Genomic DNA, 120,274 nt, shown 5'->3' on the forward strand with positions numbered 1-120,274 from the left:
TAGAATATTAATTCATGGACTGTACTTCATTTACAGGTTTAGGCTGCCCATTTGGTTCTATTTCTACAGTTTCCCTTTTTCCTGCTGCAGTGACAAGCTATGTCCTAGGGGTGTGGACCAGGCTTTTATGTCCTAGGTCTATTGTAGAGTAAAAATGTATTAGTCACGAAGAGATTAGAAAATGCAATCAGTTATCAAGATTGAAAGCAGTCACTAGAAATCCTCACCAGGGTTACCCAGATGTGGGAATAAGTGGATTAGGGCTTTAAAGCACTTGTCATACAAACATTTAATCACATGAAAGGAAAGTGTGGTGACATCAATGCAACAGATGTGTGATCTCAGTAGATCTTCAAGTAACTTAACTTCATGCCAGAAAAAAAAAAACAGTAACATTCCTTACAGCACACACACACACACACACACACACACACACACACACAATTTAGCACTCCAAACATGTGTGCGTGTGCCATACAATCAAAATCTATCCAGCATGTGAAGAAAAAGGAAAATATTACTCGTAATTGGAACATAGATGATAGAATTATCAAGCAAGGACATTAAATAGCCATTATAAAATAATAAATGTTATGAAGAATATAAAGGGAGAGGCATGAATATTATGAAGAGGGGAATAGAGACATAGAAAGGCACAAAGAAAACTTCTATACTTGAAAAATAAAGGGATTGGGACACTCTGGAAGCTAAGACACGAGGATTTCAAGTTTGATGCCAATCTTCCTGTCTCAAAAGGATATAAAAAGGAGGGATAGAATCACAAGGAAAACACACCACAAAACCATTAACCAAAAGACTTGTGGGAGGGGGCTAGGGACATAAGTCAGTGGTACAGCACCTGCTTACCATGTGTGAGGCCCGGGTTCAATCTTAAAGACAGTGTGGCAGGAGACTTAATGAGTTTTCTTTAACTAAAATACAGAGAGATGGCTCTTTGCCTCAGAACAATCAGTTACTGGTGATTAAACCTTTTTCAAGTGCCATATTGATCTCCAATCATTAATCATTTTTAAGTGAAACATTACACCAGCATTGTAGAACAGAAATATAGTGTGAGCCTCCACAGTGAACCTCAGTTTTTCTAACAGCTACAGTTTTAAAAGTTAAAAGCAACAGTAGTAGATAAACATACAGTTGTCAAAGCACACAGATTGTGCAGTCCCCATAGTGAATCCTATTGGTGTGTCAGCACAGGCGTGCTCACTGTCACGGACATACCACTGGTGGGGGACAGTGGTTATAGATGAAGTTGTGCGCAGGAAGGGCAGGAGCCATGTACTTTCTGTACCTTCCGTTCAACTTTGCTGTGAGCCTAAAACTGTCCTAAAAAGTAAAGCCTTAGTTGAAAGGGGAAGAGGGTGGGGTAGCAATAACGTAATACAGTGCACATGTATAAAAGCCTCAAAAAATGTTTAAAGAAAGGAAAGTCTATTGTTTTAAAGAAGTACAAAGCAGTCAGGGCAGGTTGGGAAATAAGTTTAGCCATTGAGTCCCATGGCCCAAATTAAGATCCCAGTTTCAGAATGTTCACATTATCCAACTGTCAAGTACTGGCTCAGACATTCTAAATACAGTATGAAGCTGGGTGCATATAATTTCAGCACTTGATCAGGAAATCAAGGCCAGCCTTGTCTTCATAGTAAGTTCAAGGTCATCCTGAGCTATATGAGATCCTTCCTGTCTCCAAAATACAAATATAAATAAATAAATAAACACAATATATTCGTTAATTTTATCAAGAAGCCGGGGGTTGGGAGGGGGAGCCTCAGAAGTAAAATGTCCTCACCCGTAGACACAGGGCTAATTATAAGCAGTGTGCAATCTGGACTCAGGAGTGCATCAAGACCTTGCTCTTTGTACTAGAGTCATTGCTACCATCTGATTCTGAGGAAAGCTAACTGCATTTAGTGACCTGAACAGAGGAAACTGGAAATAAGCAACTGACTTCACTTCTAAACAGCAAGGTAACTCTGAAATGGATTCGCTGTCTATTCAAGGGCTGGACAGTCCGGAAGAGGGGAAGCTCTCCTACACAGTGAATTAGCTTTGATTAATAGACCCTCTGGAGCATTCTCCACAGTAGATGCTAGAGTGGCGTGGGAAGACCCTCTCCAACAAACTATGAATTTCAAGGCTCTCCAAGTCTAGTCATACAAGTTGCCCTGCCCTCTTCTCTGGTATTAGGTATTAAGTATAGATATTAACAGTGCGTGAATGGCACAGCGAGGCCACCCTGTGAGCTGTAGCCTTTCAGCAGAGCCCTTTGACCTTGAGGGGAGGCCAGACGACACGCCTTCTTTAGGTGGAAGCAGCACTTGGACAGGATCTTGAGTATTCAGGAGGACGCAGGTAGCCGGTTCACCCCCTGCGGTTCAGGATTGACTTAGCCTTTGGATTTCAGACGGACTTGGTCGCCTCTCAGTCGCGGGGCCCCCTATTACTCCGGCATACCGCAGAGGCGCTCCAAAGGGGTCTCCAGCCTCTGACTTCCCGTTTGGAGAATGCTGCCCGGGAGCCCGAGGCCGAAGGCGACACACAGCTGGCCCATAACAAAGAGCCAGGGTCCAGGGCGCGCTGCCGCCCCCCGGGAGGTTTTGGAAACTCTGAGCGGCCAGGGCGGGGCTTCGGGGCGCCGCAGCCAATCACCAGAGGCCCAAGGGGCTGGGGGCGGGGTTTGGTGCCAGCGGCTGCGGCGGCCAGGCTGGGTCCGAGCATCCCGCGGCTTCGGACCCGCCCGGCCCGGACATGGCGAGCGTCCGGGCCTCCCCGCGAAGCGCGCTGCTGCTGCTTCTGGCCGCGACGGGGGTCGCGGAGGTGACGGGGGGCCTGGCCCCGGGCAGCGCGGGTGAGTAGCCCCGGGAGCCACGGTCGGGGCGGTCCCGAGCCAGCGCCTCCGCGCTCCAAGATGGCGCGGGGCCGGGGGCGGGGTGCGAGCGCCCCCAGACCCGCGGGCGGGGTGGACCCTCGCGGGTCTGGAGCGCCGTGCGGGGACGGAACCCGGACCCCGCTCCCCTCGCTCGCCTTCTCCACGCTGAAGATCTTCCGAACCCGAGGGGTGGTGACTTGGGTTCGAGGCCTTGCTCTGACACCTCCCAGACAGGGGCCCCCTGCCCTGCCCGACCCTGGTGCCTGGCGGGGGTCCCTGTCAGAAAGCCGGGAGGCGCCTGGCCTCCGGATAGTCCCGCCGGGCGGACGGGATTCGTAGGTGCAGCCTTCTTACCGCTGCCCAGCCAGATGTTGTCACTTGATTTGACTGACTCGGCCCGAGTGGCGGTAAGTTTACAAGTGTGGGTGCACTGTCCGTCCGATCCCGGGCTGGTGGGACGGGCGTGACTACAAACCGCTAAATCACCCCGGGGCCTCCCGGCCAGCTGGAGGAGATATGTGTTCTTGGACTTTCTTGGATCAGTTACCTCCGAGATGGAAAGGAAGCTTGACCGCTTAGGATTGTCCCGCACTTGCTCGGCTTTTGGACTTGACGCTAACTTGTGCTTCCCGGGAGACCTCAGGCTGAGAGGTGGCATAAGACAGGAGCTCCAAGTAGTTCCAGTTCAGGCCAGCATATTCGGAGGAGAGGTGCGGGAGGGGTGACATTCACCTAGGAGGTGAGAAAGACCAAGTGTCTACCTATACTAGCCATCAGAAGATGACTGGGGTTTGTATGACGGAGGTAATGGAGGAGTGTGTTGCCTACAGGATGAGGCACCTAGGGAAAAACAGACTCAGTCTCAACAAGGTTTTTAAGAAACTCTGTAATATTAAAATCAAGATTTTTTTTTTAAGGCAGGCATTTGAAGAAAGGAGGGATTTTGTCAGGATTAGTTAGTTGAGTTCTAGTTTATATTTAGCTATACACTAATAAGGAAACCAATAGAAAAGGAAAGAAAGAATAATATGAATTCCTGACTAATTCACCTTACCTGTCTGTATTCTAGTTAGCACAAAGATCTGTGGAATACTGGTTGACCTTTCTTATCTCCCACTATTGTAGAGTAGGGCCTTCAGGAAAACTTAAGCAAGTTACTTTGCCTTAATCTTTTTTTAATTTTAATATTCACATCTTTATATATGGTGCCTTCTAGATTGGCGATTCTCAAACCTGTGGGACACGACGACACTCTTACAGGGGTCAACGAAGCCCATCGGAAAACACAGATATTTACATTACGATTCATAACGGTAGCACAATTACAGTTATGAAATAGCAATGAAATAATTTTATGGTTGAGGGTCACCACAACACAACATGGGAAACTGTTGCAACATTAGGAAGGTTGAGAACCTTCCTAATTTTTGCTGTGAGGATTAACTGAGGTATTCATTTAGCATAGCAAACACCAGAGTGTTAGCTCTTAGCTGTATTTGGACAAGCCAGGTGTAGTACTTTACACTGTAATTCCTGGAAGGCTAAGGCAGGAATATTGCCCTGGGTCACAGAGTGATACCCTGTCTCAAATAATAAAAAATAAACAAAAAATGAAAAGCCAGAGAGACAAAAAAAAAAAAAAAAGAAAAGAAAAGAAAAGAAAAGAAAGGAGAAAGAAAGGAAGAAACAATGTGTGAATGTGAATGAAACACACTACATTGTAGCCCATCTTAAAAGTTCACAATGAAAGGTCGGAGGAGCCGGGCCCTGGTGGCCAGCACTCGGGAGGCAGAGCCAGGGGGGTCTCTGTGAGTTCCAGGCCAGCTGGTCTACAAAGCGAGATCCAGGACAGACACAGCAAAACTACACAGAGAAACTCTGTCCGGGGGTGGGGTGGGGGGGTGGGGAGGGGGCGGGGGGGTGAGGGGGGGTGTCCGTCCAAGGGGTCCTTTAACAAAGACATGTATTTGCTGAGGAGTTAGAGAACAGCAGCTGGATGTGAGTTTCTTTGGGATGATAGAAATTATATAACTGAATATGCTGAAAATAACTGAATTAATACACTTTAAAAGGGTGAACTTCACAAGATGTGATTTATATCTCAAACCGCTGTGGAAAGAAAAAATGCGTGCTATTTAACTTTATAACACTTCAGGACACACTGGGCTAGTTATTGCCAGTAACCCTCCCATCAAGACATGTGTGACTTCATATAGTTTGCATTGTTCGATAAAAAAGAGTAATCCCAAGTTTGATCGTAAATTGAGACTCGTTCCTTGCACTAAATTCTGGGAAGCATATAGTGCGGGTTTCTTATGTGAAGGGCATTGGATAATATAATGGACAAAAGCTTCCACTGTGGATTTGTAGAGGTCTGAAGCAGAAATTGAGAACACAATTATTAAATTGTGTTTCAGTGAAGGCCTGGTTTGTAGTCCTGTTCATACGGTCTCATTTCCCCTCTCATTATCCAAGATTGTCTCCTCTGGTACAAAGCTTTCCAGGTCACTGACCCCTTCTGCAGTATCTGCCCTGACTGTTCTCTTCTTGGGGGTGAAGGTAGCCGAGTGCTGCAGCTTGCTCAGTGATTATCTCATTGGAGGATGGGATAAGAGTCCATGCTGCAGGCTTGGGGACTGTGTCTTATGGTACCTTAGTGGCTCTGTTTCTATTTAAGATGTTTTGTAAGAATACAAAAGAGAGAGAGATGGGTAACATTAAGGGCCAAGTTTCAAGGAGTTGACATTTGAGGGATTATGTAATAGCCTAGAATCCAGAAAAAGAATGTCATGAATTTTAAGTTAGAAAAAGGAAACGCCCATCTGGAGGAAGTAATAAAAAACAGATTTTCTTCCCACTGACTATCTTGGCCCATAATGTAGAAAGAGTCAGGGCTAGTGACAGACCAGATGTGACAATTCATCCTGGTATACTATTGGAGTTCGTCTAGTGACAGACCAGATCCTACAGTTTCTCCTGGTATACCATTGACACCACTCTCTTGAATCCATGGACTTAAGCAGTCTTTCATTATTCCCACTTGTCACTGTCGTAGAAGAAAGTGAGAAGAGGTCAAGGAGACAGATTTATTTATTATAAATGTGACTTTTTAAAAGGGCATGATGGATTGAACTGAAGATTGTTTATTTAGGAAATGCTGGGTGGTTACTGGATGTCAGGCCCTGTGGTAGGCACAGAGCTGATGCCTTCAACTTACGTTCTGTGGGAGGAGAACTCGGTAATATATGGATAAACTGATTTCTGGGCATAAGTCTGGTCTGAAGACACTAGATCTCATGGTATCAGAACTGTAAGGGAGAGTGTTTCTTTCTGTAGAGGTGACAAGAACAGCCTCTTGCAGAAGGTGAAGTGGAGAGAGAAGATGGAAGGCAGTGAAGGTACTATCCGTGTGAAAGGGGGGGTGGGGTTCAAGAAGAACAGAACGGTAAGACAGAAGGACCGGAAAGCCTCTGAAGTTGAAACATAGTGAGCCAGAGTGGAGGCGAGGGCTAGATGGTGCCTAGCTTTGCTGGAACCATCTGATTTTATTCTGTGTGCAAATAGAAATCAAGAGTTTTACATAAGGGAGATATGGCTTGATTTATATTTTATCCACTGAGCCATCTCTCCAGCCCCATTGATTTATATTTCAGATCACTCTTGCTGAAACCTGAAATAAAATAAAATAAAACAAAGCAGTCATTATATACAAAAGAGTAAAAGGGTAACTAGAAATCTGCTACAGTGTTTCAAACAGACACCAGATATGGGTGGCCCACACTTTTAATCTCAGCTCTAGGGAGGCAGAGGCAGGTGAAGCTCTGTGAGTTCGAGGCCAGCCTGGTCTACACAGTGAGTTCCAGGACAGTCAGGGCTACATAAGGAGACCCTTTCTCAAAAACAAACACAACACAACCAGACCAATAGAACCCCGATATTTCAAACAAGATACTGGTGATTTGTAAGTATTTGTGGAAGTAGAAGGAAGTCAAGATATATTGTTGATGGATTGATGTGGGAGTGATGGAAGGAAAAATTATGGGTACTCATTGGTTTGGTTTGCTTTTGCTTGTTTTTATATTGAATGACTTGGTAAAAGTGATGCCCCTTTCTAAGGTAGGAAAGATGGGAGACAGCAGTATTGAGGAAAATTGGCAGGTGAGGCAGGAACAGAGTCAAAAGTTTCACTTAGGGGGCTAAGGATGTAGCTCAGTGGCAGAGCATCGAGAATAGACAAAGCCTGAGTTCAGTCCCCAGCACTGGAGAGGGTTAGGGGCCAGAGCAGGGAAAAGAGAAAAGTTCCGTCTTTGTATATGTGTAAGACATATTAGGAGTAACTGACTGGCCCAAGTATTTGTTAAGCTGCTAATAGTGCTGGAAACCGCAGCCCAAGTTACAACGTGGTGTGGAAAAATAGAAGTGTTCTCTACTTTTGTGCGGCTTACAGTTTAGCGGGAAATTCAGACTTTTAACATCACCAGAAATCTAAGCATAGTGGCACATACTGGTAATACCAGAACTAAGGAGGTAGGAGGGGCAGAGGGGTTTCAATTTTGAGACCAGTCTGGGCCACCTAATGAGGCCCTGTCTTAAAACGAAACACATAAATCCCCAAGAATTGCAGGATGTCTACATTGCTAATACATGATTTAATTAGCACTTATCGGTTTAAATTTCAAGTCTAAAGAATATATATAAAGAAAAACTGGGGGGGGGGTAGGAGGGGGGAGAACAAGGGAATCCGTGGCCGATATGTAAAATTAAATTAAATTATAAAATTAAAAAAAAAACTAATAAAGAGACATAGACTATTTGACTAATTAAAAAAAAAAGAAAGAAAAACTGTTTTCACCAAGCATGTAGCACATGAGATGGTAAATGCTGCAAAGCTTAGAGATAACACCAACATTGCCAAGATTCAGGCATTGTAGTATATGCTTGTAATTCCAACACTCAGTGGGCAGGGTGGGAGAATTGCAGATTTGAAACCCACCTGAGCATCCAGGCCATGCTGGTTCTTTGTGGGAGGAACATGTCTTCAAAGCAAGTGGGTAGGGGTGGCACACAACAGACAACTAGAGGTAGGTAGCTCAGTCAGTGAAGTGCCTGTCATGTACGCATAAGCACCTGACTTCAGCTCCCTAGCACTCACATAAAACGTCTGTAATCCCAGCACTGGGGCTTGGGTGTGGGTAGAGGAAGTGGATCCCTGGAACTCACTGGCAAGGTCCAGGCTCAGTGAAAGACTCTGTCTCAAAGAAAAGGAGAGTGACTGAGAAGGCCCTCAGACATCAGTCTCTGACCTCTACCAACATGTGCACCCACATGTGTGCACACACATATAAATGATTTTCTTTTTAAAGCCATATGTGATAGCACACACTTGAATACTAGCACTTGGAAGATGAAGGCAGGAAGACCAGGAGTATAAAAGTCATTCTTTTCTATATGAGTTGGAGGTTAGCATGGGCTATATGTGACCCTGTGTCAACAAAATTTTAAATATATATATGTACATATAATATTGAGAGAGACATTCTAACCAAGAAATATGTCATTGGGAACTAAATTTCATACCATTAGATCCTTGTTTATGTCGGGAGCCCAGGAGAATGAGGAAGGGAATTACCCAAGACTACTGAAAACTAGTATCAAGCTGTTTACTGAATTGTGAGTGTATCACCATAATGTGGTACTGAGATGATGAAGTGGGAGAAAATGTCCTGTACTTCTTTTATTGTTAAAAGGGAATTCTGGGGCTGAGAGATGGCTCAGAGGTCCAGAACACTGGCTGCTCTTCCAGAGGTCCTGAGTTCAATTCCCAGCACCCACATGGTAGCTCACATCCTTCTATCATGGGATCTGATGCCCTCTTCTGGCATAAAGTCAACAGAGCACTCATATACCTAAAATAAATCTTTGAGAAAAAAAAGATTCTTAAAAAAGGCAGGGGGGATTCTATGGGCCCGGAGGAATGGCTCAGTGGTTAAGGGCATTTACAGCTCTTGCAGAGGGCCTGAATTCTATTCTCAGTACCCACATCAGGTAGCTCAAAACCTCCTGTAACTCCAGCTCCAGGAGATCTGACACCCACTTCTTGACTCTGTAAGCACCCACCTACATATAACATACACACAAAGACATGTACACACATAAATAAGAAATAAAAATAAACCTTTACGGGAGCATGGTTAACAAAAAGGCTGGAGAGATGGTTCAACAGTTAAGGGTACTGGCTGCTCTTCCGTTCCTAATTCCCATGTAGCTGCTCACAACCATCTTAACTCCAGTCCCAGGGGATCTGACGCCTTTTTCTGAGCTCCATGGTCACTGCACAAGCAAGGTACACAGACATAAATGCTGACAAAACACCCATCCACATTAAATAAATCAAGTGTAAAAGCATAATGTAACAGAGCTGTGTTAACTTTTAACCGAGCAGTATACCAGAGGCTTACAGTCAGTCTCTGATACCAAAAGAAGCCCTGTGAAAGGACTGGAGAAGAGCCCAGGGCGGAAGGCTCCACTCCTGCCACTTTGATTAACCCGAAAATCAACAGCCGCATTAGACAAGAAAGGCTTAGTGTGTGTAGGTCCAGGTGGGATCCAGTAAATGTACATTTTCCTCACTAAAATGATTAAGGTTTAAGGAAGGGAAAACTAGAAAAAGATCTGGAAATTTTAGAGTCCAACCAGCAGAAGATAGGCGACTGATTAAGAGTGACATCACCGGGGCTGGAGAGATGGCTCAGAGGTTAAGAGCACTGACTGCTCTTCCAGAGGTCCTGAGTTCAATTCCCAGCAACCACATGGTGGCTCACAACCATCTGTAATGAGGTCTGGTGCCCTCTCCTGGCCTGCAGTCATACATGCTGTATACATAATAAATAAATAAATCTTTGCCGGGCGGTGGTGGCGCACGCCTTTAATCCTAGCACTCGGGAGGCAGAGCCAGGCGGATCTCTGTGAGTTCGAGGCCAGCCTGGGCTACCAAGTGAGTCCCAGGAAAGGCGCAAAGCTACACAGAGAAACCCTGTCTCGAAAAACCAAAAAAAAAAAAAAAAAAGTGACATCACCATGTCTCTAAAAACAGGGAAAAATTAATATGGATGTCGTATTGATGGTAGAACCAACTGAGGACATTGCAGTCTTGACAATGGTGGGGTAATCTGTAATTCAGAAAGAAACCAACTGTGTCTGGTTATATGTATGTGTAGAGAGGAGCAGTGTGACAAGATGTTAGCAGTACTGAGTGTGCTGGGTGTATGAGTTAGCCTTTACTTTTGGCTCTTCCTTGGCTGATAAAATATAGAAATAAATGCATATTCTCATGTGGTCTTCATTTACCATGGTCTCCTATTCCTTGTTCTCCCTCTCTGTTGTTGATCCAGCTGGGATCTCCCGCTCCCCCAAGCTCTCTTTCCCTCGACCCTCGCCCTTCACTACCCCCACTCATGTCCAGGCTGTTCATGTAGATCTCATTCCATTTCTCTGTCATTGGGCGATCCCCGTGTCTTTCTTGGGGTCCTGTTTTCCAGGTAGCCTCCCTGGGAGTCCAATTAGCGAGAATGAGGAGGGTTTATATGAGCAAGAATTGTTGAGACCAAGGTTGGATAAAGCACAGGGACAGATAGCCAAACAAATGGAAACACATGAACTATGAACCAATGGCTGAGAGGTCCCCAACTGGATCAGGCCCTCTGAATGGGTGAGACAGTTGATTGGCTTGATCTGTTTGGGAGGCATCTAGGCAGTGGGACCGGGTCCTGTGCTCATTGCATGAGTCGGCTGTTTGAAACCTGGGGCCTATGCAGGGTCGCTTGGCTTGGCCTGGGAGGAAGGGACTGGACCTACCTGGACTGAGTCTACCAGGTTGATCTCAGTCCTCGGGGAAGGCTTTGCCCTGGAGGAGGTGGGAATGGGGAGTGGGCTGGGGGGAAGGTGAGGAGGGCGGGAGGGGGGAGAACAAGGGAATCCGTGGCTGATATGTAGAACTGAATTGTATTGCAAAATAAAAATTAAAAAATTAAAAAATAATAATAATTTAAAAAATAAATAAAGAAAGAAAGAAAGAAATGCATATGCATGCATATCTTTATGTCTTTGTTTTGGGGAGACTAAAGGGGCTTTTAAATGGTCTTTTTAGACAGTCTTGCACTGTAGTCCAGGCTTGTCTCCATCTCATAGTGAGCCTCCTGCCTGAGCCTCCTAGGTGTGAACATAAAAGGCCTGCAGCACAGTGCCCAGTTTATGTTGTCAACTAAGTGTGACAGTTTGCATGACTGTATTTATAAGTTAAAGTTATCGTTGTCATTTACATATTTTTAGTGGTCATCACTTTTTAAGTGATTTTTTTTTTTTTTTCTGAGACAGGGTTTCTCTGTGTAGCTTTGCGCCTTTCCTGGAACTCATTCTGTAGCCCAGGCCGGCCTTGAACTCACATAGATCCGCCTGCCTCTGCCTCCCGAGTGCTGGGATTAAAGGCGTGTGCCACCACCGCCCGGCTTCTAAGTTGTCTTAAAAGTCAAACTTTATTTAAAAGATTTCATATACTAAAAATAAGATTCTATTTTTTAGAATTTATCTTTTTATTTATAATTTCAGTATTAGCCCAGATTTTTTTCCTGGGATATGAATATATATGTTCTGTTTTAATAGTTTTTTAGCATGTACTTATTAGAGGACCTATTTTCTTTTTTTTTAAATTTTTAATGATTTATTTTTATTTTATGTGCATTGGTGTTTTGCCTATATGTATGTCTGTATAAGGGCTTCAGTCCCCTGGAACTGGAGTTACAGACAGTTGTGAGCTGCCATGTGGGTGCTGGGAATTGAACTCGGGTCCTCTAGAAGAGCAGCCAATGCTCTTAACCACCGAGCCATCTCTCCAGCCCAGAGGACCTATTTTCTTCAGCACAGAACACAGGAATGGCTTTGCAATGACAAAATTGAATTATAGCTTTTGGGAGGCTGCTGTGGAAAAATCCCTTTTAACTTCCAAAAGCCTGTAATTCTAGGGGTCTTTATTTCTAGGTTACGGTGTGTATTTGCTTCCTTAAATGCTAGCTGGCCTGAGCAATTGCATTTTCCGAGTGTAGCTAGAGCATGTGCCTGTGCTCGCCTGCTTCTGAAGTTTGCATGCGGTTTCCAGCAGCAGCCAGGCCGTGGTGTTTCAGATTACTGGATCATTCTGCTCAAATATTCCCAGGCTACACCAATTCCTTCTTAAAACCAGCAAGCATGGCCTTTAGCAGTTCCCTTTTGGTTTTCATTAATTTTATAATCAGAGTCTGAGACTAAAACTGCAAGATGACATCTGTATCTCTTTAATGAGGATAAAACCTATGCTTTTTACTCTCATGTCAATATCAGGTTTTGTTTTGGACGTTTCTATCCTTGTCCAGTTCCACTTTATGACAATGAGCAGATGAGCAGAGTTTTAAACGACAACACATTAGGCAAACAAACAGGCGGATTAGAGTCCAATTATAAAACAGAAGCTTTCTGGAAGGACTTGGTTGTAGAGAACAGTAAGCACTGAATTTTTGTCCCCACTCCTCCACCACCCCAGTTATAGCTGAGTGATGACCCAGTTGATCCATTTTAGTTATTCTAGAAAAGATAAAGACCTTTAATTACTACTTGAATTGCATTTGGATTTTTCATATTCTTAGTGAAGGTATATCAACTGAGTATGGGTGTGCATTTATTTCTTAAAAAGGATGTAGTGCTAAATATTATAACAAGTTTTTTTTTGTTTAAAAGGAAGAAAACTGTGTTCTAATACAGTAAGTGCCCCGTTCACAATCAGCGGGGGCAGGGTGATGGGCCGGGCTCCCAGGCCTGTTGGAGGTGGCCGTCCTTCCCGGGACGGAAGTGTACCATTAGAGAGGAATGCTTGGTGAGAGGGAAGGGTTATTACTGCAGGACTCAGGCTGCCCTCTCATCCATTTTGTCTGAAGTGCCAGAAAAAGCTTTTGGAAAAGCTAGAAGGAATATGCCAGAATGTCAGCAGAGATTGTGGGGGACAGTTGGAGTAGAACTCATTTTCTTTTCATCTTTATTTTCCAAATTTTGTGGCTTCTTTTTGTGTATATTTTTTTTTTAATTTTAGCTTTGTGCCAACACAAAAACACAACTGTCACCTCAAAAAGGATAAGTGATAGTTTATTCTGAAGCCACATATAAGTGGCCATGGCCCAGGAACATAGAGTTAGGTTACCCCAAATTCCATTTTCCAATGCTGTAACAATTTGGTGAAGTTTGTATAGTAACAGAACAAAGAAAGTCATAAATCAAGGCCCTTGCAAAGACATTGGCGGGAACGTTAAGCAGTTGGGTTGAAGCAAAGCAGTAACTTCTGGAGGCCTCAGATGCTATATTGTGACGTTCTTAGCCTCTTGGTTGGTGAAAACTAGGATTTTGTTAATACATTCCAAAAAGTCACAGGGTGTTTAGGGGCTAAAGATAGCCCAAGATAAATTGTAGTTAGGCTCTGGACCTGCAATATTCCAACCTGTCCTCCGTCACTGACCTGAACTGTTAGTCAGCATTGCAGAAGGGTCAGTTAAAGGTGCAGTTTCTTTCTGGAAGCTTCTCATTTGGAAGTCACTCCACAATAAATTTGGCTTTCACTATTAAATGTAAAATGAGGGGGGGTTTCTGTATTTCTATTTTAAATAAAACCTCCAGTTGCTATCACTTTTAATTAGAGTACATTTTATGACTGTTTTAAATAGGCCTTTGCTTCAAGGAACTTTTTTTCAAAAATTCCTCGGCCCCAATCAGACTCCTGTCTGCCTGATTGTTTTCTTTTCGTTAAGTCCGTGTTTATTGGGACCATATGTTACCCTGAGTTATCTTTGCTCAAAATCAGCTGGATTTTCTGCTCTCAGATGACCTTTGTGTTAGAGGGTAGTAGGAAGTGGCGGCTTCTATAGCACTTCAGAAGAGCACATTAGGTCAGGCAAGGGCCTTCCCCTTCCAGGGGCCTGCAGACAGAGCCTTTGGAGATGTGGGGGGACGACTTGCTGTGAGGGGATCTCAGGAATGTTGGGCCTTCCCTGAAGTTAGAGGGCTGAGAAAGGAAAACTGATTAATACAAGGCCCTCTTCACCCTTGTAATCAAGACGCTTTTTTCCTTCTAAAACATAGAGGGGTGTGTGTGTGTGTGTGTGTGTGTGTGTGTGTGTGTGTGTGTGTGTGTGTATTTAGACTTTTCTCTCCATTTTAGATTGACATTTTCCCCCTCAATCTCCCTCTGTAACCCAGGCTGGCCTTAACTCCCTTCTGTCCCCTCTGTGCCAGCCTCCCGAGGGCTGGGATTACAGGGCCGCATCATACACCAGGCTGTGCTTGAGAATCTCTAAGTCAGACACTGAGGACTCACAGCTTTCACAGAGAGTCGCCAGGAGAAAGCTGGCCCCACAGCAGGCTTTCATGAAGACTGATTGTCCAGTACCACCACAGGCCCTGCCTCTGCTTGTGCAGAGACCGTTTCCAGTGCTGAGCTTAGCAGCCTTTTAAGTGAGATCTAAGATTTCCTTTTTTATTCACTTGTTTATTCATCCTTTTTTTAAAGATTTATTTATTTATTATGTATACAATGTTCTGTCTGCATGTTTGCATGCAGGCCAGAAGAGAACGTCAGATCTCATTATAGATGGGTGTGATCTGACATATGGTTGCTGGGAATTGAACTCAGGACCTCTGAAAGAACAGTCTATGCTCTTAACCTCTGAGCCATCTCTCCAGCCCTGTTTATTCATTCTTTTCTCCTCCAATACTAGTCCTATTTTCAATTTAAAAACCAGTTTTATCTCATTTATGTACAAGAATTATAGATTTTATTTGAATGGAAGATTATGTTGTATATATTACTATATGTGCACACATATCTAGGTTTACATATATTTAAGCCATTGTACCAGATGTAGTTGTCTAAAATGTGAGCTTAAAAAAGAAGCCTGAGCCAGGCGGTGGTGGTGCACACCTTTAATCCCTAATTGCAGCACTCAGGAGGCAGAGGCACGTGGATCTCTGTGAGTTCAAGGCCAGCCTGGTCTACAGAGTGAGTTCCAGGACAAGCTCCAAAGCTACACAGAGAAACCCTGTCTCAAAAAACAACAACGAAGAAGAAGAAGAAGAAGAAGAAGAAGAAGAAGAAGAAGAAGAAGAAGAAGAAGAAGCAGCCTGTGTGAACACAATTTAAAAACCCATGTCTACAGCTGGACTGGGCAGTGGTGGGTGCACACCTTTTAATCCCAGCACTCAAGAGGCAGAAGCAGGTGGATCTCTGTGAGTTTGAGGCCAGCCTGGTCTATAGAGCTAGTTCCAGGACAGCCAGAGTTACACAGAGAAGCCCTGTCTCAGAAAACCAAAAACCAAAACAAACAAACAAACACAAACCATGTTTTCATTTGCCTCCTTTCTGAATTCTTACAGGGGCCAGTTCCAACCTTGACAATTTAAGCTCAGGCCCACAACACAGCACATCTTAATCCTATTATACCCATGTGTCACATAGAAGGTAGATGCTGTCCCCTTCCCTCTTCATTTAGCACTGTCTTTAAATCCTTTCCTTGGCTAGATTTTATCCTGCTACAACAGGCATTTAGAAATTGCTTTTCCTAAAAGAAAGGCATTGAGCTGGTCACTGACCCACAGGTGACCTAAAAGCAAGACCAAGTCTGGTACCTCCTGCATCATTTTGTCTCTTTACTTTGGATCAGCCTTCTGTTTGACCCTAGGCATGTTACTCTCTCAAGGAGTACCTGTCTCCCTTCAAGGCTGAAGTCACAGAGATAAGCCATTGTCCTAAACCTGTAGAAACAGCCAAACCTTTCAGGACAGACCACTTTTCCTCTGCCCCCTGCAGCAGAAGTAATGGCCCTGTAGGAACCAGATTGGTCCCCTGGAGCTTGTGATGGCTCTGAAAGTTCTTATGATCCTCTTTGGGAAGAGAAAACGAGACAACTGTCAGCCAGACCACACCTTAACCAGGGCTGCTTAATTATAGAAGCCTCTTGCCCACTGCTTAATTCCTTCTCTGTTGAAAATGAAAGTTCCTATCAGTCCCCTAAAGACAAACTTGGGGTCATTGGCCCCTTTTGTTTGTTTCTCCTTCAAGAATGTATTAGCTCTCTGCTTTTACTGTTACTCAGCTCTTTAATTGGTGTGTTAAGATAGGCGGCCAACAGAACCTGAGTGTTTTGTCCCTAAAACTCTAGTTACATTGCCACAGGACTGGAATTTCCCTGAAGCTGAAGAACACAACTCTTTGTTTACTGCTGTGGCCCTGTCTTTAAGCACAGTTCCCCCTCTTGAGCCCACATCCCCCATCAACCACCTCACCTCACTGTGTTCTGCTTGACCTCCAGTTGGGTATGCTACAGTCCAGTTCTGCCATAAGCACCCAGAGTCTGCACAGACCTGCAGGCTAAAGTGAACGGCCCTAACCAGACTGCTCACTACATAGGCCAGCCTTACTCCAGGGCCTTTGAGTACAGCGGAGCCTTTCTTGGTTCATGGTGACCTTAACTGGGAAACTGAGGACATTGGACAGTCAGTCACCAAAGTCCCCTGAGCCAGTGCTTTTTGAGTGTGGTGTCTTGTGCCCAAGAATAAGAAACACTGACAAGGATTAATGGGAGCAAACAGATCTATTAAAGAACCATAAAAAAGAACTTCTTCCGGGAGTGGGAAGGGCCCTGCCGGAAGAGTGCTGCCTTGCTGCCCTGCCCAGTGGTCTTCCATGGATTCTATGGTGGGGACTGGGTGGAGATTGAGGTATTTTCTGTTGGAATTGATCATTTTTGAGGACATGGGGACTGTGCCATTAGGGTGTCCCACACCCAACCAGAGTTACTTACTCAGGGAAGGGGGTCATGTGCTGTACAACTGGCTCTTGGTCCACTCTGAACCCTGTCCTTGCTGCCTGAGGGAAAGTCAGCTCCTGTCTCACCAGAGTAACTCACTTGAAAAAAAAAGACTTATTGTCTTTTTTATGAGTTTGTGCCACGGTTCTGTAGGTGCCTGTAGAGGCTGGATGAGGGTGTTGGATCCCTGGAGTTAGAATTATAGGTAGTTTTCAGCCACCTAATATAGTCCTAAGAATTGAACTCCTGTCCTCTAGTAGAGAAGAGTAGCAAGCACTCTTAACCACTGAGCCATCTAGCCAGCCCCCTCACATACTTTGGTTTGGGTGTAGATCTAATGTCCTCATGCCCAGGGTCAGTAGCTCCCAAGAACAACTCAGAGCTCAGGGAAGCAGTGTACTTAAAATTACACTTAGGGAGTAGCTCTGAGGTGGGATGCACACTGGGTGTATGACAGCTGTCTTGTATAAAGTGTGAACCAGGAGGACCAGCCAAATAAGACTCGGGGCCAGCTCTGCCCTTCTTCTCAGGGGATCAGTCAATCTCAATCTCTCTCTCTCTCTCTCTCTCTCTCTCTCTCTCTCTCTCTCTCTCTCTCTCTCTCTCTGTCTCTGTGTGTGTGTGTGTGTGTGTGTGTGTGTGTGTGTGTAGTTTAGTGTTGAAATGGTCTCACTGTATAGCCCTGGCTGGCCTGGAGCTTGCCATGTAGACCAGGCTAACTGTGTATTCAGAGATCTGTATGCCCCTATTGGGATTAAAGGCATGTGCCACCAGACCCAGCAGAATCAATGTACATTTACATATATAAAATCTCCTCAGCACATTAATGTGGTCACCAGCCAGGGAAGCTTCACTGAGCTTCTGTGTCAGAAACTTTATCTGGGTTCATTGTGTAGGATTAACTGAATTATTGGTCAAATCGTTGAATTCAATCTTGGCTCTCCCCCGCCACCACCAATGATTAAGACGTCAAGTTGGTAAAGGACTCAGATCCCTAATTCTCCTGTCACAGGCTAGTCTTCCAGGCCTGGCTAGTCCCCATCCTGAAGCATTCAGTTGGATTACTTCACATCATAGCAAAGGCACTCCTACTGTTGAGGAAATTCCAAGGATCTGGCGTCTTCCCTCTCAAGAGCTAAAACAAAAGCCACCCAGATTCTTCATTAGACAACCTAATCCTGGGGAAAGGATGTGTGTAACTTCTTGAGCTAGGCTTTGCCTTTATTGGTCCACACTGATAACAGTATCTTTTAGAATCCTAAATAGTGTGATCAATGGGAATTCCACCTTATGTGACAGCAGCATTTGAAACATTTTACTTGGTTTCTTGGTCACTGCTCTGGAAAACAGAACATGTTCCTGCTCCAAAGGTATTTAAGGAATAGTTTATTTTGAGCTAAATATGAGCGACCATGGCCCAGGAACTTGGGTTCTGGTTACCCAGATGACACAGTCCACTGTGGAAGGACTCCTGTAGTCAGACAGCAGAAGAAAGTAATAAATCAGCAGTTTTTATAGGTACTAGATACGTTGGTGGGGACATTAGGTAAGTGGGTTGTAGCAAAGTTGAGGGGAGTGTTTCTAGTCTAGGTTTCAGATGCTATTTGATTACACTCTTAATTTGGGGTGAGTTAAAGCTGGTTAGTGATCTGCTAAATTAATGCGTTCCAGAGATTTGATGTGATAGTCAAAAGGATATCATGTCTGGTACATAGGTGAGTGAGAAGTGGCTGTTAAGGGAGACTAAAGATAGCCCAAGATAACTGGGTTTACCACAGTCGGGAAGTCCTAATCAGGCTGTAGAATATTCAACTCCAAGTGGCTTTCTCAAGGAACCTCTGTTGACAGGTCTTTCTCTTCGCTCTCTTCCCATGTGTTGACTACTCTCCTCCACCTCACCCATACAAAGTAAATAAGCAAGTGAGTAAATGAAAAGAAATTAGCTGAGATGTGTAGTGGGTGGCTTTTCACTTTACTTTTATTTTGTTTTTTCTGAGACAGGGTCTCATGTAGCCCAGGCTGGCCTTCCTGCTTTTTCATCCCAAATAGGATCACAGATATGGCCCACCACACCCAGCCAGCAGCTGGCTTTCTAAGCAAATTCGTTTTTTTCCGCTTTCTTTCTGTCTTCTATCTCTGCGGGCACCTGACATTCCTTGTCCTGTGTGTCACTTAGTGGATGACCTCTCTCCTGCTCTATTTCAGCCATTTCCTGTTCCTTCCTGTATCTCAGTTGTTGCTGTTCATTTAGATCTGCTGCTGTATTGACTTTTCAGTAGAATTTCTCCCTGGACAGCACCATCTCCCTTTATACTCATGACTTGGCGCATTTGGATCTTTAGGCTGGGCTTTTAGCCCTACTCCAAACTTTGACTCTGGACTTCACCAGTTTCCATCAGAATATCCTGTAAGAACCTCAAATTCAACAAGTCCTAAACAGAATTTACTATTTTAAAACCAATTTAGCTTTGTGTTATAGTTAATAAAATATTGTCCATTGAGTAATCTTAATGACTGAAAAATATAATATATAAACAAGCTTAGTAGAAAATATATAGAAAGTACACAACATAGAGTAACTACTTTTATTATGTGATAGTCTTTCCTATTAGTTTCTCTAGAGCAAGGACCATGTCTCCACACCTACCATCTCAGTTGTACTAGATGCACATTGAAGATCCAGTTACAGGGCGGTGGTGGTGGCACATACCTTTAATCCCAGCACTCTGGAGGCAGAGGCAGGCGGATCTCTGTGAGTTCGAAGCCAGCCTGGTCTACAAAATGAGATCCAGGACAGGCACCAAAACTACACAGAGAAACCCTGTCTCGGGAAAAAAAAAAAAAAAAAGATCCAGTTAAAATGTGTAATGACAGCCAGATGTGATAGTACATGCCTTAGGTACAGCCTCTAAATCAACATTTTGGAAACTGAATCAGGAGGATGAGGAGTTTGGACGCCAGCTTGTGTTATATATCAGGAGGACCTGTCTCAAAACAGAAAACAAAAGAACAATCTATTGAACAATCACGTTGTGTAATCCTGTGACAGTTTAACAGTGAGACATCATGTTTCCTATTTCCCTAGGTGCTGTATGTTGTAATCATGCAAAGGGTAACCAAATGTGCCGTGATGTATGTGAACAGGTAAGCTTGATAATAGTTGTGAACAAAATCAGTTAAGTCATTTATTCAGTTTATTTTAGGAAAAGTCTGTTATACAACAACTCACACACAGTTTACATCACAAATGATGTGTCAACTGACAAGAAGCACTGAAAAGGATCGTAGTATCATAACCTGAATCATAAGAAAAAATCAGGCCAACCCAGATGGAGGGCTGACTCTTGAAACAATAGCATGTACTCTTCAGACATATCAATTATCTTAAAAATTCCACTGTTACAAAGCAAAGCAAGGCTAAAGGATGACTCTAGATAAAATTAACTAAAGAGACTTGGCAGCCAAATGCAGTGAATGACCCTGGAATAAAAAAGACATTTTGTAACAAAAATTAGTGAGATGAGTTGGTGACATTTGATTATGGCCTGGACATGAACTGATAGTATTCTGTCAGTATTGTTATCCTGAACGTGGTCATTGTATTATGGTTAGGTATGACAGAGCCCTTATTTTAAAGAGATAACATGCTGAGATTGAATTGGGGTATTTTTTGTTTGGTTTGGTTTTTGTTTGGGGATTTTTTACTGACAGTGTCTCATGTATCCCAGGCTTGGGATTACTCTTGTACACCACCACACCTACTTTATGTGGTGCTAGAACTAGAACACGGGTTTTGAGCATGCTGGGCAAGCCCTCTACCAACTGAGCTGTGTCCCAAGCCCATGCTAGGATATAGGAACAAACAATCTCACTGTCTATAATGAATCCTAAAATAATCAAGATGCTGATAATACCAATATATATATTTGAGATAGTTAAAGCAAATGTAAGGTGTTAATAGTTGGTAGACATGTTGGATACTATGGATTCATTGTTTTGCTCTTCAAAAAAATTATAGTTTTTTTCCTGGTTGAGCCTTTTTTATGCAAGTTCTACTAAAGCAATACCTCTCCATAAAGTCCTAGCTCCCTTTCAGTCATCTTAGGGCTGTTGTGTAGCCTTAGACGTTCTCTAGAACTTGAGAGTAATGATCTCAGTCATTATTCAATTTTTTCTGTAATACACTGGAGGCAATATCATCTTCATTTTATAGGTAAAGAAATTGAGATAGAAAAGAGTTAAGTAACTTGCTAAAGTTTCCACACCAGTGATTGGAGGAACAGAGACTGAGCACTCAGCATCATGCATTATGCAGTCCATACTTAGCCACCAAAATGCAACCCTGATACCATGCCAACCAGGCTGTCTGGTCTCAGAGCTATATGATCTCAGTCCACGGTCTCATCACTGTTTAGCCTGTTTGGGCTGCCTGGGCTTTTTTTTATTTATTTTGTGTTTGCCTTTACCATCTTTAAGGAATATAGAAGAGAAACAAGGGGATGATTTTGAAAATTATTTTTATGTTTACTTTACATTTGAGGGTTTTGCCTATATGTATGTCTGTTTACCACTTGCATGCCCAGTTCCTCAGAGACCAGAAGAGGGTGTTGGATCCCCTGGAACGTGAGTTCCAGATGATTGTGAACTGCCATGTGGGTGTGGGAACTGAATCCAGGTCCTCTGGAAGAGCAGCCCGTGCTCTTAACTGCTGAGCCATCTCTCCAGTCCCCAGGAGATTGTTTAAAAGTATAGCCTTCTCTGTGTTTCTTCCCAGTGTACTGCTAAGATTGGTCATCCACTCCTTGTCTTTCCTTATTGTCCTCCTTTGCCTGTGTTTTTCCCTCTTACTCTTCCTTTTGTCCTTTTATAATGGAATGTTTCAAGTATATATATAAAGATAGAAAAGTGTAATCAGTTCCTTATTAAGCTTCAACATTATTAGTTATGGTTTATTATGTTTCATTTATAATTCTCTCTAGTCTTCCTATTCCTCTTCCCTAGTCTATTAAAGCAAATTTATATTGGAGCAAATCCTAATTGTCATATTATTTGTTACATGATTTTTCAACTTAATTTATAAATTATAAGGACTTTAGAAAAAAAGCAATAACTGGGCAGAGGATATAACTCAGTTGTAGACTATGCCTAAAATATCACACATAGCCGGGCAGTGGTGGCACATGCCTTTAATCCCAGCACTCTGGAGGCAGAGGCAGGTGGATTTTTGTGTGTTCAAGGCCAGCCTGGACTACAGGGTGAGTTCCAGGAAAGGCGCAAAACTACACAGAGAAACCCTGTCTCAAAAAACAAAAACAAAAACAAAAACAAAACAAAAAACAAACAACAACAACAAAAAAACACACATAAATGATGATGATGATGATGATGATGATGATGATACCAACAACTATACTATTCCCGGGTACTTGGATTGTAGTCACTCCCAGATGTAGTCAGGTTGAGAACTGAGATTAGCCCTCACATACCTGAACTGTGACTAAGGAGCCTGGAACTCAAGTCTTTATCATTTAATTTTTGGCTCAGACTCATTATGCACCAGGAATGGCCTCCTCCTTTGACATCTCAGGGCTGGGGTTCCAGACGTGTACTACCATATCCAGTGTAATTTTCCCTTGGTGTGTGTGTATGACAGCGGCTGTCAGTGTAGCCTAGTCTAGTCCAAGTGCTGGAATTACGGGTATGTGTCCCCATACTCTGCTATTTTTATTTAATTTTGCTTGATACACTTTTAAATTGAATAGCCACATTTGATTTGCATGTGCCTTATGAAATAAAGCCAGACGCTTGATCAGACTGGAAGATTTTTTGGTTGGTTTGTTTGGCATGTCTCCCCCATGAACGATAGTAAATCTAGCTGTCCCTTTCTGTGATGTTTAGTAGTCTCTGTTGATAGTTGCCTAAAAGCATTAACTCACTAGATACTGCAAAACAGTAAGACTCTAATTCCTGTTACTTTTTAATTATAGTTGCTGGTTACAGAGACAATACTAAGTATTATTTAGCTTGTTTTTCTCCACTTTGGGGTAATAGAAAAGATTCTCAACTTGGTGCAATTGGACTTTTCCTGATTATTTCACAAATTAACCAAATAATCTTATAAGAAATGGGCATGTAATGCTAGCACTCTGGAGGCTGAGGCAGGAGGATCCTGAATTCAAACCAGCCTGGGCTATATAGTGAGACCGAGTGTGTAAAACAGATCTTACTTCAGCTTGCTTTGGAGCCCTCCAAAGGGTCCTTATAGAAAACAGAAGCATTCTAGGAAACTGGTAGATCTAGAGGACGATACTTTTTACCCCTTCTTTCTTAAAAAAAAAAAAAAAAAAAAAAAAAAAATCTCAAAAGTCTTTGGCTTCTTTTTTTTTTTTTTTTTTTCTTGTCAAATAGATTTTCTCCTCAAAAAGTGAATCCCGACTGAAGCATCTGTTGCAGAGAGCCCCAGATTACTGTCCAGAAGCCATGGTAAGTCTTATATCACTGTGACAGCTTTAGTATACATGGAGTCATCTGCTCAGTTACTTTTAGATTTTTCAAACTTCTCAAGTGTGGAATGTGTGATCAGAATAAAAGTTTAAACCTAAAATTGGAGAAAAATTCTCCAGCTACAAATCTTCCTACAAACTGATAAATAGATCAGTGTCTTTCACCTTCTATTTTCTATTTTAGGGCCTAGGTATACAAATAATCTGAAATATAAATGTATTCCAGTATTTAAATTTCACTATAGTACTTCATCTAGAATTTAGAATTTTATCAATGATTTGACTAATTTTATGAAATCTATAATTAAGTTGTATGGGGTTTTTTGGATTTTGGAAAGTTGAGTTTGAGATAGGGAAATATGTTGCTTATTCCTAACTCTCCATTTTCTGGCACACTGTTATTGATACACTGCTTGAAGTCTGAATCAGGAAGTCTGACGTGTCTCCAGGATTTGGGCTGTTTTCATTGTTTGGAATGTGTGTGGGCCAGGCCAAGAAAGCTCAAGCTTATGTGAGAGAACTTCTTTAGATATAGTGGCCTCTGCTGTGTGGAGGAGAAGGAGCCAAAGGTCAAGCCGTTCTGACTTCATTTCCTTAAGTTGCTCAGAAGACACTTTCTGTGTGCTTGGAAACGGTAACTTCAGTAAATAACCCGAGTAACCTGGCTCATTCCCAGTGCTTTTCAATGGAAAAACGAGAAAAGCATGTGCAGTAGTTCTCATTTGTATATTTTGTATGTGTGTATGCATGCACACATGTGTACACCATGGCAAGTGCATTGAGATCAGGGTATAGTGTGTGTAGGTGGTTCACTCCTACTACCATGAGAGTCTGAGGGTCCCATGGATTAGCAACATCACCCCTTACCCACGGAACCATCACACTGGCCTAGCTTTTATTATTTTTTTAAAATATGGATTTAGCCATAGGACATTGACTATATGGTCCCAGCCATAATCCAATTAACTGTGTGTATTTCTGTAGAAATTATTATGTATAGTTGTTTGTATAAAAGCATTTTGGTGATTACAATTTCAGGTTGAAATTTGGAGTTGTATGAATTCATCTTTGCCAGGTAAGTAAACTTATTTTAACGTAAAATCTGTATCATAGTCCTCAATCTGATTTGTATATAGGATTTTTAAAATGACTTTTTATTATTGCATTGTATGAGTGTGTGTGTGCACATACATGTATACATGGACACATACACACCATGGCACCTGTGTGTTCAGAGGATAACTTTTCAGAAGTTGGTACTCTCCTTTTTGTCTTGTTGGGGTAGGTCTCTGCTTCTGCCTTATAGGCAAAGTGAAACAGTAACACATCTTTTCATAATTAAATTAACGCAGCAAAAGCAAATGTAACACATCCTTACATCATAAACAAGTGCAACATAAACAAATGTAGCACACCTTTACACAGTTACCGTAATAGTCTGTAGCAGAAGCAAATGTAACACATCTTTACATAGTTAAATAATAGTCCACAACATTTGTGCTCTGAGTTTCCGTAGCAGGCGATCCTATCAGCTACCACCTCCTTATAATATCACCTTGGCGTTAGACCGTAGCTCTCTCCCCTGCTCCCTCTGCTTTGCTGTAAGGACCATGGTGGTTCTGATATGCAGAACTCCCCCTCCTCTCTCCACACGGGACAGGTAAGTTGTTAACTAGCAGGCCCTAGGAAGGGAATTTGCTGTTTGTGATTAATCGACATCGTGGCCTAGGTCTCAGCATTCATGTAACATCTGAAGTACAAAACCAAAGTTAGCTAGAGAGATACTAGCCCAGAAACCTGCAAATAACCTTCGATGATTTTTTCTTTCTAGTTCCATTGACACGCCCCTTGCAAGATCTTGTATCTGTCTTTTCTATTCCTAGCTCAAGTCTTTGTTGCTACACTCTTGGGATAGACTATTGTATAATAATAAATAATATTCACTATTATATGATAAATTTATGATTAATGTTTCAGCACATTATATCTGTCTTTCTCATCTCCTTCAGAAAGAATACCTCAGGGATTTCTGCTTCCATTTCAATAAAGCCTAAATTCTGTGGCCTGACATTCATGGTCTTCTGGAATTGAAGCTCGTTTTCCAGCCCTGGTTAAAGCCAACGCTTAGGAAAAAGGAATATGCTCTGTGTTTCTCAGCTTGTAAAGAGTGCGGTACTCTGAAGTTTACATTGCAGACACACTGAGCAGTACGCTTCTGTTCAGACCAAACTGTAGTCTCACAGTGGGCTACTTCTTGTATATTTTATCTGTTTTGTAAGTCATATCCCATGTAGCATGTGATAGAGTAGCTTGTACACAGTAGAGATTCAAAACTAAAAGAGCTTGTTGAATAATTTTGTTTTCTAAGGTTGCTGAATGTATGGAGATAGCAATATACTGCATTATGAATAACAGCTCACATAGCTTATGATCCACACAGATTCTGTTCACTATTCTAAGAGTGAGAGTGTCTGAATACCAGGAAGCAAACTAAACCGAAATAATAACTTGTCATTTTGAGTGGTTCGGTATGCTTGTCAAAGCTGGGACTTGCTCATAGAAATTGTTTTGTTTTTTTTTTTTTTTTTTTTGGTTTTTTGAGACAGGGTTTCTCTGTGTAGTTTTGCGCCTCTCCTGGAACTCACTTGGTAGCCCAGGCTGGCCTCGGACTCACAGAGATCCGCCTGGCTCTGCCTCCCAAGTGCTGGGACTAAAGGCGTGCGCCACCACCGCCCGGCGCTCATAGAAATTGATCCTGCATGTTCTGTATGTATCAGTTTTGAAACAAGATAATGAGTTCTATGCTATTCTACATATTTAATATTTTAACACAAAGATAAACATGCTTTTCTTTTTTACCTGTTTGCTTTAATTGTGTCAGAATATTTGTATGTGATTCACAGGTGGAATGAGGAAAAGGCCTTTCTCCCAGCTTTCCTTACTTTGTATGCCCTCTCACTGACATGATGTTTACCCAAGGGCCTGAGAGTTATGTAGTGTGGTACCCCAGGGAACTGATGTCACTGGAGATGAGGGCCAGGGGAGGCACAGAATCCTGGGGCCCTGCTGTCTGAACTCGTTCTCTCGTGGACATTCACTTTGCCTTGTAATAATAGCCGTTAGTTTTATATACATTTGTCTTCATTGACACTTAGACCAAAGCATTTGAACGTTTTGTTTTTCAGGTGTGTTTAAGAAGTCCGATGGCTGGGTTGGCTTAGGCTGCTGTGAACTGGCTATTGGCTTGGAGTGTCGACAGGCATGCAAGCAGGTAACATCTGACAGTCAGGCTTTTCAGCACCGTGGAGCACAGTTGGGTTTAGCTGTCAGTTTTAGGCCTTGTCGGCTTCACAGCTTTGGAGAGGTGACCTACAGAAACTGCACATTGTTAGGCTTGTGTCTCAATGGCGACCACTGCCTGTGAAAAGCCTCAACCTCCTCTTACTCTTTTCCTGTCTTTTCTCAAATTTTTATTTTATGTGTGTGGGTGTTTTGCGTGCTCATATGTCTGTGTACCACGTGTGTACCTGGTGCCTGTGGAGGCCAGAGGAGGCATCAGATCCACTGGAACTGAAGTTACAGATGGTTGTGAGCCAGCATGTGGGTGCTAGGAATTGAACCTGGGTCCTTTGGTAGAGCTGCCAGTGTTCTTAGCCACTAACCCATCTCTCCCTTTTTTTCCTTCTTTCTTCTCTCTGCCACACACAGAAGAGTTTACTGGGATCAAGGCATTTTGTCCCTCGCACAGGACGTGCTGAGTCAGTGCGAGGCCGAACGGCCGTGTTAATTTGGGGTGGTGCTGGATGAAAGCAGGGACACCTTGGCTTGGCTTGTGCTCCTCTTCCCTCTCTTTTCATCATGCTTTGCTCTGAGCTCGTGGCCCTGCCCTTTCTCTGCTCTCAAGGCACATGTGACTCCTCTAGTACCCAGGGGCTTCTCTCTGATAGGTCTATCTCTGCTGCAAATTCAGGTAGGCCCTGAGTTCTTCACTGCATGTCGTTTAGGAGCTTCTCGGATTAGTGACATTTGCTTCCTGGGTTCTCTACTCCAAGTGGTGGGTGTAGGCCTAACTGGGAAGCTAGCTGTTTGCATGGCTGTTTGAACTCACCTGTGAACAGAGCTGGAAGCTTGTTCTGGAGACCGTTCTCTGGGCATGTGAGATGCCAACGTTACCTTCACTTCTGTTGTTGGAATTTTTGTCCGTTGTTTTTGTGAAAGGGTCTGGGGTAGCCCTGGCTGGCCTGTAACTTCTTCCTGTGTAGATTGAACAGGTCCCAATTTATAGCAGTTCCTCTGCCTCTGCCTCATGAGTGCTGGGGTTATAGGAGTGAGCCAGCACACCGGCCTCGTCTTCACCTTCAAACACAAAGCTGCCCTACGCCTGCACTGCAGTATTGGACAGCACACGACCTAGCTATCTGCCACTCCAAACATTAAGGCAAAGTGGAGCCATCCAGGATTTGAACTAAGATCCTGGGGACATAGAGCAGTTGCCAGTCCATTCTTCTCCTTGCCCTACCACAAGCCCCTCCCCCATCCTTATCAGCTAGTTTGTTATAAATGGGACCGGGTGACAGAATAGGAGGAAATCAGACAAGGGATGAGAGCCCGTGACCCTGGAGCAGCGTCTCTACACTGAGCCTGGTGGCCTGTAGAAGAAAAACCACTTGGCGGCAGGTTTACTTGGCTTGTTTGCACAGAAGCACATACTTCCCTATGATGAGCAGCTTGCTCTTTTTCTGAGATCAGTCTTCGGACAGTAGAGGGGAGACTGGGGATACTGTCTTGTTTGTACACTTGTTGAGAAGGTACCAGAAGAGTGACTTGTTCACTGCCTGCTGGAGTGCCATACTCTTCTTTAGCTCGCTCTCCATTTTCTGTGGTACTTTTTGGAGGGAATTGGCTCAGGAGAGTCAGTACCAAATGTTGACTATGAAGGGTTAAAGAACAAGCAAAATGTTTAATCCCAGCACTTGGGAGGCAGAGCCAGGCGGATCTTTGTGAGTTCGAGGCCAGCCTGGTCTACAGAGCGAGATCCAGGAAAGGCGCAAAGCTACACAGAGAAACCCTGTCTCGGAAAAAAAAAAAAAAAAAAAAAAAAAAAAAAAGAACAAGCAAAATGTAAGTGCCCTGGCAGAGCTTCACAAGAAGTTCACTAGAATGGAATTCAGCTTTTTAAAAGGCCTCTGATTTACATTTCCTTCAAAGTCGTCTGGTTTCCAAATAACAAAAGAACTGTGTTGTTATGTGAGATTGAAACATAAACTTAGCCAGGAGCTTCTGCATATTGAGTAAGGCCTGGGGTGCTATTTGTTTTAAACATTACATGAGATTTGTTGTATTTTAGGAACTTGTAAATATTTGAGTATGATGCTTTCCTAGATGAAATAAAGAATAGTATACCAACAATTAACATATACTAATTTGTGGGGTTTTTTGTCCTGTAAAAATAAATAGCATGCATAGTAAATTATAATGAAGATTTTTGTTTGCTTTTAGGCATCTTCAAAGAATGATATTTCCAAAGTTTGCAGAAAAGAATATGAGGTATGTGTCTTATTTAACAAATTTGGATAGAATATTCCAGTGTTCTCAGAACTGACAAAATCACTTAAAAAAATTAATTCATTTTTAGACAAATTGTGTTCTAATTAGCAGAAATGTTAGCCTTGATAAAAACATCTTTTACTTTCTCTAGTGTTTTGACTTGGAAGTTTGTTGAAATTAAGTATTAATTTTAAAGAAATGCTTTAAATCTCTCATTCAAAGATTTCATCTATAATATTTTCTTACCAAAGCCACTGGTTGTACTAAGATTCCAAAATCAGTTTTCATAGATTCTGTATCCTCTTTTGCCCCTTTCCTATCTGTGGACCCATCTTGGTGCCCATTTTTATAAACTGCCTGTATAAGAAGAAATAGAAACTAAGAAAATTAAACTGCTACTATGAGCACTCCACACTTCCACACCTGCATTTAGGAAATGTTACAGATCTGAAACCCTTGTCTCCCGGGATGGGTTTCCAGCATTGTGTTCCCTAATGGGTGCTCCCAAACAGAGTGGGAGCAGAGGAGTTTGCCTGTGCAAATGTGCAGAACTCCTATATCGTGAAGTATGACACTTGTATTACTTTCCAGAGTGTAAGGTCATGTAATTAAGAGACTTAAATGAATGTCTCAATTCATCACATTACTATCTAAACAGTGAGGATCATATTAACAGTCTATGTGTTTGGGAGAAACAGAGTAATTCCTGGCTGCTTCTATATTCAAGTTCTGGTTATTTTTTCTTTTCTCAAAGTCTATAGTTATACCTCTTCATTAACAGTTCTCGATGGAGAGTCTTATTTGTCCTTTGTCCCTTTGCTCTGTTGGCTAAGTTACATCTGGTCTCTGAAAACCAATTTCCAAGTTAACTTCAGCTTCCCTCAATTCTTGTTGAAAAGAGCCTGCTATAAAGAAGTAAAGGGTCTTTTAGTTGTTTTTCTTACCTCTACCTTTGAAATGACCATTTTGGGTTTCGCTTGACCAAGTGGCTAATTGTGACAATTCCTTCTTTTCTCCCACATGATGTCTGACACTGTCCATCTCCTGTAGCCTGTCCTCCATTACTTTAGTGTGCTTCCTTCTCTTGTTTGGATCTCTACATTGCCCTAGGAAGTCTGCAGTGTGTGTTGATGAAGGACGAGACAGGAAGGTAAGAGAGAGAAACACTGTGCTACGGTAGACGTAAGAACAGATTGCTTCCCTGCCTGCCTGTCTTTATCTGGCCTAGAATTAATAAGCAACCATTTTTCAAAAGTCTATAGGATGTGTCTGTCCCTTATTTTTTGTATTACAAGCTCAAACTATTCAACATAATTCAAAACTCAGTTTGATTTCTTACATATCATGTAGAAATAATGAGAAGCAACAGCTCTTTAATTCAAGAAACTGGTTCTGCATTATACACCCAAAGCAAATCCCAACTGAAGTCTAGTCTACAGATGGGACCGTTTGTGAACAGCTCTAAGGTGAATTGGGTAAATTTGGTATAATACAGTCTAGTTTAGCTTGCTGGTTCTCTGTTCACATCAGAATAGTTTTGCAAACTGGGTCTTTAATATCTTTTCTTTGACCTTGGGGTGGCCATAGGACGAATTCCTACACACTGTATTCTCAGGTGCTACATTGACCCTGAAGGACAGATCTTGGGTGATTTGAGTAGATTCAGAGACTGGGCCATTAAATTCAGAAAGAGCATGTTATTTTTATTGGAAAACTGTTCCAGGTTCCTTTAAAGGGATTTCCTAAGAAATTTATTAAGTGAATAAAGTTTATAAATTGCAGTGCCACTTCAGTGCAGATTCTGTTTTATTCAAACCAACCTAAGACAATCCAGTTAAACATGAAGCATTATTACATCAGGTTTTGTAGAGTCCAGCTCCTAATGAACATCAGCAATATTAATGGAATTCTGAGAGGTAGTTTTATCTAACTAGAAAAAGCACAGACTTAAGAGTCAGACGTAAGTTAAAAACCTAGCTGAGGGAGCTGGAGAGATGGCTCAGCAGTTAAGAGCACTGGCTGTTCTTCCAGAGGTCCTGAGTTCAATTCCCAGCAACCACATGGCAGCTCACAACCGTCTATAGTGGGATCTGATGCTCTTTTCTGGCATAAAGCTGATAGAACACTCATATACATAAATAAATAAATAAATCTTCAAACAAACAAACAGAACAACAACAACAACAAAAAAAAAAAAAACCCACTAGCTGAGCATGGTGATGCACACCTTTAATCCCAGCACTCTGGAGGCAGAGATATGGATCTCTGTGAGTTCCAAGCCAGCCAGAGACACATGGTAAGACCCTATCTCAAAACAAAACAAAATTTTATTAAACTGTTTATAGCCTAACTTCATTAATAAAGGATTGTATCTAATTAAGTCAGATTAATTAAAATACATACTGGGGCTAAAGAGATGTCTCAGCAGTTTAGAGCACTTATCGCTTTTTCAGAGGATTTGGGTTCAATTCCCAGCACCCACAGGGTGGCTCATGACCATACATAACTTTACCTGACACCCTCTTCTGACCTTCCCAGGCACAAGACATGCAGGTGGTGCACATACATACATACATAAACTTATACATATAAAATATAATAATAAACCTAAAACTATTATTTTAAATATATCCTGCATGCATGAGGACTTAGGAAATCATAAGTAGAGCCAGTATTTTGGGAGTTCCACAAAAAAAAAAAAAACTTTACAGAACAGTGATGAATTGGTGTAATTAATAAGAATATGGACCAAAAGCATGCTAGGAAAAATGCATATGGCTCATGCAAGGGGCAAAGAGGACAGACTTTGACAATCTCACTATGTCGCCCTGGCTGGCCTGGAACTTATTATGTATGCCAGGCTGGCTTCATACTCACAGAGATTTGCCTGCCTCTACCTCCTGAGTACTGGAATTAAAGGCCTCTGCCACTATAACCTGTCCAGTCTTAAGTAGAAAGGTGAGAGTGTGTGTGTGTGTGTGTGTGTGTGTGTGTGTGTGTGTGTTCCAATAGTATAGGGTAGTTTATTTCATTAGAGTGCTGAGTGGTAAAGAATTTTGTGATCAACTATGTATGCACAATACATAAACAAAAGTAACTTTTTTATATTTGTAAGATTTTATTATATTCCATTGCCAAAGAGACATTAAGGACTCTGTATACCTATGTGAAAAGCGACTAACTTTTTTTTCGTTTTTTGAGACAGGGTTTCTCTGTGTAGTTTTGGTGCCTGTCCTGGATCTCACTCTGTAAATCAGGCTGGCCTCGAACTTACAGAGATCGCCTGGCTCTGCCTCCCAAATGCTAGGATTAATGCGTGCGCCACCGCCACCACCCGGCATGCAACTAACTTTTTAAAGAATCAACATTTTAAAGAAGAGTGGAGGGGAGGAAGTCAGAGATTTAAATGAAGAATCATTAACAGGGTTTGTCATGATGGATTGGATATAAAAGACAGTGTTCAAGAATAATCAACTAATCGTTTAAACCTATTGTCCTGGAATACTCTTACTATTGTCCTGTGCTCGAAGGTACTATCTAGGTCCTTATCTTCTGGCATTAGGGCAGACTGAAATGATGGAATACACAAGCCACCCCTAAGTGGGGACAGAGATCTGCCAAGCCACTGGGAAGCCATTAGTTTTGAGGACAGTGACATTTGCTGAGTCGATTTTCATAGCCATATTGTCTCACACACCTGGAAGTCAAAGAATAGATTTTGGTACTGATTAAAGATGGAAAAACCCAATTGAGGTCTATTCCGTTTCTCACCAACAAATTTGGTTCCAAAGGGGCTGCACTTGCAGTATGGGGTGACAAAAAAAAAAAAAAATGTGTTCATCTCCTTCTTTTGTAGAGAAACATACTGCTTCTTTCAGTGTTGTTCTCTTGAAAACTGGTGTTAACAACTTGACTTTGAAGTCTCACTCATGTAAAGTGGATGCTTAGAAAACCTCCAGCTGAGAATGTATCAAAAATTATTCTAAAAGGGTAGTTCTTTCTTAGATGCCTAAGACAAGTAACACAGATCCACTCTGCAGGAGTGATTTTTATTCCAGACTTAGAACTCCCACAGATAAAATTCTAAGGAAAATAAGCAACTCACGGTTTTAAAAAAATCACAAAACTCACTAGAAAACAAGGTCATCAGACAAGAACCAGCAAGGACAATAGTGAATAGAATTAGACCTCAAGGCATTTCTGCTATAGAAATGATCACATGCAGACCATAAAAATATGTAATATGGTTAAGAAACGTAATCCTAAAAATACACAGAGCAAGTAGAGTTGGGAATGAATTTAATAAAATTTTAATTAAATAAATAAAAATATAGTGGAAGCTGGGGTGGTGTTCTTCTTCTGCGATCCCAGTACTTCTGAGGTAGAGGAGGAAGGGTCATGAGTTCAAGTTCATACTCAGCTGGATAGTAGTTCAAGCATCCCAGGCTACAATCTATCCTGTCCATTTATCATAGACACACATCATTAAAAAGCAAAAAACTTACAATAAGAAGAGCTTAAAAAAATCTTCTCTTTCAAAGATGACCAACAGCTGATTTCTCAGTAGCAGCAAAAGAAACCAAAAGACAATGTTTACATGGTTCTAAAATAAAATAGCTATCAACCTAGAGTTCTGTATCCACAAAGATTTCAGGAAATAATGCGACATTACAATAGTTGGAGAGGAAGGAGTAGGATTGACTGAGTAGGGGACAAGAAAGAGCAAACTATAATGATACACACACACACACACACACAAGTGCACGTGTGTGTGTGTGTGTGTGTGTGTGTGACAAGAGCAAACTATAATGATACATACACACACAAGCGCGAATATGTGTGTGTGCGTGCGTGCGTGTGTGTGTGTGTGTGTATGTGTGTGTGTGTGTGTGTGTGTGTGTGTGTGTGTGACACTGTCACAGTGAAGCCTATCTGTATGCTAACTAAAAATGCAATGGGGCTGGAGGACGGTTCAGGGAGTATGATGCTTGTGCAGACATGAGGACCTGAGTTTGAATACACAGATAAAGGCAGCACAGGAGCATGCGTGTCTGTAATTCCAGTACTACCATGGCAAAATGGAGACGGGAGAAGCTCCAGAAGCTCACACCCCAGCTAGCCTGACATAGGCAACTGAGGAGCCACCAGAAACTGTCTCAAACAAGGTGGAAGGTGAGACTCAACACCAGAGATTTTCCTCACATCCTATGTGCACTGATCTGCACTCACTGCGTGTGCGTGTGCATGTGCGTGTGCGTGTGCGCGTGCGTGCGTGCGTGCGTGCGTGTGTGTGTGTGTGTGTGTGTGTGTGAAGTCTTGGCTGGTCTAGAATTCACTCTGTAGACCAGGCTGGCCTCAAACTCACAGAGATCTGCCTGCCTCTGCCTCCTGAGTGCTGGAATTGAAGATGTGTACCACCATGCCCTGTAGAATTTCCTGCAGAGGGAATTTCAGCTAAGAATGAGAGATCTGACTGGTGGTCCTTTCTCATTTGGTCACCGTCTGAAAGAATCTCTGGCAAGAGTACCTCCTTGGGTACTTAACTGCTCCTGGGCTGGCAAGGTGACCGAGGGGGGAAAGCAGTGCTGGCTGCTAAGCCTGACTTCCTGAGTGCCACCCACAGAATGCAAGTGGGAGAAGGAAGACCAACTTCTGTAAGTTGACCTCTGACCTCTACACTCATGCTGTGGTATGCACTCACCCACACATACACACACAGTTAAACACATGTGCAAATAAATAATTGTTTTTAAAAAAACACTTTCAGATAACACTTCTTTGAGAATTACATATATTTGAGTGAGATCACCAAGCTTTGTTCTAGGAGCTACCCAAACCAACCTTTAATTTGATTATTCCCACAGACTCACATTCACATGGTATGGGCATTCTCAATTCTAGATTCTCCTGAATTTTTCTCACAAGCATGGTCCTTGAGCCAGCCGGAAGTATGGGATAGGTCATGATAAGGCTCATGGTGTACAGTGCTAGAACCTGAAATAACATTCAGAGCACCCAAAGGCTGGAGAGGCCTTGGCACCAGCAGTCAGATGGTTTTGTTTTGTTTTGTTTTGTTTCACTCTTTGGGGGGCCCACCACCCAACTCCCAAACAATCACATGGAGACTTATTTTTTTCTTATGAATGCCTAACCTTAGGTTGGCTTGTTTCTAACCAGCTTTTCTTAAATTATCCCATCTACCTTTTGCCTCTGGGCTTTTATCTTTCTCTATTCTATATGCCTTTCTTTACTTCCTACTCTGTGGCTGGTTGTGTAGCTGGGGGGCTGGCCCTGGAGTCCTCCTCTCCTCCTTTTCTTGCCTTCTATTTATTCTCTTTGCCCGCCAGCCCTGCCTATCCCTCTCCTGCCTAGCTATTGGCCATTCAGCTGTTTTTTAGACCAATCAGGTGTTTTAGGCAGGCAAAGTAACACAGCTTCACAGAGTTAAATAAATGCAACATAAAAGAATGCATCACATCTTTGCATCATTAAAGCAAATGTTCCACAGCATACACAAATGTAACACATCTTAAACTTATATTCCACAACAGTCGGAACAGATGGTGTGAGCCGTAGCACAGCCAGTGTAGTGTGTGCTGGCTGAGGAGACATAATCCGCAGTTTTCCCACTGTCTTTGTCCACAGTTTATCTGTGAACCTTTTCTTCTGGATACCAGTCTGCTGACTTTTGGAATTTTTGATTATTGTTATTTTCCTCCTTGATTATCAGAATAAACATTGCTAAAATGATGTGAGGGTAGTGAAATGTCCAGAGACCTGGTGATGGCTTATGAGTTAGGTTTCAGTTCGGGATCTGTAAATTCATGTCACACCTTAAAGTCAGATCCCTGACACTGTCCTAGCATGTGACCTTCCCATTTGATGTCCACACCACTGGAGTGTAGTGCTCCAAGCTGCCTTCAGCCCTCCATGCTCCTGCGTGCCTCCTCCTGTCTCACTTCTGCTCTAGGCTTTCCTTCCAGGCTCCAGGACTGTCGCTTTCCTGTCCCTTCCTTCCTTTCTGCACTCTAGTTCTTTGGTGGTCTTTAAAGAAGGGGACAATGAGGAAAAGCCAGGGAGAGGTATTTCTCAGAATATTAGCCTTAAAAAAAGGTTTAAGGAGCTGGAGAGTTGGCTCAGTGATTAAGAGCATTTGTTGTTTTTGCAAAGGACCTGAGTTTGATTCCCAGGACCCACATGGCTGTTCACAAACATCTGTAATTCCAGCCCCACAGAGTTGACACCCTCTGCTGATTTCTAGGGTTACCAGGCATTCACGTGGTGCATATACATATATGCAGACAAAACACTCATAAAATAATAAAAACAATAATTTAAAAATTTAAGACAAGAATTTTGGGTCAAATAATTGCTAGTACAACAAGTCATTTTGCCGATGGCCACTGGTTCTATGAGAATGCTAAGATAAAGTTAGCACAGAGGCTCTTATACCACAAAACCAAAGGTGAACCCCAGTCACAGCTGTCCACACCACTGCCAGCACAGAGCTAGGCATGGCAAAGTGCAGGTATGTGTAAAACTATAGTTTTTGAATATGTACATGGTTCACAGTTCAGAACAGCATATAATCAAGTCTCTTTCCCATTTCATGTGCCACAGCCACCAAGTTCCTGGTGTTACCAGTGATGTTTTATTCCTAGAAAGGAAATGTGTATATATAGCCCTCCACCAGCCTTTACCACTATGGTCAGTTAGCATGCACTTCACTCTGCCCCTGGATGCCAGTGTTGAGTGCGTGTCTGTATACACCTGCTAGGATTGTACTGTGTCCTCAGCAAGTGGTACAGTAAAATGTATGCTTGAAGATGTGTTTGGATCGATCACATTTTTGTTCCTTTTTCTCAAATCAGCTGGGCTCTAGATTTGCTTTGTGTTAGGCATAAAGTAAGGGAGGTGGGAGGTGGTCTAAGGGAACAGTGAGGGTTAGGCCAGCCATGCTCACAGCCGCCAGAGGGTCCCTAAGCTGTGGTGGCATGGCAATCTGCTGTGGTGCTTCTGGTGTGGCGGGTCACACCCTGAGCTTTGGGCAACTGTGCTGTCCCTGACCCACTCAGCCTTAGCTAGTTTAACAACATAGTACAGGCTGGGGATGTGGCTCAGGAGCCTTTGGCTCCATCCCTAGCTCGTGCACGCTCTCTCCCACACATACACAAAGTACCCTCTGATTTTTGAGGGTACTTTGCCTTCCTAAAGCCTTAAGGACCTAAACAGAAAATGTGTGTCAGTTAACACTGAGGAAATGCCAAGAGTGCTTGGGACATAGTAAATAGCAGGCTGTGGTGGGAAGCTTTAGGAATGGTGAATCTCAGCGTAGGTATAAGTATCAGATCTGAGCCGTTACCTGCAGCTGATGAGCTCCAAAAAGAGCGAAACCTGTTAGGTCCTGCAGTACTGGCTTACGGTAGTAAGGCTTGCTGGAGTCGCACTTGTGTGTCCTTCCGCTCTGTCATTTAGATTGCCCCAAGAGGGGAGCAACTCCTACTTAGTCTCCTTGTTACTGATTCATTTTCTTTCCAGTTCATACCTCAGCAAAGTAAGTGTGTCCCTAAGGGCCTGGTCATGTCAGACTAGCCTGTGATCTTGTCATGTCTTAAATTGTATTCCACTGGGTGTCTCGTCTTCTCATAGTTTGTTGTTACTTGGTTTGTGGTACTGGGAGTTGAACCTAGGGTATCACACTCTACCACTAAGCCACTTCCCTAGCCCAGGCTCCATAGCTTCAATTACCCCTATTTAATGACAGTTCCAGAATCTTCTCTGCTAACTTTCTTTTTGAGATAACATCTCACTGTGTAGCCCTGGCTGCCCCAGAACTTGCCATGTAGACCATGGTGGGCTCAAACTAACAGAGATCCACTAAAAGACACGCACCACCACACCTGACCAACCCAATTAATGATTGATTTTTCTGGTATTCGCTACTCTCCTCTCTCTTTCCTCCCATAAAATAACACCCATGTGCGTGTGCATACACACACATGCACACACTCCGAAACAGATACTCATCATCTTTCTTACACTTCTTGATGAGTTGCTGAGTACAGTCTTCCCAAATGTAACCAAGAGCCAACAGATCTTGCCTACCCTTTTCTCTTTCTCAACATCTCTCATGGATCACAGGCTATTAAACCCTAAAGATTTGTCTACTGCCAGGTGTGTGTGGACTCAGGAGGCAATGGTGGGCAACGTTCTGTGAGTTTGAAGCTCCCCGATGCTACATTTTGAGTTCCAAGACAGCCAGAGCTATGTAGAGAGACCCTGTCTCAAAAACAAAAACAAAAAAAATTTAAAAATAAAAGTATTACTTCCCTTTGGAAGCCATTAAAAGGAAAAAGATTTGTCTCCTAAGTATGTCTTAGTTACTCCTGAACTCTGGGTTCCTGGAGCAGAGCTCTCAGTTGTCTCTGTCTCTCATTCATTTACTTAGTTCTCACTGGCCTGACGATGCACACTGAGCTGACACACCAGTGTGTGTAAGGAGCTTGCTCAGTGATTGAGCCACTGTCTGCCCAAAGCTTGTGGTCTGGTGTGTGAGAAGAGAAATACACATAGACTTAGAACACAGTGAGTGAGCACACTGTAGAAACCTGCTGGAGACACACTGGGACCTGGAGGGGAGCCCAGCCTAGGGAGAAAGTAGTCACAGCAGGTAAGACTCCGCATGAGCCAAGCTGTTGCCTGCACTGGGTGATAGTGCCTTCTTCGGTGGGTTTTATTTGAGATGGTCACCCTGTCAGTCCTAGTACACTGACGTGTTCCTTGGGTTTCTGAGGTGGTGGTACACTCCCACTTCAGTAGCACTGTAGTTTTTATCTGTTTGTAAGTAAGATGGAAGATTCAGTGGAGGTACCATGGGTGTGGTCTCAGAAAGGGCTCCACACTAGTTAATGTAAACCCTTACTTCCTGCTCTTGCCACCAGATGGCGATCAGACTTTTAAAAGACTTAATAGATTACCTAAGACACCAGAATGATTTTAAAAAATGAAGTAATTATGAGCTGATGCTATAACTCCTACATATGTCTTGAGTCCTATCAATAATCAGCAATAGCTCAGAAGCTAAAAGAGTTACTGATAATCAGGCATGGTAACAGGCCCTGTAACCCTGCACTTGGAAACTGGAGGCCGGAGGAATGGGAGTTCGAGGACAGCCTGACGAAGAAAGGTTGAAGACTTACTTACAACAAATGTAGGAATCTTTTATCAAAGCCAAATGATCAGTCTATAAAATCAAAATGGGCGTAGCAGAAGTCTGATGAGCTCATCTACATCACTAAAGTGACAGAACATATTTTTATTTTACTTGTATTTTTATTTACTCTATTGTTTTATGTGCATTGGTGTTTTGCCTGCATGTGTGTCTATGTGAGGATGCCAGATCCTCTGGAACTGGAGTTACAGACAGTTGTGAGCTGCTGTGTCAGTGTTGGGAATTGAACCCTGGTCCTCTGAAGAGCAGCCAGTGCTCTTAGCAACTGAGCCATCTCTCCAGCCCAAGGCAGAACATAATTTAAACCATAGAATGAGTACAGATGTAGAAGTAGTATTTGTTAACATTAATAGTGCTTCTGTGTAAAATATCAAGTATTCATTCAACATATTCAGGAAAACCTAAGTGTGAAAGTTCTATCATTGAACATTAAGAGAAATGATAGTTGCTTGGGGAACATTCTGTACCCTGCAGGTGTCATCAGTGAAGACAGCTTTGCACTTCTTTTTCTTCAGCAGTTGGCACACTCTCTGCAAAGGGCCAGTTGATTGTCCACTTTAGGCTTGCAGACCATATGGCCTTTGTCTGCTCAACTTTGCCATCATCGCATGGATAGCATGACATAGCCATGTAAGATATATAAGCAAATGGGTGTGACTGCGCTTCAATAAAGCTTTATAAACAAGTGGCAGGCGAGACTTGCATGCATGACATTGTTTGCCATGTGGGGAAGACTGGATTCTTCAGCTCTTTCTCCCTTCTGTTCTCAGTCTGTGGCTGCAGGGAATAAAGACATTGAATTAGATGATCTCTGATACTTGAGACTTTCCTTCAGTGCCTTTCTCTTAGGCTAAGTGATCACAAGACTGACCTAGAAGTGATAATTTTTTTACTTATAAGGTCAAATTTAAAAAATCTAGCTTGAACAAATTCATAAGCCTTAAGGCAAAGTTCCTGAGAGTTGGTGTGATTGACATTGCCATCTGGACCCATAGAGACCAGGGACATCTGACCTGTACTTAGCAACATTTAAGACCTCTACTCACTAGATGCTAATTAATGCCCACCCCACCCCACTTTCGATAACAAAATGACTCCAGGTATCAAGTGCTCCCTAGGAGGCAAAATCACCCCTGATGAAAGCTGTTTCTCTGCAGACTACTTTTCAGTGTTGATTTTGATCATTTTATTTTATAAATGTTCCTGAGGCTGGTGAACAGGAACACGGGTGGAGAGACAGAAACAAGCTCACTGTTGAGGAACACTGAGAGCTTATTTACTTTCCCACTATTTGTAGTGCTCCACCAGCTCTAGCAGAAATCACTCCTCCTGGAGGAATTCAGTATTCCTTCCTGTGAGGCCTGGGCTTGCTTTGTTTGCTTTTTAACTGACTTTTTCTTGAAATGAAGAACTCCACTGTGGCGTATTCCTACGTGGGTATTTTTAGGTAGAGAAAGTGGATGCAATGCAGCGTCACCAGCAATGTAGGGACTTTTCTCTTCTGGCCATTAGAACATGGCCTTCACTGTGGCCCAGACTGACCTGAAAGTCACTCTAGTTCAGGCTGCCTTGACACTAGTGACAAGCCTGGCACCCGAGCCTCTGGTGCTGGTCACAGGCGGTGGCCACCATGCCCGAAAATCTCTGAAGCTCTTTCTAATGTTGGTAATGCTCGTCTTTTTTTTACTTGTTTATATTTTTCTGGAGCGGTTTAGTCCCCCCCTTCGGTTTTTTGTTTGTTTGTTTGTTTGTTTGTTTGTTTGTTTAGGTCGGTTTTTTGTTTTTGTTTTTTGTTTTTTTGTTTTTGTTTTTGTTTTTTGTTTTTTTGTTTTTGAGACAGGGTTTCTCTGTGTAGCCCTGGCTATCATGGAACTCACTTTGTAGACCAGGCTGGCCTCAAGCTCAGAGAGATCCACCTGCCTCCGCCTTTGCCTCCTGAGTCCTGGGACTTAAGGTGTGCACCACCACACCCGGCCTTCTCCTGTGGTCTTTTGAGACAAGTTCTCAAAACTCACTGTGTAGCACAGGCTGGCTTCCAACTCAAGATCCTCCTGCCTCAGTCTCCCAAGTGCTGAGCAGGTGCCGCGGTGCCCAGCTAAAGCTCAGTCACTTAGCTAGATTTGACAGTGAGGGTACATCTGATTTCCCTCATATTTTACAGATGCTCATTTATTTCGGTCTTCTCTCCAGTTATGATTGATATTAACTCATAGCTGATAAGCCTGGATGTCTGAATGGCTTGGGACAAGGAGTTTTTGTTTCATTTTCTCTTTTTTCAAGCAGTGGCTTAATACAGGGTGGGTCTTTTTGAACAACAATCTAAGATTTCTAGAAACATTGATTCTGATATCAGGCTTGTTTTGGACAACTTCTGGGCTCTAGTGCAGTATCTTTCCTCTGCTGAGGGGTGCTTCCACTCTGTAGAAAGCTAGGGAGTTTCCCAAATTCTGGTCACAAGAAGACTAAATGAAAACTATCTTTGAAACTTTGTGTAAAATGTAGATTTTTATTATCTAGGGTGGGCGGGGAAGTTTGGGTGGTTCCACTGCACAGTCATATTTGAGAACAATTAGAGGTAATGTCTGAGGTCACACCAACTCCAAAATATAGTGGTTACAGGAAATAATGTATGTCTCTGAGTGTCCTTTATTATGTTATCTTCTAGAAAATATTTCATATTCTACAAAAAAAATTGAAATTAATACACTGTGATCCCTTCCACATATACACCTAAACACATTAATTCATCTCACTTGAGTTTTGCTTGCTTGTCAAATGTCAGTTTATAGCTCAGAGTGATCCCCACCATGCATTAGATGATGGTTACTTTTTTAACTAGACAGTCATTTCATAGTGTCTATGTTTCAGTCTTGCACTTAGAAAAGAATTAAAAAGTATGATATCCTGATTTCCATAGAATTCTAAAATGGAATAAAATTAGAAATTCTGTTTGTTAATTTGTTTGTTTTTCTTTAATTTACAGAATGCTCTTTTCAGTTGCATTAGCAGAAATGAAAGTAAGTATATTGTCAATGATTGTACAAGCAGTCCAGAGAGCAAGACACTTTACAGACATGGTTAGCAGTCAGAACTGATTGCCCAGACCCTTGGCATTACACCTGCTAAGCCATCTGAAGAAGCATGCACACAGGATTCTGCTAGGCAGTTGCCTGTGGGGTGTTCAAATCACACATGTATTCTAGCAATTCCTGTGTCCCAGTTGCAAGTTTATCAACCAACAGTGTAGGTGGATGTGCTAGTGGGAGGTAACACCAAACAACAGTATCTCTTTCTGAGGTGAAATATATTACAGTATATGATGAAGTCCTTGCTAAGGACTGCCTCTCAGTCCAGTCTGAAGATGATTATATAGTATTTGCTTGTTGTGGGACAGACACATATCTGTAGGGACGTGACCAGAACACACAGAATGTGGAAATAGCGTAGAATATGAAGTAGCACACTGATAAAATGCAGCAGTTCAGGAGAAACGGGTCACATTGCAAGGGTGTTAAAGGTGACCTCATGGAGTTCATAGCTTAACTGGGCCTTGAAGGTAAATAAGATATGCGTGCAAGGGGATGGGAGAGAAGTGGGGAAGGGTATGTACAGTGGAGACTGGAGGAGCAGCATACCCTGTGACAAGAATGTCAGGAGCAACAGAGGTGGGGAAAGACCACTGAGGAACAAGCAGTTGATTGGATTAGCTTGGAAATGTGGTGTGTTAAAGAATAACAAGCAGCCATGCATTTCTACCCTTTCAAACTGGGGCTAGTTCGAGAGGTACCATATAGTCTTCAACAGGTAATCTGAGGTTCTCCCACACTGGCAAAGAAGCCAAGCTAGTGGAGGACTCAGAAGACAGGCCTTGGGTCCTGTCTTACCTCTCGCACCAAAGCTCCCAGAGCAGCACCATTGCAGTTTTACACTGATAAATGCAGCCATAACTTGGTGGGGCTGAAGATCCAGCACTGCGGTGGAGTGTGTGCTTGGCATATCTAAGGTCCTCGTCATCTCCAGCACCACACACATAGCAATGCTGAGAAGCACTTGTTCCCCACAGCAGTAGACCAACTGGAGAGTAGTTACAAGTCAAAAGCTAGTCCACAGCAGGGGTGGAACAATGTCGTGGCCCGGGAAGCTGAGGTGTGTCCTGTATCAGTTAACTCAGCCCTTGCTTAGTTAATTTGCATGTGACTCATCATTGTCTGAATTCTTCATTCATTGGTCTGTGGAATTCACTGACACCTGTTTCTGGCTCCTCCATAGCCATTTCTAATAATGTAGGAATTCTTAGCTGCCTCTCTGTAGACCTTCCTACCACTCATGTCCTTCAGCTCCTTTAGCATCCCTACACATACATCTTTAGATGTTGTGAGGGTCTCCCACCCTCTCCATTATGATTCCCACACCTGTACCTCCCGCCGCTCACTTCCCTTCCCCACGTCAAATGGCATCCCATTGTGTTTCTTTGTGTGCTTGTTTGTCTTCCTATGTACGGAGCCCAGCTTGTTCTTGAACTCTAAATCTTCCTGCCTCTGCCTCCCAAGTGCTGGGGATTATGAGTATGCACCAGCACTCCTGGCCATGGGTTTTGTTGTTTTGAAACAAGGTCTCATATAGTCCAGGGTGGCCATAAATGTGTGATTATTCTGCCTCCCATTTCCAAGTGCTGTGTGATGACAGGTCTGTGTCTGGCTTTTACTTATTTTCCAAATACAAAATGCAGTCACTTACCTTCAAATAAACTTGCTTTGACTTATACTTGAGACAAATTGTATCCATTGTGAAATGAAGACTACTTCAGTATATGAATATTCTTGTAAATATTCAAACTGTAGAAATTTTGAGATTTCAGTTTCAGAGTATACATTTGTTAATTTTATTTAACTTATCTTGCTGCCTCTTAGTTTTTACTGGGCCTGTTTTATAAATGTGAGGCACTGTGATTTCGTTTGGTGTTGTTTTGCTCTGTCTATAAATCTCTGCAAGTGCAGTGTGGAAAGAGCCTGTTCCATGCTCTCAGCATGGGCATTCTGGACATTCTGGGAGGCAGCTTTGGTTCTGTGACACTTCCGGGTGCTTTGGAGGACATTAGCAGCCCTGACATGCATTAAATGCCAGTGTATGCTCCCAAATTGTCATTACAACCAGAAATACTTAGACGTGCTTCTGCGTTGCTCCAGACTGTACTGCTCCTCACGGGTCTAGAGAGTCTAAGTCATGAACTGTGACTGTCATAGATCAGTGAGCCCTTGACTGGCCCCACTCAAGTGTTTATCCTCTGCAGCGTGGCTTGCTTTCTCCCGTTCAGAAAGGTGGACTGTTGACCACTGCGGTGCTGTTAACATTAACAAGAAGTGTCCTGAATTTCAGTGTCCTCTCTTTTTCCACAGTGGGCTCGGTGTGCTGCAGTTATGCGGGTCATCACACAAACTGCCGAGAATTCTGTCAAGCCATTTTTCGAACAGACTCTTCTCCTGGTCCATCTCAGATCAAAGCAGTGGAAAATTATTGTGCCTCTATTAGTCCACAGTTGATACACTGTGTGAACAATTACACCCAGTCTTACCCCATGAGAAACCCAACAGATAGTAAGTAAAAGAGCTGGATTCTTCTCATCTCAGTCTTTGATAAAATAATTCACTCAAAAACTGATACGTTCATGTAGGTGTCTGTGCTCTAGTTCACTTGGGAAACACTGAGATGCCTTTGGTGGTTGGTTTTGACAGACTGGATGTACAGCTGGATAATTTTCACAGCTGTAAGGTACCAAGAAAGAAGGAAATGTGGAGACCATGAGAAAAAGGAAATTCTGTTTTGAAGATGGGAGAGGACTTTGGTATGGATATTTTGATGGAAAGCCAGATCATCACCATTAGAATATCAGACCTTTTAACCTGGAAATTCCATCCTGTTATTAACACAAGAAAACTCACACAAATTTGCCAACAAATAATATGGTGTACATATGCATAGTAGTATAGGAGAAAAAATTAGGAGTAACCCAACCATGCACCAGTAGGCTATTCATTACATTATATTTCTGTGCAATAGCAACACTTCACAACTAACAAGAGGAGTATGTTTATACAGAAAGTCCAAGGTGTGTTAAAAAAACAAAGCATGTTTCAGAACTGAAAGCATAGTCTTAGTTATACTTAACTTTTCCACACTGTATATTTCTGTAATGCTGGAACTTTTATCAATGAGAAGTTCTTACTTGTATAATAAAAAAAAATCATAAAAATAAGAGAGTAATATTTTTGAAAAATTGAGGCCTTCTAACAAACCTGTCCTTGTGAGATCTTCGAAACACCTACTTTGTTTATCCCAGAATCCACTGTGTTCATCTAGAGGTAGTCAGATTTTAAAGAACTGACTGACAGAGACTGACTTGTAAGCCAGATGCTCGTGTCTTGCTTTATACTGGAATATTGTAAGACTCTTAGAATCTTGAAAGCAGTGTGCCTTGTTTGGCCATAATTGAAATCAGAATCCAAGGCTTTTGGCATTCTGTGATGTGGTAATGTGGTGAAGAGATGTGGCCTTCATTTGTTTTTAAGCAGATTTGTGTTTTCTGACGTTTAGGCTGCACCGAAGTGTTGCTGGTAGTGAGGAAATAGAAGCTTAAAAACAAAAAAAAGGGCAAAAAGAGGTGGAACAGTAACCCCCAATGTGTGTCCTAACACAGGAGTCTAGAAAAGAAGGCTACAAATTGAGTATGTTTCTTCAAATGCAAACACCTGAGAGAACCCTTCTCAAGTCTATAGCTTGACTGAAAGTATTCTTTCAGCTTCTAGTTCTTTGTAGAAAATTAAAGGCTGGGTGAATGGGGACATAGTTCACAGGCAAATCATGGCCTATTAGCATGTTTGAGGCCCTGGTTCAATCCCTATCATCAAAAAAGAAAAGATTAAAGGTAGAAATAAACCAAGATATTGTCAGAGTTCATATTATTTAAATTACAACATATATTAATTAGCTTCTACAGACTTAGAAAAGTCTGTGATGTCTTGAGGTATGATAAGTGGAACATTTTAACACTGGAAATCAGTCATCAGTCTTATGTAAATAGCACAGTTCCTACTAAACACAAGCAGGAAATGAGCCCACTTTGATTTTAGTATCTTTTCCAAGAACATAAAGTGGTTTACACGAGGCCTTCTTAGGTGTGGGATGACTTTCATTTTGGAAGGATAGTTCTCGAAAGCTCGTGTTGGGACTGTGGTGAATTCTGGGAAGGGTTTGCACTGCAGAGTGATGGAGCGAGCCGAGCAGGCCCTGTGTACTGCAGAGACATGCATAGAGAGCAGTCATTGTCTACTTGGTGCCATGGTCTCTTCTGAGCAGTGGTTGTAGTAAAACCAGCTAATAAAGGGCTTATATCCTGAACACAGGTTTATATTGCTGTGACCGAGCTGAAGACCATGCTTGCCAAAACGCCTGCAAGAGAATTCTCATGTCTAAGAAAACAGAAATGGAGATTGTTGATGGTCTCATTGAGGGTTGTAAGACCCAGCCATTGCCTCAAGACCCTCTTTGGCAGTGTTTTCTCGAAAGCTCGCAGTCAGTTCACCCTGGGGTCACGGTGCATCCTCCTCCCTCGACTGGCCTTGACGGGGCGAAATTGCATTGTTGCTCTAAAGCAAACACTTCAACATGTAGGTTAGTATCTCATATCCCTTTATTAAAGTCAAGAGAAAACAGGATTTGAATTGGTGATTTTTAGCAAATGTGTTATTGTTGTGTTGTCTGGGCTTAGCATTTGGGAGATATAAAATCTGACCTGGGGACTCTAGAGGGCTTAGCAGGTACAAAGCCATAGGTTCAATCTCAGTACAACAGATAAATAGAAGATATAAAATCTTTAATTCTTTTTTAAAGTTAAAAAATTTATTTATTTTATGTGTCAATGTTTTATCTGCACATCTGTACATGGGTGCATGAGTGGTGCCCTCAGAGCCAGAGAGGGCACCAGATCCCCTGCAGCTGAAGTTACAGACAATTGCAAGTTGCCCTGCAGGCCTGGGAACTGAACCGGGTACCCTGCAGGAACAGTACACCTCTTCACCACTAAGCCATTCACCAGCCCCAAACCTTTCGTTAGCATTATTTTATTCAGCAAATATTTACTGAAGACTGTTTAAATCAATACAGTATTTTAGGGCCAGCTAGATCACTTAGCAGGTAAAGACACCTGGCACCACACCTGATTAATTAATTAAATGATCTGAATTTTATTCTCAGGATCCATATGTGGAAGGAAAAAAACAGACTCAAGTTGTTACACATCTTAATCTCACTGCTACCCATGCGTGAATGGACATGCACACACACAAATAAATGTAATTTAAAATTTTTTATATGTGTGTGCGTTTTCCTCGAATGTATGCATGTGTACCGCATATGTGCCTGGTGCCCACAGAGGTCAGAAGAGGTCATAGGATCCCATGGAACTAGAGTTCAGCCCCTTAAATTTTTTTGATAAAACAAGTCCTGTTTTAAACATTGAGTGCTAAAAGCATTGTATTTGGGGGTATGAAAGATTAGCCATTGAAAGGGCAATAAGTATTTAAGATGATGCAATATTAGTAAGCTTACAGTGTGTTGGGCCTGGAGAGATGGCTCAGTGGTTAAGAGTACTTACTTGCTGTTCTCAGCACCCACATTGGGTGCCTCATATCTGCTTGTAACTCTAGCTACGGGGAATCCAGTGCCCTCTTCTGGCCTCTGTATGCACTCTACTCACGTGTGCAGACACATACTTATACATGTAAGTAATTATTTAGAAGAATGTGTTCTGAGCTGGTATCTAAGAGATAGTCTATTCAATCACAGAATCTTAGGATGGGGAGTGTAACTCAGGTGGTAGAGCGCTTCCCTCGCATGCACAAAGCTCTCAGATACAGCACAAATTAGTCCTAGTGACACGTGTCTATAATTTAGGGTCTGCTGTGGTTCACGTGGAGGACAAAGGCCAACTTGAGGGGCAGTTCTCTCCTTCTGCCGTGTGGGTCCCAGGGACTGGCAGGCTTGGCAGTAATCCTTTCACCTACTGAGCCATCTTAACCCAGGAATAGGGGGTTATGGTTTGCTGAACACTTTCATTTCATCAGACTTGATCTTTCTGAAACCTTATGGGATAATTGGGGAAATTTGTATAATTTCTGTTTTAAATGTTAGAAACTAACTCTGAAATGTTAGATATTCATAATATTCATGGCAAATATAGGAAGTTAAAGGGTGGAGAAAGTACTGGTTTCCTCCTCCCCCTCCTCCTCCTCCTCCTCCTCCTCCTCCTCCTCCTCCTCCTCCTCAAAATGTGCAAACTCCCTCATGAGCCAGGGTCTGGTCTGTTTAATGATACTGCATCGGCAATGCCTTGAACAAGCACGCACATAAAACAGCACTCATGAACACGGGGAGAGTGGGCAAACAGACTGCAGAGGAAAGAGCCCTTCTTTGGGGCTGGTTGAGATGGCTCAGTGGTTAAGAGCACTGACTACTCTTCCAGAGGACCCAGGTTCAATCCCCAGGACCCATGTGGCAGCTCACAACTGTCTATAATCCCAGTTTCAGCAGATCTGATGTGCTTTTCTGGCCTCCATTGGTACCAAGCACACACATGGTGCACAAACACACGCAGACAAACATTTATACACATTGGAAAAAACCCACACTGGGTGGTAGTGGCACATGCCTTTAATCCCAGCACTCGGGAGGCAGAGTCAGGTGGATCTCTGTGAGTTCGAGGCCAGCCTGGTCTACAGAGTGAGATCCAGGACAGGCACCAAAACTACACAGAGAAACCCTGTCTTGAAAAAACAAAAAAACAAAAAAACAAAAAAACAAAAAAAAAAAAAAAGAAAAGAAAAGAAAAAAAGAAAAGAACCCACAAAAATCTTCATGGGGTATTTATGAGAGTCAAATAACTGTGAGGACAGTGGGAAATAATTACAATTTTGTGTATTTCAGTGATACCCAATTTTTGTAATGAACACGTATTACTTTTATAAAAATTAAACTAATGAATCCAATGTATAAAACCACTTTGGAAATGACCTACCAGTATTGCTTTATCTGTAGAAACAAATTAAGTTGCTTTGCAGTCATCAAATCCTGAAAATCAGAATGTCTCGTATCAACTGCAATAGCATGTAGAGATTTTGAGGATCTTAAGGAATGTAAGTGGTTTAAACAAACTTTAATCTGTGTCTCCACCCCCACATCTCCTGGTTCTAGGGAGTGAAGTAGGATCTTGAGTACCCTGGGCACTCAGTGTTACATCCCTAACCATTAAAATATTTATTTAAAATGCTCCTATGGTTAGCATAACTAGGGGAGATTATACCATGTGCTTTACTTTAAGTAAATATTGAAAAAAAAAAGCAAGATAAGAAAGACATGAGAGAAAATAATTGTACTGGAACTAGGGATATACAAAACACCTTAAAGGACTATAAATTGTAGTATTTAGCTTTCTATCAGTCATGGCAGGGGGGGTTGGATTTTTAATTTTTTGAAAATTATTTATTTATTGAAATGTATTTATTACTGGGGTGGGTGGGGTGGACACACATGCCACAGAGTATTGTGGAGGTCAGAGGACAACTTCGTAGTTCATTCTCTCCTTCCACCTTTCTGTGGGTTTGGGGGTCAAACTCAGGTCACCAGGCTTGTGTGGTGAGCTCCTTCTCCACTAAGCCATCTCTAAGTCCGTTCTGTCCCATTGATGATTTTTTCCTAATGTACACACTGTATTGTATTTTTTTATTTGTATGGCTGTTTCACCTGCATGTATGTGTGTGAATCACATGCAGCCTGATGCCCTCAGAGGCCAGAGGAGTGTGTTAGGTCCCCTGGAATTAGAGCTACAGACAGTTATGAGCTGCCACGTGGGTGCTAGGAATCAATCTGGGTCCTCTGGAGGAGCTCTTAATTGATGAGCCACTGCTCCAGCCACCCATGGATGATTTTCAAAAGGTCATTTTTCATGGAGATTACCTTTTCTGGCTCCAAATTCCAAGAGCTAGTTAATTGTACTTTTTTCTTTATGTTCCTAAAGAGAGTTAATAGAGTTGGAATTTTGCACAGATCAGGCTTCTCTAATGTTCTGCATTTATTCTTTTTTTCAGGGAACTGTGCATGAAACTTTATAGCATGAGCTGGGGAAATACTCAGAGTTGGCAAGAGTTTGACCGTGTCTGTGAATATAATCCGGTGGAGGTGTCCATGTTGACATGTCTAGCTGACGTCCGGGAACCTTGCCAGTTGGGCTGTAGAAACCTTACTTACTGTACGAACTTTAACAACAGGTAGGAAAAAATATTATGTATGAAGATGGAAATACAATATCATGAACTTACTTGTCTTAAGTAAATACCACTTTCTGATGTGCCCTTCTGGGGTAAATAAAGCTGTATTTCCTTATTATTTCATCTTGAAATGCTCTGTCCCTTCTCCATGGACCCTAGAAAGGAAGTATGATTTGCAGAGTCTCTTCTAACCTAGAGATGCCTCAAACCTCTGGAATTCAGAGAGTGTCGGGTGCCTTCAGTCCTTCTCCCGTCTGACTGGTGGAAACAGTTGACCACAGAACAGATCACTGGGCTATGTGGATATGTTCCAGGCTTAGATCTTGGCCCCCTTTCCCCTTACTGTCCTTGATACCACAGGATACTCTGATATGAATTGTTTTGTAAAGAAATATCTTTAAATTAAGCAAGTGACTCACTGAGCAGAGGCTGATGGTCTACAGAGTGAGTTCCAGGACAGACAGAGCTGCATAGTGAGACTCTGTCTCAAAAAACAGCAACAAAAAAGGATGATGATTCTAGTTAATAAGTATATCACTCACATATGTGAAATTGCTAAGAGAATAGATTTGATGTGTTTACCACAAAAACAAGACAAAGTATTTATGCTAATATGTATTAGTTAGTTTGATTTAGCAACTCCACAATATATACACATTTCAAAACATCATAATGCATGCCATAGAGTTAGCAGTTAAAAGTGCTTTTAAAAAAGAATGTATATGAAAAGGTTAGTCCTGCTAAGTATGAATTAAAACTTCTGTGAATGCCTCCTGAGACCTACTAGAATGGCTAGATTAAAGACTGGCAAACGTGTGAAGTGTGTGGGATTCTCACTCTTTCATGCTAGGTAAGTAATTTGGATTAAATCTGTGATCTGTCAACTCTATTCTGAAGCATTTATTCACCCAAAAGACATGAAAGCATATGCCCAAGAAAGTCTCTGTGTGACAGCGTTATTTGTAATCTCCTATACTGGGAGATGACCCCAAAACATTCATCAGGAGAATGAAAAAAATAATAGTAACATACTGTGGTGTTCCAAACAGTGGAGTAGTATACAGAAGGAAGGCAAACTCCTTTTTTTGGTTTTGGTTTTGGTTTTGGTTTTTGAAACAGGATTTCTCTGTGAAGCTTTGGAGCTTGTCCTGGAACTCACTTTGTAGACCAGGCTGGCCTCAAACTCACAGAGATCCTCCTGCCTCTGCCTCCCGAGTGCTGGGATTAAAGGCATGTGCCACCACACCTGCCTGGCAGGAAGGCAGACTCCTAAAACACTCAAATATGAATGGGCTTACATTCAGCTAAGGAAGCCCAATGCTCTCTGTGCTTCCAGACACATGAAGTCTAAGAATAAGCAAAAGTAGTGTGTGGGGATAAGGACCAGAAAAACAGAGGCACCAGGGAACTTCAGCATGATGGAAATGTCCTGTATTGTACATGGTTCTTGTTTTGGTTTGGGGGGGGGGGCTGTTTGTTTTTGAGACAGTCTCACTATGTAGCCCTGGCTGTCCTGGAACTCACTTTGTAGATCAGGCTGGCCTCAAACAGAGCCTGAGCGCTGGCATTAGAGGTGTATGCCAGCCAACCACACCCAACTTGTGTAGGGTTTTGTTTTTTGTTTTGTTTTGTTTTGGTTTGTTTTGGTTTGGTTTGGTTTTGGTTTTTCGAGACAAGGTTTCTCTGTGTAGCTTTGCGCCTTTCCTGGAACTCACTTGGTAGCCCAGGCTGGCCTCGAACTCACAGAGATCCACCTGCCTCTGCCTTCCGAGTACTGGGATTAAAGGCGTGCGCCACCACCGCCCGGCTTGTGTAGGGTTTTTAATCACATAACTGGACACAGTCTTCAAACATTGCTGAACTAAATTCCCAATTTATACATTATAATGCGTAGGATTAAACTCAAGCAAATTTTTGTTGCTTTTTTATTTGTTTGAGACAAAGTCTCATATAGCCCAGGCGGGCCTCAAACTAGCTATATAGCTAAGTCTGGCCTTGAACTCCTCATCCTCTTGCCTCTACCTCCCAAGTACAGGAATTACAGGGATGCACCATCATGCCTGGCTTTAAAATAGTGTTTTATATAAATTTCAGTAATTAATTTTTTCTCATTAGTACTACCAGACACTAAAGAAAAAAACCATAACCTAGCAGAAAAAATCTTTACTACATATGTCTGACATGTCTATAATGCATGAAGAACCCTTACAACTCCTCAATAATCAAAGTTTCAACTTTTTTTTTTTTTTTTTAGATTTCTTTTATGTGTATGAGTGGCCTACCTGTATGAGTACCACATACATGCACTGCCCTCAGAGGCCTGGATCTGAAGTTACAGATGGTTTTGAGCCACCACATGGGTGCTGGGAACTGAACCCGGGTTCTCTGGAAGAGCAGCTAGTTTTCACATCATTGAGCCATCTCTTCAGCCCTCAACTTTTTTTTTTTAACATAATTTCTTTATTGATTCTTTGGGAATTTCACATCATGCACCCTAATTCCACTCATTTCCTAATCTCCCCAATCTGCCCTTCACCCCTCTCAAAAAAAATTAAAACCAAACCCAAACAAACAAGCAAGCAAAAATACCCATTCTGCTCCTCGGTCTTTCCTGCCTCTCCACCACCTCTCCATTTGTCTTAGTGGCGTTGGGAGCTACTGTGTGTCATGGAGTATATCCTTTAGTCCTATCTGCTTTACTAGCAAATGTTCATGGCAATGAGTTACTGGTCTGGTTCAAGGCCTCTGGTGTCTGGTACACCATCATCACTGGACCCTCTCTGAAACTCCCCTTGGATATCCCTTGGCCACCCCAAGTCATGGAGATCCTGTGGGTACCGTTCCTGGGGACCAGTCCCTTCACATGCTCCAGTAGGTCATAGACAAGGTAGATGTTAGGGTACAGCCCTCAACTTTTTTAAAGGGGCAGAAAAAAGCATTTCACAAAAAGTAACATTTATTAATAGAGCATATCTAACAATAAAAAGGAATAAAATACTTGTATATACAACAACATGGGGGTAAATCTCAAAAAGATTATGTTTTGATGACTATTCCAGGCCCCCAAAATAGAGTATGAGTTCACTTATATGAAATTCTAGAACAGGCTAAAGTAGTTTGTGATGGTCTATGTATGAGGAGTGTAGACCATGGGGTGATTCGACAGGGCACTCAGGGACTGTTTGGTGTGATGGAAATGTTCCATTATAGATTTACATGTGTTTCTGTGAGCTATACACTTGGCAAGTCACATCAGATTTACAATCTGTACATTTCGGTTTTTTATTATACCTCAGTTTTAAAGACACTCATTTATTTTGTGAAATAAAATGAGATGGTCTGGGAATGTTAGTCCTCTCCAAAGCACCTTTAAGTTTTAAACTGCTTCATAAGAACCTGTGTTAAATTAAAATAGGCAGTCAGTGTCTTGATGCTAATTTCCATGTTGAATTTCAAATGCTTGAAGCCCAAAGCCTGTGGTGGGTTTACTCACTCTCTCTCTAAGAAAATCAATGTTTCCTGATGTGTGAATTTACCAAGATTTTACTTATTGCTTCTGTCTAGGAAATAATTTGTCTCAGTTCCTTCTGGATGTTTTTTCCAGGCCAACAGAACTTTTCAGGAGCTGTACTGCTCAGTCTGACCAGGGAGCCATGAATGACATGAAGCTGTGGGAGAAAGGAAGCATAAAGATGCCCTTCATCAGCATCCCTGTTCTCGATATTAAAAAGTGCCAGCCAGAAATGTGGAAAGCAATTGCGTGTTCCCTGCAGATTAAACCTTGCCATAGTAAATCCCGAGGAAGCATTATCTGCAAGTAAGTCATTCTGGTCCTAGTGGCTTGGTGTGAGCTCAGGCCCTCCCTGAGCTCCAGCAGAACCTCTCTAGAACTTTCTCCCCTTGCCTGTGCCCCTCCCCCAGGGCAATGCTTTCCCATTTTCTCCTCTCTTGAAGTATGCTCCCTGTCTTCTTGCCTGAGGCCTGCCCTTCTTGGCTCTTGTCAAACACCAGACATTCCTGTGGAGTCTCCCACACTCCTTTGGTTGACACTAACTTATCCATAGTGCAAATTCCCATAGAGCTTTTTGTGTACTTTATTACGGATTCTAGTTTAAGAAACAGTTTCTAAATACCTTCAGGCACAGTTACGTTTTATACTTTACATTTTTATTACATATATTTATTTGGTGTGTGTTCATCTGTATATCTGTCACAGAGCATACGGACATCAGAGGACAACTTGGGGGGAGGGAAGATAATGTTCAGTGGATCCCAGGGATTGAATTCAGGTCATCAGCCTTCACAGCAGGCACCTTTATCCAACAAGCCGTCTTGCTGGCCCCGTTTTTATGCCTTTAAAAGCACTTTGACATTTAGAGAGAATGAGGGAGAACATGAATGAGTACACCTCGGTGAGAATGTGGTCACTTCCAGGGTTCAAGGTCAAGTTGTTCTTCAGGCCTGGTGGGCAGTGCCTCTGCCCCGGCTCTCTGGCTCTTCTGTGGTCTAACTGTGTTCTTGTCTCAGGAGTTGACTTCCTGTGCCGCTGTCCGTTTCCTCTTTGCTCCCTCTCCTTTGCAGCTCCTGTTCTGTTTTTATTGTTATCCTACACAGTAGACATCTTGTAAATGCGTGATGAGTGAGAGGGCTGGTCAGTAGTCATTAGCTTGTTCCTGGGAAACAGCTTGGACCGTTTTCCTTAGGAAACCTAAGACAAGTCGAGATGACCACTGCCTGCTGGGGAAACCAGAGCACCAGCTCCACAGAGAGCTCGGCTGCTCTTCAAAAGCGTTTCTAAGACTGAATCAATCCTGAGCCTTAAACCCCGAGCCCTAAACCCCGAGCCCTAAACCCTTCGTGTGTGACTCGGCACTGCCCAGGTCAGATTCACAGGGTCCAGATCAGTTTTATTTTTTTCTTACTTGGTTTAGTTTTGATTTTGGAGTCTTACTGTGTCACTCTGTAGTCCAGGCTGGCCTTGAACTCACGGCATTTCCCAGCCTCAGCCTCCTGAGCTCTGGGATCACAGACATGATCTGTCATGCCTGGCTTCTGATCAGTTTTTCCAGTATGACCCCAACATGACCTCTGAGTAAGGGAGAGAATGAGATATAACTCTGGGATGACGAGCCAAAGGCTTCAGGTGGAAGGATGTACTCTTAGAAAACCTTCAACCAAGGAACCAAACCTTTACTCAAGAGTAAAGAAAAAATGTTAAAGGTTTTTTATTTTATGGGTATGAATGTTTTGCCTACATATATGTATATGCACCACGTGCGTGTCTGGTGCTCACAGAACTGGATACCTCTGGATACATACCCCAGAAGACATTGGATCCCCTACAACTGGGTTTACAGATGGTTTTGAATCACCAGGAACTGAACCCATGTCCTCTGCAAAAAGCAACAAGAGGAAACTTAAAGTTGTGAACTATCTGGTTGCTAAACGCCGAACACCTTAGTGGCGATAACTAAAAAGATAGTAAATGAGAAAGCGAGGAAAGGAAGCCGCTGACGCAGGACCCTAAGAGTCGGGTGGTCTTTTAGGCGGACTAGCCTAGCTTGGTTTCCTCTTGAAGGTGGTGAAAGCTACACCATGCTTGAACAGTAACTGTAAATTCTGAACAAGGCCTTTGACCTCAGATTACAGGAAGTTAGGCTTTGAACTTACTGTGCAGCTGGAAGTTCAGCAGCCTCACTCCAGCCCAGCTGGGCGAGCTTGGCAGGTGGTGGGAACTTCTCCAGCGAAGGAAGCTTCAGAAACGCAGTGTGAGCAGACAGCTGGAGGCGGTGCCGTGAACCCACCATGAGCATGCATTTTTCTTTTAAGATCAGATTGTGTAGAGATACTCAAGAAATGTGGAGACCAGAACAAATTCCCTGAAGACCACACGGCTGAAAGTATTTGTGAGTTTCTGTCCCCTGCAGATGACCTGGAGAACTGTATACCTCTGGATACATACCTCAGTAAGTAGTGTGTGAGTTTGCTCTGAGAGTTCAAGTGCTTCTCTCCTGGTCTCTGCCCTTGCTCTGCCTTGGATGAGAACCTGTTGTTTGGTGATGCCATCCCCATTAGTTATTTTTCCTGTTGCTATGACAAAAATACCCATCACAAGCATTTTAAGGGAAGAGGGTATATTTGGCTCACAGTTCAAGGATACAGGGGCAGCATGGCAGCCAGAGTATGAGGCAGGAGCATCTGACGCTGGAAAGCAGAGAGGTGGGTGCTCAGCTCACTTCTTCAGCCCAGAGCTCCAGCTAATGGCTCATGCTGTCCAACAGGGCAGGTCTAACCTTACCCAGGCATCCGGAGTTTGTCTCCTAAGGCATTAGATCCCACCAAGTTGGCATTGTCATCTTAATATTTGTAAGCAGAAGGTGTAGTTTATCTTTCGAAGGAAGTATGAATTATTACCAGTCAGGAATTCTAAGGATCAAAGAGGAAGACAACATTCTCAGAAATCATTGTTATTTCTCATGATGTGACAAGAAAATGGAATTTCCCCTAGGAAGCTGTCAGTCTTTGTCATCAAGACCCAAACTGAGCCTGGCTTGGACTTACTCACAATAGAGAAGAAAGAGCTATTCCTTGAGTTCGTAAAGGGAAGTGGAACTTACTTCATACCTTAGCTTCTTCATGGCAGATACTGTGTCAGGATCTTGGTACCTCTGAGGGATTCCGGAGGAGCTCCTGGACAGCAATGGGACCTATGTAGGGAGGCCGTGCACTTAGGTATTAGGATAAATTAGCATTTGGGCTGCCACCAGGGGGCAGCAGTGCCAGGAGCTGGCTTGCCAGCAGAGAAGCCTGCTTGCTTACTTTCCCCTTATGATTTAGCCAACCGCCAATCACAGAACAGATGGAAGCACAGGAAAGCCCAGAAGCAAGTGGTCCAGGATGTTTGTGGTGGCACCAACACCAGGAATCAGGCTGTTAGCCCAGCTGTTCTCCACTCCACTCAGATCTACTTCACCTACTTTACCGTCTCACCGTGGCGGTTGGCCCTTTATCCAGCTTACTCTAGTTGGTAAATGGGAAGGAAGAGGAGGAGCAACTCCTCCTTAACCTTGGGGGGGGACACCTATAGTTGTATGGAAATCTAGGATAGGCGATCTTTTTAGCTTCAGGCCCGTGACCGCCCTAAATAAAATTAAGGGTCTATTAACAAAAGAGAAGAGAGGTGGTGAGTTTTTAGCTGGCAGTATCTGTTAGGTTTTCTCAAGATAAAGAGACCAGTGTTGAAAAAAGAGCATGCTAGTTGGGAACCTCTGTGGCCCTGGGAAGAGTGCCTCTTGGGGGGGTGGGGATTTAGCTCAGTGGTAGAGCTCTTGCCTAGCAAGCACAAGGCCCTGGGTTCAGTCCTCAGCTCTGGAAAAAAAAAAAAAATGAGTGCCCCTTGGGTTCCCAGCAGACCTGTACAGAGTGGTGGGGCCGGGCAGGACGTGCAGCTAGCTGTCTCTACTGAGTCTCAGTCTGAGTGGGGCTGAGAACCCAGGAAGCGAACTGATGTGTTCATACTCCGAGCTGTGTATAGCAGTCAGGTCTGTGAGGAAGAAAAGGACTGGGCAGGAGGGACACTGAAGGGTGCTCTAGTTTGAATAGCAGTGCTCTTAAATATCTCAAGTGCTTGAAGTGCTATTCCTCCTTGACAGGACTTTGGAAGGTGAATAGAATTGTGTTCTGGGGTTCTTGTTGCTGTAACAGATTGCCATTTATTGTTCTTTAAAGTGCAGAAGTATCCGTCTTACACATAAATATGTATTTGATCACCACACCCCAAATATGTCTCATCTCTGAACTGCTTACTACTTATATGAATTTATCTTATCTCTTCCAGATATTAACCCCTTGTTAGCTTGTCTGTTTTGTCCATTACTGTACCTAGTACCTAGGATCTTCCAAGTGTATTATAGGTATCCTGCTACTAAATGAATGATTGGGTGTGTTGTGATAAACTGACAAATGATGAGGAAAGCCAGTGTTTAGTTAGGGCTTGTCAGAATCAGGCCTTGCTCTATGTCTGTGAGCTCCCCGTTTATTCCAGCCATGATGAAGCCAGATAACTTGGAGACTTGGTATTCTTTTAGATTGGTGACACTGGTCTGTTTTTGGGTATTTCAGGGCCAAGCGCTTTAGGTAACATCGTAGAAGAAGTGACTCATCCCTGTAACCCAAATCCTTGCCCAGCCAATGAGCTCTGTGAAGTGAACCGAAAAGTGTGTCTGTCTGGAGAGCCCTGCCTTCCGTATGCTTGTGTTCAAGGTAAGGGTAGGGCTGGGAGTGTGAGGTGGACAGGGACATGCTGCTGCTGTTTCCTTGTTGGAGCTGTCACTAGACCCAGGCAACAGGGGCCTTCTCTGTGCTTTATTGTCCTGTGATGTTGAGCCTTTCCCACGAAAATTTTTTTTATTCAAAATTTTCGCCAGGCGGTGGTGGCGCATGCCTTTAATCCCAGCACTTGGGAAGCAGAGCCAGGTGGATCTTTGTGAGTTCGAGGCCAGCCTGGTCTACAGAGTGAGATCCAGGAAAGGCACAAAGCTACACAGAGAAACTCTGTCTCGAAAAACCAAAAAAAAAAAGAAAGAAAAAGAATTTTCATTTTGTGTCATTTCAGTTATAAACTAATGCTGTCAATACAAGTTACAGGGTTCTTGACTACAGAAGAAAAGAGAAACCTGAGCCAACTTTTTGTCCCTTCTCTTCCATGCTGTAATGTTTGAAAAACAGACTATCAATTGTCCATGGTTTTCTTTGCTTCTCTGTAGCGCATGGAGGAATGTTGTGCTCACCATGACATTAATCATCTCTCTAAGGTTAATGTGGGCTGTGGATGTAGCTCTGCAGGAGAGTGTTTGCCTAATGTAGAAAGCCTTGGACTCATTCCCCAGCACCACAAAAACAAAACAGCCTAGGTGTGGAGGTGCATTCCTATAATCCCAGTGCTTAGGAGGTAGACGCTAAAGTTCCAGGAGTTCAAGGCTAACCCCAGCTACAGAGGCCAATCTGAGTAATGTGAGACCCTATAAAAATAAGAAGATTAATGTTATGTTGAAATGCATACAAATAGCTGGGTGTGGTGGTGCACCCTTTAATCCCAGCACTCGGGAGGCAGAAGCAGGTGGATCTGTTAGTTCGAGGCCAGCCTGGGCTACAGAGCGAGTTCCAAGACAGCTAGGACTACATAGTAAGACCTTGTCTCAAAAAACAAAAAACAACAACAAAAAAACTGAACAAACAAAACCATAAGAAATGCATACAAATAATTATTTTGTTTCATATTACATATTAGTGGACCACTTGAGGCCCTTGTATGCTACAGGGATGTGCTTGACCACTCATTGAGTCACGTATTTAGCCCCTGAAAAATGCAGTTCATCTGTTTCTGTGTTGAATATGTTTATCATGTCAGAATCAACATTTAGAAAATCTTACAAGTAAAAAGAGCAAAAAATGAACTAAGTGTGGTGTCTAAAGGACGTTTGCTTGAATAACATGAGTGTGTGCCAGTTACCATTCAGACTAGTTGGAATGAGTCTAGCTGAAAGGATGTGGTGGGCTGTTTGATACCTGTTTTATGTCCATTGACACTGTATTATAGTTTAGCCAGGATTTGCTTTACCAAGAAAATGGAATACAGTGACAATGGTAATTTCTCTATTACACATTATGTAACATGCAACAGTTCCAAATTGCTTTGCTAAACTTAGAAAGCCCCCCTCCCTTTTTTTTGTCTTGTTTTGTTTTGTTTGTTGAGACAGGATTTCTTTGTGTAGCTTTGGAGCCTTTCCTGGAACTCACTCTGTAGACCAGGCTGGCCTCAAACTCACAGAGATCCACCTGGCTCTGCCTCCCAAGTGCTGGGATTAAAGGTGTGCACCACTGCTCAGCCAGAAAGCCCATTTTATGATAAATTAAAAATGTATTACCTAGAATATGGGTTTCCCTTAAGCCCATCCAGATACTCAATTTTTCTTTGAATTTATAGTTGTATGCTTATGTTCCATCACTAAAAATTGTCCTGGTCAAAATTACTCTAAAAATAGTCAGTTTAAATACTTCATTTATTAAAACATTTTGTCGTTTTTCAAATATGTTTAACCCAAATAAATAAAAAGCTCTGTTTTCCTTGTTTGCTTATTTGGTTTTTTTATGTTTTGTTTTTGTTTTTGTTTTTGAGACAGGGTTTCTCTGTGTAGTTGGTGCCTGTCCTAGCTCTCAATCTGTAGCCCAGGCTGGCCTTGAACTCACTGAGATCCGCCTGGCTCTGCCTCCCGAGTGTTGAGATTAAAGGCGTGCACCACCACCACCGCCTGGCTTGTTTGCTTGTTTTTTTTTTTTTGTTTTTTTTTTTTTAATAAGGTCTCACTATATAGTAGCCCAAGCCATCCTCCTGTCTCAGCTTTCTAAGTTCTGGGATTACAGGTGTGTACTACTATGCTTGGCCAAAGCTCTGTAGCTTCATAATATATTTTGTACTAAACTGTAGCTAACTTTGGGGTACAAGTCCTTAATCACCCATAGAACATGGAATTTTATTTGAAAGGATATATTTTTTTGGTCATTGAGAAAAAGCAATTCCTTAATTTGGTCAAAGTTCTATAACATAATCTTTCAAAAATATTTATTTTTATGTGCTTGAGTGTTTTATCTGTGTCTGTGTGTGTGTACCATGAGAGCTCAGTACCCAGAGAGGCCAGAATAGGGTGTCCAGTCAACTGGAGTTATAATGGTGTGAGCCACCATGTGGTGCTGGGAATTGAACCTGGGTCCTCTGAGAGAGCAGCTGGGGCTCTCAACCGCCGAGCCATCTCTCCAGCTCTGTAGCATCCCCCTCTTACCATCTTCAATAGCTACACAGTCCGAGAAGACTTCTGTGAAGTGTGTGTAGTGTGAAACATGACATAGAACAACATTATCAGTTCCGTTTTGGTTTTGGTTGTGTTTTTGTACAGGCTGCAAACTGGGGGAGGCGTCTGACTTCATTGTCCGTCAGGGGACACTGATCCAGGTGCCGTCCTCTGCAGGAGAAGTGGGTTGTTACAAAATCTGTTCCTGTGGACAGAGTGGCCTCTTGGAAAACTGTATGGAGATGCACTGTATCGACCTCCAGAAGTCTTGTATTGTTGGAGGGAAGAGAAAAAGTGAGTCTTGGGCATACTCGTGTTTGGTCTCATTATAGTTCGAGACTGGTTGTCTGTCTTCACTTTGCACCAGGAATATTAGATGAGTTCTTGCTAAAGAGTACAGTCTGTACATCATATATTCCAGGACAGTACTTTTCAAACTATACAGAACACTCTGTGTGTGTGTGTGTGTGTGTGTGTGTGTGTGTGTGTGTGTGTGTGTGTGTGGTGTGGTGTGTTTTGTTGGAAACAGGATCTTATTATGTAACCCAGACTAGCCTGGAGCTCACTCCATAGCCCAGATTGGCTTTGAACCTGCAGTAATCCTCTGGCCTGTCTCCTAAGTGATGGGATTACAGTCAAGCACCACCACAGCCAGCAAGTACTAGGACTTCTAAAGAGCCCTCTTGGAAGCCTCCCAAGAGCCTGCTTGTTAACCTCAGTGAACCCTGACTGTGTGCCAAGCATAGCCAAGTCTTGCCCCGCCTTATCTCTTTTAATTATCTGAGTTCCTCCTTATGTAGTTATTGTTATGGTTCCTACCCCCACTTCACAGCTGATGCTCATAGAGCCACTGCTAGGCACTGGGGCTCATGCCTGTAATCCCAGTGCTTGGGAGATGGAGAGGATCGCTCTGAGTGTCACCCCAGTGACAGAGTGAGCTCTAGGCCAGCCTGATACATACATACATACATACATACATACATATATACATATCATATATATATGGAAACTTGGATTCGGGGAGGGAACGACCTGGGGACATTAAAGTTAGGTTCTGAGAATATACTGCTGCCTTTTAGACATGAGATCTCTGAGTTTGAGGCCAGCCTGGTCTACATAGCAAACTCCAGGACAGCCAGGGCTACACAGTGAGACCCTGTCTCAAAACAAGCATCTTAGATTTAAGTCCCTAGTTTCTGTATTCAGAAGTCACCATTCAAGAACTGATGTAGAACTTTTTGAGGGGCTTGAGGGATGGTTCACGTGGCAGAGCGATTTGAGACAACCTAAGTTTGATTCCCTATGACCCACGTAAAAATGCTGGGCATGGCGGTGCACACATGTGATCCCGGTGCTGGGGAGGCAGGAACCAACCGGAAAAGTTACGCTCTGACATGCACATCCACACTGTGACACACACGTGCCCCCCCACACACATGTGCGTGCACACACGGTAGTAATAGACTTTAAATTTTTTACACTCTCAAACAAATTTATGTTGTTTTTTAGTGTGTGTGTGTGTGTGTGTGTGTGTGTGTGTGTGTGTGTGTCTGTGCCACAGCATATCTGTGGATGTCAGAGAACAAGCTGGGGGAATGAGTTCTCTCCTTCCACCATGTAGGTCCTGAGGATTGGATTCAGGCTTGTCAGCAAGCATCTTTACCCACAGAGCCATCCACATTGCTGTAGTCTGTTTCTTAGTACATAATATAATTGGGGTTTTCTCCGGGTGGAGGTGGCACACACCTTTAATCCCAGCACTCAGGAGGCAGAGGCAGGCGGATCTCTGTGAGTTCGAGGTCAGCCTGGGCTACAGAGTGAGATCCAGGACAGGCTCCAAAGCTACACAGAGAAACCCTGTCTCGAAAAACAAACAAACAAAAACAAAACAAACAAAAAAAATGGGATTTTCTTTCTTTCAGGTCATGGAACATCCTTCAATATTGACTGCAACGTCTGTTCTTGTTTTGCCGGCAATTTAGTGTGTTCCACCCGTCTCTGCCTCAGCGAGCACAGTTCGGACGATGACCGTCGCACCTTCACAGGTAGCCGTGGGCATCCAGAGCCCCTTCCCCGGGGGCTGTCATCCCTTGCTCTCACGTGCTCTTGTAGGCAGGGTAGGAATTGCCCTAACTGCAAGTGTACACAGTAACGTCGGTATCAAATCTGAGAGCAAGATGACTTCCTCTGGCTCTCCGCTTCTGTCTGCAGAGGAAGCCATGTGCAGCCTCCTGAGGGAGTCTAGGCTGTCTGTGTACTTCTAGGCTTGTTCCTCATCAGGTTCTTTCTCAGCCTTCCTCATGCACTGATCGCACAGGCTCCCACAAACAAAACCAGGTACTGCTTTCTTGACTTCACAGACTTGAGGATGGAGTGTCCTGCGGACACCGGCACCTACAGGTGCAAACCCTGGTGAGGTGACGGGACCTCTTCTCCTGCAAAGCTGCGGTTGCTGCTGCTAACGGCACTGTCCGATGGTGTCTCTCGGTGTCTGTCCTTCCCCAGAACTGAAATAACCTTGGTTCCCAGTAAATGGCATTGGTTTTAGGTAGCTCTGCTTGTCCCCGTTCTCACCAATGCAGGGGCAACTTGATTCCTTCCCTGAGATTGACAGAACACTGTGGGTGAAGGACAAGAAGAGGACTTACTCACCTTGTGGTAGAACAGTGGGGTAACAGAAGTAGACTTGCAGTGCCCTCCCCCGGCGCCGTGAGCCTGGGCAGGCTGCCTCTCTCCTCCAGCCCTGTCGGCAGCACTGGACGGTCCCGTGTGTCTGCTGTCTTCTGACAGGGCTAGTCCTCCTGTTTAGAGACGCCACAGAGGATGTGGGCAGTGAAGAGGCCGAAGGACTTCGACGGAAGTCATTTGTAAATTTATGTATTTATAAATAACATCTAAAAATGCTTCTTCTACATGGACCTATGTTTCCTAGGGTGTGTGCTCCCTGCCATTCCGCAGTAAATTAAGACAATTCCAGTTTAGCTGGCAGAATCTAAGGGATTCCACTGGCCCAAAACTGTACCATATTTTTTGTGACTTAGTGTCCCAGTCCAAACATGACTTGGGGAGAAACAGTCACAAGAGTTTGTGTTGTTTTGGTATTATCTTTTAACATTCAGGAAGTCCCCAAGCTAGACGTCAGTAACCTGATTTCCAAATGTGATGTGGCAGATCAGGACAGTGAGTTTTTTCATTCCTGCCTATAGCCTCTTTCTACGTGGGTCAGTGTCTGGAGACTCCCAGTAAGTAGCCGTGAAAAGGACAAAGGAATGCCATCTTGCAGAGAGAGAGAGAACTTTTCAAAGCTTTGCTCTCTTTAAAATCTCTATCGGAACCAGACATGGTGGCTTACACCTTAGACCCCAGCACTGGGGAGGCAGAGGCAGGTGGATGTCTGAGTTCAAGGCCAGTCTGGTCTACATAGCAAGTTCCAGGTCAGCCAAGGCTACATGGTGAGACCCTGTCTTTAAAATATATATATAAATAAAATAAAAATCCATGTCAGGGAGTGTGGTCTGTCTTGTTTTTGTTTTTGTCTTTTCCTTAGTTACTATACAGTTCCATTTTAACATGATTTTAACATGATTTGTTAGTGGTTTGTCTTCATCAGGACATGGAAGGGAATGTATGTTTTCAGTTGAGGCTGTTTCCTCCCTTCAGGTCTGCCCTGTAACTGTGCAGATCAGTTTGTCCCTGTGTGTGCACAGAATGGACGTACCTACCCCAGTGCCTGCATCGCCCGCTGTGTGGGTCTCCAAGACCATCAGTTTGAGTTTGGACCTTGTGTCTCCAAGGATCCCTGTAATCCTAACCTCTGCCCAAAAAGCCAAAGGTAAGTTCAGTGCTACTTATTTATTCAGCCAAAGACTAGTGCTTATAAAGTCTCTGCTGGCCTGCACCACAGGATGAGAATACAAAGGTGGATGTAGTAGTCTGGCGTGTGTCTGTAATCCCAGCACTTGGGGCACTGAAGCTGGAGGATTCGGGTTCATGGTCGTACTGTGCTGCGTGCTGAGATGTCTCAAGAAAACTCTATCTCTGTCCTGACTAGTGTGGAGAGTGGAGAGAAAGAGTTACATAGAGCTCCCTGGCTGCGTGATTAGGAGTGCGGATAGAGAGCAATTGATGCAGCTGGGGAGGGAAGGGCCTCAGAGGTGCTGAGCATGACACTCAGCTGGATCTGGGACCAGCAGGGGTGGGGACTAGGGAGGAAAGCTGGTGTGGTGATGGCAGATGGCAACAGAAATGTATGCTGGGAGCTGCAGGGCTTCTATAATGCTGAAACAGAGTAAGGTACGGCAGGTAGCAAGAGAGATGAGAGACGTGGATGCATTATTAGTGTCATGGCTTCTTCTACTAGAGCAGTCATTGTAGGAATTAGACGTGAGAAATCTCACAAAGTGCAGCTTTAGTGTTATTTGATAAGATCTGGACTCCCTCCTCTGTAGTCTCACCAAGCCAGATGACAGTGACCTGGCCTTGATGGTGCCGCAGTGCATGTGGTGGTCCCCAAGCAAGTGTGGCTGGACCTGGAGTGTTCACCTCTGAGACTTGAGCATCCATGTCCCAGAGTCACAGCTCGCTCCTGATGAAGGCGTTTGTGCAGGAAATTGTTTCTTCGTCTTGAAAACTGGCACAGAGTAAGAGGAGATTTGCTGATGAGTGAAGTGGCCAAGAGTCAGCCACATGTCTGTTGAAGGTCCGTGTTCTGGTTTCACTGCCATTGCTGTGATGAAGCACCCTGAACACAAAAGAGACTGAGAAGAAAAGGGTTCATTTAGCTCAGAGTTCCAGGTTACAGTCCGTTCCTGCAGGGAAAGAGGGCAGGGTCTTAAAGCACCAACCCTCAGGCCAGAGCGGAGGGAATAACCGTCTGCACTGCCCGCTTGCTGCTCCTTAGCTCCATACACTGCTCAGGCCGTGACATGGTGCTACCCACACTCGGGGCTGGCCTTTCCACCGTAACAACAGTTACGACAGTCTCCGCAGATATGACCACAGGCCAACATGATCTAAGTCATTCCTCTTCCGGGGGATTCCTGATTGTGTCAGGTTGGCAGTAAAGCCAGCATCACACCCAGACAACAGAAACAAAATCCAGAGTTTACCGGCTGATATCCCGAATAAGGTGGTCTTGCTACATCTCCAAAGTAGAGAGGCCTTTCTGGGTAGATTGCCAATATAAAAGAAAATTTTGAAAAATTCAGCTACATGAAAACCACATTTTTTTTTGGGGGGGGGGGGGCGTGGTAACAAATGACAAATTGGGAAGAATATCACAGAGAAAGCCCTGACAAATCAGTGTGAAGAATATCATCTTACTGTGAAACTGGTGAGCAATAACAGCTTCATAGAAAAAAATGGGTCAAGGAAATAAACCTGGAAAAAGATAGAAGTGGTTCTTGAACATTTAGGGCTTGGTGGTTTGAGTAGGAATGGTCCCATAGACTCATGTGTTGGAATGTTTGGCCCGTAGGGAGTGGCACTATTAGGAGGTGTGGCCTTGTTGGAGTAGGTGTGGCCTTGTTGGAGGACATGTGTCACTGCGGGGGTAGGCTTTGAGGTCTCATATATGCTCAAGCTACACCCAGTTCACAGTTCCCTCTCTACTGCTTGTGGATCAAGATACAGAAGTCTCAGCTCCTTCTCCGTCACCTGCCTGCATGCTGCCATGTCCCACCATGATGATAATGGACTAAACCTCTGAACTGTAAGCCACCCCAATGGAATGTTTTCCTTTATAAGAGATGTCATGGTCATGGTGTCTCTTAACAGCAATAGAAACCCTAAGACAGGGGAAATGTGTTTCTTTCTTTCTTTTTTTTTTTTTCTTCCTGGTTTCAAACTGGGGATGGGAATGTGTTTCTTTATTAAAGTTTAAGTAAATTAAATGAAGTTTAATTAAGTAAACTTTATTAAAGTTTAAGTTTATAGCTATTGTATACAAACCACCGAAATTGAGTTATTTCATATAGTAGAAGATGAAATGAAGTCCATTGGCGTGTTCAGCAGGTTGCCCCCAGTAGCCATTCCTTAGAGACTTGGGATCCTCTGATAGTGACTGCCATCTCTGCAACTCCATAAAGCTTTATATACCCTGTTTCTGGCTAGCAGATACGAGGAGGGAGGTGGTGGAGGGTGTTCTTGGGAAGCCTTCCTGAGCCACCTGAAGAGGTGCCATCATCATGACTGCTGCCAACCACATGCATCCCACTGTCTAGAGCTCAGTTGCTTGGCCTCAGCCAGCTTCCAGGGAGACCAAAGAAAACAAGCTAGATATATAATCTAGGGAAGACTAAGTGAATTCTATGAGCATACAGCCAGTTAGCACCAACTTTTAATCTTCCTCATATTGCCAGAAATGTAAATTAAATTAAAACTGGAATTGTGTGCCACTTTGAATCTACTGGATTGGCAAAGACCAAAAGTTGCTAACATAAATTTAGGAAACAGATGCTATCATATACAAGGGGCAGGAAGAGGGTTAGCACATCCTCTCTGGGGGGGCAATTTGGCCCAAAGCTGTTTTGTTGTTATTTGAAAATTTTATGTGGGTGAGTGTTTTGCCTACATGAATGTCTATGTACCATGTGCATACAGTGCCCTCAGGTGCCAGAGGAGGGCATCAGATCAGGAACTGGAGTTACAGGCAGTTGTGAGCTGCCATGTGGGGTGCTGGGATTGAACCAGGCTCCTCTGAAGAGATATCTCTCAATCACTGAGCCAGCTCTTCAGCCTCTAAGCCAGTTTGCTTTTTTTCTTTCTTTTTTTTGGGGGGCGAGGGGGTTCAAGACAAGGTTTCTCTGTGTAACTTTGCGCCTTTCCTCGAACTCATTCTGTAGCCCAGGCTGGCCTCGAACTCACAGAGATCCACCTACCTCTGCCTCCCGAGTGCTGGAATCAAAGGCGTGCGACACCACCACCCCAGTTTTCAATGCACAAACCTGAGCTGAGAATGTAGCTCAGTGGTAGGGTCCTTGCCTAACACGAGTTAGGTTCAAATCCCAGCACCAAAAAAAAAAAAAAGGAAAAGGAAAAAGCCCACTCCCTTTGGACCAGTATCTGTGAAGGTTCTTACCTTGGTGAAACCTCTCTAGAAGAATAAGGGAGACAAAGGTAAAAATGACTGTCTCTAGGAAAGGGATGGGCGGTGGCTGGGACATGAGGTGTGGGAGGAGGAGACTTACCTGCACAATATGCCATTACCTTTTCATTTTCTCTTGCACATTTTCATGTTATCCATGGGTTTGTGTTATCTGTTCAAAGCAGTAATTTTGGATTTTTTTGGTTTTTGTTTTTTTGTTTCTTTAAGAAAAGGTTCTATTCCCTCAAATATCTACTGATATACCAGACATTTTTCTAAATATTAGGATATAATAAGAAACAAGACTATCACTACTTTGATCATTTTACTTAAATTTGCCCTCCAGAGTCTCAGCTTTTCCCTGTGATCCTCTTATTTCCTTTTCTTAAGAAAATTCTTGCGCGTGTGTGTGTGTGTGTGTGTGTGTGTGTGTGTGTGTGTATCGTATATGTATATGATATGTGTATATATGTGTGCTTGTGAGTATAGGCATGCATGCCACAGGACGACTTTCAGGAGTTGGTTTTTGTGTTCTATCTTGTTTGAGGCAAGGTCTCTCTCATTGCTTCTGCCACTGTATTGTGAACTTCAGGTGCTCTGGGAAAGCCTCCTGTCTCTGCCTCCCAAATGTCTGTGTGGGGGCTGGACTGCAGGTGTGTGCTGACGCACCTCCATCTGTCTGTGTGGGGGCTGGACTGCAGGTGTGTGCTGACACACCTCCATCTGTCTGTCTATAGGAAGACTGGACTACAGGTGTGTGCTGACACACCTCCATCTGTCTGTAGGAGGACTACAGGTGTGTGCTGGCTCTTTTGTGGGCTCTGGGATCAAGCTCAGGCCATCAGGCTTGTGCAGCATATGATTCTGCCCCCTGAGCACCCCATCAGCCCAACCCTCTTATTTCTATTTACTCAACTTGATCAGTTTTTTTCTCCCTAGATTACCAAGTTTTCTCCAGTACCCTTGGTTCTCATTCCTTCCTTGTTAGGTGTCGTTGCTAGAAAGGATTTGCTTCTGTGGCATCCTCATAGTCCATAAGCCCCCAACATCAACCCTCCCATCTAGTAGGCACAGGAACTTGAATTTTTTATTATAAAAAGTGAAGCTTGCTTAAGATACCCTCCTGTTAATCAAGCTAAAAATTAAGTACCTAGCCAGGCATGGTGTCCTACACCTTTTTTTTTAATTGTTGTTTTTCAAGACAGGGTTTCTCCGTGTAGCTTTAGAGCCTGTCCTGGAACTCACTCTGTAGACCAGGCTGGCCTTGAACTCACAGAGATTGGCCTGCCTCTGCCTCCCGAGTACTGGGATTAAAGGCATGCACCACCACCTCCTGGCTGTCCTACACCTTTAATCCCACATTCAGGAGGCAGGCAGATCTTTGTGAGTTCAAGGCCAGCCTGGTCTGTATATTAAGTTTCAGGCCAGGAGGGCTGTTTAGTGAGACTTTGCCTTAATAAATGAAGCATCTGGAAGTGATCCGTTGTTATTGACTATGACCTTAGTGTTGGACCCCACTCATTGTTGGTCTCACATCAGGCACTTGTACTCCACGCCTGAGTCCTCGGCCTTTCCCCTCTGTTTACCACCCCTCCCCCACTCCACATCCTGGAACCCACCTCATGTTTGTGGCTGTTCCCTCAGCCTAGCCGGCTTGTTTCCCCCTTCCCCACCAGGCTCCAGTTAGAACACCCTCTTCCATGTGTCGCCTGGGCTCACCACTCAGCCATTCATTCCCCCTGAGGAGCGTGTCTGCCATTTTCTGTCCTGACTGTCCTCCTTTTCCTAGGCTCCATTAACGCTCTCTCTCTCCTGCTTTTCAGGGCCACCCACATCCAGGGCTTTGCCACCCCCACACAGTCCCTCCATGCTTCTGGTTCACCTGCTGGCTTTCGTTATTTTTCAGATGTGTGCCAAAACCACAGGTGTGCCTGACGACCTTTGATAAATTTGGATGTAGCCAGTATGAGTGTGTGCACCGACAGCTCGCCTGTGAGCAGGTCCGCGACCCTGTGTGTGACACAGAGCACGTGGAGCACAGCAATCTCTGCACTTTGTACCAAAGAGGAAAAAGCCTGTCTTACCGAGGCCCCTGCCAGGTATGTGCTTGGCTGCAGACCGAAGGGGGTCAAGTCAGCTTCTGATCTTCTCCAGACAAGCAGACGAGTCCTCTGCTGACACAGGAGTGCTGTGCAAAAGCACGTGGACCCTGGCCTCAAGTCACTCCTAGGAAAAGACTTCAGGCTTCCCAGCCGGTGTGCTCACCACCATTCACCGTCCACAGTTCTGTGGGCTGCCCTAGAAACCAATCAGGAAGAAAAGCGGCCTCACCACTGGTCTCCCCCTTCCCGCTTCCCCCTTCCCCGCCCACTGTGTTGAAGGGAGATGAAAATCTCTAAGACTCTTTTACATAGGCCTGCCTCAGTCTTTTAGGCTTCTGACCTTATGGACAGCCTCCTTGGAGCGTCCCACCGGTCTCCATGATCCTGTGCTGACCTCTGCTGGGGGATTCCCATCTTTGGGTCCAGCATCACCTGCCTGCAGGCCACCGGCATTGGCATGCTCTGTCCATGGTGGGGACGGTCCCTTCAGCTGGTCTGGCTACTGTTTTCTCTTGGAGCTGGTGTCCCACCTACACGGACACCATGTGCTCTAACTGCCCCCTTCTCTCCGTCCTTGCTCGCTCTTCCCAGCTAGGGTGTTTCCCAGGTATACCTCTAACTGCCTAATAGTACAGAGTGGGTCTGCTCCGCTCGCTCATCTCTCTGCCCAGCCCCCCTCTCCCCACACCCAGCATGAAATGGTAAGGTCTCCACTTTTTCATGAAGAGCGACCTTTTTATTCAGACTTTCGTGACTACTGAGAGAAGTCTGGGTGAAGGAGTACCAAGGGGACATTTTTATCTTGTATCTGTTTCACAATGAGCACTCACGTTTCAAAGGCCCATGACTAGTCCACCACAAGGGCTTTGGAAGATCCCCACAACTTACACCTGTGTTTTTTCACTTCCTCAAAACAGGGAGATGAGCTCTGTGCTCACATTAGAAAGACATACCACAGGAGTTTGCAGGCTAAAAGGTGTTTGTTTGTCCTCAGCCCTTCTGCAGAGCCAGAGAGCCTGTCTGTGGGCACAATGGTGAGACGTACAGCAGTGTGTGTGCTGCCTACTCGGATCGGGTGGCAGTCGACTACCATGGGCCCTGCCAGGCTGTCGGGGTCCTCTCTGAGCACAGTGCCGGGGCAGCGGAGTGTGCTGCTGTGAAGTGCCCTTCCCTCTCGGCTCTCGGCTGCAGGCCCGTCATTCCACCCGGTAAGCTGGAGGTCTGTGGGGTGGGCAGGGGTAGGGCAGAGCCCTTGAGAAGAGAGACCCTGAAACGGTGTGATCCCAGCACTCAGGGCTGAGACAGGAAGATTGCCTGGGATGCAGGCACCCTGGGATACAGTGTAAGATTCTAGCCAAAGAATAGAAAGTTCAAGAGACCCACATGCGGTTATTCTGAGCTAACTCAAAGCTGTGGCTTGCCTTAGCGTTTACACGCTGACATCCAAAGAGCATGGTGGTGTCTGGAGAGCTGCCTTGGAGTGACCTGGGTTCAATTCCTAGTGCCAGTGCAGCGGCTCACAGCCATCTGTAACTCCAGTTCTAGGGGATGCTGTGTCTTCTTCTGACCTCCTCTGGCACCAGGTACGCACATGGTGCACATACATGCAAACAGGCAAAACACTCATAAAATAAAATGAACAGATCTAATTTTAAAATTAAAAAGATAAGCAAAGCCGGGCGGTGGTGGTGCACGCCTTTAATCCCAGCACTTGGGAGGCAGAGGCAGGCAGACCTGTGTTCAAGGCCAGCCTGGGCTACAAAGTGAGTACCAGGATAGCCAGAGCTGTAACACAGAGAAACCCTGTCTTAAAAAAAAAAAAAAAAAAGCAAAGAAAGAAAGAAAAACAATACCATGTCAACTTTTTTCAATCACAATTTTCCATCAGGCATCAATAAATAAGCAAGTAAAGTAGTATTTAAATTTAAAAAATTAGGATTACTGGATTAAATGCATGTACTTACTTATTTTAAAGTATCTGAACAATTAATTAGTAGTTGAATGGATAGTTGAAGTATTTTGATGAACACAAACATTTATAACTGAGAGAAGCAGGGAGAGTTGACTTAGTTGTGTAGCCAGAAGGCTTTGTTCACACAGACCGCTGTAAACATCAGTGTTGGTGGTCGTGTGGGTTACACTCACGCTCATCAGTGAGACAGGCCGAGGAAGAGCTTTCCTTCCAGGCCTGCTCCTACAGGCTACCCTGGGCCTTCCGAGTCTCCACCTGTAGCTCACCAAGGACATTCTTCTAAGCACCAGGGGCCCAGCAGTGAACAAAATGAAGCCTCTTGCCTCCTGGAGACCACACTCCAAGGGAGGGACAAAGGTTCCCTGCAGACCAAACTGTCAAGTCAAAACTGCCCGGTGAAGCCGAGTGAGGAGCTGGTGAGGGCCTGGTGGAAAGGCTGCCGGTGAACTGGGTGATGAACTCTGTTAAATGTGGCATACAATTTGACTGTCGTATCCCTTGCTATGTATGGTGTTTAAATAGATTAGGGTAATTTGGAAATCACGTAAGAAGCAAGCACTCAGAACACCCAAAGCTCCCTGTGCAGACAGAAAAACAGAGGCCAGCACAAGCTGCTGGGCAGGACCAGAGCATGAGATGAGAAGTGGGCAGTTGGTGTGCCGTGACTCCACAGCCTCCTCACGTTGAGCATCACCAGAGGAGGGTGTCGGGATGGAGGAATGGCTTCCGTAAACACAGACATTAGGATCCTGGGTTGGTCATCAAGCACAGCTGGAGTTAGAATCATCAGTAAGGACAGGTGATGGCCGTAGTGAAGCTGGCCACTTCGCCAGTCATTTTGGATTCTCCTTGTTTTAATTCCGAACTCACAAAAATGGTTTCTGTTCCAGGTGCTTGTTGCCCATTGTGTGCTGGGATGTTACGGGTTTTATTTGACAAAGAAAAACTGGACACTATTGCTAAAGTAAGTTGCTTCGTATGCTAGGTACTGTTGAAAGCACATTGCTAAACTTCTCAGGAATCCTGGAGGGCAAAATGTATTATCCCTGTGTATAAAGAACCTGGCCCCTAGACTCCATCAAGGCCATACAGTTCATAATCAGCAGAGCAAGGGTTGACCCCCAGGGTGGCTGACCCCTGACCTGTGCTCCTCCCTGCATGCCCTTTCTTAGGAACCCACCTTGCATGCTCAGGGCCAGGTGACCAGCCATAGTAGAAATCCAGATGGTCTCTGCACCCATCCTCATCCATTCCCCTGAGGAGCTGTCTCCCCATCCGTCCTCCTTCCCTTTCCCCACTGCTCCCTTTTGGGGAGCCAGGACTCTAGGGATGCAATAGGCAAGAACTTGCCACTACCTAGAGAGTCCGTCCTGTCTGTTTAGACACCTGTTTCCCCAGGACTTCTCTTCCCTGTGCCTTCCAGTTCAGAGCAGTTGCTTTTTGAGAAGTGCTTCTGGGGCTGGAGAGAGAGCTCGACTGGATGTTTTCCTCGGTCACTTCTGCCTTGTGTTTAGAGACAGGATCTCTCACGCAACCTGGATCTCTCTTATTCAGCCGGACTGCCTGGCAGGCAAGCCCCAGGGGTCTTCCTAGTTCTGCCTCCTCAGTGGAGATCGCCAGTATGTCCCACCACATGCAGAATTTTTACATTTTTCCGTGAGTTCTGTGATTCACTCAGGTCCTTGGCAAGCTCCTGGCCAATGAAAGACCTTGTCTTAGAAAAACTAGGTGAGATGGCTCAGTGGTTAAGTGCTCTCGTACTTATTACTCTTTCAAAAGACTCAAATTCAGTTCCCAGCACCTCAGGCAGCTTACAACCACCTTTAACTCCAGCCTCCATGGTACCTGTACACATACAAGATATATGTACACATAATTTAAAAAAAATTTTTTTTGAGACAGAGTTTATCTGTGTAGTCCTGGCTGTTCTGGAACTCATTTCATAGACCAGGCTAACCTCGAACTCACGGAGATCCAGTTGCCTCTGCCTCCTGAGTGCTGGGATCAAAGGTGTGCACCACCACTGGCATAAATACTTTTTAAAAAGGAGGTAAAAATAGCTCTTGAGGAATGACATCTAGGATTGACCTCTGGCTTGTGCATATCACACACACACACACACACACACACACACACACACACACACCCCACATAAGTAGATAGATAGGTGAAGCATGCAGGCCTATATCCTAGCTCTTGGGAGGTAGAGGCAGGAGGACGAGCAGTTCAAGGTTATCTTCATATACACGAGAGTTCAAGGCCATCCTTGATTTGGGCCCTATTTTCAAACACAGAAAGAACCTAAATAAATAAACAGCACTTCTGAACTGGGTATGCTGGTACAGGATTATCATGAAGCTAGCAAGGCTGAGGCAAGAGGGTCAGAGTTTAAGCTAGCCTGAGCCGGGTGGTGGTAGCACACACCTTTAATCCCAGCACTCGGGAGGCAGAGCCAGGCAGATCTGAGTTTGAGGCCAGCCTGGCCTACAGAGTGAGTTCCAGGACAGGCTCCAAAGCTACACAGAGAAACCCTATCTCGAAAAATCAAAATAAATAAATAAATAGATAGATAGATGGACAGACAGACAAATAAATAGATGGATAAATAGAAAGAGAAAGCTAGCCTGGTCTCTGTAGCAAGACCCTGCTCAAACTCAAGTACTCTGGTGGGGTTAATTTGGCTGCAAACCTCTATGGACGGCCCAACCCCGTTGCACTGGACCCTGGGCAACAGGATTTGAGCGGCAGAGCCAAATCTGGTGCTGAGCACCGGTCAGTGAGCTGCAGCTGAAGCAGAGTGGCCTGGGCAGCAGGAGGGGTCCCCTTCAGTCCCTGGAAATGTCTCCTAGGTGACGAACAAGAAGCCGGTGACAGTTCTGGAGATCCTTCAGAAGGTCCGCATGCACGTGTCTGTCCCACAGTGTGATGTATTTGGATACCTGAGCATCGAATCGGAAATTGTGATCCTCATTATTCCTGTCGACCATCACCCAAAAGCTTTGCAGGTGGGGTCCGGCACACACTGTGCAGCCATCTCACCCTTTAGAGTTTGATGGACTTAGAGTGGGGGTGGGGGGACACAAGCCAGGGGTGGTAAAGGACAGAGGGGAGAGGAAACAGAACCACTTTTGAAGTTGGAAAGGGCAGGAGGAAAGAGTCCGTTCTGGGGGGCTGAGGCTGGGCACACTAAGTCCAGCCCGCCATTGTGCAGATGAGGAGCCAAGGCCTGGGGAGTAGGACACTGGCGGGGCAAGGCGGTGACCGAGCCGAAGCCTCGGGTCTCACTGGAGGAGGACCCTTCAGGGTCGTCTCAAGACCCTAAGTCTTTCTTCCTCGCAGATCAGGAGGCCCTGGAACCTCACTCTGTGGGCCCAAGTTTCACAAGAAAGCAGTGAGGACTCGTGGAACAGGTGAACAGAAGCAGTTCCAGCTGCCTCGTTCCAAACCTGTTTCCATCCTCACCTTAGAGCAGAAGTAAAAGCATTCCCTATGACTGTCTAACCCACTGTGATCACTGTCTCCAGGGAGATAGGCAGTGTGTGGCGTATGGTATTGTGCGAAACCAAAAATGGTTGACTGACTAGGGTGGTTGACTGACTAGGGTAGTTGACGTGGAGTTTCTGCTTTCCATTAATGCTCTTCTATGTGTGGAATAAGACCTGTAACTGTAACTCTGACTATACAGGAAGGGCAGAGGGAAGTAAGCTGCCTCTGTGGCCATTCCACCTGGGACATGTGCCTGGAATTTGCTTGACTGGACCGTCTCAAGGTTCTGAGATTTTCTATTGAAAGGATCTTTCCCTTGCAGATTGAGGCCTGCAATAAGGAAGCAGAGAAAATCGAGTCCCTCATCAACTCGGACAGCCCCACTCTGGCATCCCATGTCCCTCTCTCTGCCCTCATCATTTCCCAGGTGCAGGTCTCCAGAAGCCTCCCATCCTCTGCTGATGGGGCCAGGCCTCCCTGCCAATCCCTGCTCCTCTTCAGCCTGGGCCTCGCCACACACTTGCTCTGGACTCGTCTCTGAGTGTCCACAGAAACGGCAAAGTATCCCTCGACTCGGCTGTCTGACCTTGTGAAAGACGTTCAGGACTGCTAGCTGGCGGCCGAGCAAAAGCGTGTGTCACCTCTGAGCACCACACAGTATTTTTTTAATCTGCCAATATTAGGGGGTTTGCCTTGATTTTAAAATGATAAACTAGGCTCTCCCAGTGTAACGGAGATCTCTTGCTGGTAGGCCACGGGGCCACAGTTTACATTTTGCTCAGTAGAGAAGGCCCCTTCTCCAAAGCGAATTTACCGTCACTGACCTGAGACGGTCACTTTATAGAAGGAGGCCCCTTTGCTGTCGGGTCCGTGTCCTAATATCTTCCGAGTTCCTCTAAGTGTTGAGGTTGCCAGTGTCTTGTTCCTGTGTCTAGAAGCTGAGGGCCCAGTGAAAAGCCACTGCTGACGGCCGGCGTGGAGGGAGAGAAAGCTTCTTCGAGATGATCACAGGCTGACTCCATAGACATTTGAGACAGGGCTCCAATGTGCTTAGCAAAGGCCCAGCTGACCGAGTGACACTCATGCACTTGTCTTGCCAGTGGTCCTCTCAGTCCTGCCGGTTTGTGCCTGGGAATGGGGGCAGCCCCCTGCATCCCAGCATCTTGTGTCACGCAGTTTGTTAGCCAGATACACTCATCAGGACTCACCAAGTTCAGAGTTTAAATATCAGACTTAGACCAGTTGCTGCTACTATATAATTGCCAAAAAGTAAGATAATTAGTAGTTCATGTAAATAGTACATGATTTTTTAATTTTATTATGAAGAAGGTGAATAGCCATATTTGTAAAATGACAATCATATGTGTTAGCCCCATACTTTCCGTTCATGAAGACACATTTGCTTTTTGTGATGTGCACAGTATGGATAAGTGTCTGTCTGACTTTCTTTTTATATAGAATTATAAAAAATGTGGTTTATATATTTAAAATGTCAGGCTAAGTATTAAAATGTTTGCATGTTGTCTAAGAAATTGGATACTTTGAATGTTTCACAGTTTGAAATAAGCTATTAATGTAATACTTCTTGTTTGTATGCACCTGAACTTAGATTTTACATGAAGTATTTTTCAGTGTTACATGTACTGTCTGAAATATAGCAATATGCTTATTATACCAAAATGTTGTTGAAAAGTGGGCACTTAAAGCTTCCAGAGAGTCTCCGTGCTGATGTTAATGTGGCCTCTGTTGGAATTGCCAATTTCTGTCTACATGTCAGCATACTAGACTATACTGTATATATGTTCTCCATATCGTCTACCACAATATGCTATATATGTATTCTATATATAGTTTACAGCAATACACTAGAAAGCTTTTCTATTTTAATAAAAGTCATTTTATATGATCATGTGTATTTCCGGGTAATGTGGACATTCAGATTGAAACTGTTTCTCACCCTCAAGTGAGTTGTGTCTTTACTGGACGGTGAGAGGTTCTGGATGGCATCATCCCAAGCCAAGGCCTCTGGGAGAGTGAAACAGCTGTACTGAACACCCAGGCACAGCCAGAGGGCAGGCAGTGGCAGAATCAGGTGCAGACTCCAGCTTCAGGCCTTCCAAGACAGGACCAGGCAGGTCTATTGTTCCCTTAGCCTCATGCTCCAGCTCCAGGGTACATTTGGGGGTAGATGACTCTGGAGTGTGGGTCTGGAGCAGCTCCCGATGAGGACTGGATTAACTTCTTAAATTATTAACTAATTACTCAGGCTGAGTGCATGAAAGCCAGTCAGGTTTGTGTCACTCAGCCACTGCAGCAGCCGTGGTTCTTCTCACACATCTTCACTCCAGGTCCCTTCCCCGTGTCCTCACAGAAGGAGCAGAGACAGCCCCGAGCTGCCTCTGAGTCTCTACTCACAAGTGCCAGTCATTTCTGCCTACATTTCGGTGGCCAGAGCAAGTCACGTGGCTCTTCCTGAGCAAAAATTTGGGGTGGGGATGTAAAGTATTCCTGTGGTGCTGTGTGTGTCATTGGGAGGGTCGACGGGTACTTTGATTAATGCAGTTTACCACTGAGGTCTTCCCTCATGAGGACAGATCCAGAGCCAGGACTGACTGGGGTTTTATTAGGAAGGCAGGAATGCTGTAGCCTGGGAAGGACGTCAGGGGTTAGGTTTGGGTGAGGGAATGTATGAATGGAGAGATCTAAAGTTGGTCCTGTTCTGGGGGTATCATCACAAGAACCCCGAAAATGGTGATAGAAACAGGTTAGCTTGGGGGATAATGTCCTTAAAGGCCCTGATGCTAACTAAAGTGGACATCCCAATTGCCTTGTGCACAGATCATAATGACTTCCCAGCACCCAAGCAAGTGCAGCTCTTGCCGGAAGCCCCTCCTGTCCCCCTGCCCCAGCAGAGATCTTGAGATCTGCAAGCAGAGAACTAAGCTGAGGGAGAGATTCCTATGCCCAGGAGTTTACTCAAGCAAGGAGTGCTTGAGAATGTGGGAGAAAGGTTTGCAGAAGGAAGACAGGTTGGCTGAGAGAAAGATCTATATCGTGGGTGATGGAGCCATGTCCACAGACCTTCAGTCTTCAAAACATGAAGGAAGGTGACGTGAGCCACAGTGACTTCCCTTTTATCACCTATGGCTTTCATGGATAAGAACTATTTATCAGAAAGTTTCCCACATCCATCGACTGTTTCTCTATGGTCAAGACGGGGTCAAACTCCCACACTAGACTAGTTACTGGCCAAGGGGAGCGAGGCTGTAATTGGCTTAGTCAAGGGGCTGAACTACTGCTGAAGCCACGCCAAGCTTTGCAGTGTAGGTAAGCTAAATGGCAAAGGGCTGTTACTTCGGCCACAAACGACACTTCAGTACACAACCTGGTTTTGTTTATCTCTGCAGTTTCTACTTACCAGAGTCTTGATGGGAAAACACTTTTTTTTTTCCATGAAGGAAGAGACCATTATGGCTTTGCTGTATGCTCCTCTATCTCCAGAAAAGCAATAGACTCCTCTTGTTCCACAGCCTCACTTCATTCCTCAGGTCTCTCTCCTATTTCAAAAAATCCAATCCCAATTACAGTACCTGGGAGGCGAAGGCAGGAAGATCAGAAGAATCCTCTCATATTATATTTTGCTCCAAGTCCTTAATTTTATAAATTGTAAATGTAATTTTTACACTTAACTTGTGTGTGGGTGCAAGTGTGCCATGTCTCACACGTGCAGGGGACAGCTTGTGGGAGTTGCTTCTCTTTTTCCACCAGGTGAGATCCAAGGAACATATATATGAACATATCTCTTGTTATTATTTCATCTTTATACCTCAGTTTTTATTTGGTCATGATGAATTATTCTGTTAATACACAGCTGATTTAATTTGCGGTATCTTATCACAGCCCTTGAAGAACCAGCTTCCAGGCCGCAGACAGGGCTCAAAGGGAAAGTCCACAGTGTAGCGCAAACTAAGACTTTGTTATCTGAGGGGGTTAGGGAAAAGTAATCTGACACACTCTCTCTTGATGGTTTCATTCCTTTATTATCTCTTGTTGCTCTCCTACATTCGTCTGTCCTATCATGTCTTTTTACAGTTTATATATCCCAACTAACTTTTTCAGGCAATATGAGTTCTAATTATCCAAGAACACCTGCAATCCTCATTTGGGGGTATAGAGTCCATTTTTTTTTTCTGTAGCCTTGACTAGTCAGAATTTATTTTCACAAATTGAGATCAGGAATAGGTACAAGGACTTAATTATTAGCCAGCTAGCAATAACTGAGCTGTCTTTGTATTTACAGCCCAGCCGGACAGTACAGCTGTCCTTGTGAATTAAAAATTGGAAACATTTATTTAAAAAACCATTAGCAAGGCACCTGGTCTAATCTAAAGCTCTTTTGAAGCTTTATATCAGCTAATAGTATACAGCTATCTTGGCAGCTTGGGAAATTCAACTGTTTTCCTATGTCAACCTGAGCTGTGATCTAAAGCAGGTCCCAAGTGTCTCACAGTCCTTGTGGAATAATAGGCCTTAGTTGTGAAACATATCCTAGTATTATTATATTCATCAAAACTCTTTGTCAGTAGATAGGCCATTCATGTATGTATGTAATAACAGTTATTGGAAAATAGGCCATGAATTTGAAAGAAAGCAAGGAGATAGGCCATGAATTTGAAAGACAGCTTAAGGAGAAATCACCTTTCTGACAATCCACAGAATTGAATGCCCAGTAGATGGAGATGTAATCATGAGATAGACACACTATAATACAGGTAGTGAGGGAATCCCCATACCGTATACACTGTAGCAGCAAGCATGCAGAGTCACAACAGAAGCAAAACGCATTCTGGAGTCTGTATCCTCACAAGCCTTGCTTAAACAAGACACACCCATCAGAGAGTTTCTTCTGGTGGGATGACACCTGAACTTCAAATGCCACCTGCTGTTCCTCTGACACAGCTAAGGGCTACTGGCAGTATTTACTTAAAATCTTGATGTTTATATTTGTAAATGATGTTTATTAAATTAATGAGATAGATTTTTCATTCTTTAGAACATTAAATATAGTCAGCCTACTGTATCTACAGATTCCACATGCATGGATTCAACTGACCACAGATCAAAAAAATCATATTCTTTGGCTGGCAAGATGGCTAAGTGAGTAAAGACCTTTGCCACTCAAACATGACTACCTAAGGTCAATAGGTCAATTCCTGGAAGCCACATAAAAGTGAAAGGAGAGAACCTACTACAAAATTGTGCTCTGGCCTCTGCACACGTGCTGTGACATGGTACTGTGATATATACCCTCCCCGTCCCCCACACATTTAAAGTACATATTCTTATATTTTTTGTCGGTATATGTTTGTTTTTCTTAATTTTTTTATTTTCTCATTATTCTCTATAAACAGTATAGTATAATCAGGCCTGGTGGCTCACATCTATAATTCCAGTACTTGAAAGGCTGAGGCAGAATATCCAAGAGTTTCAGGCTAGCCTGGGTTACATTGTGAATCTAGGCCAGTTTGGGCTAAGACCCTATCTAAAATAACAAACACCAAAAACAAAACAACACACACACACACACACACACACAAAAAAAAAAAAAAACAAAAACAAAAAAAAAAACAACCAATCTTTTATTGTCTTTGTGGTAAGAGCTGTGACTATATTTTGCATCAGCACAGAATATATTATCTCTATAAATTAATATAAGATTCAGGATTTTTTCTTTCTTTTTGATTTTTCAAGACAGGGTTTCTCTGCAGAATTCTTTTTTAATATTTTAAAATATGATGTGTGTGCTTGTATGTGCGCCACATGTATATGAGTACACAGTGGCCAGAAGAGGGCATTGGGTCCCCTGGAGCTGTAAGCAACCTGACATGGGTGCTGGGTGGACTCAGGTCCCCTGGAAGAGCAAGTGCTCAATCTCTGAGCCGTCCCTCTGGCCCAGGCATCAGAACGCTAAGGCACAGAGGTGGTAAGATTGGCTCTCTCCTTAGTGAGCCTTTCCCTTTGACAAGGAAGCATTAAGTAATAATAAATCTCTATACTTTCCATTCACCCTTTGGTAGTCATTCTTCTCTCCTGAAGAGGTTGAATTGGGTTCAATGCTCTGGGTCATCATTCGAGCCCCTCAGAAAGGGGTGTGGTTGAGCTGGGCGGTGGTGGCGTATGTAGGCAGAGGCAGGCGGATGTCTATAGTTCAAGGCCAGCCTGGTCTACAAATGGGGTTCCAGGACAGCCAGAGCTACACAGTGAAACTCTGTCTCGAAAAACAAAAGAAAAAGAAAGGGTGCAGTGAGAAGGTCAGTTACAGTTTAGCTGTGTGAATGTAACTTGGTCACTTCTTTCTACCTTCCTATTTTCCTCTGGTTTATCCTAAACTGCCAGAGACGTCATCTATTTCCTCATTTGTACCACTAGAAATGAGTTGGGCATATACATTCACAGGGATTTTGTTGTGAGATAATCTTTCTGTACACCGTGAAGATGTGTCTCTGCCAAGGCACCTTCTGGTTGGTTTAATGAAGAACTGAATGGCCCATAGCTAGGCAGGAGAGGATAGGCAGGACTTCCAGGAAGAGATAGGATCTCTGGGAAGAAGAGAAGCTGGATTCACCACAGAGGAAGTGGGATGCACTGATGATGTACTGAGCAGAGGTAGCGAGCCACACGGCAGAATGTAGATTAGTATAAAGGGGTTAATTAAGTTATAAGACCTAGTTGGGAATAAGCCTAATTAATAAGTCTCCGTGTCATTATTTGGGAGCAGGCAGTACAAAGAAAGACCTGCTATGGGATTTTGTATTAAAACCCAGCAAAATGTAGAGTCTTGGAAATACCCTGTTCTCTGCTGTACAGGTTGTCCCCTGAGATGGGACAGCTCCTGCTTTGTGTCTCACTTCCGCTGGGAGAATTGTCACATGATAAATGACAAAGAAGAATCAAGATTCCTGGTCCATTTCCTAAAGACTGTCCAAGGATTCCACACTTTTTCAATGAATTATCTCATGGAATTTTCAGACACAGCATTTCTAACAACACACAGTTGATATCATTTAGACTTAACATTAGGGGTGCAGAGAGACGGCTCAGAGGTTGGGAGTGCTTACTGCTCTTGCAGAAGGCCCAGGTCTAGGTCCCTGCACCAACATAGTGGTTCACAGCCACCTGTAACTCCAGTTCCAGGGATCCAGGGCCCTCTCCTAACCTATGTGGATTCCTGCACACGTGTGGTACACACTTAGGCACCTACACATACATATCAAATAAAATAAAATAAAATAAAATAATTTTTTTTCAAGTCAGGGCTTCTCTGTGTAGCCCTGGATGTCCTGGAACTTGCTCTGTTAACCAGATTGGTCTTGAACTCAGAGATCAGCCTGCCTCTGCTTCCCGAGTGCTGGGATTAAAGGCATGTGCCACCACCACCCAGCTATATATTTTTTCCAAGAAGACTTGACCTCAGACCCCTAAGGAATGCTGAGAGTGGAAAAAAAAATAGTTTTTCCCATGGAAGAGCACATCAATTGATTTTACAATACCAAATAGCCCTGAAAACACACATACTATGCAGACTGAGCAGGCTGTATTTAGGACTATATATAGACACATATACATGTATGTATGTAATAACAGTTATTGGAAAATAGGCCATGAATTTGAAAGAAAGCAAGGATGGGTATGTGGAAGGTTTTGGAGGGAGGAAAAAGAAGGGACAAATGATTATACTATGATCCCAAAACTAACAGAAAAAAAGTTTAAAAGGCTTTAAATAATTCAATAATTATTAATGAATTAATAATTCATCATACAACATAGAAATTGGGAAACAAAATAATTCATTGCCTTATCCTTCAGAGAATATGCATCAAATGATGTAAAAAACTTGAGAAATTTAACATACTAATTAATTGTATAAACTGATATGCTTTAAAAAGAAGACTTGACCTTAGTCATTCTAAGTTGATGAGTTAAGGAGTTGAACTCGGTGTTTCCTGTCAGAGCAGATGTTCACAGCCATGACTCTCGGAGGTTACACAGCTGATTAAAAGCAGGACAAGGGCTGGAGAGATGGCTCAGAGGTTAAGAGCTTTGCCAGCTCTTCCAGAGGTCCTGAGTTCCATTCCCAGCAACCACATGGTGTCTCACAACCATCTGTAATGAGATCTGGCGCCCTCTTCTGGCATGCATGCAGGTAAAAGCAGGACAAAGATACTCTGGACCCAAGTCTACCAAAGCTTATGCTCACACTTATCATACCATCCATTTTCCTCTAGGTACAGCTTTGTTTACATCCCATGTTGTCTAACAATAATAAAGAGCGGATCAGAGGACATGATACCTCCTGATAGTGCCACTCCTTTTGGGGACCCTTTTCTTTCAAACCACCACAGTGATGTGTGTAGGGTATGTGTTGTTGTATGTATATGTGTGTGTGTGATGTGTATGTGTATAGGGTGTGTGTGTGTGTTCTGTGTATGTGTATATGTGGTGTGTAGGGTATGTGTGTGATGTATGTAGTGTGTGTGTGTGTGTGTGTGTGTGTGTGTGTGTGTGTGTGTGTATGGCCAGGTGTGGTAGTGTATAATGCCAGCATTTGGGGAGTAGAGGCAGGAGTTTCAGAAGTTCAAGATCATCCGGTCCCATATAGAGTTCAAGGACACCCTAGGTTACCTGAGACCCTGTCTCTTAAAACCAAAAGCTGAAAGGAAGAAAAAAAAGACAATAAAAAGAAAAGAAGGGGGTGGTGGGTGAGAGCTGGAGTTAGGTTGTTCAGCAAAGTCAGTGTAAATGCAGCACAGATTTGACTGTGAAGGGAGGGAGGCTTGTCCTAGTCTCTTTCTGGACCTGGTTTGAGGGCAGGACCCTGGCTCAGTCAACTCAGGCTCCAACTCAAGAACTTGGGTCTGGAGGAGCTGACTCAAAAGGATGGCAAGGGGCCTGGAAAGGTTCTGAGTTACTTGAATGTTTTCCCCCAAGGAGCTGAAGTGGATGTGACCAAGGTTCCTTGAATGGACACACTTGACTTTCACAGCAGTGAGAATATAAGCAGCAGAATCGGACTTCCTCTGTACGAAGAAAGGACATTTGTACCTCACGCAGCAATGCATACACACCTGAAAACCTCTGCCTTTAAGAGCTCAGTCAGCTGGTTGGCTGATTAGTTGGTTGGTTGGTTGGCTGGTTAGTTGGTTGGTTGGTTGATTGGTTGGTTGGCTGGCTGGCTGGTTGGCTGGTTGGTTGGTTGGTTGGTTGGCTGGTTGGTTGGTTGGTTGGTTGATTGATTCATTTTATTTTTTGTCTTCATTTTTTGAGACAGAAATACCCTGTGTCAATCAGTCTGGACTTGAATTGAATTTTCCTGCCTCAGTATGGTGGTTTGAATGAATGGCCCCCATAGGCCTATAGGGAGTGGTACTATTAGGAGGTGTGGCTTTGTTGGAGGAAGTGTGTCACAGGAGGTGGACTTTGCGGGTTCAGATGCTCAAGCCAGGCCCAGCTCTCTTCCTGCTGCCTGATAATCCAGATACAGAATTCTCAGCTCCTTCTCCAGCACCATGTCTGCCTGCACACTGTCATGCTTCTTGCCATGATGACAATGGACTAAACTTCTGAACTGTAAGCCAGCCCTAGTTAAATGTTTTCCTTTATAAGAGCTGTTGTGAGCTGGGCAGTGGTGGTGCATGCCTTTAATCCCAGCACTCAGGAGACAGAGGCAGGTGGATCTCTGAGTTTGAGGCCAGTCTGGTTTACAGAATGAGCTCCAGGACAGCCAGAGCTACACAGATAAACCCTGTCTACAAAAAGAAAGGAAGGAAGGAAGGAAGGAAGGAAGGAAGGAAGGAAGGAAGGAAGGAAAGAAGGGAGGGAGGGAGAGAGAGAAGGAAGGAGGGAGGGAGGACGAAAGGAAGGAAGGGAGGAAAGAAAGAGTCTCCAAGTATCACTATCTCCATTCTACAGAAAAGGTAAAGGACATAGTGAGGTCCCAGCACCTGGATCAGAGTCACAGTAGACAACAGATGCAGAGTTCCAACCTGGCCACCATGAAACCAACTTCAACCCACACTCAACCATTACCCACAATCCAATTTTTATTCATTTGTAAACATCTGTTTTAATTTTGCATTTCAGTATTCTAAAAGGATCAAAAAAATTGTCAGGGTGACTTAAAACTTTCAGTTAAAAAAAGATGGCTGGAGGTGGGACAGGAGAATGACTCAGTGGGGGAAGGAGATTGTGGTCAAGCTTGATGATTTGAGTTCAATCACAGAATTCCCGTGGTAGGAAAAAACCAACTCCAGCAAGTTGTCCCCTGAGCTTCAAACTTCAACAACAGTGAATGCACACCCTGCAACACACACACACACACACACACACACACACACACACACTTTTTAAAATTTGAATTGACAACCAGAAAGTGAGGCCTGATGAGAGGAAGTAGGTCACGAGGGGCGTGACCTTTGGGACTTCTCTAGCCCCTTCCTGTTCCTACTCCTCACCACTTCCTGTCTTCTGTTCTGCATGACCTCCCCACCCACTGTGGATTGAAGGCTTTGAAACTATGACCAAATAAATAGTTCCTCCTGCAAACTGTCTTCTCAGGAACTTTGGTCACAGACGTACATGAATATCTCTTTTATAGAGGAGGAAACAGAGTCAGGTTACTGGCCCCAGTTCTTACTTTGGTTTCACATAGTTCTTGTTTTGTTTTGTTTTGTTCGAGGCAGAGTCTCACTATACAGCTCTGGCTGTCCTGGGACTCAGTCTGTAGACCAGGCTGGCCTCGAACTTACAGAGATCTGCCTGCCTCTGCCTCCCGAGTGCTGGGGGTAAAGGCATGCACCACTAGGCCCAGTGCAGAGTTCATTTTCACGTTTTGCAGAACGTTAAGTTACAGGGGATTTAGGACAAATAATCCTGCAGTAAAACAAGTAGCATTCCTTTTGCCCCTGTATGGAATTTCCCCCTTGCATACTCCACACCTTGGCTGTGGTTTCAAAGTGGAATGTCCTCCACCAGCCTGTGCATTCAGTCTCCTGCTGGGGGTGCTCTGTGGAAAAGATGTGGGAAGCTTCCTGGAGGAAGTCCAGCCCTCACTTCCGGCTCGCTCTCTGTGTCCTCACTGTGGTTGCTGTGGGATCGGCAGCCTCCCTCCTGCCATACCTTCCTAACAGGAATGGATTGAGGAGTCCGTGTCCCCTAACTACCGAGAATAGACACGTCTTTCTGAAGTTGCTTCTAATCAAGGATTTGGTAATGAAGAAGATAGGCAGTACACTTTGAAAATATATCCAGATCAAGTTTTACGCCAGCAAAGGTTAATTTTACAAATCATAAAAGTAACTGGTTTTTTGCTGTGTACAGTAACAGTCTTCTGAACTTATTGAAATAAAAAAAAAAGTTAAAAGATAAAAATGAGATGACCTGGACTGGGATAATAAAGTTCAGAGGTAGCTTGCCTAGCATGTGCAAGCTGCTAGGTTCATCACCAGCACGACAACAGACAAACAAACCTATTCACCACTGGAAGAAAGCTAGGTGACTGCACTAACATCAAACACACATTTCACAGGCAGACAGTGAGAGATAGACATCTTCGTGAATGATAGAAGAACTAATTTATTGGGCCAGGGTTATAGCTCAGTGGTAGAATGCTTGCTTGGCATACATGAGTCCCTGAGTTTAATTTCTGGGGTGAGGGGTGGGGTCAACTTATCAAGATGATAAAAGTCATAAATGTTTATTTTCAGATATAAAGGTTCAAAGTACGTGAAGCAAACTGATATACTCTGTGTCCCACTTAAGCTTTGAGATCTTAGGTCTCAGCTGTTCCTGCCGCCACACCTTGGCTCCGCCATCATGGACTCTGACCTTCTGGAGCTGTAAACCCAATTAGGTGTTTTCTTTTGTGAATCACCTTGGTCATGGTGTAACATCAAGCAATAGAAAAGTAACTAGTTCAGGTGCTGACCCGAGAGGAACTTGTTTGGAGGCGGGGGAAAGACTGGAGACGAGGCCTGCAGTAAGGACTGCTTAGTCACACACAACTTTGCCTCTACTGAACCTAAACCCGTGTGAAGATCCTGAGGGTCCAGGGGCTGGGGAACATCACAGACCCTTTCTTCTCCCCAGTGTGGCCCATTGACACAGTCTCCTTTTTCTGTGTTGTTCCCATTGGCCCAGGTGCTTTGGGTGCTGTTTGCCCTGCAGGAGCTTCCTTCTCTCAGCCTCGCTTTCCTGCCTGAGGACAGTGGAGCAGCCAACACACAAGGCTAAGTTCGTGTGGGCTGAGAGCATGCTGTTCGTAGAGCATCCTAGGCATTTCACACTCATGGAGTAGGAATCATGCTCCTCATCAGGCACTTCGTGTGTTTGTTCTCCTCCAGAGAGGGAGGGGCAGCCTGGTAACAAGCACGTGTTCATGGGAGGTCCTCTGTGCTGGGAAGGTCCTTATCTGCTTTACACAAAGAAGAGGTAGAGGAGGAGAAAGAAGAGGTAGAGGAGGAGAAAGAGCAAAATAGAAAGGACCTGACTCACTGGGCTGACCATACGTTAAATAGATAAAGATCAACAACAGAAACAGAGAGGACCACAGGCTGGCTCCACATGCTCTCATAATCAAAATGCTTTAGTGTAAGAGCCAGAACTGACAAGCTTCGAAGACAATGGGAACTCTCCTGCTTGCCTAGTGATAATGGGGGGCAAACCCAGAGCTTCCCTATGCTGAGTATACTCTACCACTGAACTACACCCTCAGGAAAAATTGATAAATTGATCGGAGGTGGAGTCAGGAGAGTAAGGAGTTCGAGGCCATCCTCAGCTAAGTGGCTAGTTTGAGGCCAGCCTGGGCTAGGTGACAACATGAATTGAGTTCATCTCTCTTCTTGGTGTCTTTCCTTTGTTATGGCTTGTCTTTTGTCTGTCTTCTGGCCTAGGCAGCACCTTCCTCTCCAGCCACGCAGTTGTCCTTAGTAGAAATGAGCTTGGACAACGCCTGAGTCTATTTGGCACACTGCTGGCAGGCTGCTGGCAAAGCCAGTTTACAGAGCCCACAACTCACCAACTATAGACTCTTCAGATGCCACAGAGGCAGGGATTTAGCCTCGCCAGGTCTCTGGCCCTCTCCTTCTGAACTCACTTCTGAACAAGGTGGACGGGAGTGGTGGCCCCCGACAGTCTGTTGTCTTCCGCATACGGCGGATGACTCCTTTGTGCTCAGCTATTTCCTCATGGCCTTGCAGTTCTGGTTCCTCTGAAATACCTTTCTAGAGATCCTATGTGTGATAGGGACCCCTCCTGCATTCATCTGATTATTTCAATGGGAATTTGTCGGGAGAAGGGAACAGATGGAGTCAGAATCCCTCCCTACCCAGCACTAAAAGTCCTTCATGTCAGATGGGCACCAGTATCCACTCTGCTCCTGTTTGGAAGTGCTAGGAGGCAGTAAGTGTATCTGATGGACAGAGGGGGAGGAAGAGCGAGCTCAATGTGTAGCTCTGTGCTGACCTACTGGATAGATACATCTAAACTCAATACTACAGGTTCTGGCCAGGTGTGGTGGCACAGCCCTGACCTGAGATCCAGCACCTGAGTGAGTATGGTGATGTGGGGCTAGTTTGGGCTGTACACTGAGACCGTCTAACAAACAGTAACCTAAAACAATACATTTTAGTTCAAAGAGTGTGGACAGCTAGGGATGTAGCCTGTAGTCACTGCCTGAGGAGGTGGAAGCAGAAAGATCAGAACTTCAAAGTCATGCTACACAGGAGCTCCAGCCAAGGCCACAGGAGAGCCTGCCTCAAAAAAATCAAATAAAGAAGAGAAGATAAACTAGTTAGTGAGGCGCTGGCTGCCAAGCCTGACTCCAGGACTCACGTGGTGGAAGGGAAAGAACAGGTTCTCACCAGTTGTTCTGTGACTTCCACACACACCACGACACTCACTCAACATACATCACCCCACCCCACCTCAAAAATATACAAACAAAAAAAATCTAAAGATAAGGTCTCACTATGTAGACCGGGCAGGTCTTAAACTCACAGAGATCTGCATGCTTCTGCCTCCCAAGTGCTGAGAATAAAGGCGTGTGCTACCATGCCTGGCCCAAATAAATGTATTTTTAAAATATATGTAGACACACACACACACACACACACACACACACACACACACACACAGACACAGAGACAGAGAGACAGAGAAAGAGAGCAAACTCTGTCCGTGGAATCTTTGAATCAGTTCAATTCAGTCCCCATTTAAAATTAAAACAGTCTTTAAATCTTTTACGGTGAGAAAAAGACGTGTTTTGAATAAACTGAGACTCAGTTTAGACGATGCCAATGTGGGGAGGGGGCACCACCATCCCCGTGTAGAAGACAGCTTTCAGGAGTGGTCCTCTCTTTCCACTGTGTTCGTTCCAGGAATCCAACTCAGAACTTCGAGTTTGGCCTCAATGCCTTTACCACCCAGCCAACTCGCCAGTCCTAACGGAAAAGCCTGAACACTTAATCTTCCACAAGGGCTTCCAAATCCTCTGGCCCACCAGTGAGGAAGAGTTCCCTTGGCACGGGGAGCTTATTAGGCTGTGCCTTGTTTTGGTGCTCTTCTCAGGGGTGAAGCTGAGCCAATGTGTCCAATGTCAGGTGTGTGTTGTCCTAAGATTAGCGAAGGGAAGGGCTGCTGAGATCTGAAGAAACGGGCAGCCCCCAGAGTACAGGCTGGGAGGGCCAAGTCAGCGGCAAGTCCTGCCGAGGGATGGTTGAGCAAATCCAGGAACGTTTGGGGAATCTGGTTTGACAGGAGCGTGGGATAAAGTTAGAGAGTTGAGGACTCACGTCTGGAGTCAGACTCAGGGGTGGGGAATTTGGCTTGGTCTCAGTGAGAGTCAAGAGCACAGACCGGTCCAAGTCGGGCTGTGCGCACCTCCCTGGGGCAGTTGGAGCTGGAGAGCTAGGATGTGTTCAATTACAACCCGGGGTCGCGTAGCGGAAGATGCGGTTGGAGCAGTGTCACAGGGGAGAGGGAGCAGCACACTGCGGGGCGGGGGTGTCCCCCAAGATGAAGACTGGAAGGGTACCGACCCCTGGTGGCACCGGCGGGAACCGTACCTCGCCAGGCCACAGTGAGCACAGCAGTCTTCGTGACGCCTCTGTCGCGCAGGAGCCATGCGGAATCGCCAGGAAGGCGCAGGCTCCCCTAGGTCTCTCGCGCGCTTTCAGCGGGGGGAGAGAGGCCGCTCTGAACCGGCATCCGCGTCCACATCTGGACCGCCCTACCCAGCGGCGGAATCCCACCAAGCCATGTGAATTCGAGGGGTGGCCCCCCGCGCCTCCGCCTGCGGCTGCCCTTGCCTTATAAGGCGGGGCCGGGCGGCGCCGGGGGAGTGGCTGCAGCCGCCCCTGCCCCTCCTGGCCCGGGCCAGCTGCTGGGACCCGCCACCCGGCGCAGCGCAGCCGCGGCGGAGCAGAGGAGCGCACGCACAGCCGGCCATGGGCAAGTCAGGTGAGCCGCCCGTACAGGCCGCCGGGGTGCAGGGATGGCTCCGGGGACACTCGCCGTCACCCTGCCCCGCCTGGGGCCTGGTCCCCTGGGAGCCCCTCCGATGTCCCCGCCGCTCTCACTGCAATGCATGACCCCTGGGTGGGGATGGAGAGCGCGGGGCAAAGGCGCCCAGAGGTGCAGCTGGGGCTGATTCTGGTTCAGCTCGGGAGCGGAGGTAGCGGAAAGACCACCGGGAGGGAGAGAAAGAAAGAGGGGGAAAGCGATGGAGGGTCCCTCTGGCTTGGAGCCAGGGATTGCGTCAGGGAGGGTTTCCAAGCGCTGATGGGGATAGCTCTCTGAGTCTGCCGAGGCGTGGCTTTGCTTTGTTTCCAGAGGAGGACAAAGTTACAGTTGGAAAAAGTCACCAAACTGTGACAGCACCCCTGACTGTGAAGCAGCTAGTCCGGTCCCACCCCACTAAGGGCGGGTCTGAGAGTCCTTTGCGTTCCCTTTGGGCTCATCTCCCGGGTGAGTGCCAGGTTGGGTGCTTTGCAGATCCCCTCCCCATGTGGTCTCTGCCCATCCTCACCACTGTGGCTGTAAGGATGAAATTTCTGAACACCAGATCTCCCGCTGTTCCCTGCTCGCTAGCTTCCACCCCATTGTCAGGCCCTCTGGCCACTGGCGCCACCCTCGTGGCCGCACAGCTGTGCTGGCTGGCAGGCACTCAGGCCCCTTCCCCTGGGTGTCCTGGCCCAGTCTTCACCACTCCCATCCTCCAGCCTGAAACTCCCCATCCTTCTGTGCTCTACTCCTGTGAAGGGGATCCCTCACAAGGATCCCTCCCTCAGAGGGACAGCCCACACCCTGTATCATCTGTCCTCACTCTGGCATGGACAAGGGACAGGTGTTGGGCAATGGATCTACTTCTCCCCGACTTCTCCCTCCTGGGCATCAAGGCCTTCTATTTATTGGGACATCATTTCTGCCTCACAGGAGGCTCTAGATGAGTAGTTCTCAACCTGTGGGTCGCAGCCCTTTGGGGTGGAACCACCATTTCCCAGGGGTCGCCTAAGATTATCGGAAAACACAGCTATTTACATTATGATTCACAAGAGTTGTGAAATTACAGTTATGAAGTAGCAACAAAAATAATTTTATGGTTGGGGGTCAGCACAACATGAGGAACTGTGTTAAAGGGTCGCAGTGATAGGAAGGTTGAGAACCACTGCCCTAAAGAAACAATGGAGTCAGCCTCAGCTGAGGAAGGCTAGGTCCCTTCTTGGGTCTACCCTCTAGGACCTAGACTCAAGAGATGCCCGTGACTGCCCTTCTCTGGCCTGGTCCTAAACTGCTTTTCCTCCAGCTTCAGTGACAGGCTCGGCTTTCAATGCTGGCCCTGTTAATCGTTTGCTATGTGATGCAAAGGAAGGTCTTGTGTTCCTCTGGGCATCAGTTTACCCATCTGTACAAAGAGGGTGGTCCATATGACCCCCAAGAGCCTTTGCAGTGGCCAGGAAGAAGATGTCACATAATTAAAAGAACAAGATGAAAGGTCATCGGTGATGGGACAAATGCTGGTGGATGTGAGAGAAGACCTTTCGACATCTCTATGTGAAAAATTAACTCCTTCCTCTCTAGACTTAGGAGGCAGTCCAGGGATTCTCTAAAGCTACATTTCATTTTATTAATATTTATTGTTGCTATTATTGCTTTAAGACAGGGTCTCACTATGTACCTTGGTCTAGCCTGAAACTCACTATGTCGACCAAACTGATCGCAAACTCACAGAGCTCCACCTGCCTCTCTACCTCTCTGGTGCTGGGATTAAAGGCAAACCACCCACCCCGCCCCAACCGCAGCCCTAAAGATACATTTTAATTGATTGTTTCCAGCCCCTGCTCTAAGATACAATTTTCTAGAACTGCACTTGTGACATCATCCTTCTACCTGTTCTCCCCCATCTCTCTCCATGTCTCCTCCCTCTCTCCTACCATCTGTCCTCTCTCCAAGCTGTGGACCCAGTGTAGTGCAGGGACAGCCCAATCTTTAGGAATGTTCGTTTGTGTTGTGAAATGAATAAATGAAGGTGGTGGGGGGAGAGACTTGGTAAGAGGTGGGAAATGATCCAGGCTCCAAGATCTGTGAGTGAGGGAAGGTGGGGGAGGCACAGGAAGGAGACCTCATCTGTGAGAAACCATAAAGGAGTGTGAGGAAAGTGATTGGTTCTGGAGGGTCGTGGGAGGGTCTGTCATCTTACGGGCTATGGGGTGCCACTGGACATGGTAGGACCAGTGTTGTGGCAGAGTGGAAGATCAGAAGGGAGACGGGGGAGGCAGTGAGTGGAGAGCCTGCCTCCCTAGAGACAGCAAGGGTGCAGGCACCTAGGGCCCGGCTTCTGAAACTCTCTCTACTTGTGAAAGAAGTAGTTTCACCCAACAAATTGTTATACAACTCCAGGTGTATAGGCATATAAAACAAGTATACATATCAACTATTTACTGATAATAAATCATACAGAAATTTATTTTATTATGTGTGTATGTTCTGTGTGTATGTGTGGGGGGGGCAGAGGTGTCAACTTCAGTTGCTTTTTATCTTTTGAGACAAGGTCTCTCACTGAACCGGAGCTGGCTGACTCAGCTGGACTAGCTGGCCAGTGAGCCCCAGGCGCCCCTCTCTCTCCTTTCTAGCTCCGGATCACAGCCATGGCTGCTGTGCCCAGTTATTGCTTTGTTTTCTTCTTGCTGTTGTTTTTAAGCAGGGATGCTGGGGACCCAAACTTAGATTGTCATGCTTGCATGGCAAGTATTTTACCAAAAGCCAGTTTCCCTGCTCGAAGAAATGTATTTTAAAACAGTTCTTTAGGGGACACACACACACACACACACACATTTGAGACAGGATCTCAACAAACTCATAGAGATCCACCCACCTCAGCCTTCCGAGTGCTGGGATTAAAGGCGTGTGTTATCACACCCAGTTTATGATTGGAATTTCTGTCCTAACTCAAGACAAAATTCATTCAATGATTTTTTTGGGGGGGAGGGTAGTAGGAATTGAACCCAGGGCCTTACATGTGCCAAGCAAGCACTCTCCCACTGAGCTGCACCCCTAGCTCTTTGGTGCCTTTCTATGACCCTCAAGTGAGTAAACTCAACAGCAGTTTTTTAAATCAAGCATTCTAGGGTCAACAAAATGGGTCACCGGGTAAAGGTGCTTCCCGTCAAGCCTGAAGACTTGAATTTGATCTCTGTAACCTACACGATAGAGGGAGACAGTCAATTCCCACAAGTTGTCCTCTGACCTCCACACGCAGACCTGAAAAAAATGTAACTAACTAAATTTCAAATTTGAGCATTCTAACAAGACACAATCCAAAGCTATAGTCATTTGACTGAGAAATGACCACAGGAAAATACTGTGCTTTCTGTAATTAAACCGTTATATTTCTGTAAGAACGGGAACACTTTGTACATGCAGAAAAGACACTGAAATTCGTAACAAATGAGCTGAGCTACCCCAGGAAGTGCCAGTGTCAGAGCCTGGTGTGATGGTATGTGTACAGCGCACAGCGTTCATCCGGTGGCTTCAGAACCAAGGCTGCAGAGAAACGGACCACACAGCCTGGTCCAGAACTATCAGAAACACCTCAGATGCATTCTTGTGCTTGATTTTGAATCAAGTTTTTGTAGTTGTTGTAGATTCAGAAATCTTTTATTGTTGCCAAAATTTTCACCACCTCTACATTCAGCTATGTGCCAACATGGGGTTTTGCCCATGGAAGCTGTGGTCTAGGGCGAGGGTGGGAGCCAGAGAGGAGGAAGGATGGGCTTCCAATGGCGATCCTGGGCACACTTGGTGACAATTTGTAAGGAATAAAAGGGAAGGTCAGAGGCGTGAGTCCGCCTGCAAAATGGTGCTGATGCGGATTGCAGAGGAGATGAAAAGAGGGTGCTGGCCGCAGAAAGCGGGTTCCAGCTGGTAGAGGCAGGTGTCCCCATCACTCACTAGTCCTCTAGTCCAGGCCTCCATCCTTCATAGTCACTCACATCTGCCTCTTCTAAGTTCCCCAAAGAGAAAGTGACTTTTCTGGATGACTCAGACCCAGTGAACCTTCTCCACAAACCCAACACTGAAGATCCAGGCCACCAATGGAGGCCTTGGGGAGCTGCCTCTAAGAGATACCCATTTACAGAGGAGTTAGACCATCTAAGGGATCAGCCCCTGCTTTGTCTGGGTCCCGGTTTGGCCTCATGGGATAGACCTCAGACACACCCCCAGAGCTTCACGGTGAGTGTGAGAAGTCCCATGAAGTCGTCATACAGCTGCCAAGGCTCAAACCTAGAAAGCGTGGGCCAGTGTTGGAAGCTCTCAGTCCTGCCCGCAACCCTGGTTTCCCTGCTGGGCCTCTGTGCAATGAGTGTGCTGGGACCTCAGACTGCAACAGCCCTTTGCCTTGAATAATAACGATTTCCAATCATTAGGCAGTGAAGTTAGGCCTTTTATGTTACTAACCTTTTTCAACAGCACTCTAGGTCATTACCATCTGCTCATTATATAGTGTCTGGACCAGTAAGTGAGCAAATTAGGATTAGAATTTAGCTCTGAGTGGGGTGTGTGTGTGTGTGTGTGTGTGTGTGTGTGTGTGCAGAACCTAGCTCTTTGCCTTCTGAATGCTTCCATAGCACACTGACCACGTGCCCTCACCCCAGTCCCCATCCCGAATGGACTCTGGCTAGTGGGGACCCATACACATACTCCAATCATCTCTAGGAATCTTGGTGTCTCAGACACTGGACTCCTAACACCAGAGGATATCAAAGCAGAGACCAGGAATTTTCTACTGGGTGAGCCCCTGGGACCACTGCAGGGAGAGGCCGCGTGGGCCAGGGCAACCCCAGCTGTTCCGGTTCATCTGTTCATCCTCGTTTGAAAGGTTTCCCTGCTTTGAGGACATCTTGGAACCCACAGCTGTCATCTTGTGTACACGGAGGGGAGCCTGGGGCCAGGAGCAGAACCTCGTTTCTGGGCAGATCTTAGTGGAGGGCAGGACTAGCACTTAGCAGCCTGAGCAAGACCTCTCCATCTGGCAGCTTCAGCCACTCAGGGACCACATTTGTACTTGGTCATCTTTCAGACAGGCCTGCCTGGAGGAGGCCATCACTCCAAGAAATGGACTCCTTGCCCATAAGCAAGGAAACAATTCTTGGTAGCCTACGCTTGCCATCAGGAGAAGGGGGTGTTGGATGTAAAACAGCAAGTGTACAAGAGTGGGGGCAGGAGAGGGAAGTGGGGGCTTTAACCAGGGCCTACTGGGTCAGGTGACCTGAGGCCATTCATGTACTGCCCCACATGCTGATTTCTCCATCTGAAACAGCAGGGATCTAGTCCTAGCGCCGTCTGAACCTGGTGGGGACACCTCATTCATTTGTCCATTCACTCACTTAGCAGATTTCCCCTTCAAAAATTGTTTCCCCAGCCAGGCTGTGGTGACACACTCCTTTAATCCCAGCAGAGGCAGGTGGATCTCTGTGAGTTCTAGGCCAGCCTGGTCTACAGAGCGAGTTCTAGGGCAGCCAGGGCTACACAGAGAAACCCTGTCTCGAAAAAGAAACAAGAAAAACTGTTTTCCCTCTGATTGTCCACTTCCTACTCTTCCTAAAGATGCAAAAGCAGTTTTGCCTCAGAGGCTGGAGCAATTTCTTTTCCGGCCTCTTGTCAAGAGGATGGAGGGGCCTGTTCGAATCTTTGTGGGGAGTCTGGAGAGGGCAGTGACAGAGGACGGTGAGGCCTCAGGGAGGGGGTACTGAGGGAGGAACCTGTCTGTCAAAAGCTGGGGTGTGGGGGGCTAAGGACCGATCTCAGAATTCCTTCACTCTCCTCGGCCCCCTAAAAGATCTAGATGGAGTAGCCCCATCCAGAATGTCCAGCCTTGCTGTCGCTCTGCTCTGGGCAGCCTCTGCAGCCTCTGCCACCCCAGCTCTGAGGAGGCTCTGAAGACATGCAGCTCTTTCTCCTCTTCCTCCCTCCTGTGAGGTAGGAAGCAGCTGTCCGTGTGGGCTCCCTTCCCTTGTCGCTCACTCCAGCTGTCCTCCTGAACCTGAGTGTCACCTAGGTGACATCTCTACCGCTCCATTTGGTGACCCTAGGCTGTGAGGCCGAGCCTCAGAACAGGGCCTTGCTTCAAGTCTAGACCCCTCCTGATGGTACTCCTGGCCCGGCAGGGGAATCCCGGCGGGTTACTTCCCTTGCAGAGCATTTTTTTCTGATCTAGTCATGGATGTGGGTAGGGTAAGGATGCTCTAAGAGGGGGTTGATGAGGTCTCCACGGCCCACTGGGAGACAAGCAGGAGCAAGCAGGAGCCCAGGGCAGATGGGTCTGCCTGTCCTTTATTCCGGCTCTTCAGCAAAATAAAGTGTGGGTCCCTGCCCTTCCTCCACCGTAGGACCGCGGAGGGCCCACCCTGCCTGGCTGTGGGTGGCTGGTTTGACTTTGACTTTATCTGTGTTCTTGGGTTTTTCTATAGAAGTAGGGTGTGCCTCCGGTTGGATGTGGTCACCATTGATAACTTGGCCCCCTGGAGCTCTTGTCTTGCTTGGAGTGGGTGGGGACTCCTAAGACAGCCCAAAGTGGCCGGAGGGGCCCCTGGCTTCCAGCTTAGGGAAGCAAGAGAGCCCTCTGTTGAGGCTGGCTTACAGAGGCCCTGGCTGAGGGAGCCTGGCCCTTCCGGGGCCTGCGCCTGGCGTCAGCTTTTGGCCCTGATCTTGTGTTGGTTCAGGAACTTTCACTTTTGTCCCCTGGAACTTCCCCCATGCCGGGAATACAGTGACCTAGTTTTTAGAAGCCGTATATGTCTCTGCTTAAGAGCCTGAGGGCCCTGCTGCACAGTGGGGTCCACTGCAGGCTGACCCCAACACCCGAACTGCCTTAAATTGGCTCCCTTTCTCCTGGGCCCAGTAATAACCGAACCCTTGGCCGCCTCCCCTGCCTCCTGAACCTGGAACACCCTTTCCAGGGAGTTCTTGTGACACTGCACATGTCACCGAGTCTCAAGTGTCTCCCACGGTGTCCCGCCGGGCCTTCCGTGGCCTGTCTGAGACATGGGAACTGGAAGTTTAGGATGGCCCTGGCTGTGCCTGTCAAGCAGATGGGGACCTTCCTCACGGCGATCACGCAGCTCACACAAGCCCTTGTTTTAGTACCTTGTCTACTTACCAAAGGGCGGGAAATTCCTGGAAGTCACAGGCCATGGTGTCCCTCATCTCCCTCACCCATGCCTGAAGGGATCTGACCAGGAATGGAGACTAACTTGCTTGCACGTCCCAGTGGCAGATAGCTTGCTGCCCTTCTTGCGGGGGGAGCCCTGCCCAACCTCCAGAACGCTTTTGTAACAGTCCCGGCAGAAGTACATATTTCTAAAGAGAGGTGCAGACTTCAGATACCAAACTACTGGGACAATGGACCCAAGGAATGTCCCCAGGAGTCTCATGCTGGGGAAGGAAAAGGCTGCAACCCCAATGCCAGCCAGGGGGAGGGACTTGCCACCGGCTGACAGCTTGAAAAGGGGCTTGCTTCATGGGGCCAACCGGAAGCAGAACGGCTTCCTGATTCACGACTTGCCTGCCATTTAAACCCAAACCTTGGGTCGGGACTCCCAAGATGGATGTGGCAGCCCCTGGATCTTCTGTTCCTCTTCTCAGTGTGACCACACTGTCGCCTTTCACTGCTTTCCACTGCTGTGTGTCATGGAGTAGAGAGGACAAGGATGACGTCTCGGCGTACTGAGGTGGACCCTCTTTTGTGAGGGCTGCCAGAGTTCAGGCTTCTTCCCTTAAAGCTCCAGGAACATTTTGACCGGGAGAAAGGACCTTCTTGTTCCTGGCTGAAATCTGTCGCCCTGCCCTTTCTATCTGCCAGCTCCAGCTTTGTCCTGTAGGACCCCAGAATTCCCCAGAGCACTCCCGCCCCCACCCCAGCCTTCCAGTCTGATCTCCAGGATAAAGAGCCCACTGTGTGCTACTCTCCCAAGACACCACTTGTGCAAGGCAGGGTGGAGCACCCCCGGCCTAGGAGCCTGAGGTCCTGATTACCACACTATCCTGCTGGCTCCTTAGCTCACTAAACAGACTTGTGACTTGTGTCCAGGAGGTGCTCTTGTTCCTGTTACCTCCTGTCCCCCACGGTTTCTGAAAGACTGTGATTTGATGTCCCCAGGTGCACATCAGCACGCCAAACCCGAACCCTGCCTTGAGAGGCTCCGTTGGTAATGTGCCTCCTAATGTCAAGGGGGGTCTCACAGCTGTGGAGCAGCTCCAGGGTTCTTTACTTTGCAAACCCTACACTTGAACACCACCTGTTTCCTCCCACCTCAGGAGTCCTGAAATCTGCCTTTCGTATCACAAGGGTGTGGACCTTCTCTAGCAGGCCACCAGGACATGAGGATTTCTGGTTGTAGCTCCCCTCTGCCTCAGGCTGAGTCATTATTACCATGTTTACCTCTGTTCACATCTCTGTTACCCCAAACCTCACAAATCGGTTCAGAGCCCTTCCAATCCTGCCTCACCATATGTTCCTGAGACTGGACCTCCTATGCAGCCTCGCTGGACCCTACAGCCCTCAAGGGCAGTTTACTTCCTCTATAATTTGTCAGAAAGTCCTAGGACATGGTGGTCACCAACCATGAGCTGTATTTCTTCCTCTCGCCTGCCTGTAGTTAGCCCTGAGCACTTCCTTCATGACTGTGGTTACACCCTTCCTACCACCACCAAGAGACAGGCTCCTGGCAGATGGACCAGTGATGTTCACTCACAGCCCTCCCAGGACCCCATGTCTACAGAGAGGGGTGGATTCCTAGATTCCTAAGGCGTGTGCGCTTCTCCTGGCCCCTTGCTCCAGGCTCCTCTGGTACCATTACTGTTCCCTGCTTACGAGACCATCATCCTTCTCTGTGTGAGCTTTTGAGGTCAGGATTTGTCATCCTGTGGGACAGTGCTCAAGGAGCAGATACGTAGATTAGAATTGGGCTGAATTGATGGTCAGTGCTTGGGTAGGTGGATGTGGTTGTGCAACAAATGATGAATTGGTGGACGGGTAAGTGCTGGAAATGGAGAAATGGGTAGATAGATGCATGACGCTGGATATGGATGGAAAGCAGATGGACGTTTGGCGAATGGTGGTTGGTTGGAGGGGACTGATGCATGGTTTGGGATAAGCGTTGGACAGATGAAAGATGCTAGAAGGATGGGGTTGTTAAGATCTGAAGCAGCGTGGGCTTTGTCTTGATTTTCCTGCTCTTCACCCCCTATTTCCCTAACCCCAGCCCTGGCCACAGCCTCGCCCAACTGATCACATCCTCCTTGGCTGTCACCACGGAGTCCTTTTCTATACTCTCCTCTTACCCCACCCTCAACGCTGCTTTATTTGGTCCTCTCTCTTTATCTGGCTGTATTTGATTCTGTGTGTGTGTGTATGTGTGTGTGTGTGTCGGTGTGTATGTGTGTGTGTGTGTCGGTGTGTATGTGTGTGTATGTGTGTGTGTATGTGCGTGTATGTGTGTGTGTGCATGCGCATGTGCGTGTACGTGTGTGTGTGTGTGTGTGTGTGTATGTGTGTGTGTTTCTCCCTCCTTTCCTCCCTCCCCCGACTTTGTTCTCACTGATTTGATACGGTACCATCCGCCCTAGCTAAGCTTTTCTTCCCTGAGCTCCCAACTCCAGCCCTTCCCAGACTCCATTGGTCTAGTGTGAGGTATCCAGTCACCATCAGACATTTTCCTCTAGAAATGTCTGACCAGCTCTGTACCTTCCTCAGCACCACTCAGCATCTTTGAGAAACACTCTCCAAATCACCGTATCCCCCACTTCTGCTTAATAGTCTGCCATTGCCTTAGATAAAGATTCAAATCCCACCGCGGCCCAGAAGACCCTCCATCATCCGCAGAGCTCTGATCTGCAGGGACATGGAAGGTGGTAGTGGTGATGGAGACAGGACGGCCAATGGTGTGGAACGGGGCCGTGGGACCAGGATGGAGAAAACGCCAGCAGTCTCTGTGTCCTGAAGCATGCCAGGACCCCTCCAGTGGGTCTTCCCTCTGCGCTGAGCTGTTCTCCATTCCTCTGTCTTCCCAGCTTCCAAACAGTTTAATAACGAGGTCCTGAAGGCCCACAACGAGTACCGGGCTCAGCACGGTGTCCCTCCACTGAAGCTTTGCAAGAAGCTCAACCAGGAAGCTCAGCAGTGAGTCCCCAGTGCCGATCGGGCTCTAGCCCTTCGGGGAGCTGCTTCTGCAGTCATGGAGGGGTCCTGGGTGGCTGAAGGGGTGTGGTTGGGGTTCAGATACAGCCAGGCTTAAGGACCACTCTGCTGCCGGCCCAGGCAGGTTCCCTTTGCTCCTGAGCTTCAGTGTGCTCGTCTGAAAATGGGATTGTCGGGAGGCCCAGGCACGGGAATGATGTTTCCGCCATCCCTCTGGTGAACCCAGACAGAGAAGGCGGCTCAGCCATCTAGATCAAAGCTCAGACACTGGGTTGGGGTGGAGGGTCCCTAGGTTGGGCCTGCTCTGAGGAGACACGTTATGCAGGTATTCAGAGGCCCTGGCCAGCACAAGAATCCTCAAGCACAGCCCAGAGTCCAGTCGTGGCCAGTGTGGAGAGAACCTTGCGTGGGCATCCTACGACCAGACAGGTAGGACACTCCCGGCTCCTCTTGTCTCTGCCCAGCTGGACCTAGGATGAGGTCTGCAGACTCCTTTTGACACTACGCCCTTTGCAGCTCAGTGATGGTGTGGCCACGGGCCCAGAAAGGGAGAGGAACCCCCTGAATTCTCAGCATCTGCTCCTGGGCTGACCTCAGTGGCTGGCGCAGAGCCAGGAAGCTGGGAGCCTGGAACAGATGAGTCAGATAGACAGCTCCGGGTGCAGAAGTCCAACTCAGCGGCGTGGGCGCCAGAGACTGCAGCATCCGTTGAACTTCAGCCTGGTTCTGTGGGCACTGGAGCACCCTTGCTTTTTTCTAAATTATTATTATTATTATTATTATTATTATTATTATTATTACACTGTAGGTGTATTGCTTTTAACATGAGAAAGAAGAAAAGAATTGAACATTTTTCTTTTCTTCAAGAAAAAGAAAGAAAGAAAGAAAGGAAGGAAGGAAGGAAGGAAGGAAGGAAGGAAGGAAGGAAGAAGAGAAAGATGATTTTTCTGCCCAGGGCCCAGGAGGGAATGGCCCCACACCACTGGCTCCTATAGCTCTGAAGCAGCTTTTTAGGGAAATAGTGAAAGCTGTCACAATCCCTGGAGCTTTACCCAATCCCCAGGAGAGAATGACTCCTCTCCTCCCCAGTCTCACATTCCACAGAGCTCGCAAGGGGATCCCCAGGCTGCCTGGTTTCCCTAGCACACCCCCCCCACACCATCCAACCCCTCCCCAAGAGCTGTGTACCTGGAAAGCTGCTGATGGTGGGGCCTCTGAGTGCCTTCCTCAGCCTGCAGACGCTGGGCCCAGCCTGTGGCCTCTCCTGGCTGGGAGAGGGAGTCTTGATTGGGCACTAAGGCTGATGTCCTGGCCTGGCCTTGTGTTGGCTACCTGGGCACCATGATCAAATCCCTACTCTCTCTGGCCCTAGTTTCCCCATTCCTACACAAAGAGGTTTGGGTTGACGTCTCCTGGTTACACACCAGAGTCTTTGGAGAGCTTTTCCATGTTTCCAACCCCTGGGTCTCTCCTCCAGAGAAACCAATACAGCTGAAGAAGGACCTGGGCCTCAGCTTTCTTTAAATGGTCCCCAGGCACGGCTGATATGTACTTCAGGACCCAGCAGGAATAGTAGGGAACCTGGTGCAAAGGAAATAAGTCCTAAGAGGACTTAGTTTCGATCAGACTCTAAATTGTAACAAGGTCCTGAGGTGACTCATCTCGACTCTGAGATCAACAGACCCCAGGGAAATGCTTCCTCACACCACTGCTGACAGTGGATGCTCAAGATGAGGGCCTTTCTGGTGGCAGTGACCTTTGGCCTACTGGACCAACTGCTTTTGTGCAGGCCTGTGTTAGGACCCCGGGTAGGATGAGGACAGCCTCCCAGAAATTCAGACCATTGCTGGAAGGCCCTCGGGATGCATTGTGTTCAACTTTTTTTTTTTTTTTTTTTTTTTTTTTTTTTTTTTTTTTTTTTTTCCCTGAGACAGGATTTCTCTGTGTAGTTTTGGTGCCTGTCCTGGATCTCACTCTGTAGACCCAGTTGGCCTCGAACTCAGAAATCCGCCTGCCTCTGCCTCCCGAGTGCTGGGATTAAAGGTGTGCACCACCACTGCCCGGCTCAACCTTTCTATTGTAGAGGCCCAGAGCAGAAAAGGCCTGGCCCAGAATGCCACAGCATTTCAATGGTAGGATGTAGGCTACCTCATCTGGGGACCGTTGCTTGGCCCTAGGGCAGTGCTCATCCCCACGAAGGGTCTGTCTTCATCCTGAGTCCCCAGGAGTCTGCAGGGAGTAACCCCAATGCTTACTTCATCACTGCTTAATCATATATGGGATGTGGAATGTGGTTTGGGGTCTGTGGGAGAAGATGCAGGGAGTGTGTAGACTTTATGGCTGAGTTTACACGTGCCTTTTCTGTGCAGGAAAGGAAGTGGCTGATCGGTGGTACAGTGAAATCAAGAACTACAACTTCCAGCAGCCTGGCTTCACCTCGGGGACCGGTGAGTGGCAGTGGGGCCTGGGCTGAACGCCATCTTCTGAAGGTTGACTCTTTCCCTCCTGCACTGGCTCAGCCACACCCCTCTGGTTTAAGTGCCCAGAAACCAAAGCTTCCTTTCCCCGGCACCTGCCCACCTCATCCCAGACCTGCACTCTTTCTTCATCTGAGGGTATCCAGGATGTTGATCCTGCCCTCCCTCCCACACACCCGCAGACAGGTCAAAGTTCAGTGTGTTCCTGCAGCATGTTCTCCTCACTGCAGCGTGCTCTTCTCACTGCAATGTATTCTCTTCACTGCAGCGTGTTCTCCTCACTGCAATGTGCTCTCCTCACTGCAGTGTGTTCTCCTCACTGTAGTGTGTTCCCCTCACTGCAGTGTGTTCTCACTGCAGTGTGTTCTCCTTACTGTATTGTTCTCCTCACTGCAGTGTGTTCTCCTCACTGCAGTGTGTTCTCCTTACTGTATTGTTCTCCTCACTGCAGTGTGTTCTCCTCACTGTAGTGTGTTCTCCTCACTGCAGTGTGTTCTCCTCACTGCAGCGTGCTCTCCTCACTGCAGTATGTTCCCCTCACTGCAGTGTGCTCTCCTCACTGCAGTGTGTTCTCCTTACTGTAGTGTTCTCCTCACTGCAGTGTATTCTCCTCACTGCAATGTGCTCTCCTCACTGCAATGTGCTCTCCTCACTGCACTGTGTTCTCCTTACTGTATTGTTCTCCTCACTGCAGCGTGCTCTCCTCACTGCAGCATGCTCTCCTCACTGCAGTGTGTTCTCCTTACTGTAGTGTTCCCCTCACTGCAGTGTGTTCTCCTCACTGTACTGTGTTCTCCTTACTGTAATGTTCCCCTCACTGCAGCGTGCTCTCCTCACTGCAGTGTGTTCTCCTCACTGCAGTGTGTTCTCCTTACTGTAGTGTTCCCCTCACTGCAGTGTGCTCTCCTCACTGCACTGTGTTCTCCTTACTGTAGTGTTCCCCTCACTGCAGCGTGCTCTCCTCACTGCAGTGTGTTCTCCTTACTGTAGTGTTCCCCTCACTGCAGTGTGTTCTCCTCACTGCAGTGTGTTCTCCTTACTGTAGTGTTCCCCTCACTGCAGTGTGCTCTCCTCACTGCAGTGTGTTCTCCTTACTGTAGTGTTCCCCTCACTGCAGTGTGTTCTCCTCACTGCAGTGTGTTCTCCTTACTGTAGTGTTCCCCTCACTGCAGTGTGCTCTCCTCACTGCAGTGTGTTCTCCTTACTGTAGTGTTCCCCTCACTGCAGTGTGCTCTCCTCACTGCAGCATGTTCTCTGGAGCCTGGATTTTAGCTAGGTGCTTCTTTCTTGAACTGGCATCTGAGCATGTCTGACAGACCAGTCATCCTGCCTCTGGAGTTTCTTCTGCCTCAACTGCTCTTTCCACAGGGCTGTGGCTCCCTAGAGGCAGTCAGGAAAGGGCCAGGCCTGTCTTCCCCTCCCCCTCCTTCACACCTCCCTCCTCTTCCTGCCCATTCTCCACACCTCAGGGTTCCCCTCCCTCTTGCATTCTGGGCTGTGGCAGGTGAGTCTAAGAGTCAGAAAAGCTCAAGCTCTTCCTACCTCTGCCGTTTGTTGTGTGAACTGGAGTCACTTCTTCTTCTCCTGTCCAAGGACATGTGGTGGCTCCCAGGTGCTTCTGGGAGTTTCTGACACAGAAGCGGAGAAGACCGCCTTCCTTATAGGCCTTCTGTAGGGCGAACAGTAAACTGGAGTGTGTGTGTATGAGTGTGTGCATGAAGACGTGCGTGTGTGTGTGTGTGTGTGTGTGTGTGTGTGTGTGTGTGTGAAGATGCATGTTTCCGTGAAAAGGGTAATGTCCAATGTCTTCCTCGGTTGCTCTCCGCCTGGTTTTTTGAGATAGGGTTTTTCACTGAATCTGGAGCTCAACAACTTAACTGGACTGGCCAGCCAGAGAGCTCCCTCCCCACCCTAGTGCTGGGGTCACAGCGCCGCCAGGCAGGCTTTCTGCACCAGTGCTGAGGATGAGCTGCTTCTCCATCTTCTTAAAGTCTGGGCAGCTTGTCTGGGCTCCGAGGTCTTTCCGCCCCCTTTGCTGGCCTCACCGCCCCCCTTGTCTTTCCTAAGAAGTGACTCAGACCCCTCCTGAGCCTGGGACAGGGTAGGAAGGAATGTGTGTCTGATTCAAAGCACTAGAGAAGGGGGGGTTCCCTCCTCACCCCAGCCCCTACGCCACCATCCCATCTACGTAAAGGTAGAGCCACCTGGGGCCTCCCATCCCCTGGCGAGTTTCTTCAGAAGCAGGAAGTGACATGTTCTCACTGTTTCCTGTGGCTTACTGCTCACCCTGTCCAGGAAGGATTCTTGTAACTCTAAGTGCAGACTTGGGACATTTCTTGTTCCGTTAGCCCCACCCTCACCCCACCCCCGCCAAGGTTGCCGGGCTGAGGAGCAGAAAGCAGCTGCCAGAGCTTCAGATGACAATGACCTGGCCACTGAATGAGGAGGAGGAGGGAGCAGCGATTAAGGATGTGTAGGCAGAACCTTGTCGCCTTTTAATACAGATGGTGCCCAGAGACTTTCATTTCATAGCTCGCTTTCCCCAAGGACGAGGCGCTTGAGCAAGCAGACATGTGCCGGATCTTGGAGCTGAGTGTGGCACCACTTGATGCTTGCTTATCAAGTGGTTGTATCCACAGCCGCACCAGCCTCCAAGGCGGCTGAGAGCAGGGCTTTGTTCTGCCCATTTAGCAAAGGAGGAGACTGAGGCCTACAAAGAGGAAGGCTTTTATCGTGTCTTCTGTTCTTACCCGGTGCCTGTTCCACGGCCCCTACACCAAGAGGGGGTGCCTGTGCAAGACTGGGAACAAATGACGCTTGGGCCTTAGGCAGGAGTGGGGCTTTGTCTGGTGCTGTAGAACTGAGGCTTCCGGAACCTTCCAGACTCAGGCCCGTCCTGCTCCAATCTCTCAGTTCCTAGCTTCTTGCTGCATTGTGTTTTGGGGTTCCCTGACCTGAGTTCCTATAGGTGAAAGGTCTGTGAAATACCTGATATCTGCTTGGACTGACAGCCTCTCCCTCAGCCAGCCTTTCACGATAAAGCCTGCTCACTCGTCCCTGCTTTGTGCTGCATGAGAAAAACATTCCTTAGTTACTTTGTCCTGTCCTGTTTGAGTGAGTAGATTTATTTATTCTAAATGAGGACTAACCTGACACGGAACAGTTATGAAAGCGATGTAAGCTTCTGGTTTCTCGTGTATTAGCCTAAAGCGATTCTGAGGTGTGTGTGTGTGTGTGTGTGTGTGTGTGTGTGTGTGTGTCCCCTCTTTTGTACTGTCAGAGGCTGTTTCACACCAGTAAAGAGATTGTCTCATCCTTTCTTATCTTCATACATTATTTCTTTGCAACGACATACTGTAATAGGTTCAGTGTGGTTTTCAAAGGCATATTCTAGGAAGTTTCAGTCCTCAGCCAGAAAGAGGATGTGACCCCTTTAAGGGGTGGAGACAAAGAAGAAAAGAAAAAGGAACTGTTGGGAGTTAGTGTTAGAAACCGGTGTGCGGTGTGCGTCTGATGTTGCTAAGGAAGTTGTGTCCCTTACCTCATCTCTAAATACCTCTAAATACCATAACGGGATTATCTGTGTGGACGGAAACCTCCACAGAGAAGATTGCTTAGTTTCCTCCCTTAAGAAGAAGCTGCCTCGGGCATCTCGCCACTGATGCACATGGTCTGTCCAGCCAGTTGCTTGGCAACCAGTGGATGATGGAAGTTTCCTTCTCTGGGAAAAACAGAGAGAAAGAAAGATGGTCAATGGCCAAAGCCTGTGGTCACTTTAGAGAAGGCTGTGGGAGAAAGGGCTTGAGCCCTGGCCAAGAGGCAGCCAGAGAAGCAGGACTGCCTGGCGAGGCTGCCCAGTGCCTGGAGCTGTGATCCACAACGGAACAACCAAGGGGCCAGGCTGTTCAGAGCTGAAAACCAGAGTTTATAGCGCTGAGGTCAATACAAGGTTAAAGATAAGTCAAGATTTAGAATCATAACTGGGCAGTTTTTCTTTTGTTTAAAAACAATACGTCTTTGAGATAGGATTTCTTTGTATGGCTGAAAGAAGCTTGAATTAGTCACCTACTCCAAGTTGATTTAGAGCTCATGATCTTCTTGCCTTTGCCTCCTAAATGCTGGAGTTTCAAATTTTTTAAATGATGGGCCTGTGAGATGTCTTAGTGTCGTTTGCCACCAAGATGACCACCTGAGTTTCGGTGGGAGAAAACTGCCTCCTGAAGGCGTTCTTTCCAAGGCATGCTTGTGACTCCCCCCCCCCACACACACACACACTCACACTCACTCACAGGCAGATGGAATTTTTGTTTTGCTTGGTTTTTGCTTTTGTTTCTCAAGACAGGGTTTCTCTGCACAGCCCTGGCTGTCCTGGAACTCTCTCTGTAGACCAGGCTGGCCTCCAACTCAGAGAGTCACCTGCCTCTGCCTGCTGAGTGCTGGAATTAAAGGTGTGTGCCATTAGGCCTGGTGACAAATGTGATTTTAAATTTAAAAAATTAAGTATGAACCAGGCACAGTGGCAGGAAGATAGCCCCAGTCTTTGAGTTCAAAGCCAGTGAGGGCCAAAGAGTAAGTAAGAATGGAAATCAGTGGGTAGGAACACAGCTCAGTTGGTAGAGGGCTTGCCTCGCATACTTGAGGCCCTGGGCTCAATCCCTGGCACCACAGAAGCTGGGTGTGGTGGTAGGAGTGCCTGTGTACCACACAGGAGGGCCTGGGTTTGATCCCCAGCACTGCATAAAAGCTGGCGTGCTGGCATTGCCGTAAAATGAGAGGTGACCCTGGACGATCAGAAGTTCAAGGTCATTCTTGCTTACTTATTGAATATGAGGCTTCCTTGAGATACAGAGACCTTGTCTAAAAAAAAGAAAAAAAGAATCATTGAAGTTGCTAGCAGTTTCCCCTCTAAGCCTGCCTGCTTTCCTAACTCTAAGAGAGTAACATTTCCCTTCTCTCCATCTTTCTTAAATACCAGCCATATTCAATGAACTGTGTGACTCCCATGGAGAGCCATGCCCATTCTCGGATACGTGCGTCTTCCTTTCTGTGACTTTCTCTTTGAGAAGCCCACGCTCCTGAGGGTGCCTTGATTTCTTCTAGGCACCTCATTTTTCCACCTTAACCTTCGTGTTTAAGCCTAACTTAAAACATCTTCAATGAACTCCAACTCTGTAAAAACAACAACAACAACAACAACAACTTCTTCTTCTTCTTCTTGGCCATGTGAGGGCCAGAGGTGAAGGAGCCAGTAGGAACGGGGAAGGGAAAAGACAGGGTGTGGTCAGGGTGGGGAGGGAGATGTTTGGTAAAGGAAAGGGTGATTGTGTAAGTCTTATTTAAACAAGTGACATTTAGTCAGAGACCTAAGGGACAAGAAACTTAGTCAGTAGAAGAGCTCCCAAGGGCTGGGAGTCTACTGTGGTAGAGCGCTTACTGACATGTACAGTCTTGGGTTCAATTCCCAGTATTAAAAAAAAATTCACATGTAGGCTGATTGGAGCAAGGGTTCATTCCTACAGGGGTTCTCAATGGGAAGCAGCTTGCTGAGCTCTGGGAGTGGAAGGAGGCCACCAAGCCACGTGTGAGCTTTCATTCCAGGTGCAAGTGGGAGCGGAAGAGTTAAATAGATAAGACTTATGTTTCAGAATGATCCAATTCATTATCTTTCCCATTCATTCACAGTGCATTTCCCATTCTCACAGTGATGAATGAGTTAGACAGGACGGAAGTGGAGCCAAGAACAGTCAGGAGATCATTCCAAGAAACTATGAAAGAAACCAAGGTTTGGGAAGAATATAGTTGAGCTAGATTTTAGAGTTGAATTCCTTGGGAATTAGTGGTAGGTTGTTCTGAGGAATATCCAAGAGAGGAAAGGATGCAGGTTCATCCCTCGGGTACGTGCACAAAGATGCTGTTGATACAGATGGGAGGTCAGCAAAGGAGTAATTCCGAGGGACCAAGAGTGAGGTTCGGATAGACTGCATCTGTGAGTCATCCAAGTGGAAGTGTGTGGTGATCGTGTCTGGAACAGAGAGCAGAGACGTGAACTGAAGAAATCCATCCGGGAGCCAGGGAAAGACGAAGCTGCCTGAAGGACAGAGTGTAGAAGGAAAAGGAGAGAGCACCCGGATGGAGGATGAAGAGCTACAAGACCAAGATGGAGATGGGAGGGATGCTAAGAGATGAGTGTCGTGGAACTCAGTGAGGGGGAAGGCTTTGAAAAGAAGGGACATTGACTGTAATAATGTTCCTGAGAAGTCAACTAAGGCCCAGATCAAAACAAAACAAAATCAGAAAATAACAGAGTAAGAGATGTTTAAGGAGTTCACTTTGGGGACTGGAGAGACGGCTCAGTGGATAAAAGCATTTGTTGCTGTTGCAAAGGAGCAGAGTTCAGTTCCTAACACTCACATGGTGGTTCACAACCATTCATAACTCCAATTCCAGGAGGTCTGACACCCTCTTCCAACCTCCTCGGGAACCATACATATGTAGGCAAAACGTTCATACGCATAAAATAAAATGTAAAAGTCTAAAAAATAAAGAGTTCAGTTTGGGGGCACCATTGAGGGTTGGTAAGCTGACGTCACAGGTGCTGGACCACCGTGCTTTATCGTGATCTCAGAAAGAACGTGAGAGTGTTGAGGTGGCTGAGGTCTGTGTGGCCGATGGGCAGGACATGCCGCCACGTGCTTTGTTTCTTCTTCCTGATTGGCATCTGCAAATACCTTCCTGCCTGAGCCTGACCAGAGCATGCAGGACTCTGAGGGTCCCCGAAGCATCCTTTTCAGGGTTCTGCTGGCTCATCACTGCTCCTCCCTTGTCTCCCACAGGACACTTCACAGCCATGGTATGGAAGAATACAAAGAAGATAGGCGTGGGGAAAGCTTCTGCAAGTGATGGGTCCTCCTTTGTGGTGGCCAGGTACTTCCCAGCAGGGAATGTCGTCAACCAGGGCTTCTTCGAAGAAAACGTCCCACCTCCAAAGAAGTAACTCTCCAAATGTAACGAGAAGGCGGAGACACACATACGAAGTGCCTATAGAACAACAAAGAACCAGCCGAGTGTCTGTCCCTGTGGGCGTGTGTACTCTTGAGCATCTCTTGTGCACACACTAGTCAGCTGCGCATGAGCTCATTTCCGGTTAAAGGATGGGAATCTGAAGCAAATATCCAGAGGGTTACCTAGACCACAGTTACTTAGATTTGAGTATGATCGATTATGACATCTTTTGGCTGTTATTTTTTAAGCAGACTTCTTTTGTATCTTTCTTACTTCTAATATCCATCCTCGGACTTTGTGTATTCTGAATATGTGCCATGCTGAGCAGTGAGCTCATGTTACACGATCATCCTGCACTGTAATCTCCTTTTGGTGGATATTGAAGAGTATTAAACCTTCCTTTAAATGTGACATAGAGCAACTTGCGTTAGAGACACGTGACCAGCTCCATTTCATGGAGTCAGTGAGATTTTTCGTTCTCGGTTGGAAGACATGATATCATCCCACATCCTCTGGGATTCCCTAATGGAATTGCCAAAGAGCAAATGGAGAAGGAAAGAGGAAAAAAAAAAAAACAAAAAACCTTACTTCCTTGCAGTTTTTACCCTTTAAAGAGCAAATACCACAGCCACTAGCACCTTTCACACACACCTCACACATTTTTTTTTTAAGTTTCAGTGCTCACAGCTCTACATCTGGCTTCTGGGGGTGGGGCTAGGGCTGGAATGCAGCCCTGCCCCCAACTCTCATCTCACCGGACACTCACACTGCTTGGGCTTTTGGCCAAGGCCTCGGACTATGAAATCAGCAGTGTAGGGTGAGGATGAGCTCACTTGGGGGCCCTGGAGGAAACCCCACAGCCTCTGTCCTTCCCCACCCCAGTGGGCAGTGACCACCCAGGCTCGTCCCGGCAGACAGCTGCCGCTGAGCAGTGCTCCGTCCTGGAATGTGTGACAAGCCCAAATGCTCCCGGGAGGAATCCCAAACCGGGAGCTTAAGAACGCTAATTTGATTCTGTGTTTTGCCTCAGACTATACAGAGTTCCCTCTGAATAGCTGTTTAACCAGGTCCACTCGGGAGGGGCCAAACCAGAGATCCAGTTGAGTGTCCCTGGAATGATGGTATCTCCTTCTGCCAACATAAGGGCTCAAGGAAGAGGTTGTTGACCTAAGGACAGAGGAGGCTGGTGGGTCTTCGTTACACTGTGAACAGTGTCACACTGTGCCACTTGGTTCATCCAGGAGTATCGCCTAACGAGACAATAAAATCCTTTCCTTTTGTGTAATCTCTTCCTCTAATGCTTTTAGTCTATGGCTGAGATCATTCAGGACTCTGAACCATCCTGAACCACCCCACCTCCCCAGCCCCTCCCCAGGGGACTGTGCTGCCGAAATAGCCACACTGGAAGCCTGTAACCTACTAGCTCACAGATGAATGGACTACCTGATCTGAAGGCAGACAGCCCCTGATCTGAGGGCAGACAGAACCTAGGCAGGCCAGGGACAAGGAATTTGAGCCTAGACACATGGCGAGAATTTACTGGTGGAACTGAAAACATAAGGGTGGTGTAAGTTTAAACTAGAGCTCCAGCAGACCTAAGCTATTTGTAGTCCAGTTATTAATGGTAAAGACAGGTGAGCCTGGTCTGGAGGCACAAGCCTGTAATCCTAGCTACTCTGAAAACAGAAGCAGTGAGATCAGAAGTTCAAGGCTAGCCTGGACAATTTAGTGAGACTCTGTCTTAAAAAGAAAAGGCTTGCCCGCCTGAGGCTCTAGAGCCAAGCCCCAGGGCCTCAGAGACAGGTTCAAGAAGAGCAGATGTTGAGACCCTGACCCTCGTACTTGTAATTCTGTATATCTTTGAAAATGCCTTTGATTAAGGATTTGCAGTACGATGATATCAATCTATAAAGATTAGAATATTAGGGCCTCCTCCCCAGGAAATCCCCAAATATGGAAAATTCTGAGCAGGGCGGAAGAGAGGGTGAGTGGAATGCAGAGATCTGAAAGGAGCCCCTTTTCTGGCCACACCAAGCAAACAGCCATTGATTTCCTGGTGACTCCTAGGAACAGCAGCATACATATGACCAGGTGGCGGAAGATGGCCCAAAGCCAGTCTCTAAGCTGGAGTCTGTTTCCACAGTTGGTTGGGACTAAGGACAAAGCTGCTTTCCAGGACTGGAGAAGAGCCAGGCAGTGACACTGGCTGAACAGATGGACACGGGCACACCCATTTTCCTCCTTCTGTTTGGACAGTCTCACGGAGTAGCCCTGACAGGCCTAGCTATGTAGATAGACTAGGCTGGCCTCAAACTGATAATTCTACCCCAGCTCATTCCTTCTTTTAAAGAATGTTTTATTAACCAGTCGTGGGGGTGTACACTGTTATGCCCAGATCGAGGGGACCCCCAGAAGACCACCACAGAGACTGAATCCTGTATGTAAAAGCCAAGAGGCTTTATTACCTTCGAGCTCTGGGGCTTGGTCTCTCTGTCTGTCCGACATAGTGGTGAGAACAGAGAGCCCTGAGCTCAGGTGGGGTGGGGTTTTTATCATAGCAGAGGTTAGGGTGAGGGGATTTCCAGAGTTCAGGACCCTGATTGGCTGACATTTGTCTAGGGTATAGGAAATGTTTAAGATATCAGGTATTTCCCCTTGGATGCAGGCCCCACTGGGTAGGGTCAGCTTATGGCTTTTCCAGGGTCCAGGTGTTGCCTGCCAGAAGCTGTGTCTGGGCCTCTAAGCCTGTCACGGCAGCTGTGTGGTCAAGCTGTTTTGGGGCCTCCCCACACACACACCTTTAGTCCCAGCAGAGGCAGACAAACACAGGCAATTGTCTGTGAGTTCCAAGCCAGCCTGGTCTACCTAGCAAGTACCAGGACAGTCCAGGCTTCATAAAGAGACCCTGTATCTTAGGGTTTTTGTTTTTGTTGTTTTGTTTTTTGTTTGTTTGTTTGTTTGTTTTGTTTTTCAAGACAGGGTTTCTCTGTGTAGTTTTGGTGCCTATCCTGGAACTCACTCTATAGACTAGGCTGGCCTTGAACTCACAGAGATCCGCCTGCCTCTGCCTCTGCTGGGATTAAAGGCATGCGCCACCACCCCACCCCACCCCCCCACCCCCGGCTATTTTAGAGTTTTTATTACTGTGATAAAACACTATGATCAAAAGCAGCTTGGGGAGGGAAGGGTTTATTGCATCTTACACTTTCAGGTCACACTCCATCACTGAGGGAAGTCAGGGCAGGAACCTGGAGGCAGAAACTGAAGCTGAGTCCATGGAGGAATGCTGTTTACTGCCTTGCTCAGCCTGTTTTCCTGTACCATCCAAGACCCCCTGCCCAAGGATGGCACCAACCACAGTGAGCTAGGCCCTCCCACATCAATCATTAATCAAGGCAATACCTCCCAGACTTGCATACAGGCCAATCTAATGGAGATATTTTCTCAATTAAGATTCCCTCTTCACAGATGCATCCAGGTCAAATAAAACATCCTGTCTCAAAGCAAAACTCTGTATGTGTGTGTGTGTGTGTGTGTGTGTGTGTGTGTGTGTGTGTGTGTGTGTAAGAACAACTTGTGGAGTTGCTTGTGTCCTTCCACCTTTATGTGGGTTCCAGGAATTGAATTTGGGTGGTCAGGCTTTTTGGGCAAGCATTTTACCTGCAAAGCCACCTCAATAGCACTCCCTTGCACACACTTCTTTTTTTTTAATCTCAAGTACTCCAGGCTGGCCTAGAACTCAAGACTATATAGCTAAGGGTGACCTTGAACTCCCAATCCTTCTGTTTTCATCTCTGAAGTGCTTGGGTTACACAGGCATGCGCCACCATACCTAGTTTATGTGGTTCTAGGGATCAAACCCAGGGCTTTGTGCATGGTAGGCAAACACTCTACCCACTGAGCTCTAGCCCCGGTCCAGTTTAATGAACTTCTTTTTCCTTTTTTTAGTTTTTAACCTTGAGACAGTCTTATGTTACCCAGGCTGGCCTGAACTTACCATCCTTTCTCAGTCTCCTGAGGGCTGAGACACGTGTGGACCACCACAGCCCACTTTTTGTTTTGTGTTACGGTCTCTCTATGTTATCCAGGCTGACCTAAACTCCTGAGCTCAAAGATCCTCCTGCCTCTGCCTCCCAACTAACGGGGATTCTGAGCTTTCTGTCTTGAGTTTGTTGAGGATGGCAAGCCCTACAATTAAGATCAGAGTGCATGGCCGCTGAACTTGAGTTGAGCAAGCCTCTGCTCTCCAGGCCTCAGACATCAGATCTGTCAGGTCCCCCTGGACGGCCATGATCTCTGGCTAGAGGCACACAGTGAGTGTGCTCCTTCCTGTCCTGGTGCTAGGGGTCTGATGACCTTCTGCTTCTGGTAAGTGTCCCAGCAAGTGGGGTCTGGCAGCCAGGATGCCGCTGGGAGTCAAGCATCCTTATCAGCATCATGATGCTTCCTCCAGTGGCCACTGCTTCTCAGGTGATGAGAGCTGGAGAGGCGTGCAGAGCTGAAAAACTCTCCCAGAGACAGAGACTGGACTGTGGGGGAACTGAGCTGAGCCACACAGGGAGTTCTCTGGAATCGGGCTGGAACCTAAGTATTCCTCCAAATGGGGAGACAGAAGTTCTGAGCCTTTCTTTGGTATCCCATCTAAAGAGACTATCTGTCCCGGAAATTAGGCATCAAGATGTGTAACTTCAATATTAAAGAGTAATTGTTTTAAAAAATAAACTTCAAATTACCAAGCCATCAAATAAAGAAAAGGCCCGGTTTTGAATGAAAAGATGAATGAGAATCAAAGCCAGCGAGAGAAGGGCTGGAGAGTGGTCGGGGTGAAGCTGACAGTCTCCCTGGGAGGGGCGCTCCGGAGGACCTCACCGAGCCAGGCCCTCCTGACCGCTACAAGGGCCCAAATGACAAGGCTCTTCTTTAGCGGTCATGCACCCCCCTGGGCTCTGTCCACATCTGGAAAGTGAGAACAGATGTGGGTCTGCCAGACTGTGCGCCCTGGGTCCAGACGTGTGCGTTTCCGGGTCGCTCCCACACTAAGGAGTCCCAGGCGCGACAGAGCAGGCGGAAAGGGGCCCCCAGCGGCGGGTTTCCTCTGCTAAACGGTTGGGGCGGTTGAGCGGGCCGAGTGCTCCCAGCCGGGAGGTGACCTGCAGCCCCACCGTGCGGCCGCAGCAGGCTCCTGCAAGCGGCCGAGAGCTTCGGGGGTGCCCACAGCCTCCCACCAGCGCCCCTTAGCGGCGGTAATATTGACGAAGAAACAACAGGGGGCATTTATTTGAACTTTCGCCACAAGCTAAGCACCGCGCCCACTGCTGCCCAGTTATTTATTCCCATCTCACAGAAAAGAATTCCGAGACCCGAGCGAACTTGTCCAAGTAACTCTGGATGGAGAGAACCGGCCAGGCACTGTCCCAGCCTTTTACTAGATCCTCGGAAATCTGGAGCAGGCCGTTCCCAAGCCCTCCCATCTTCCTGGAGCTCTAGTGTCTCCTACCTCTCCATTTTGAATGAAAATGGTGTCCTGACTACAAAGGTCAGGAGCCAAGGGTTTGTCTTCTCAGATGCCCAGGGACCTTGGCAGAGAAAGGGTCTAAGAATCAGAACATGGAAACTGGGTGGTTCCGGCTTCCTGGAAGGGCGAAGGGGGAGGGGGTAATGCCCTACACACCACTGGAGTTCTAGGCCTGCTCTGCCTCCAACTGCCTCCATGACACCGGGACGCCCTTTCTTATCAGGACTTCAACCTCCCTGGTAAAATGGGAGGCTTCTAGATTATCTCCCCTCCCATTATCTCCACCACACACAGCTGCCTTCTGCCCCACCCAAACCAGCGCTGGCATTCCTAATGAAGCCTTGAACTGAGACTTGAAAACCCCGGGTGGACACCGTGGTCCATCCCCTGAGCTTCCTCTGGAGCTCGGACCTGAACTAGGTCCTTATGACCTCAGCAGGTGGGAGCCCGCTGAGCAGAGAAAGGCTCCATGTCTCCAACAAAGGCCCCGGGGTGGGGAGGGGACTGCATTATGATGACCTCATCCATTCTGTGACATCAGCCTCTCTCCTACCCCCCACCCCCACTCCTCTCTGGTCAGCTGCTCTGGAAACAACCATCAGTCCGAATCCCAAAGGCCTGAAAAAGTCTGTCCTCCAGTCCCTGCTACTGATCTCTGTCTCAGCCAACGAGGAAGCACCATGAAACTGGAATTCACAGAGAAAAACTACAACAGCTTTGTGCTGCAAAACTTGAACAAACAGAGGAAGCGCAAAGAGTACTGGGACATGGCCCTGACTGTGGACCACCACGTCTTCTTCGCACATCGCAACGTGCTGGCTGCTGTCTCTCCACTGGTAAAAAGTCTCATCTCCAGCAACGACATGAAGACCACCGACGAGCTCTTCATCACCATTGACCCCAACTACCTGAGCGCCTGCACGGTGGACCAGCTCCTGGACTACTTCTACAGCGGCAAAGTGGTGATCTCAGAGCAGAACGTGGAGGAGCTGCTGCGGGGCGCTCAGTATTTCAACATCCCACGCCTCCGGATTCACTGCAATGACTTCCTTATTAAGTCCATTCGACGTGCCAACTGCTTGCGCTACCTCTTCTTGGCTGAGCTGTTCGAGCTCAAAGAAGTATCAGACTTGGCCTACTCCGGCATTCGTGACAACTTCCACTTCTGGGCCAGTCCCGAGGGCTCTATGCACTTCATGCGCTGCCCCCCTGTCATCTTCGGCCGCCTGCTCCGTGATGAAAACCTTCATGTGCTCAACGAGGACCAGGCCCTCAATGCCCTCATCAGTTGGGTGTACTTCCGGCAGGAGGAACGGGAAAAATACTTCAAGAAGTTCTTCAATTACATCAATCTCAATGCTGTCTCCAACAAGACGCTGATGTTTGCCAGCAACAAGCTGACGAGTTTGGAGAACAACTCCGCCCACGTGACCTTGATCGAGAGTGTCCTAATGGACCGCAAGCAGGAGCGTCCCTGCAGCCTGCTGAGCTACCAGCGGAAGGGGGCCCTGCTTGATTCAGTGGTCATCCTTGGTGGCCAGAAGGCCCATGGCAAGTTCAACGATGGAGTGTTTGCTTATATCATCCAGGAGAACCTGTGGCTGAAGCTCTCAGAGATGCCCTACCGCGCAGCCGCCCTGAGTGCAACAGCCGCCGGCCGTTACATCTATATCTCCGGTGGCACCACTGAACAGATTTCAGGACTCAAGACGGCATGGCGGTATGACATGGATGACAACTCCTGGACCAAGCTACCCGACCTACCCATTGGGCTTGTCTTCCACACCATGGTGACCTGCGGGGGAACCGTGTACTCAGTGGGTGGGAGTATTGCCCCACGCCGGTATGTCTCCAACATCTACCGCTATGATGAACGGAAGGAGGCCTGGTGCCTGGCAGGGAAGATGAGCATCCCTATGGATGGCACAGCAGTGATCACCAAGGGTGACCGGAACCTGTACATTGTCACTGGACGATGCCTGGTGAAGGGCTACATCTCCCGGGTCGGTGTAGTGGACTGCTTTGACACCACCACAGGGGAAGTGGTCCAGTGTATCACTTTCCCCATTGAATTCAACCACCGGCCCCTGCTCTCTTTCCATCAGGACAACATCCTCCGTGTGCACAGCCACCGGCAGAGCGTGGAAATCAACTTACAGAAGATAAAAGCCAACAAGTCAACATCCTCAGTGCCTCTGCTGCCTAACAGCTGTCCCTTGGACGTGTCCCATGCTATCTGCTCCATTGGAGACAACAAGGTATTTGTATGTGGGGGTGTCACCACAGCCAGCGATGTCCAGACAAAGGACTACACCATCAATCCTAATGCTTACTTGCTGGACCAAAAGATAGGTGAATGGAAGATCATCGCCTCCCCACCTGAGGCCCTGGACTGTCCTGCCTGCTGTTTAGCCAAGCTACCTTGCAAGATTCTTCAAAGAATTTAAACAACTTTTTAAGTGGGAGAATAAGTAAATGCATTATTATTCACAATTTAATGACAAAGAGCAAGAGAGGAAATGTGGCCTTTGAGTTCCTTTTAGCGTTAGTCAATGCTTGGGTCTGAAAGTGGAGCTTCTGGGCTGGGGATGCTCCCAGTGAGTAGAAGTTCTGGGTTAACTGGTGTGGAGTCTCCGGTCGGTGGGGTGGCAACATCTCTCAGGTACTGGTCCCTTAGCAGGTAGAATGTTTTAGAGTTACTCCAAACTGAGACAGGAAAAAGAGCCCTGGGGTATGTGGGGGGGGGTGGGTGGGAATTGAGGTTCCTTCTAGACCCTGGGCTAGGGGACGTCCAACCTGCCCCCTCTCTACCCCCTCTCTACCCCTGTAGTTACCTCTCAGTGGTCTACTAGACTGACAAGAAAGTGTCTGCTTACAGTTGTGATGCTGCAGACTCTTCCAGCATGTTTGCTTCCGGTCTTTCAGGGAGGCAGGAAAGGGCCCAGCCCAGGTCTGGGGAGGAAGGTGGTGTGTGGGCAAAGCTCAGGGACAAGGGACAAGCAGGGTCAACAGCCTGTCCTGTTTGTGTACTGGAGGTGGTTGGGTGTCTCATTTGTGGGGAAGCTGACGATTGTTTACAACCTCTTCTAGCAGGAAAGGTTCACTGAGGACCCTCCCCAGGATTGTGGGGTTTGAATTGGGAGGTGGAAGAGCCAGCAGTAAAGGGAGAAGAGGGAAATCCTTACCTAGAGCGGGATGAAGCTTGTGGGTGCTGTGAGAGGGAGCAGGTGCATGGTTTGAGTACCGGTTCAAACACCCACTAGGTCATTCTGGGTCAGTTAATTTATCTCTCTGTCTTAATTTCCTTTTCTGTAACAGAGTGATAATGAGCCAGCCTACCTACCAGTGTAAGGTGGAGTTTTAATGAATTAGCGCGTGTGGAATGCTCAGCAGTTAAGAGCACACAGGCTGCTCTTGCAGAAGACCACCAATCTAAAATATCTCTGTTTAACCGTGAAACCATACCTAACATGACTACAGGTTTGATTGTTATAGGTCACTAACCACTAACCTGTGTTTCTTAGTTATCCTAAACAGTTTGTAATAGTTTCTTTCAAGGACTGGAACATCATTACTTTTTTAAATGAATTGCATGGGTACACTATCTTAACCAAGAGTAGAAACATATATACAGTATGTTGTAACAAAAATAAGCTTAAATTTGTATCAATATCCA

General features: G+C 45.8%; 3 protein-coding genes and 1 long non-coding RNA gene across 5 annotated transcripts; 3 read left to right on the forward strand and 1 right to left on the reverse strand.

The window, feature by feature from the left end:
• Positions 1-2,730: 2,730 nt before the first annotated feature.
• Positions 2,731-77,760, forward strand: Reck (reversion inducing cysteine rich protein with kazal motifs). Its single transcript, XM_059254236.1, has 21 exons — positions 2,731-2,866; positions 19,850-19,908; positions 23,173-23,247; positions 24,306-24,342; positions 26,453-26,538; positions 28,767-28,814; positions 42,029-42,062; positions 44,442-44,639; positions 46,446-46,713; positions 50,184-50,363; positions 53,968-54,180; positions 56,193-56,329; positions 58,485-58,625; positions 61,316-61,504; positions 63,133-63,255; positions 64,871-65,042; positions 70,201-70,393; positions 71,391-71,604; positions 73,259-73,332; positions 75,218-75,373; positions 76,177-77,760. Exons 1-21 carry the CDS (start codon positions 2,767-2,769, stop codon positions 76,393-76,395), a joined length of 2,916 nt encoding a protein of 971 aa, XP_059110219.1. The 5' UTR covers positions 2,731-2,766; the 3' UTR covers positions 76,396-77,760.
• On the reverse strand, positions 39,359-45,474 carry LOC131903580 (uncharacterized). Of its 2 annotated transcripts, XR_009377542.1 has the most exons (3): positions 45,339-45,474; positions 43,783-44,807; positions 39,359-39,822 (listed from the first exon to the last, which is right to left on the reverse strand). It is a non-coding gene; the product is annotated as an uncharacterized LOC131903580 (long non-coding RNA). The 2 variants fall into 2 exon arrangements; XR_009377543.1 differs by lacking the exon at positions 43,783-44,807.
• A 13,469-nt stretch (positions 77,761-91,229) lies between the features above and the next one.
• On the forward strand, positions 91,230-111,500 carry Glipr2 (GLI pathogenesis related 2). Its single transcript, XM_059255746.1, has 5 exons — positions 91,230-91,367; positions 101,478-101,586; positions 101,930-102,033; positions 103,974-104,051; positions 110,915-111,500. Exons 1-5 carry the CDS (start codon positions 91,355-91,357, stop codon positions 111,073-111,075), a joined length of 465 nt encoding a protein of 154 aa, XP_059111729.1. The 5' UTR covers positions 91,230-91,354; the 3' UTR covers positions 111,076-111,500.
• Positions 111,501-116,202: 4,702 nt separating this feature from the next.
• Positions 116,203-119,118, forward strand: Ccin (calicin). Its single transcript, XM_059254237.1, has one exon. The coding sequence runs from the start codon at positions 117,279-117,281 to the stop codon at positions 119,043-119,045; it is 1,767 nt and encodes a 588-aa protein (XP_059110220.1). The 5' UTR covers positions 116,203-117,278; the 3' UTR covers positions 119,046-119,118.
• Positions 119,119-120,274: the final 1,156 nt, after the last annotated feature.

Source organism: Peromyscus eremicus, chromosome 2 (assembly GCF_949786415.1).
Source record: "Peromyscus eremicus chromosome 2, PerEre_H2_v1, whole genome shotgun sequence".
Taxonomy (NCBI): domain Eukaryota; kingdom Metazoa; phylum Chordata; class Mammalia; order Rodentia; family Cricetidae; genus Peromyscus; species Peromyscus eremicus.

Coding starts and splice junctions, on each gene's coding strand:
- Ccin (XM_059254237.1), top strand. CDS start 117,279: ATGAAACTGGAATTCACAGAGAAAAACTACAACAGCTTTGTGCTGCAA.
- Glipr2 (XM_059255746.1), top strand. Junction 102,034..103,973: donor GGCATCCTACGACCAGACAG/GTAGGACACTCC, acceptor TTTTCTGTGCAG/GAAAGGAAGTGGCTGATCGG. Junction 104,052..110,914: donor TGGCTTCACCTCGGGGACCG/GTGAGTGGCAGT, acceptor TGTCTCCCACAG/GACACTTCACAGCCATGGTA.
- Reck (XM_059254236.1), top strand. CDS start 2,767: ATGGCGAGCGTCCGGGCCTCCCCGCGAAGCGCGCTGCTGCTGCTTCTG. Junction 54,181..56,192: donor CGAGGAAGCATTATCTGCAA/GTAAGTCATTCT, acceptor TTTTCTTTTAAG/ATCAGATTGTGTAGAGATAC. Junction 56,330..58,484: donor ACCTCTGGATACATACCTCA/GTAAGTAGTGTG, acceptor TGGGTATTTCAG/GGCCAAGCGCTTTAGGTAAC.